Below are 116,074 nucleotides of genomic sequence, written 5' to 3'. Positions count from 1 at the left end.
CCGCCGGGCTGGACGGGGCCCGGGCCCCGAACGTCTGGGTCCTGCGGGCCGCTCGCGCCAGGGTCTGCGTGGCTCCGGAGAGGCAGCGATGGGGAGTGGGGAGGCGTTGGCTTAACCCAACTCTTTTTCCCTGTCCATTTCTCCCACTTCCTCCCCGGTCGTGGGAGAGGTCCGGCGGGGGACGGGGGAGGGGGAGGAGGGGACGAGCGGTGAGAACAGCCTGACCCGGCCCGGCCGGCTGCCCGCTGCACACAGTAGGCGCCTGGGGAGGGCTGGCGGGTGCGGTCCGCCGCGTGGGGGGCTCGGGGCCGCAGTTTTCCCTTCCTCCTTCCCTTGCACGGAGAGGGCCGGCACCTGCTTGATAGCTGCCTTTTCCAGAGGGCTTCTCGAGTGGCTGGCTCTGTCCGGGGTCCTGTTTACCTCCATTCTAACATCTAATCGCATTATACTCATTTATTGCTATTATCATGACCACATTACCTTCCAGGTAGGAAACTTGCGCTGCCATGGGTAAGGCGAAGTCAGTCTGTCCTTCTCTGACTTCAAAGCTTCCCACCGCCCCTTGTACTTTATTACTTCTACGCACAACATATTAAAGGCGCCTTTCAACACCCAAACGGGTTGACTCGGCTTTTGTAATAATAATTTGGCTTTAAGGGGAAACCCGGGAGGCCCCCAGAGGGGAAGTGACAGCCCCAGGACTTGCAGCCTGAAACCAGCCCCTAGTAGGTGGGAAGGGACTGAGGGAAGGGCCACGTGGGTCCCGGCTGAGGGTGGAACCCAGGGACTTTGCTCTAACGACCCTGCCTGGGACATAAGCCCTTCTTCCTTCCTTAAACCACCCTGCCATCAGCCTTGGGATTAGAAGGGCCAAGCAGAAAGACAATTTGCAGGTCTCAGGGTTGGGTCTGGTCTCCCGCAAATAACTAGCTCGGTCCTTATTCCCCGGTGGTCTCAACGTTGGCCCCTCACCCCAAGCTCCACCCACTCGGCCAGTACAGGGGTAACTCCGTTTTCCCTCCTGTACCACCTAACCTCGAATATCCGGCACCCTTTCTCTACCGTTGATAACCTGATTCGGAATGGGAAGGGAATGCATATAGAAGGTTGGCGTTGGATCTTATTCTCAACACGCCCTGAAAAGAGGCAGGAGTTATATAATTCCATCTTCCATATGAGCAAACTGAGGCCGGGGGGGAACCCCAGTCTAAAGCTAATAGCGTTATAAAAGACTGTTACTGTGTGACTTTGTGCAGGTCTCCTTCTGACTGTTACTGTGTGACCCTGCCCAGACTACTTAACCTCTCTGATCCTCAGAGTCCTTTCCAGAGGATAATGATAGAGACTTCCTAGGGTTCTAACAAGGGAGACACAGGATGGTACCTGTAACATTTTTTTTTTTAAGATTTTATTTGAGAGAAAGAGACAGAGACAGTGAGAGAGAGAGAGCACGAACAAGAAGGAGAGGGAGAAGCAGGCTCCCCACTGAGCAGAGAGCCAAATATGGGATTCAGTCCCAGGACCCGGAGATCATGACCCAAGCTGAAGGCAGAAACTCAACCGACCAAGTCCCCCAGGCACCCTACATGTGACATTCTTTTTTTTTTTTTTTAAAGATTTTATTTATTTGAGAGAGATTTATTGAGAGAGATCACAAGTAGGCAGAGAGGCAAGCAGAGAGAGAGGAGGAAGCAGGCTCCCTGCTGAGCAGAGAGCCCCGATGCGGGACTCGATCCCAAGACTCATGACCTGAGCCGAAGGCAGCGGCTTAACCCGCTGAGCCACCCAGGCGCCCTACATGTGACATTCTTAAAGAGCACAAGAGGGCAGGGCAGGAGAGAAGTGTTCCATACGAGAGAGATGTTACTCTATCGGTGTTACTACTACCGTTTGGGCCATACCCCAGCTCCCGTTCCTGGCAGGGCAGTGATGAAACCCACATTTCTGGGGCGCCTGGGTGGCTCAGTGGGTTAAGCTGCTGCCTTCGGCTCAGGTCATGGTCCCAGGGTCCTGGGATCGAGTCCGGCATCGGGCTCTCTGCTCAGCAGGGAGCCTGCTTCCTCCTCTCTCTCTCTGTCTGCCTCTCTGCCTACTTGTGATCTCTCTCTGTCAAATAAATAAATAAAATCTTTTAAAAAAAAACTTAAAAAAAAAAAAAGAAACCCACATTTCTAAGATGACGAGTTCACACACACACTCGATGCGTTTTTTACTTCATCGACAGACCCCCATAAGGTGCTCACCGAAAAGGTTCTCGGGGTGTGTCTAGACCAGCTCCATCTCAGCAATAAAACGACACAAAAATCAACAAATGCTTGGCACTTGCCTCAGAACAAATTTGTTCCGGGATAGGTAGGAACATCGGCTCTGGATTTCTGAATTCCACCTTTGAATGCAACAGGATGATGGTGCAGAGACCCAGAGAAGGCAAGTAATCTGACAAAGACACACAGCGAGTGGACGGACGGACTTGAATTCGAAGTATGTTGGCCAGGCTGCCAACCGATATATTTTGAGCAGCCAATCCTTGTCACCATAAGCAGGGGTTGCTTCTGGGATGGGAGATGATCCCCCCAGAAGGGGATGGGGACCGGGGATAGAGACCCTGTGTTTACTCTCTTTGATCTTTTGAATTTTGCAACATGATTTTTTTTTAAAGTCATCTCTATGCCCAACATGGGGCTTGAACTCAGAACGCTGAGATCGAAAGTCACACACTCTCCTGACTGAGTCGGCCAGGTGCCCCGACACACATATTGTATATAATGAAATTTAAAATAAAGTCACATTTCTTGACTTCTGCGCTTCAGAGAATGCCATCAAGAAAGTGAAAGAAAAACCCACAGAAGGGGAGAGCATATTTGCGAATCATAGCTATGGTCAGGGTCTGCTGCTCAGAATAGGTGAAGAAACCTTAAACCTACCCATAAAGACAAAATAACCAATTGTTTTAAATGAGAAAAAGATTTTAATAGACATCTCTCCAAAAAAGATCTACCAAAAAGAAAAAAAGATACACACAAAAAAGTTGCCCAACATCGCTAGTCATTAGGGAAATGCAAATCAAAACCACGATGAGACACCACCTCACCCCTGCTGGTGTGGGCTGAGTTAAAAAGGCAGACGACAGCAAGTGTTGGTGGGTATGGGGAGAGACAGGAGCTCTCCGGTCCCCGCAGGGGGAGTCCACGATGTTGCAGCTGCCGTGACCGGCAGGCACTTAATCCCAAAGTGAAACAGAAGTTAACTTCCCCAAGTTAAACCTCTAGCCTGGCAAGGCGTGTGCCCAAGACAAATAGCATCTGGTCCACAGCGAAACGTGCAGAGACAAACCCACAGCGGCATTATTCCTGAGAGCCACAAATGAAAACCAGTCCTAACGTCCATCCACTGATGGATAAATGCACACAGCGCGTCCGTCCACACTGGGGAGTATCAGCGGGGAGCAGGGCAAGGCCCCCACGCACCGCCTCTGGACGGACCCGAGCCCACGACGCGCAGGGAGGGAACCAGACACAGAAGGCCCCACGGGGTGTGAGTCCACGCGTGTGACACGCCCAGACCAGGCTCCTCCATGGATGGGAAGGGGCTCATGGGGCAGTGTGTGGGGGTGATTGCTAATGGGGACACGTTTCCTTTAGGGGTGATAAAAATGTTCCAAGATTAGATCGTGGTGATGGTTGTACAACTTTTGAGGACACTGAAAACCACTGAATCATAAACTTTAAAGACTGGATGTTTTGGTACTTGGATGACATAAATTTTTAAAAAGCAAAGCAACGGGCGCCTGGGTGGCTCAGTGGGTTGGGCCGCTGCCTTCGGCTCAGGTCATGATCTCAGGGTCCTGGGATCGAGTCCCGCATCGGGCTCTCTGCTCAGCAGGGAGCCTGCTTCCTCCTCTCTCTCTCTCTCTGCCTGCCTCTCTGCCTACCTGTGATCTCTGTCAAATAAATAAATAAATAATATTCAAAAAAAAAAAAAGCAAAGCAACACCCGTATTCACAGCAGCGTTTTCCCCAATAGCTGAAATGTAGACACAACCCAAATGCCCATCAACAAATGGACAAGGGGCACCTGGGTAGCTCAGTGGGTTAGGCGTCTGCCTCCGGCTCAGGTCACGATCTCAGGTTCCTGAGATCAAGCCCCTGGTCGGGCTCTCTGCTCAGCGAGGGTCTGCTTCCCCCTCTCCCTCTGCCTCTGTGCGCACTCTCTCTCCCTCTCAAATTAATAAATAAAAATCTTGGGGCACCTGGGTGGCTCAGTGGGTTAAGCCGCTGCCTTCGGCTCAGGTCATGATCTCAGGGTCCTGGGATCGAGTCCCGCATCGGGCTCTCTGCTCGGCAGGGAGCCTGCTTCCTCCTCTCTCTCTCTCTCTCTGCCTGCCTCTCTGCCTACTTGTGATCTCTGTCTGTCAAATAAATAAATAAAATCTTTTAATAAATAAATAAAAATCTTTTAAAAAAACACACAAATGGAGAAACACAATTAGGCCTCATTCATACACTGGAATATTACTCGGCCTGAAAAAGGAAGGGACCCTGAGCCCTGCCATGGTGTGGAGGGACCCCGAGGACACGGGGCTCAGCGAAAGCAGCCAGACCCAGAAAGACCCGTCCCGCGGGACCCCACTCCCAGGAGGGCCCCAGAGGAGTCCTGTCTGCACAGACAGGGAGGAGACGGTGGGAGCTGGGCCTGGGGCAGAGGGTGGGGAGTCCGTGCTTCGTGGGGACAGAGTCTCTGTGTGGGGGGATGGAAGGTTCTGGAGACAGAAGGTGGGCATGGTGGCGTGAGAACATGAATGTGCTTAATGCCATGGACTTATACAGGTAAAAAATGGTTGAAATAGTGAATTTTCTGCCATAGATAGTTTATCATAATAAAAAAGTAAAAAGAAAAAAGTGTCCCTGTAGGAGGCTGTGAGGGTGGCCGAGTTCGATCTGGTTCCAAAGTCTGGGAACTTGTGTGGTCCCTGCTGGATGGCACATTCCGTTAGTATCTACGTGGGGTTATTGAGGAATAAAATTTTTTCTTCCAAAAAATTAAAATTAAAGGGGCGTCTGGGTGGCTCGGTCGTTAGGCATCTGCCATCTGCTCAGGTCATGATTCCAGGGTCCTGGGATCGAGCCCCGCATCGGGCTCCCTGCTCAGCGGGAAGCCTGCTTCTCCCTCTCCCACTCCCCCTGCTTGTGTTCCCTCGCTTGCTGTCTCTCTCTGTCAAATAAATAAATAAAATATTTTTTTTTTAAAGATTTTATTTATTTATTTGACAGAGAGAAATCACAAGCAGGCAGAGAGGCAGGCAGAGAGAGAGAGAGAAGCAGGCTCCCTGCTGAGCAGAGAGCCCGATGCGGGGCTCGATCCCAGGACTCTGAGATCATGACCTGAGCCGAAGGCAGCGGCTTAACCCACTGAGCCACCCAGGTGCCCCAAATAAAATATTTTTAAAAAATTAACATTAAAAAACGAAAAGGTGCCCCAAAATGGTGTGAGGGGAAGGCGTTAGCACTATTTTAAGCAGATGATGGTCCACCTTCGTGTTCCCTTTGTCTGACCCCGGGGCAGAGCACGGAGCCGCCCGCTGGGGACCTAGCGTGAGCCTCCGGGGAGCACAGATGGAAACAGCGGTGGCAGAATGAAGAATGGGTCTACTTTGAAGGTCAAGTCGAGAAGATCGGAGGCTGCATTGGATGTCCGGGTGGGGCGGGGGGTGGGAGGCAAAGAACCCCAAGGGCTTCTGGGTTTCACGGGGCGTGCGGCAGGCCGGGGCACATGGGTTTGGGCACATACCAGCGAGCGCGAGGTATGAGCCGTGACTCCGTTTTCCCTCTTCACAATGGAGACGTGTCCATCGGGGGGTCCAGAGGCCGTGGATGAATCAGGAGTGTCGGGGAGAGAGGGTGGGCTTGGTGCTAGCGACGGGGGTGGGTGTGGGTCTTCCCCAGCTCGAAGGCTGAGTGGCACCCCCAAGGGGGCATGGACAGAGAGGGCGTCCCTAGGCACCCCGATGCCAGAGTCCAGCAAAGGGGGCAGAGAAGGAGGCCAGCGGGAGACTAGAAGCGGGTCCGATCCCAGCCAGCAGTTTCCAGGGAACAGGCCTGGCCGCTCACTGCCTAATCCCCGGGGCTCAGGGTACGGTTCTGCCGAGGGAGCCGTGCCGCTAAACCCTTGCTTGAAGAATGAGCAGTTGTCTTTAAACAGGCCGACGACAAAAACGGCAAGCATCAGGAACCCTCCCGCAATCGCCGAGGACAAGTCACAGCCAAGGGGACGTCTTCACTGGCTTCTTAGATCAAAGCGTAGAAGGAGACAGGCAGAGGGGACCCCGGACGCCAGCAAGGTCAGGAGCCGGATGGTGCCCAGGAGGGAGGAAGAGGGTGGGGAGGGCAGCAAACAGAACGGGGTACACGTGGCCTGTTCCTGGACCCGCCTCTGTGTGTGTGTGTGTGTGTGTGTGCATGCGCGCGTGAACATTTATTTTTATTCTTGATCTCAATTATATATAAATAATATATAGACGATTATTTTTTTAAAAGGCTCATGATCTCTTTCTTCCATTTTCAGAACCAGCAGCATGATGTTCTTCCAAGATCTCTCTGACCCTCCCCCCTCCTCTTGGAATGGACCCCATAAAATATATCAGCTGCTTTCTTAGGGCCGCCGTGATGGGCTCCCCGGACCCGGTAGCCCGGATCTCAGTTCTGGGGGCTGGAAGTCCCACGTCAAGGTGTTGGTGGGGCCACGCTCCCTCCTAAGCCTCCGCGTCCTGACCTCTCTCTCTCCTGGCTTCCAGGAACCACGTAGTCCTGGATGGCTTCCCTGCGCCCTCCCTCCGTGTGGGTCTGCCTCTCCGTGTCCAGCTGTCCCCTTCTTATAAAGCCAGCAGTCCTGTTGGGTTAGGGGCCCCACTTTCCTCCAGCATCACCTCGCGTTAACGAATCAGATCGTCTTCCATAACCGTCTCTCCAGAGAAGGTCACATTCTAGGGTCCCGGATGGAGGTTGGGACTTGAACGTGACGAGGTGGGTATGTATGCGTGCGCGTGTCCCCATGTGAACACATCTACCTATCCGGCCAGCTATCTGACTGTCACCTGTCAGTTTTACCAGTGACTTGAGCGAGGTGTTGAAGGCGAGCTTATTGGCCGTTTGGGAGTCACGTTTGGGGGAACAGAGCGATGTCTGAATTCGAGGCGGACCACACACAAAAAACCACCCGCGTGAACACCAAGTTTCCTGGAAGGGCCGTAAAGATTCCGCGCAGGCTCTCAAAAGCCAGCTTGCTGTGTGGGGATGGGGGTCCAGTCTGGGAGGAGGAGAACGTTCTGGAGCAGGGCCGAGCCCCAGCGTGACACTGTTGGAGGCCACTAATCTGCACACCCAGAAAGGGTTAAAATGTAATAGCTGTGCAATGTATCATTTACTGCGATCATTATTATTATTTTTTAAATATTTTATTTATTTATTTGACAGACAGAGATCACAAGTAGGCAGAGAGGCAGAGAGAGAGAGAGGGAAGCAGGCTCCCCACTGAGCAGAGAGCCCGATGTGGGGCTCGATCCCAGGACCCTGAGATCATGACCTGAGCCGAAGGCAGAGGCTTTAACCCACTGAGCCACCCAGGCGCCCCTACTGCAATTATTTTTTAAGATTTTATTTATTTATTGGACACACAGAGAGAAAGACCACAAGTAGGCAGAGAGGCGGGCACAGAGAGGGGGGGAAGCAGGCTCCGCGGCACAGGGCTCGATTCCAGGACCCTGAGACCATGACCTGGGCCCAAGGCAGAAGCTTAACCCACTGAGCCAGCCAGGCACCCCAAGGACACTATTTTTAAAATTCACTTTCTAGGGGTGTCTGGATGGGTCAGTGGGTTAAAGCCTCTGCCTTGGGCTCAGGTCATGATCTCAGGGTCCTGGGATCGAGTTCTGCATCGGGTTCTCTGTTCAGCGGGGGGCCTACTTCCCTCTCTCTCTCTGCCTGCCTCTCTGCCTACTTGTGATCTCTGTCTGTCAAATAAATGAATAAAATCTTTTAAAAAATGTATCTAAAGTAAATATTTTGGGTTGTGCTTTAAGACGTAGCTACAAGGGTGTTCAACTGAGCATTGTTTATAGAAGGAAAATACGGGGAGATGATGCAAATGTCCTGCAGCAGGAGTTTCAGGAAGTGAGACATGCAGGCTGATACTCAGGATGTTTGACCCACTGATAAAACTGGAGCCCTGGGCGGACAAGTACCCGAGGGAGGGATGTCAGACCAGCCCTTGGTCCCCTCTGAGCCTCCGCCTACTGTCTTGCACATTTCCTGGGGCTCTCTAGTCCCTGGCAGGCAGATGTGCGCAACCCCTGGAGAATTTCCCGGAAGCCTTGAGGGGAGCCCTTCCACCAGACTCATCAGGTCCAGTTCCAAAGTGCCAACAGGGCCGCAGAGGCCTAAGTCAGAGACCCCAGAGCAAAGTTCAATTCCTAAAATTATGTTGGTGTTTGCACACCCATGTTTGTAGTTGCCCAAAGGTGCGAGCACCCTGAAGGAATCTGTGCATGGATGGACACACGCGCTGCGGCCTGTCCCCACACAGGAACACGGTCCAGCCTCAGGAAGGGAGGGACCCTGACCTCTGCCACGACGTGGAGGGACCCCAAGGACCGCGGGCTCAGTGAGAGCAGCCGGACCCAGAAGGACACATCCCGGGACGCCTGGGTGGCTCAGTTGGTTAAGCGGCTGCCTTCGGCTCAGGTCATGATCCCAGCGTCCTGGGATCGATTCCCACATTGGGCTCCTTGCTCAGCGGGGAGTCTGCTTCTCCCTCTGCCTCTAGCCTGCCACTGTCTGCCTGTGCTTGCGCTCTGTATCTCTCTCTCTCTAACAAATAAATAAAACCTTAAAAAAAAAAAAAGAAGGGTACATCCCGCAGGACCCCACTCCCAGGAGGGCCCCAGAGGAGTCGCGTCCACACAGAGGAGACAGTGGGAGCCGGAGCTGGGGCAGGGGTGGGGAGTCCGTGCTTCGTGGGGACAGAGTTTCCGGGGGGGGGGGGGGATGGAAAGTTCTGGAGGTGGAGGGTGGGGGTGACTGCAGGACGGGTGAGTGTCCTTCACGTCGCGGAGCTGAGCACTTACCGACGGTTACGATGGTGACTTATGTGTATCTTACACAATAAAAATATCAAGAGTTCTAATCTTTTTTTTTAAAGACGAAAAAGAAGGAAAGCAAAGAATATCAGGGTCCAACTGCACAGAGGGCGGCCTTTTCGGTCTGACAAGTAAGGACATTAGGAAAAAAGAAGGGGCACCTTGCTGCCCACAAGTACAGAGACAAGCCCTCCCCCCCCCCCACGGCCCACCACCCTCAGACTCTGAGTCCCGCTGGGGCCGCAGCGCTGAATTTGTGGGCCGGGACGTTGCAGGCCACGGGTGCCCGTGGATCCCGGGATTGTGTGCGGGCACGAGGAAGGCGGGCTGCCGCCAGCAGCCCCCCACCCCACCCCCCCCCCCCCCCACCCCCGCCAAGGGTGAAGCCGCCTCCTGCCAGGGCTGCTCCCAGGTCCTCGGGCTTCACCGGCCCGCGCTCGGGGCCAGAGCTAACACTGAACCCACAGCCCAGGGTGGTCAAACCAGGTGTGCAGTCTGAAGGCGCTACCTGCTCGGCAGCCGCAGCTGTTGGAAGCGCCCAGAAGCCTCTCCCAGGACAGCACCCTGTAGCCTCCTAGCAGACCGGCAGCCCCTGGACCCACGGAGGCTGGGGGGAAGCCTGGCCTCCGTGTGCCTGGGAGGCCAGGGTGCCCCACACAGGCTGTTTAGACTTGGCCCACAAGGTGGAGGAGGGGGGCTTTCCAGGCACCACTGCGGTCCTGACTCTGCAGCTCAGTATTCCCATCTGTGCAATGGGCCTTGCCGCCCGCCACTCCCCGAGGATGCCTCCCACTGGCCCCTCTCTCTGCCTGCGCCCTGGACGCCCCCGCACTTCCAGGCTGGACGAGGACCCTGGGGCCTCTCAGAACCTGGACGGGAGCTGGTTGGGAGCACTATGTCTGCCCCTCTCTCCCCGGCCTGGCTTCACATTGTAAGAATTTGCTGAGGGCCGTGGGTCACATGAGGGAGGTTGATTCCCCCACCCCCGCCCGGGGCTCCCTCCCGAGGCAGAGGCTGCCATCTGGGGACATCAGTGGGGGTGACACTCAGGGTGTTCCTGGCATCGAGGAATTGGGGCAAGGATGCTGCCCCATATGCCCAGGACGACCCCCCCACCCCCGCCCAATGATCAGGCCCCAAATGGCCACACTGCCGATGGGGATAAAGTCTGGCCTGGGTCTAAGGTCAGTCCTGTGCTGCCGAGCGTGGTCCTAGCTTCTCCCTCTCTGCGCTCTGCAGGGAAGGAAGACTTGCCCCGTGGCCCAGGACAACCCAGGACTTGAGCCTCCCTCTGCCCCCCCCCCACCGCCCACTGCCCTGCTGCCCCCAGGCAGCCGTCTCCACTCAGGGCCTCAGAGATGGTCCCGGGGGATCCGCTTCCCCTGCGGGACCCCAAAAGGAGCGGGCGGGTCCTGGTCCGGTCCGCAGCCCTGCGGGAGGCCGCGACCAGAGGAGACCAGTCCGCAGGGCGGGGACGGGGGCGTCCGGAGAACGCGGCTGCATTTCTGCTCCCGGTTCTTTATTTAAAATCACCGCAGTTGGCGTAGCCACTCCTCCCTCCGTCCTGCGCCTGCCACGTGGGCCGGCAGCCGCCGCTGTCCCCGACCCTCCCTGGGCTGGGCCAGAGGCAGGCGCTTTGGTTTCACTTTCCTGCAGGAGAAGAGAGGCAGAGCGAGGGACGGAGAGCGCACCGGAGGCTCGGTGGGCCACGGGGTCCGCCGGCAGCCGCCGCCTCCGCCGCAGCCGGGTCCCAGGTCACGGCCTCCGGCAGCCCCCACGCCCCGCCCTCCTCCTGGCCTGGGGATTCTCCTCTCTCCTGGAGTCAAGGTCAAGGGGTCAAGGTCAAGTTTGTTACTTGGCTGTGGGCGGGGCCAGCCACCTCCTCCCTCTGAGCTCCTTTTGGCAAGCCCACCCCCCTGAGCCAGGCTGAGAGTCCCTCCGCCGGCTGACGTCAAGGACAGCCCCACTGCGTTCCCAGTGGGCGCGGGTGGGGCAAGGTGCAGGGCGAATGGGATGTCGGGTCAGCTGACCTTCCCCGGCAGGGGACCCTTTGGCCCAGAAACCACTAGGAAGGAGGTTCCGTGTGGTCTGAGTCAGGGTCTGGATGTGCGTGTGTCGGTGGGGGACAGGACGGTGTCCCCGAGACCACCTGCCGTGGCATCTGTCTGGCAGACCCAGGCTGGAAGCCCAGCGGCTCCGCCGGCTTTCTGGCACACCTGCCCGGCTCTGGGACCCGGTGTTTTCATCTGTGAAATGGGCGTGGCCTTGTTCCTTGCGCCAAGTGCTCCCCTAGCCCCAGGGCAGCAGTGGGTGGGGGGTGGTGCGCGTCCCTGCTGCCCTTGTGCGGACAGGGGATCCACAGCCTTCGGAGCCTGGCTGAGAGCCACACCAGGGCAGGACCCGGGGGCCTTTCCCCTCTTTCCGCAGCACAGGCTCATGGTCTGAAAAGGACTTGCCAGACAGGACTGGGGAGTCATGCGCGGCCTCTGTCAATATCGTGGCGCGGGCAACACAGGCAGCGTGTGTGCCAGGGGGACAGGTTGGCTCATTGTTTTTATTTTAATTTTTTCTTTTATTATTTATTTATTTTTTAAAAAAAGATTATTTATTTATTTATTTGACAGAGAGAGAGATCACAAGTAGACAGAGAGGCAGGCAGAGAGAGAGAGGGAAGCAGGCTCCCTGCTGAGCAGAGAGCCCGATGCAGGACTCGATCCCAGGACTCTGAGATCATGACCTGAGCCGAAGGCAGCGGCTTAACCCACTGAGCCACCCAGGCGCCCGGCTCGTTGTTTTTAAGAACAGCTTCATTGAGATATAACTCACTCACTCACCAACGTCACGTGTCTAGTTCACTAGTTGCTAGTACATTCACTCAGCTGTGCAACCACTACCACTACCAATTCTGGAACATTCCATTGCCCCAGCACGAGGCCCTGTCCCCACCACCAGTCCCACCCCAGCACCGACCCCCACGAGTCCCCTTCCTGTCCGTGGGGGAGCCTGGTCTGGGCGTGCCGCATGGACGCACACCCCGTGTGGCCGTCTGTGTCTGGGTCCCTCCCTCCCTGAGCGTTGTGGGCTCGGGGTCTGTCCCCGGGGCAGCGCGCGGCGGAGGGAGGGGGGACGACACACTGTGTGTCTGCTTCTCAGTCGGTGGGCGTCTGGCCTGTTTCTACTCTGGGCTCCCCTGAGTCGCGCTGCTGTGAACCAGGGCAGGCGTTAAGGTGCCCATGGCAGGTTCTGGCCAGCGAGTCCACCGGCAGTAAGTGATGCTCGGGGACCCTGTGTTTTGTGGGGTAACAAGCATCACCAAATGCAGGGAGAGGAGGAGAGCCCCTGGGGGGCTCTGGCACCCAGGCTCTCCAGGTTTCTGCTGGGCTCTGGAACCCCTTCCCCAGCCCTTCCCCAGCCCCCGGGGCTCCCCAAAACTCAGGGGCATCCCTCAGTGCTGGCTGACAGCACAGGGGCCGGGCATGCTGGGAACACAGGTCTGGAAAGTGGCCCCTTCCCTTTAAAGGGGAGGACCCTTGGGCTGCTGTGGGCAGGGAAGGGAGGGGAGAGGCAGGGCAGGGGAAGGAGGATGGGGGAGTCGGAGTCACACAGGGAGTCACTTCCTACTCTTCAGGGGTGAAGACAGGAGACAGCACACCTAGGGCTTCGTTCAGGCATCCCTCCTGACCCCCACCCCAGGACCCTGGGCCTGGGCTTTGCCAACGCGCCTCCTGGGTCCTGGGGCTGGGGCCCTGCCCCTCTGTGGACCGGCCAGAAATCCAGCCCAGATCTGCGTGTCACCCATGGGGAACGAGGTCCAGTGTCCCCGTCCAAACCCCTGCTTGCTTTGTAACTGGGACGACAGTCTTTGGGTCGTTGAGCTGTAAGGGTTCTTCATGCTCTCTGGATGCCAGACCGGTCTCCCCCTGTGGCTTGTCTCTTGATGGGGCCCTTTCACGCACCCAGGTTTTTTATTTTGATCAGTCCAAGCGCACCTGTGTTTTTGTCTCCTGTCCTGCTGCAGAGCCCACTGCCAAGTCCAAGAGCACGGAGATGGGAGGGTCATCTTCAGTGATGCTGAAGGTCCCTGGAAGGTCTGGTGGCCCTTGTGGGCGGGGGGAAGGAGCAGGCTGCCCTGAATTGGGGGGAGGTCTGTCCTGAGCCTGAAGTTTGAGGAGTTGGGGGTGGAGAGGGGAGATGAGAGAAGCTTCCAGAACAGGGAGCAGCAGGTGCACAGACAGGGAGGGAGCAAGAGTGAGAAATGTGCATTTCCCTTGTACCCCTCCCCTTTGTCCCCTCTCCTCCCCCCACCCCATGACCCGTGGGTAGGCCCTAGGTCTGCACCCTGGGTCCTGGGGCCAATGGGCACAGGGGTGATTTGACTGTGTTTAGAAACGCGGGTCCCTGTGAAAAAATCCAAACCTGTCCCTGGAAGGAGATGGCGGTCAGGGCAGGGGGATGGCCAGTGCCCCCCGTGTGAGCTTGTACATGAGTGGAAGGGGTGACTGCAGCCACACAGGACGGTTACAGGGGTGAGGGAAGCAGAGGTGGCCTCCCTGAGAAGGCAAATCCTGAGCAGATGCCCAACTATCAGTGAGCAGGAGCTCGGCAGGCGCAGAGGGAACAGAGTGTGCAAAGGCTCAGAGGCAAGCAGAATGGGACGTGTGCAGGGAGAGGACGCCAAGTCAGGTGGGCTTGGTCCTTTGGGGGAAGAGGGGGGCCCAGGACAGCTTCTCAGGGGCTAGCCTTTACCTCCACAAGAGGCAGGCCCCCCAGCTAGGGTCTCTGTGGCTCTAAGGGCTGGACCCCAGAACAGGCCGTGCGGGGGGTCACCATGGGATCTCTAGGCCAAGGCCTCGCCCTGCCCTTTAGGACCCAGCTCTGTGACGTTCTTTGCAATCTGAGGTCTGCTTCCCCGGGGCTCCCCCTTGAACCTGGACATGCGCTCCCGCATCACTGCTGTGGCCCCAAAAGAGGACAGCGACAGTCGGGGCTGGACCCCCGTGTGGGGTAATCTGCGCGTCCTGCTCCGTATGAACTCAGCTTCCTAAACCTGTTTGTCTGAGCTTACTGCCTGGCTCGCGGGCGGCAGCTGTCCCTGGCACAAACGACTAGTGTCTTAGCCAGACGCCCAACTGACCTGGCTCCCAGCGCGGCCACCACCCAGTCCTGCACCCAAGGCCAGTGGGGGGTTGCAGCATTAATAGGCTTCTGTTTCCCCTGCTGGCCAACGTCCTGTCCTGTTTCCCACTGTGTCACCCAAAAGGGTCGGTCAACACTGGGCACAGTGGGGGCAGGGGGTGACCCTCTTCTGAGCCCAGGTCCCTTCCCACGTCCAGGGGAGCGCTGACTGCTGAGGGACGCCCGGCAGATCTCCAGGGCCTGTGCAGGCTGCCCTGCTGGGGACGCCCTCTGCCCGGGACCCTCGGCGGCCCTCCGAGCCCGGGCCTATGCGAGTTCCGCTGCTGGGGTGCGCTCTGCCCGGCCCTCGGGACCCCCCTTCACGGTTCCTGTCGCTTTGCCTTTAGCCTCAAGGGCTCCGTGAGCGGTGTTCAGCCTCCGGCCAGGCTGCAGGCCCTGCCATAGGGCACCAGGGGACAGAAAAGACAGTGACAGAGTCAAGAGAAAGCATGGCTCCGGCGAGGGCAGGATGACCGGCGTCTGTCCTGGGGGAGGCGGGACCCTCTGGGGTCAGAGAACTGTGCTGCCCACATTCCGGGCTGTAGCCAGGGTGGAGGGAGAAGGGATTCGGGCTGCCCTAGAGGGTCTGCTCCTTCGGGGGGGAGGGGCAGGCGCCATCTCTGGGCTCCAGGGAGGAACCCCCTCCTGCTGGCGGGGGCGGGGAGGGAACGGGGCCACAGACCCAGGGGGACAGTGATGTGGGTGTCCCAGGGGAAGGGGCAGGGCTGTGGGCCCGAGTTCCTCCCTCACCTGAGGCCCCTGGTTCTCCAAGGGCTGCTCTTCGGCCTCCCTCTGTCCCCTGGGAAGCCCGAGCCGGAAACCCGAGACAGCCGGGCCTCGGTTCACGCTGCGGTGGGGCCCAGGCCTCTCCCTCCGGCCCTCCTTCCTCCTCCTCGGTTGCCATGGGGACGGCCGACCAGGTCGGTCCTCCTCCTCGCGCACCTGGCCGGGCAGCCCCGGGGCTCACACCTGGGCGGCTCGAGCCCCCAGAGGGGCGGGGCCTGGAGGGTCCCCGCGGCTTTCGTTTTGAGGGGGCCCCTCCCCACCCCACTCCTGCTTGGACCCTGCGTTCTGGGAAACCCTGTGGCAGTTTCCTCTGACCTCTGTTAACCCAGAGTCTGTGGCCCACAGAGAGAGGCCGACTTCCGCCTCTGACCTGAGGCTTCCTGCCCAGCACATACCTCTGCCCCGAGGGCTGGCTGAGCACCCTGCTCTGGACTCCCCACTTTCCAGAAGGTTCTGGGGCCCCTCTGCCCACATCCCTCCTGCCGCACGGGGCCCCCAGCTCCGGCCACGAGAAGTCCACTGGCTGGGGCACAGAGGCCTCTGCCTCTTGGGGCATTGAACTGGGGTGGGGTTTAGGGCTGGATTGTCCTCGGGCGCTGTGGGGGCGGGGCAGCACCCCTGGCCCCACTGCCTCAACGCCAGGAGCTCCCCAGTGTGACTACCACAGAGGTCCCCAGACAGGACCGTGTCCCCTGCGGGGCAAGTCAGCCCCAGGTGAGACCCTGGTTTGGGGGTTCAACCGACCCCCCAAGTCACTGCCTTCCACCGTCATCCGACTGCAGAGGTTCTGGGAGCCGCACACATTTAAAGGCGCACACTGGGGGCGCCTGGAGCACGCGGCTCTTGACCTCCCAAGCTCGAGCCCCACGCGGAGCTTAAACACACACCGAGTGGGGGAGAGGGGGTGACTCACAGACACCAGGGTCACCTGGGCTGTACCCAACCCCTGGGGATCTACTCTGATGTCTAGTGTGTACAGAGTCCCCCCACCCCACCGTGGCCACGGGGAATCCTTCTCTGCGGGGCCACCCAGGGTGCGGTGGGGGCTGAGCAGCGCCCCTGGTCCCCGTCCACCGCAGGCCAGGAGCCCCCAGCGTGACCACCCCAGATGTCCTGGACATGGCCCTGCGTCCCCAGGTAAGACCCAGCGGGCGGACAGCTCGAGCCGACACAGCGGAGCAGAGCTGGGCCTATGCCGTGCAGTTCTAGCCACGCGTGGCCCCTGGGCCCCGAGATGTGACCACGCCGGCCTGAGGGGTGCTGGGAGGGCAAAAAACATGCCAGATTCCAAAGGCTCCGTGGAAGAAGAAACACAAGAACCTAAAAGACCACACTGCTCATCTCTCGTGTCGGTTACAAAATAAAAGCGGTAATTTGCTGCTACTGGGGCGAATAAAACCTACCATCAGGTTACGTTCCCCGGCCTGTCCCCGGCCTAGACGCGGCTGCCGGGGCATCAGGCTGGGGCTGGCACGGCGTGCCACGACCTTGCCGGGTCTCAGGCCTGTGCCCTGCGGAAAGGGAGCGCGGGCCCGTGCAGTGCAGGTAGGCTTTCCTGGGAGGGCCAGGGGCCCCAGCGGGCCGTCCGGGTCCTCTCAGGACTCCGCGGCACAAACGGTGCCGAAGGGACAGAGCCCGCCCTCGGGGGACGCAGGGAGCAGGATGAGGAAGGCGGGCGCGGACGGACGAGAACAGTTCGCTGCACAAGACTGCGGAGCTCTGACACCTTTGCTGTTGGTTGTTTGGACAGAGGGCAGGCAGAGGGGGTGCCCCGGGTCACGGGTGTGTCTGCAGGGGCCCCCGAACGTGGAGGTGGGGGGCTCCCTTGGGGCTCCCGTACTTGATGGTGTCGAGATTCTTCTAGAAGAGCCAAGAAACCTCAACGTGGCTGCACAAAACGCTCCCTCTCTCCCAAGGGCCACCTTGTGTCCCGACCCCCAGGTCAGGAGACACCAAAGCCACCAGCTCCTACAGGACTTCCAAGGAGCCTTGCCCTCTCGCCGAGGAGCCCCCGCCATCAGGTCTGGCCGGCGGAGAGCCCGGAGTGTGCAGTGGGGAGGAGGCCCCGGAGGCGCTGGTCTAGGTCCCCGAGGCTCTCGTGAGCCCCTGGCTTCCCAGAAGCCTGGTCTGGGGCAGACATGGAAGAGAAGGACCCACTTCTCTGCAGTCCAGCCTGTGGCAGCGCAGAGCGGAAGCCTTGGGGCGGCACCCGACCTCCCTGGGGTCCTGAGCCTGGAGACATCCTGCTCCGGAATTGGCCTCCCCACGGATTCCCGATCCTCCCCGAGCCCTCAGGACGCAGCCACCGTGGTCTCTTACCCCTTGAAAATGGCAGCCGCTTGTTGGAGGCTCAGCGGCTGCGGCTAGGCGTGGGTGGGAGAGGCCCCAAGGTGTGGCCCATCCTGGTGGCCCGCGCTGGACCCCACCGCCCAGACGCTGACCCACCTTCCCGGCCCCACAGAGGGACAGCGGCGGACTTCCAGGACCTTCCTTATTCTCCTCTCAACCAGGAGAGACTTTGGGGACTAGCGTGGTGAAACCTGCGACGCTGGCACAGGAGCCGGCAACTTGTCTCTTCTTTGGGGTCCGCAGGAAACAAGGCAGGAGACTAGAAGGGCGGCCTCCAGAAACAGAGGGCTGGCCGCCGGCCATGTCCCGCAGAGCAGCTGGGCCCCGTGACCTGCCACGGCGTCCAGGGGGAGGCTCCCCCGTCTTCAGAGGGGGCCCTGCTTTCCAGCCGCAGTGGCCCAGCCCTGGGTCCTGGGCCATGTGTACAACGCGACGGACAGAGGAACTGGGACCACCACACCCTCACCGTTTCCCTGCCTGGCAACTGTGGCTGACCTGCTGGAGGGCCTGAGGGACGCGCCCTGGGCGAGCAGAGGGGACACAAAGAGCCACGGCCTGCAAGCGCGGGACGGCGCAGGCTCACCGGCGGGTCTGCGGGGCTTCCCGACCACGCCTGGAAGCCCGCTGCTTCCCTTCTGCCAAGTGTCAGCTCAGCACCTGCACTGAGGGCCGGGAGGGCGGCCCCTGCAGCACAGGAGGTGGTGAGCAGGTGCCTCCTAGGGGCACGTCACAGGCGGGTCAGTGGCGAGACAAGACGGAGCAGGGAGCGGAACCCATGGCCAGCAATGGGCGCTGGGACCCACCTCCAGGGGCGGGCGCCGGCGAGGGGAGCGACAGAGGAGTGCGGGGCTGTGGCAGCTCCTTCTCTGGTGAAAGACAGACACCGAGGTCTAGAGGGTCCCCCTTGACGCTGCATCCCTTGGAAACAGAGCGAAGCCAGTTCCCGGTGCCTCCCCTACCCCATGACGCTGCCCCCAGGTGGGCAGGGGGCTCACGGGGAGCTCTCCGGGCCTGGGGCTAAGCCAGAGGCTCATCCGCACCCCCGTCCCCCGTCCCCCCGCAACAAACGAACAAGGAGTACACTGGGCACGGTTTGCGTTTTCTTTCCCTGTTTTGTTTTAACCCTAAGAAGCAGGTCTGAGAAGACCCCGCGAGCAGCGTCACCCGTCACCCTTCCCGGGGACCGGAGGCCACACCGGCTGGGACAGGCGGGAGCAAGGCTCAGTGTCCCCACGGCGTGTGCGGGCGGCTCCACGGACGGCGGAGGCAGAGGCGGGCCGGGCCGGGGAGGGGAGGCGCTGGCCTGGCCCGGCCTGAGCGGGAGGGGCGGGGCGCGGGTGGGACGGCGGGCAGGTCACCCGCAGGACCCCGGCGGGCAGGTCACCCGCAGGACCCCGTCACACGGCCGTGCGCGTGGGTGTGCTGGGCTGCTTCAGCCGCAGCGTTTTACACAACCAGCCGGCAAAATCCACTTCTTCCACCTCGGAGCGCTTGATGAAGGCGTGGCTCTGGAGGGAGGAGAGGCGCGTCAGGAAGGCCACGGCCGGCCCACTGCAGCTCACGGGGTGGCAGGTGAGGTGGGCTCGTCAGCCCCGGTCACGGCCCAGCACGGCCCATGTGGGGCCAGTCACGCTCTGAGGGGGACGGCACTGCCCCCGGCCCCTCGACGCCCAGAGCACCCCCATCGTGAGGCCCGCAAGGTGCCCAGACACCACCCGCTGTCCCCCACGGTCGCCCCCGGGAGAGAACACCGGATCTGGAACGGGAGAAGCGTCTGCGAGGACAGTAAGTCCCCAACACGTTCTGTCTGTTCCGGCAGCCACGGGCCAGGAGAGCCTCCCAAGGCCCTGACATTGGGCTCCCGGGGCTGAACAGAACTCAGCCTTCTGTTTCGTTTCCAGAACTGTGAGAGCCACGTGGGGCCGGCGGCAGCTGCACAGGACGGGACACTGGCAGCTCCCTCCTGAAGGCTGGGGGGCGTGAGCAAGGCTGTCCCCAAGGGCGTGCAGGGCAGGGGTGGCCATGGGGGCTTGGGGGGCACGGGAGGGGTGCAGGCCTCCACGAGACGCCCACCTGGGTGGCAGGACTCCCACGGTCTGGGTCAGTAGGCCCCACGGGAAGTGGTTTAAGTTGGGGCAGAAAGACTGGGGTTCCCCATGGGGTCCTCAACACTGAGGAGCTCGTCTAGATCACTTATCTGTACACATATTGGTGGCGTCACACGTGCCTATAACACGTATAACTGGAACTCTCTGCTGGCACCGGGGCACACAGACCCTTCCCACATGGTGCCCTCGGTGGTGCCCATGACTAGGAAACACTGGCTGTCACCGAAACTAACAGAGAAGGCAAGACTGGATAAGGTGCCTGGGGACGCCTCACAGGAGGTGCCAAAGCAGAGACCCCAGGATGGGGACAAGCCAGCCGAGAGGGCCACAGGATGTGTCCCCCGGGGAATAGGACTGTCCTGTGCAAAGGCCCTGAGGTGGAGACTGTGAAGGAGGCAGGAAGGCCGAGACTCCCTTCCTGGAAAGGCTGCGTCCTGACACTGAGTAAAAGGCTCACGTTCTGCCGCGCCACAACGGGGGCCCAGCGCCCGGGACTCACAAGGTCTCGTGTCGTGGAGGTGGGTGAAGGGCAGGCTGCCGCAGGCGTGGCAGGGCCGTGGGGATAAGAGCAGGCAGTGGAGGGGACTGAATGCGCCAGTGGCCTCACTGCCCCGTGTCCCCTGCCCTGCTAGGGGAAGGGGAGTTTCAACGCCCACCCTGGTTCTCAAGGACATCAGATGACAACCCTGGGACTGACAGGGAGGCTGGCAACCCTGGGTCTCCCCAGCCTATGGGGCCCACCAGCCCCAGGAACACCCCTGACCACGCCTCCAGGAGCCAAGAGCGCCATAGCCGCTCTAGACCCGCCCACTAGTGGAGCCAGGAGACCACAGACAGGGGCTCTCTGGGGGGACACGCCGTGCAGGACGGCAGAGCCGCTTGAGGGCTGCCTGGGGTCTCTCCTCTCCCCGGGGGGAGCCCGTGCCCCTGGGGCCACTTACCGTGAGCATCTTCAGATCTGCTCGCTCCGCTGGGTTCTTTATTAGGCTGGAGAGAAAGAGAGAGAACGGGGGAGACGACGCAGGGCAGTTAGCCAGCGGCCATGGGACCCCACATTCTGAACCAGGACAGGTCAGCCCCATCCCTGCGCCTGGCCCAGCTGATGCCGATCACGACAAGGAGCAGGGGTGAAGGCAGGACCCCAGGGGAGGAAAGGGCAAGGGTCTGACACCAGGACGAGAAGGAAGGGGAAAGGCTGTGGGGACTCCTAGCCACTGCTCAGTCTGAGGCCAAGCAGCAACAGCAAATAAACCCCCCTGATCTGGGAATCTGAATGCCAAAATGGAACTTTTTCCTTCAAAAAAGCAGAACTGCTCCTAAAGACAGTTGCTCAAACCAGCCCGAAGTCAAACGGTGGCTGTTCACCAAAAAAAAAACGCAAGGTGTAGAAAAACATTTACACACACCGCTGGTTGGTGTGACAGTGTGCTCGCCGGTGGTCGTGCAAAGGGCCAGTGGTCCCTTCACCACTGGGAGTGGGTTTGCTACCATGTGGGATGCAGTCCCCAGGCAGCAATGAGGCCGGCAGACTCCACCCGCCCTGACCTGGAGGACTGCCCTCAAGGTGAGGGGGTGGCCCCAGGCCCCCTTCCTACGCCAGAGCCTGCTCGCCCCAGGCCCATGCTGACGCACTGCGAACAGCTGGCCACTTGCCAGAACCCGACTTGGAAGGCTTGTTTGGAAGCTAGTGGGTTACAGGGCTCGAGGAATTAGGAAACCGGGAGGCCTGCTGGCGGAAAGCAGGCGGGAATGGCGTCATTTCCAAAGAGCCTGAAATCCTGGTTTGTTCTGGGCTTTGGAGACAGGATGGGGACAGCAGATGGACACCACGACGCAGCAGTCTTGGAAAGGGAACCTATCTGGGTTCTCAGGTGAGCTGCAGGTGCCCCCGGATGCCACCGCCCACGGGCAGTCCTGCCGTTGATCCAGGAAGGGGGACCTGGCCCAGGACCAGGAAGGAAGTGTAGACCTGGCCGGGGCCGGGGTGTGGGAGCTGTCCCGGGAGGCAGGCGGGGCCTCTGGTGGCATCGCATCCTGCCCTGGCCCGCCCCAAGACCGTGCTGGGGGTGGTGGCACCTTACCATTTATTTACAAACTCCTGGAAATCCTGGGTGAAGACGCCACTGGGGAGCTTGGGAGGCGGCTGTAGGAGAGAGCAGAGAGGTGGCGGTTGGATGCTTGAAGAAGGTTCCAGAATCTTGGGGAGAAGGTGCTTCCGGGCCTGAATCCATGAGGACAGTCCAGCACTTTTGGGGGGCCCTCAAGAGGCACCTCTCCTGGCCTTAGTCCCTTCCCCTTGCCAGAGGCGGAGGCCCCCCCAACTGACCCCTGCCTTTTGGCAGCTTCCCCACAGGACCTGTGGCCCGTCCTGCCAATTTGGTCTCAGGCTCATCTGGGGTTCTCTTTGGAAAGTTCTGGTTTTGGGATCACAGCTGGTTCTAGGGAGTAGAACAGGGCCCACCCATCTCCAGCCGGGGGTCTGCACCATTGAGGGAAGGGGTGGGGTGTGAGGCAACCGGTTCCAGAGGCCCAAGGAGCCTGGCCCCATGCGTAGGTGCTGGGGTGGGCACAGGCAGGTGCAGGGTCAGGCCCCCGTCAGGGAAGGCAGCGGGCAGACTGCCCGGTGAGACCCAAGGGGCCCCCCTCCAGGCAGGGGTGGGAGGTGGCGGCGGGCTCCTGGGAGGACGGGCTTGCTGGGCCTAGGTGTGGCTGCAGGTGCCAGGCGAGCTGTGTCACCAGAGCCGGCCTGTCCTGTTCTGTCACCACCAGCCTGCTCCAGGCCACTCACCCCGCCACCCTACGCTAAGCCAGTGCCACACGCCATCCCCTTTCTCTGCCCTGACTCCAAAGGACCCCCCGGAAGCATACTTCGGCCCAAAGGAGGCCTAGGAGAGGCAACACGGCCAGGCGGGGAGGGCGGGCTTTGGGGACAGGTCCCACTGTGTCCCTTTCCAGCCGCAGCCAGAGGAGGCTGCTCCCATCCTGCGACATCTACGACAGAAACACCCCACTACCTGCTTACACAGTGGTGAGGAAGATCTGGGGTGTCGGGCCCGCCACGCCTCCTGCCCCGAGCTTTCCCTGGGGACGGGGGTCATTTGTGACTGTGCGTGCAAGGACTCCGAGATGTGTGGAAGCTCCCGGGGGTGGGGGGCAGCTTGGGCCGGGGGGCTGGGGTGTCCCGCAGTTGGACTATGGGGCTGTCTCTACTCCCCCCATCCCCACACGTGCGCGCACACATGCACACACACGGGCACGTGAGCGCCTCCTGGGAAGTGGGACTCGTGCGGCACAGCAGGAAGGCCGCGCTCCTACCCCGATGACTGGCCATCGGGAGGTCCTGCCCGTCCCGACTCCTCCCCAACCCCATCCAGTTTCCGTGTGGCACCCCTTCCTCTGGGTAGCGACTTCCTAGTCCAAAGGCTTCACCTGCCCACGTGAAGCCAAGCCAGAGGGGCCTCAGGTACGCACCTCGTTCACAATATAGTCCAGCAGCTCGAAGATGGCCATGGCCGGCCGGCTGTCTGTCCCGTGACCTGCGTGGGCCGAGACAAAACGGGTGAGGCAGGCGTCGGCCGAGTATCCTGCCCCTGACACTGGCCCAGAGCAGGGGAGGCGCCCCGGTGGGCTCCCTGCTGCTAGGCTCGCTTTCTGGGGAAAGCAGCTTCTCTCTGAGCCTCCCGTGAGTTAACGAAACAAAACAAAGCAAAATGCCAAAACGAACAGGAGCGTTTTTTGCGAAGTCACACATCTGGCACAGTGCTGCTTCCAGGCTGTGCCAAAGTCACAACCCCTGCCGCGCGGCGCCCAGGCAGGCTGTGCGGGCAGTGCTGACCAGCAGCAAGGCTGGCGGCGTGACCATGCGCGGAGCCGCGGGTGAGGGCAGCATCAGGCCCCAAGTGCTGCCCAGACCAGACGACCAGCTGGGGGTAGCTGACCCCTGACTTCCACCCAGCTGGCCAGGGCCAGGTTTGGCAGCTGGACTTTCGCCTTCTGTCCCCTGTCCTGAAACGGGCATGAGGGCCGGGGCTGGGGGAGGTGCTGGCAGGCCAAGGTGGCCTGGCACGGCCCGCCACTCCTCCCTGCTGGGACAGGGCCACAGCTGAACACCCGCGATGCCATCTGGGAGTCGGTGCGGGGAGCGACAGAGCAAGGGCCCGGGGACACAGATGGGAGCGGGGTAGGGAGGTTTCTACCCTTGGAGAAAATCAAGACACCCCAGCGGTGAGGGTCTGTCCCTAGAAAAGGAGAAGCTGGGCACAAAAATACTGTGAAAGTTGCTGTTGGGTGGCCTGTGTCCGTGAGCCGCAAAAACAATGCGGTCCACTACACTGGGACACACGGCTGTGAGCAGGAGCAAAGCTTTGACCCATGCCGTCCCGGGGACAGACCCTGAGCCCACGATGCGCAGGGAGGGAACCAGACACAGGAGGCCCCACAGGATGCGAGCTCACGCGTGTGACACGCCCAGACCAGGCCCCTCCACAGACAGGAAGGGGGCTCGTGGGGGCCGGGGGAGGAGATGCGAGTGGGTAAGGGGCTTCTTTCGGGGGTGATGGAACGTTCTGAAACTAGACGCTGTTATGCTGGCACAAGCTTGTGACGATACAGAATTCCACGAACCGTACACCTTCCACAAGTGAGGCCTGGGGAGCGTGAGGCCTAAGGGCTCCATGAAGCCGGCAGCAAACACGCCCAGAAGCACTCGACTGCACACTCCCTTGGCCTCACTCAACTCCCTTCCTGTCACTTGACTTCAAAAATGGAAATCAGAGTCCTAAGTGCTGCTTCCTAATTACGCTGCAGCCACCGTAACCCTTACTCTCCCCACCTCCAGAATGCGCCCGGGGGAGCCCCCCACCTCCCAGGGGATTGCTGCCGGCCCGCAGAGTCCCCCAAAGCCCCCTGGCCTCTTGTCCCCTCCCACGCTGTGTGTCAGGACTGAATCGGACAAGCCGCCCAAGGGAATTCTGAGCCATCGCTTTCAGGCTCTGCAAGGCCCGGCCCCAGCACAGCAGAACGTTCTCCACCGAGTCCAGGCGGCAGGCACGTAGGTGGCTCGCGGGGCAATCCTCGTGTGATGAAATGCTGGGAAACCCACCAACCAGCAGCCTGGCTGAGGAGGTCGTTTCCAGAACAACTGCCCCCCCCAACCCTCCCAGGCTGGCCACAACCTGCGCAGCTGCCTTAGACGGCAATGGCCTGGGGAACCGTCCCCAGAAGCCTCGGGACCACCCGGGACTGCTGAGCATAGTTAAGGTGACCCGGGGGACAGCTGGTGCTGAGAGGGCCCGAGCAGAGGCAGCTGCCGCCCCCGCGCAAGGCACTCCCCACGTGCGGCTCGCGGCCTGTCCCAGCCCGAAGTTCCAGAGTCAGGCCGTACCGCTGATGGGGCGTCCGGGGGGTCTCGGCCGCGGCGAGATGCTGTGAGGCTCTCCTTCTACCCCGTCCACCACGGGCCGGCCAAATATGGCCTCCAGCTCCTTGGCGTCTGGCGGGGGGATGGGGTACCTTCCGATGGACAGCTCCACCAGGGACAGCCCCATGCTCCAGATGTCCGACTGCACGGAGTAGTGCGTGCCCTGCAGCCGCTCCGGCTGTCGGCGAGAGAGCAGAGAGACGCCCCGAGGGGCGCTGGGACCTGGGAGCGCGCGTGGCGCTCCTCCTGCAGCCCCATCCGGGCCTGGGCCGCCCTCCAGAGACCCAGCAGCGGAGAGAGAGCGACTCCCGCTCCTCCCTGCCCCTGCCGCGGGACCATGACGCTCCCGGCGGCCGGGGCTGACAACGGTGCTCAACGGCGCGACCTCCGGCCCTTTTGGGAAACGGGGGCTGCCCCAGGAAAGGCAGAGGGGTGCCTCCTCCTCCACGACAGTCCCAAGACTAGCTTCTCCGAGTCTGCTCCTGAGGTCACCCAGATGCTTCCTAAGCTATCTGGGGGGGTAGACTCTCGGCCCAGAAGCTGCCCGACTGCTCTCCTGCACGGGGCTCTTCCTGTCAGCGGGAGGCACAGGGCGGCTCTTCCAGAGAGAACCCGGCATGGGCAGAGAGCCGCAGTGAAAATCGGACGGAGAAGAGAAACCAGCGGAAACGGAAGTGTACTGCGGAGAACCGCAGGCTTTGGAAAAGCTTCTGGAAAACAGAACCGCTGACAGGCCAGGGAGGATCCACCCTCCTCACGGCCCGACGGACTTACAGACATGTAGGACCGAGTTCCCACGAAGGAGTTGGCCATGGAGTCGATGAGCTGTCCGCTCACCCCAAAATCGCACAGCTTGATCTCCCCTCGGGAGTTGACGAGGATGTTGGAAGGTTTCACATCTAAGGGCAGGGCCGGGGCAGGTGAGCGGGGAGCCTGGCCTGCCCGCCGGCCCTGCCCAGCCCCCAGGCACCCCTGCCTGGCTCACCTCGGTGCATGATCTGGTGCTTTTCCCGGAGATACGCCAAACCCCGGAGAACCTGTGGGGGAGCCCCAGGCTGGGGTCAGCATCGTGGGCAGACCTAAGGGGCCCCTAGTCTGTAGACCTAAGGGCCCACGAGCTCAGGGAGGAGCCCGCGTTGAGGAGCGGGGGCAAGTGAGAAGAGCAGCACCGACGGTCATTCTGTCCCAGGTCAGCGGGCACACGCCCGGCTCACCCCCCCACCGCACGCACGGCCCACTGGTTGGGCAGGCGCTCAGCAGGGACTGGCCAGGCCCAAGGCCCAGCAGGGGGGCTGCCCTGCCCTGACGGGGATCATCTGGGGAGCGCTTCCGAGCTGAGTCTGCATGGAGGCCCTGCAGGCAGACGGCCATTTCACCAAGGGACAGTGGCACTGTGGGGTCCTATGCAGCTGGGGCCCTTGCCACTCGGGCCCTGGGCACCCCTGACACCTGAATGGGGAAGGGAAGCATCACTCCCGTTTTACAGGCCACAAGATGCCACTGGCCAGGCCCGCAGATGGGAGAGATGGGTGTGGGCTGTAGTCCCGGGCTTCCGGTGGCTGTTCTGACTCTGGCCACGTGAAGGGGGTGGGGAGAGTAAACCCGGGCAGAGCACTGGGCCAGGAGCATGCGCACAGCCCCCAGCGCTTGCCTGGTCAGAGGGGCCGGAGCCACTTACCGCAATGCTGACCTTCCCCAGGATCTCCTCAGGAATTCTCTTGGCTTCTTTCAACACCTGGTCCAGGGAACCACCGTCCTAGGGACAGCACAGAAAAAAAAAAGCCAGCCGTGCTGAGTGGGTGGCCGGGCAGGGCCTGCAGGGCAGAGGATGGTCCCGAGAGGGACACCAGAGCAGCAGGTAGGAAGGCGAAGCATTTCCCCCGTTCCCGGCAAGCTGAAGCCTGGCTTCCTCCACAGGAAACAGAGGCCAGACCACTGCCAAGTGCCACCCGCTGGCCCAGAGTGGGGCCTCCTTCAGGCCCTTGCAGCTCTGGGGCTCCAGAACGGCCCATCCAGTAAGGAAGGACAAGGGTGGCGGTACGCTCCCTCGGCGGCCTGGCCTTCCGGGAGCCCAGGCCTCTGACTCAGCTGGCCTTCCCAGGTTGCCACGGCAGCGGCGGGTGAGGCAGAAAGCCGGGCTGGCAATCGGAGCAACCACGAAGGCGCCAGAGCTCCACCGCCCGCTTCTGGGGCCTGGGTTCCAGTCCTGCCAGCCCGAGGCAGCCCCACCGCACTGGGGTCAGAGAGCTGGGAAACGAGGCCAGGAGGCACCAGGGGAGGCAACGGTGGATGGAGTCGCTCCCCTGCCTCTGGCCAATAGGTCCGGTGCTGTGCTCCCAGCACAGGTCCTGCTCAGCTCCCCACCCCAGGCCTGGCCTTAAATCCACAGGCTGCCTGACAGCAAACCTGGAGACCAAGCCCAGGCCAGGGTCCCGCTGGGCCCCCGGTACGCCAGGTGGACACGGCGGGGAGGGCCGGGGACCTGCCGTCTCCAGCACTTCTACTCCAGCCTTGCTCAGTTAGAAAGGCCAGGGGTGGGAGCTCTAGAACACCCAGCACGCTGGGAAGCTTCCACAACCAGCAAGTGACTCTGGCCTAGCTCCTGCTGGAGGGGGCGGGGTGTGCACAGGGAAAGGCCTGGCCCGGGAGAAACCCGCGGGCCCAGCCTTCCTGGGTCCGCTGCAGGACCAGCGGGAAGGCCTTCTAGGGTCAGCTCTCCCCTCCACCTCCCGACAGTGAAAGCTTACTGAAAGATGCTTTCTAAACCAGGACCCTGCTCTGCAAGACAGCTCCTTTCGCTCTGGACTTTTTCACGGAGCCGCGGCAGGTTTATAGATGAGGACGTCCGGGGAGGGCACCCCAGAGAGGCTACGGTAGGCCAGACCCCGCGCGGGGACCTCGTCAGCGGCCCTGACAGTTCGGGGAACGGACGATTCCGTCCCCTCTCTGGCTGCCGCCGCCTCACCCCATCCCCGTGTCCACCACAGACGCCTGCAGACGCGGCCCAGCGTCGGCTGGGGCAGGATCGCTTCCGGAGGAGACCCCGGTCCACGCTGAGAAGACTGTAAGTTGCTCAAGTCACGCTGACAGGAAGTGGCGCAGGAGACAGCACAACTGGGTCCCTCTGACCCCAAATGTCACACCCTGTGCGCTTTCGTTCTGCGTGTGTTCTGTGTTCCGGAAACGGTGCCTCACTAATACCGTCTTAGAAAAAAGCTCAGCGTAGGGACGGCCGGGTAGCTCCGCTGGCGCAGCGGCTCCCGGGTTCGGCCCCGGTCATGATCTCGGGTCGAGAGGTCAAGCCCCGCGTCGGGCTCTGTGCTCAGTGTGGAGCCTGCTGGAAACGCTGCCCCTTCCCCTGCTCACGCTCTCTCCCTCCCTCTCTCTCTCTCAAAGTAAAAGCAATTATAGGTAAGCGACACTCTCCTCTCCCTAAGTTTCCACTCGCCTCCCCTGAAATGTGGCTTCCAGATCCTTCTGTGTATTTGCATATGCTCCCACATGCGCTGGAAAACACAGAGTTTAAGAACTAGACGTAAGTGAGCTCCCATTATGTGTATTTTCTCCCTCGGCACGTAAGCACCGTCTCCCCTCCCTGCGGCCAAGTGGCCCGGTACCGTTCCTTACCTCTCCCCACCTCTCCCCGACCAGCGGATGTGTGATTTTCACTATTACAGAACAAGAGAGCACGTGCTTCAGACGTGACTAGATGCCCAAAAATACCAACAGGTGCCTCTGAACAGGCAGTAAGCTGCCCCCCAGATACCCACGGTCTGCAGGGTCCGTGCCCTGAGTTGTCAGTGACAGCCCCAGAAGCCAGCAGGTGCGGCCTGGAGAGTTCCCCCTCCTGTGCTGAGACTGGGCTGCTCACCCCCCCTCGGGGTCTCTGCTCGCAAGCCGGGGCTGGAATCGACTTGTCGGGAACAGGAGCCGATTCACACCCAAACCTGCACAGAGACCGAGTCTCACCCTCTGCTCCCCGCTCCAGACTCCGTGGGAAGACTGGACCCCCCACCCCCACCCCGGCCCCCGGGACAGGCACTGCCACCCCTCGGGTGCAGTGGGGGGAACCTGGTCCCAAGTCACGCCCTGGGAGGTGGGCGGTGGAGTACAAGCTGACCGCGAGCTGTCCAGCCATGTGGCACATGAGCGAGTGTGGCAGGAATGTCCCGCACACTCGGAGAGGCCCTGGGCACACGGGGCGGTTCTGTGCATGGGCCACGTGACGCGGAAACACCACGAAGGCCGGTGAGACAGCTTCCCCCTTCAGGTACGATACGACCCGGTATTTTATGACTCGTCTGTTCTTACCCCTTCCTTGCCCGCAGCGCCCCCTCCCAAAGGCTCCGGCTAACCTGCTGACAGGTCATCGGGGCTCGGCGCCGGTGCACACCTCACCCGACGGCAATGCCGGAGGGAGCCGCTGCCCTCCTCCTACGCCCGGCAGAAAAGCTCACCAAGAAAACCCAACCAGGAATATGCAGTGGGTGGGCACGACATACCCTGGGACCGCCAGCACCTCCCCCACCCCGCGTCCCAGCAGCTCCTCCTCGTGCTGCTGGGGGCAGAGCCTCACGTGGGAAACCTCTGCTTAGGTTCACCGACAACAGAAGCAGAAGGCAAGCTAGGCTGAACCGCTCCCCTTCCTCTATGAGGGCAAGAGGCACCTCTGAATTCCCACTGCGTTCAGGGAAAACAGGGAGAGAAGGCAAAGGGCGCCCCTTGGATCACAAAGGGACGCCCCGTCCTTTCTCGAGCTAGGTGCCTGTCTGCAGCGACCGCCAGGCGGGTGGCGGGTTTGACCTCCCACTCCCTCTGCCTTGGGGCGCTGCTGGACCAGGAGCCTGGGGCCAGGTAGGCGCAGAGCGGGAGGGTGGGAAGCACCTTCTCCAGGTCAGGGTCACACCACGCGGCTGCTCACTACGCTCTCCTCCGGCTGCTTGCTCAAACTCACTTCCTGCCTCCGTTACAAAACCATCAGGGAAGAGGGCGCTGTGCCTTCAAGGCGTAACCGAAGCCCCCGCGCCCGAGGTCACCGCATCCTGGTTTTGCAAGGGCCCCAAAGGGCCCGAGCCCGGACGGCCCGGCAGCACGCAGCCCCGTACCTGACGAATCAGGCTCTGCCCGGGGTCGGCAGCACTTCCTCCCAGGGCCCTCAGCTCTGACCACTTCTGCTTTCGTTATCCCCGATCCCACCCATTTCTGAGGTTCAAGACCGGCGTTTCTTAACAAGGGGGCTCATCAGAACCAACAGGGTGGTTTGAAAAAAGATCGGTTCCCGGGTTCCACCCCGGAGCTCCTGATTCCACAGACCCGAGCTGGGTGGCAAAGCCGGGTCTCACCCTGAGCAGAGCGCGCAGCTCACTGCCCTCTGCTCCAGGGCCCCTGGGCCCAGCAACTCTGCCTCCGGGACCTCATCCCACCTCTGGCCCAAGGACATTCCTTGCACTGCTGCTCCCGACAGGTGGGAACAACCTGTGTCCGCCACCCCGACGGCGTTCGATGAACTACCTGACAGGCTCTCGCCGTGGCCGGGACACGGACCGTGGGGAAAGCGACGCCGGCTGCCTGCGAGCCAGTGGGGAACGGCTTCCACTAGGTGTGCGGGCAGAGGCCAGGCTGCAAGCGGGGCGTCTTGTGCATGCAGAACCGGGGACCTAGGACACGGCCGCGAGGCACGGAACGTCCCCAGGGGACGCGCCGGCAGCGGGCGCGCTCACCATGTGCTCCATGCAGATGCTGATCTCGCCGTCGCTGTAGAAGGCCCCATAGAAGCCCACGATGTACGGGGAGTTACACTCGTGTAGCACCTGCAGCTCGCGGATGATCTGGTTCCGGATGGCCGGCTTGATCTCCAGGTGGATCAGCTGCGGGGGGAGTGAAGGGGGCTCACGACCAGGCTTCGAGGGGGCCCAGGAGGAGGCGGCTTTGGCCCCCGACCCTCAATGTGCTCACGGCAGCTTTCGACACTGTGCAATCCGCGCCAAGGCACTTACCTAGAGAACAAAAAAACACACGTCCACATACACACTCATTCGGCTGTGTTCGCACAGCAGGACTCACAGCTGCCAGAGTGCGGCAGCCACCCTACTGCTCCCCGCCAGGTGAGGAGACACACGTGACCCACACCACGCACGGGCACGCCGTTCCGCCAGGACAGGAGCGAGGCGCCCTCCGTGCTGCCCCAGGGACGGGCCCCAAGCCCACGACACTCAGGCAGGGAACCACCTGGAGGAGGCTCCTGGCTGCTCTTCCACCCGAGTTCAAGTCAGCGGAACGGGGGCTCCCCCGCGGCATCCCGACGTTCACACGGGAAGAAACCCGAGGACCGTCTGGAGAGATGCAGGCACGGCTGACAAAGCCGACCGCGACGCCCAACAGGAAAGCGTCGAAGCCGGGGCTCCACGTCCCGGCCGCTTGGAATCCCAGCTGCTCCGACCATTGCAATAGGACAACAGAACGTTATTTCCACCTGCCTGTCAGGGGCGTCTGAGCCTATCGCCAAAGGTCCCACATTTCATCGGAGCCCTGTGATAGGGAGAGGGAGCGACAAACACTTGCTCGGAGGGGACATGCGCCTGGAAGGACAAGTGGGAGTTGGCCGGACGGATGTGGTGGCCAGTGCGAGGGGTAAAATGCTGACTGAGGCCACCAAGGCAGGAAGGGGTGTGCGCCAAGCTCAGGGAGGCACACAGAATGTGTGGGGAGCAACACCTGCTCCCCAATGACTCCGGCCACCTTGAGAACATCAGAAGGTCTTTGTGGCACTTCTCGCCACTCCCTGGCAAAGCTTCATACCTCCACCTGGGGAGGCAAGCTCTGGCCATGGGTTCCAGGCCCTGTGCTCCCCCCTAGGGCTACCCCCAGTAGGACTTGGGGACGCTCTCTCCTCTGGGGGGACCGCACCTGTGACGTGATGCCAACAGGCACACACGAGATGCTGGTCTGAAAAGTTGCTGTCTACGCGGAAGGCAGGACGTCTGCTCTCAAAATCCCAGAAAGATTTGTTGAGGCCGAAGGATGAGCCCCACAGGGTGACAGAGGCCAACATCAGCCACAGAAATAAACCGGGCCTCGTGTTTAGTTGTAAACCCTCCACCTGCCGCGGCGTTACGAGAGTGCAAAGAAACAGAAATGACTCTTTTCACGTATTTTAACTCAACGCAGCAGATCAAAAAATGACTGTTTCAGGGGCGCCTGGGTGGCTCAGTGGGTTAAAGCCTCTGCCTTCAGTTCAGGTCATGATCCCGGGGTCCTGGGATCGAGCCCCACATTGGGCTCTCAGCTCAGTGAGGAGCCTGCTTCCTCCTCTCTCTGCCTGCTTGTGATCTCTGTCAAATAAAAAAAAAAAAAAAAAAAAAAGACTGTTTCAACATGCAATCCATGTAAAAAACATTCATGCAGTGGTCCCATACTGAGCCTCTGACACCTGGCGCCGGGGTTCTCTGTACGACAGCACAGCCTGGCCGCGTCTCTGGGGCTCCGTGCACACGGCTGACCAGGCCGGCCGCCACGGACACTGCAGCTCCCGGCCAAGAACTTCAGAGGAGCCACGGATGAGTGACTGAGCTGGGGAGCAAGAACTCCAGGCTTTGCACCAGAGGAAGGGGCAGACAAAGGCGGGCGGCACTGGACGGAAACCCAGAGGTCACAGGGGCCTGGAGTTGGGGCCCGGCGTGCGAAGGACGGCCACCGGAAGTCAAGATGCTTCTGGGAAAGGTGCAGGGAGGACGCAGGGGCTCGTGGGCCACTTCCACCCGGGCCTGCAGGGTGGGCCTTCCAGGTCCCCAAGGAGCCACACTGAGAGCGTATGACAAAGAGCGGGCACGGGAAGGGGCACACTTCTGAGCACACATTTCCACAGCTCCCCGGGGAAGGGAGAACTGCCCCCACTGCAGGTTCTAGAGGCTCGATCCTGTTTCCAGGGGCACGCGGCTGCCGAGCCGTCAAGCGTGCGTCAGGGCTCCCGGATCACCAAACCCATGCTCTCTCCACGCCACCAGCTGGGGTCATGCACACTCCGGGAGCTGGTGACACAGAGACGGCGCTAGCCATTCAAACCCAACCCCAAGCCCGCCCAGGAGTTTCGGCGACTTCTACTGTGGAATGGGGGTGCACACAGGAAAGAGAAGGGCATTCTGGAGGCAAGACGCTGACACTTCCCCAGGTCAGGCCCAACGGGAAAGGGCAGACCCGAGAGGGCTCACGCCCAACTCAGACGCCGACCCACCTCGGCCCGTTTCCTTGTGTGTAAAATGGAGCTTTTGCGCCCCTGAGACCAGGACAGGACACTGGCTCTGCCGCGCAGCAGCCACTCGAAGATGGCAGCCAGGACCACGACGTGGCCTCGCAGGGGCTGCAGACCCCCATCAGAGGCAAGCAAGCGCTCGGGGCCCACACAAACGCGACGCCCGAACAGGCTCCTCTGCCCGAGTTCTGGGGAGCCCAGGAGAGCACGTGCCCAACACACACCCTAATTCACCCTACGGCTCCTGGGGCCGGAGCAACGCAGAGGTCTCGCCCCCCGGGCTCGCAGAAGCATGCAGGAGTCAGAACGCAACGCGTGAGTCAAGAACACACTTTCTATCACGTGTGATTGTAAACCTCAAGACCAGTTCACTCGGGGCTTACAGAACGGCTCTCTCTGCTCTCTCCCGGCAGGTCATACTGGTTAGGAACATCCTCTGCCGATCCAAGGGGCCACAGGGATGCTGGCAACAAAGGGTCCTGCCTGGGGAGAAGCCCCACCCAGGCTGTTTATCTGGTGACCTTATGTCCTCACAAAACCCGGGATCCATACGCGGCACCTGTTGGTGCCCCCGGAGACCACTCAGCTGGCCTGGGGGCTCTCCGAGGTCCCCAATGCTGACCTGGGCCAGCACGCTGTTCGCAGGGTCCCCCCTCCCCACAAGCCGTGGAATCTCACATCTGCCTTTCTATCCCTGCTCATGGGGTGACAGCAGACCCGAGATTTCTGGGGTCTCCAGTTTGGCAAAGGCTGCCTGTGTGGAGGGGGCAGAGCCAGGTCGCAGAGGGCGGGGGTGCTCCAGGGGCAGGAGAAACAGGCCAGGGGCCAGCCAGCCAGCCCAGCGCTCCGGAGAAAGGCAGGACAGCAGGCACCACGCAGGCACGGGGTGCCTGGGTTTCTGAGCACACCAAGTAGGACCTATGGGGGAGGGGATTCCAGAAGAGGTGATTTTCCCTGCCTGAGAGAACATGCCTGTAGGAGCAGACTAATTTGTCACATAAAGTCCCCTGCTTATGTGAGCCACTATCCCCAAAGGGTCACATCCTCCTATTCTCCACCCATCCAGCTCTCAGGGAGGACTCTAGACCGCTCAGCTGGGAGCCCGGGTAAGGACGCCAGTCTAGAACAGTCCGGACGTTTCTGAGCACGGGAGTTTAAGTTCTGGAAAGCAGAAGTCAGGGACGGAAGGGAAGAGATGCTCAAGGCAGAGGGGCACTGCCGTGTGCCAGAGGCCGGCTCTCCCTGAGGACGGGGGAGGGCTGAGTGCCAAGCCCAGGGGCCCATCAGAAAGCAGAGGCCTGGGGCGCCTGGGTGGCTCAATGGGTTAAAGCCTCGGCCTTCGGCTCAGGTCATGATCTCAGGGTCCTGGGATTGAGCCCCGCATCGGACTCTCTGCTCAGCGGGGAGCCTGCTTCCCTCTCTCTCCCTGCCTCTCTGCCTTACTTGTGACCTCTGTCTGTCAAATAAATAAATAGAAATCTTAAAAAAAAAAAAAAAAAAGGAAAAGAAAAGAGAAAAAGCAGAGGCCCGCACCTTTCAAACCTACCCCTTATTTTGGGGGGGGTGGGCGGGGGCTGCCCCACCACACACCGCCGCAGGGCACAGGGATGGAGGGCCTGCCCTCACCGACCGCCCCTCACCTTTCTCGCCATGATGAGTCCGGATGGTCTGTGCTGGACCTTGGTGACCACCCCGCCGTTCCCAGCTCCCAGCTCCGAGATCCGTTCAAAGTCATCGTCCTTGAGCTCCCCGACCTTGGCCTTCTGGGTGAGGAAGGCTTCCAGTCGCTTCTTCTGCTGCTCATCCAGTTCTAGCTCTGCCAGCTTCTTCTGGAGGTCCACCAAGTTTGCTCTGCAAAGACCCAAAGGGCAAGGGCCAGTGAAGACGTGCAGGCTGCAGAAAGAGGGCTGCGCCCGGCCGGGCTCAGGGTGAGGCCGCCGAGGGCCAGGCCCCAGGTGCGCGGCCGCAAGGACATGGGGATGGACCAGACACCAGCCCCTCCTTCAGGACTGGCTCTGGCCCACTGGTGCTAGTCTCAGACCCAGGAGCTCCCGTTCCCGACACGACGACTCCAGACCGCGTGGGAAGGAGACGCGGGAACAGGGAGGGGATGGGCGGGGGGCGAGCCTCGGGTCAGGCAAGGGAAGGCTCAGGCAGACACAGAGGAGGAAACTCATTCTGAGCGGGGTCAGGGCCAAGAACAAGAACGTCGGGGCAGAAGACAGAAGTTGCAAGATGCCTGCCTTTCAAGTACACGAATGAGGGGAAACGCAGAGGGGCAGAGAGCAAACAGCGCAGACATTTCCAGGGCGCGGCCGCCCAGCCAGCAGGTTCTTAGGACGTTACTCTAAACACGAAGCATTTATGTGCACAAACGTTCCTGCAGCCGGTCCTTAAAAAACAACCAGGGGCGCCTGGTGATGCAGTCAGTTAAGTGTCTGGTTCTTGATTTTGGCTCAGGTCATGATCTCAGGTCGTGGGATCAAGCCCCACATCGGGCTCCATGCTCAGTGTGGCGTCTGCTTGGGGTTCTCTCCCTCCCCTGCGCTCTCTCAAATAAATAAATAAATCTTTAAAAAAGAAAAAAAAAAGGGAAGAAAAAAACCCAACACCCCACCATATACACCCCTTTCTTAGGTGATCTGAGGAATTTCCCAAGGAATTTTGACCAAAAGCTATTCTCACGAATGCCTTGACTTTGACCCAAATCCTGGAGTCAACAGCAGCTCCCTGTAACAGGTGGGCAGACATCAGCTCAATGCACCAAAGGGCTAACCCAGTGCTGTCCCAAAGAAATAGAATAAAGGTCATGTGGGCAATTTTTTTTTTTTTAACATGTGTACAATTAAAATTTTTCTGGCTACCTTAAAAAATATCTATCAGGTGAAATTAGTTTTACCATATTCAATTTAACCCATCAAAAATACAAAATTTCACTGGGCGCCTGGGTGGCTCAGTGGGTTAGGCCTCTGCCTTCGGCTCAGGTCATGGTCTCAGGTTCTGGGATCGAGCCCTGCATGGGCTCTCTGCTTGGCAGGGAGCCTACTTCTTCCCTCTCTCTCTGCCTGCCTCTCTGCCTACTTGTGATCTCTGTCTACCAAATAAATAAAATCTTAAAAAAAAAAAAATTTCAACATGAAATCAGTATAAACAAATTAATGAAAACTTATTTTCCTTTTTCTTTATATAAAGCCTCTGGAAATCTAGAAGGCATATTATACATCCAGCTCCCCTGAATTTGGACCTGGCACATGTCAAATCCCGGCGGTGGCCAGGGGCTGACTGGACCAGAGATGGTGGGCAGCTCAGAGAGTCTCTAAAGGTCCCTGGGTGATGATGACCGGCCACCGATTTCTGAGGGTTTTTAAGAGGCTGACCCCCAACTTGGGGGAGACCTGGCGGGGGGATTCAAGCAGGGAATGAAGGGGAGGACTGGGGCTCTCTCAGGAAACTTCCAAACCTCAGATTTGACCGTAACTAGGCTAGAATTTGGAGGCTGAGCAAAGGGGCACAGGCTGGGAACGAGATGAGGGAAGTCATCGGAGCTGCTACAGCAAGAAGCTGCTAGAAGGCAGGGGACTAGGTGCTACTTCCTGAACACACACCAGGGCTTACGAACACCACCTTGTTTCACTCTCAAGGTTTTCCTGGGAGGTGGGTATCTTGTAGTCCCAGCCCACGTAGGAGGGAACAGGCTCAGAGAGGTTCAGTAACCTGCATGTGGGTCGCAATGCAGGGAACTGGTAATGCCTGGAACCAAACCCGCGTCCATCCTCACTGCCAAGCCGTGCTATCACCGCACGGTGCTGAGCCGGGGGTGAGGGCCTACTAGGCGCTCCCTGAAAGCCTGGGTAACAGAGACCTGGATGAGGAAGGGACAGAGGAGGGAAGGCAAAGGAATGAATGCACACAACAAGCTTTTTTCCTAAAGGGCTGAAGAGGTGGCTTTTGAGGCCAGACTCTGCAAAGTTGTCTTTGCCCGGCCCTGTGATCTGAACATGCGTCCTGGTCGTCAGCGGATCCATCCACTTTACATGGACTAGCAACCCAGCTGTGGCTACAAAGAAACCCTGGAATCCCAGCGGCTGGCTTCCTCTGCAGGGGGCAGTTCTGGAAGGGGTGGAAATCAGAAGCGAGTAAAAGAAAGAGGAGAGAATGGAGAAGGCGCTCTCGGGGGAGCAGAGTAAGCAGCGGGCTTTTGAAAATAAGGACCCGGTCCCCATGCCGAGCTGCCTGCTCAGAGACAGAGAAAGAGGTCAAGCCGCACACACAGGCCTCAGACCCTCTTGCCCGGGGCACAGGGGCCGGGTCCCCTGAGTGGGGCCACACACGCTGCTCCTGGTTCTCAGGGGGTCACGCCACACCCACAGCAAACAGACCCCAGCCAGGGGCCTCTGCCACCGTCCTGCTCCTCTTTACTGTGGGGGACAGGAGTGGGGGGATCCCAGGGACGTCTATGGCCAAGGGATCACCCCCGCTTGACCTCGCAAGTGTGTGCCCCTCCCACAGTAGGATTCCCCATCTCAAGACCCCACTGTCCCAGATGCTCCTTTCTGTCCCTTCCCCCAAAGCCCTCCTCTCTGCTGCCGTGCCTGCGGCTCCATCCTTGTCCTCCTCCCTGCCAGGATCCTGCAGTTGACCTCACTGCTCAGGGGCCCCGCCTGCTCCTGTGCCCTTAGAGACCGTCAACTAGTCTTCTCCCCTAGGGGGTCCTGGCTCATCCTAGCCCTCTATGGCCCTTCTCCAGGGACCCTTCCCCCCACTCTTTGGTGTGCATGCCCCCCCAATTTCACTACTGGGGCCCCATACCCCATCTTCTTCCTCAGGGACCTCCCCCTGGCTTCATTCTCCACTCAGACTCCTCCCCACCGTCCTCCGGGCAGGAGCCCTCCCTCAACTCCATTTCCCTCCTCCAGACCTCCCACCCCGTCCTCTTCTCCCAGAGACCCTCTCCCCAGAACACACGACAGGGACCCCCTCTCCTGACTCAATCCTCGGGGTCCCGCACCCCGTCCTCTCCACTCAGGGACCCCCCGCCCCAGCCTTACTAACCAGGACCCCCCCACCCCTCAACCTCACTGCCGAGAGCGCGGCACCCCATCCTCTTCGCCGAGGGCCCCGCTGCCCCGACCTCACTACTCAGGGCCCGCACCCCACCCTCTCCACTCAGGGAACGCCCGGCCCACCTTTTCCTCTCAGGTCCCCCCACCTACCCACCTCACTGCTCAGGGACCCCCGCCCCTTCCTCACCCCGGCCAAGCCCGGCCTACTCACTCGGAGGCGCCCTCGCTGGTGGGGGACGGGCCCTCGGCGATGGCGGGGTTGATAGTGAGCGCCGGCAGCACCGGCTTCCTCCGGGCCAGCATCGGGGCTCCGCGGGCCGGCGGCGGCGGCACCTCTAACCGGGGCCCATAGGGGGCGGGCCGGGAGCGGGCGGCGCCAACGCGAGCCCGGGGCTGCGGCCGCGGCCTAGGCGGGCGCCGGGGCGGCGAGTGAGGGCGTCGCTGCGGACCCGGACCGAGGGGCGCCGACAGACACCGGGGCTGAGGCCAAGAAGCCGCCGCCGCCGCCGCAGAGGAGGCCCTTCCGAAGCTGACGCTGCAGCCAGAGCCCGGGAAGCCGAGGGCAGGGAGGGGGAGCGGCGAAATTGCGCGCCGGCCTCTCGCGAGAGCCAGAGCCGGGAGCCGCGAGGCCCCGCCCCTGACCGCGGCGCGTGCGCACCAGCCGGAGGCCGCCTTCCTGTGGTGGGGCGGGGGAAAGGGGCGGAGACCTACCGAGACGCCTCCAGGAGCGTGCACCCTTGCTCGCTTCCTTCAGCTGGTTTGCGCATGCGCCTGAAGCTCTGGGCGGAGGCGCAAAGGAGGCGGAGCCGGCGGGAGGAGCCTTGGGAGCTGATGAGGGTGGGCAGGTTCGCGGGTTCGAGGCCAGACCCCGTGAGCCCCGTGGGTGCCGGCTGGGGCTGCATGAGCCACTAAAATCCCCCAAATCTGTGGGAGACCACTCAGAGTCCATTGCAGTCTTTTTGTCGTTTATGGACACAGTCCCCGGAACGAAAGCTCATTTCCAAACTTTGTTTTTAAGTCGTCTGAAATATATATGGCATAAAATTTACCACTTAATGTTCTGAGTGCACAGCTCGGTGGCATGAAGCTCACTCGTCCTGCGACCACCCCACCGTCCGTCTCCGGAACCTCCGGAATCTCCCCAAACGGAGGCTCTGTCCCCGCCAAGCACGGACTCCCCAGCCCCGGCCCCAGCCCCGGCTACCACCAGGCTCCTCTCTGCCTGGGTCGACGGGACTCCTCGGGGGACCTCAGATAATTGGAGTCATATTGTTTAAAGATTTTATTTATTTATTTGACAGACAGATCACAAGTAGGTAGAGAGGCAGGCAGAGAGAGGGGGAAGCTGCTGAGCAGAGAGCCCGATGCGGGGCTCGATCCCAGGACCCTGAGATCATGACCTGAGCGGAAGGCAGAGGCTTAACCCACTGAGCCACCCAGGTGCCCTTCAGTCATTCTTTTGAAAGTTGGGTTGCCTAACTCTTTACGTAACAGATACTGTGCTGGGCACCAGAAATACAATGCTTAAAAAGTAGATGCATGATAAATATATGCATAATTGCAAAATGTAACAGTGATCCAAAGTGCCATGTAACTATGGTTCTCCCCGATTAAACTGGTATGCATGCCTACTTCTCCATCTCTAGAAGATGAGCCTTTTTGGTTTTTCCTCCCACTGCTCCCACCCACTCCCGGAAAGTTAGGGAGAAGGCTTATCTGCCTTCAAGTAATGCCACGACCTTCCCCAGCTCTGGGTGTTTTTCTACCTTCCCTCTGTTCCGTAAAGTGATCTCTCCATCACTATTTTATTTTAGGCTCCACATACATAGAGTCTTTTTATGGAGCTGTAACATCCATATAATAAACCCACAGGGGGCGCCTGGGTGACTCAGTGGGTTAAAGCCTCTGCCTTTGGCTCAGGTCATGATCTCAGGGTCGTAGGATTGAACCCCGCATCAGGCCCTCTGCTCAGCGGGGAGCCTGCTTCCCCCTCTCTCTCTGTCTGCCTCTCTGCCTACTTGTGATTTCTATCTGTCAAATAAATAAATAAAATATTTAAAGGAATCATTAATAAACCCACAGTTCATGGCTATTCCATTCCTTGAGCTTTGACAATTGTATATGCCCATGTAAGCACACCCATGTACCAAACAAGATGCAGAGTCCGTCCATCACCCCAGAAAGTGTCCTCCGTACCCTTTTCAGTAAATTACCCTCACTCCTGTCAGCGGTGGTGTGCTAGTAAATGTTTAACAATGTTTTTTCTTCTTAAGATTTTATTTATTCATTTGACACAGACAGAGATCACAAGTAGGTAGAGAGGCAGGCAGGAGTGGGGGGGGGAGCACTGAGCAGAGAACCTGATGTGGGGCTCGATCCCAGGACCCCCGGGATCATGACCTGAACTGAAGGCAGAGGCTTCAACCCACTGAGCCACCCAGGCGCCCCTAATAATGGGTTTGGAAATGAGAGATGGATTGTCAGAGAGATGAAAAAGAGAGAGACAGGGAGGGAGGGGGAGAGAGAGAGAGAGACAGGCTGATTTGGAAAGAATGGTAGCAACTCGCGCCAGGGGACAGGACAGGCCGCTGCACACCACTACCCTATAGACAGCCTAGAGTCTGATTTCTATCCCCATAGATTAGTTCTCTGTGTTCTAGAACTTTATGGAAATGCACAGTATGTACTCTTTGGCATCTGACTTCTTTGGCCCTGCACGATGCTTTGCCATTCATCCACCTGGTTGCATCTAACCATGGTGGGCTCTGTTTCCTCGCTCCGGGGTATATGTCCTCTGGGGATGGCCCTTTCCTCTTCACGAAGAGGATGAAGCGATCACATCTTTTCTAATGTTCAGAATTTTTGGTTTCCACTCGTTCAGACTTGAGGGCTAGGCCACCAAGCCCCCTTTTCCATAAACATAAATTCTGGATTCTGCCAGTGGCCTCTAGCCCCCTTCTTCTGGAATTTCTGATATACCCTGCCTGTTTCTGGCTTTTAGCTCTTGTCTTCCAACCCGCCATAGTGCTCTTGCATTATGTCCTTCCCACTAGTGATGACCGTTCTGAGGGCAAAGAGGTTCTTGGGTCCGTGTCTTTCTCCCCCAGCCCTGCTCCTTGGAGATAACTAAAGCTTCCTACATATATGCTGTTTGAAGGAATGTAATGGCTGTCGCTGACCGGAGAGGGACAAGGTTCCTGCTAGTCACGTGGTTCTCAGCACTTGATAGAGAACAATTTATTGTTGAGATAACAGTGTGGATTCGTGCCCTCTACCCTCTTCCCTATCTCTGCTAGCAAGCACATTCTGCTCAGAAGCCTCTCCCTGCTACCAATCTCTGCAGTTATCATTGATTCTAATCACAGCTGTCTTCGAACTTCTGTTCCCTGGTTCCAGAAACTTGGGTGTCTCCTGAATCTGCCCCCAGCCCAGGAAATAAATTTCTAAAAGCTTTGTTGATAGATTCAATCCAACGTGACATTTATCTCGTATTTATGCACAATCCCATATTAATAATGCATGTGTACACTCTTCTATCTCGAAATGCACCCTGAACGCTATCTTTCTCATCTGTACAACGGATTAACAAAAATAATGTGGACAGGACCCATTTGGAAAGCAGTTTAGTACCATCTAGAACACATACAACCCAGCAATTCTACTCTTCCACATCTAACCTAGGAAACTCCTGGCTTGTATAACCAGGAGCCAGAACCACAAACGCTCTCAATGGCAGGAATTTGGAAACTACACAAGAAAAAAATCAATGGAAAAAATATGATCTAGAATAGTCCCACAAAGAGATACTAAGCATCAGAAAACTCACAAATTAAGCAACATTAAAAAATGCCTTGGCAGGGACGCCTGGGTGGCGCAGTTGGTTGAACGACTGCCTCCGGCTCAGGGCGTGATCCTGGAGTCCCAGGATCGAGTCCCACATCAGGCTCCCAGCTCCATGGGGAGTCTGCTTCGCTCTCTGACCTTCTCCTCGCTCATTCTCTCTCTCACTGTCTCTCTCTCTCAAATAAATAAAATAAAATCTTTAAAAAAAAATGCCTTGGCAATATGGGGTGCCCACTGGCTCACTCAGTAGAACAGGCAACTCTCGATCTCAAGGTCATGAGTTTGAGTCTCGCATTGAGCATAGAAGCTTACTTAAAAAATACAAGCCTTAAAAATATAGAATTACAGAATATGTCTTTATGATCAAAACCCCAGTAAGGTACTGCTACTAGTGCATACCATTAGAATGGCTAAAGTAAAAAAATTGACAATACCAAGTGCTGTCAAGGATACAGAGCAACTTGGACTGACACTTTGCTGGTGGGAATGCGAAAATGGTACAGCTTCTCTGGAAAAATGGCTTAGTGGTTTCTTAGAAAGGTAAATAAACATTTCCTCTACAACCTAGCAATCCCATTCCTGGGTTGTTTACCCAAGAGAAATGAACTCTCAGGCACACCCCAGATCTGAACATGATTCTTCAAAAAAGCGTGATGCGTAACAGACCAAAAACTGGAAACAACCCAAGTGTTCTTCAATGGATGAATTGATAAACAAATCCTGAATTGAATGAGTAAAAAAAAAAATGGATTAATTGCACATGGGAATACTACTCAGTAATGGAAAGGAATGAACTGAGTACATACATGAATTTAAGGCAGTTCAAGGGCAGTATGCTGACAAGAGGAAGGTAATCACAAAAAGTTACATGATGCAGGATTCCATGTATGTGAGGTCCCTACAGAAGTCACAGACAGGAAGTAGATGGTGGGAGCTGGGTAGGGAGGGGGATAGAGAGCAGTTGTTTAGTGGATACTGGGTTTCCTGTTGGGGTGATGACAGTGTTTTGGAACCAGAGAGAGCTGACAGTCACAGAACATTGTGACTGTTTTAAATGCAACTGAATTGTTCCCTTTGAAAGAGTTAATCTTTTTTTTTTTTTTAAGATTTTATTTATTCAGGGTGCCTGGGTGGCTCAGTGGGTTAAGCCGCTGCCTTCGGCTCAGGTCATGATCTCAGGGTCCTGGGATCGAGTCCCACATCGGGCTGTCTGCTCAGCAGGGAGCCTGCTTCCTCCTCTCTCTCTCTGCCTGCCTCTCTGCCTACTTGTGATCTATCTCTGTCAAATAAATAAATAAAATCTTTAAAAAAAAGATTTTATTTATTCATTTGACAGAGAGAAAACAGTGAGAGAGAGAACACAAGCAGGGGGAGGGGAAGAGGGAGAAGCACGCTTCCTGCCGAGCAGGGAGCCCAACTCGGGGCTCCACGCAGGGCTCGATCCTAGGACCCCGGGACCATGACCTGAGCTGAAGGCAGACGCTTAACGACTGAGGCACCCAGGCACCACTTACTGTGTACTTTTTCAACTTGACTTCATTGATATCATATTGGCAGCCCGAAAGGGGCCATGGTGGGAGTATTTACATCATGGGAATTGGTAAATGTCACAAATGAGGGCTGAATGCATGATGTTATTGGTTCTCCAGATCGAGGGTCAGAAACCTTTTATAAAGGTTTTTAGAAAAGCCTTTATAAAGGATCAGGTAGTACATGTTCTGTTTTGTGGACCCTTCCAGTCTCTGTTGCATCTGCCCAACCCTGTCGCAGTGAAAAGCAGCCATAAACCACATTACCCAATGGGCGTGGCCATGTACCAATAAAACTTTATTTACATAAACAGGTGGAGGGCCACAAGCATGTCAGCCCCTGGTTTAGGCTTTAAAGAGTGATGTAGAGAGACACCCAGGTGGTTCAGCTTGTTAAGCATCTGCCTTCAGGTCAGGTCATGATCCCAGGATCCCAGGATCAAGTCCCACATCAGGCTTCTTGCTCAGTGGGGATCCTGCTTCTCCCTCTGCTCTCTCTCTCTCTCTAGTAAAGTAGTAAATAAAATCTTTAAAAAATAATAAAAAGAAAATAAAGAGAAATAAAAAGTGATGGAGAGGGGCACCTGGTTGGCCAGTTGGTTGAACATGAGTCTTGGTTTCAGTTCGGGTCATGATCTCAGGGTGGCGGGATCAAATCCTGCTTCGGCTCCGTGCTCAGTGTGGAGTCTGCTTGAGATTATTGCCCCCTCCCTCTCCCCTCCCTGCACCCCCTCCCTGCTCTACACCACCCCACTCATGCTCTCTCTCTTTCAAAAATAAGTAAGTAAAATCTTTTATAAAAAGTTTGGTGCACCTGGGTGGCTCAGTTGGTTAAGTGTCTGCCTTTGGCTCAGGTCATGATCCCAGGGTCCTGGGATGGAGCCCCCCCATCAGGCTCCCTGCTCACTAAAGAAGCCTGCTTCTCCCTCTGCCTGCTGCTCCCCGTTTGTGTCCTGTCTCTCTCTCTGAAATAAATAAAATCTTTAAAATAATAATAAAAGTAATAATGATAATAAAAGTGTGATGGAGAAAAATTAATAATGCAAATTACACTTTAAAATGAATCTTGTCCAGGAATGCCTGGCCAGCTCAGTGGGAAGAGCCTACAGCTCTTGATCTCAGGGTTGTAAGTTCGAGCCGCAACTTGGATGTAGAGATTACATAAAAATAAAATCTTAGAGGCGCCTGGGGGGCTCAGTGGGTTAAAGCCTCTGCCTTCGGCTCAGGTCATGGTCTCAGGATCCTGGGATCGAGCCCCACGTCAGTCTCTCTGCTCAGCGGGGAGCCTGCTTCCCCCCACCGCCACTTGCGATCTCTGTATGTCAAATCAATAAATAAAAACTTCAAAAAATTAAATAAAATCTTAAAAATAATGCCTGTCTCTAATTGTTAGGTTATGAACAGCGCAAAAAATGTGAGGCAACGTTTTTTTCCCAGTATTCCAAAACTATTATCGACTCATCAAAGAAGACATTCAGGTTATCAACAAACAAGTGAAAATCCCAACATATCCTCACTTTCACATTACTTTTTTTCTTAAGATTTATTTATTTGACAGAGAGAGAAGGAATACAAGCATGGAGAGTGGGAGAGGGAGAGGGAGAAGCAGGCTCCCCACAGAGCAGGGAGCCCGATGCGGGGCTCGATCCCAGGACTCTGGGATCATGACCCGAGCCAAAGGCAGACGCCTAACGACTGAGCCACCCAGGCACCCCTCACGTTACTTATTAACATAAATGAAAATATTGTGGACGTTCATGTCAGAACTACACTTGTTCCATTGGCAAGAACCAGCAAAATCATATTGTGAGAGTCAGGTGACTCTTACAGTAGACTTTATAGTAAAGCGTTGCCTATTTTATTATTTGTAAATGGTGTGCTACACATCCTATAGGTCAGTGACACTTACGACACATACATGCTCTAGACAGGCAGTATGTATGCTGCATTCAACGCATAGTGATAGTGTGGTCCCCTCTCTGGAGAAGGGTCAATGCTAAACATTGACCAGGACACCATCACCTTCCTACACTTGAGAGTGTAGTTTCCCTTCAATACCATGTTCATTCATTCAACCATCAATAATTTTGTGTCTGTTTCCTGCCAGGCAGAGAGACGCATCCCTGGGGATATGGATATCCAGCAATTATTTCATTCAATGAGAGTATCTTGTGACCCTTCCCCTCATTGCCATCAGTCCAAGGGCCCAGCTAGTCAGAGGGAAGGAGGGAAGGGAACAGAACGTACCAGCTCGGGAACAGAATGTGCAGAAGCCCAGAGTCCCCCTTGTTTTGGGGGTGGGGTGCCATTCTTAGAGCATTTTTCTTTTTGTTTTGTTTCCTCGTCTGCTTTTTTTTTTTTTAATTACTTTTTCGTCGCTCTATGGTTGGCTGTAATATGTTCGTTTCAGGTGAGCAGCACAGTGATTCGACATATGCGTGACCAGTGCTCAGCGAACAAGCATCACCTCACATAATTACAAACTTTTTCTTTTCTTTTTTTTTAAAAGGTTTTACATTTATTTATTTGACAGAGAGAGACACAGTGAGGGAGGGAACACAAGCAGGGGGAGCAGGAGAGAGAGAAGCAGGCTTCTCGCCGAGCAGGGAGCCCGACGTGGGGCCCGATCCCAGGACCCTGAGATCATGATCGGAGCTGAAGGCAGACGCTTCACCACCTGAGCCACCCAGGGGCCCACAATTCAATTTTTTTTTTATCATATTCCCTGTCTTGGGCAGTCATCACCACAAACTTATTCTGGAACATTTCCATCATTCCAAAAAGAGACTCTGTCCCCATCAGGGGTCAGTCCCCATTCCTCATGCCCCCAGCCCCTGGCAACCAGGAAGCTGCTTTCTGTCTGTGTGGACCAGGAAGATAATCGCCCCCCTTGCCTCTCGCTACCAACTTCTGACTGTGTTAACAAAACACCTCCTCAGGGAGCAAGTCAAAACGGGGTTTTGATATGATGTTGTAATCACTGTGATCAAAGTCCTAAACTCAAGGTTTCTAAAAAGACCAATGACTTTTTTTTTTTTTTACAGGGGCAATTAAAAAATCTCCAGGGCTTGGCAAGACCAGATGGGTGTGTACAGATTTCTCTGTCAAGGTCGGTATCCTACATGACCTTCTCTTTATGAAGGTACTTACTCGTGGGTCGGATTTCTGTGTTTCCTGTAAAAAAATTTTTTTTGAGGTATTGTTTGGATAATTTGGCAAATGAAGAATCCCTCAGAAATGTGGAGTCTTGAAAAACTCACTTCAACCCGCGGGGCCTCAGTTTCCCCTTGGGGAGCCTGATATTCTCCTTTGACAAGAAAGCAGGGCTCTCCAAAGGCTTTCTGTAACAAACAGGATAGTAAATATTTTCTGCATTGAGGGCCAGACGGTTCCTGCCACAACTACTTCCCTCTGACTCGTAGCTGGAAAGCAGCTTCAGCTGATACACAGACAAATGGGCCATGTGCCAATAAACTGTATTTATGGACACTGAAATTTGAATTTCGTATCATTTTCAGTGTTGGAAAATAGTCTTATATTTTTTTCAGCCATTGGGGTGCCTGGGTGGCTCAGTGGGTTAAGCCGCTGCCTTCGGCTCAGGTCATGATCTCAGGGTCTTGGGATCGAGTCCCGCATCGGGCTCTCTGCTCGGCAGGGAGCCTGCTTCCTCCTCTCTCTCTCTGCCTGCCTCTCTGCCTACTTGTAATCTTTCTCTGTCAAATAAATAAATAAAATCTTTAAATAAAAAAGTTTTTTTCAGCCATTAAAAAAAAAAGTAAAAATCACTCTTAACTTGTAAGCTTTGCAAAAACAGGTGACAAGCTGGGTTTGGTCCCTGGGAGGAGTAGAAGGCAGGACTAGGACAAGGCTGCAGTTTAAAACAGGATGGCAGGGAAGGTCTCATTGAAAGGGTGACATCTGGTCAAAGGCATAGACGGTGGGAGTGTATCCCGTGGATACCTGGAGGAAGGATTCTGAGGCAGAGGACATAGCCTATGCAAAGGCCCTGGGGCAGGACTGGGACTGGTGGGTTGAAAGAGCGGGGAGGAGACCTGCACGGCTGGGCAGAGTGAGAGAGGGGGACAATGGCATAGCACACAAATGCAAGGCATGCAGGTCAAAAGCACAAATTAAGAGTTCGTAGGTTTATATTGGAGGGGCCTTTGGAAAGTAATAATTGTTCAAATTTGTTGGCATCCTTGACATTAGCTGAGTGTGATTGAATTCAAGTGCGTCAAGCATGGCGGGATAGTGGGAGCATGATCCCAGGTGGGGGGCCTAGAGACCTTGCCAGGGACAAGGGGCAGAATCAGGGGGAGAAAGCCGCAGGAGGATAATCCCCCCACTTCCCGGGGGTGGGGATGCCCTGGGGAAAGGAGGCTGGGAAGCAGTTGCCAACGGCGTCCACTAGAGGGCGCCAGGGACTGGGAAGCCGATCTCAGGGTCCCCCAGTCTTAGGCCTGGCCTGGGTGGAAAGGGAGGGAGGGTCCCCCACCTTTGTTGGGCGCCTGGAAGAGGATGAATCTGGACGGCCTCTTCTGTGCTTCCAGAGTTGGGGTTTGGAGGAGAGGGCTAGACAACTTAGGGCAGGAGTCCGAAAACTTTTTGCTAAAGGGCCACATAGCCAGGAGTTAGAACAGAGTGTGTCTCGGCCGAACTGCTCACCCCTACCCCTCCAGCTCCCTGACCGCCCCACACCACACCTCCCATGAAACGTAGTTTCTGCAAGCTGAAATGTGGAGTTCATGCAACTTTCCTGGGACACGAAATAATTTTTTCCCTCTTTCTTGAACCACTTAAAAATGCACCAACTGCGCACGCCTGGCCGGCTCGGTGGGTAGAGCACACAACTCTGATCTCGGCGTCGTGAGTTCGAGCCCCACGTGGGGCATAGAGATTACCTTAAATAAATAAATAGTGCAAAATATAAAAGTCCAAAAACTGTTCTGAGTTCTCCGGTTGGACAGAGGCGGCCTGGGCGGCGGGGCAGGGGGCGGGGTGGGTATGCGGTGTGTCGGTGGGGTAACTACGGTAAGAAATATTTGTTTGACACTAAGTTCCAGGCAGTAAGTGCTTCAAGGCAGGTGTCATGTGAACAGCCCTAAATCTACATCTTCAAAAGCTTCAGGAATAATTATAAAAAGCAACTCGTAATGGGAATGTCCAGCAAAGAAATCCCAAGTGAGGCTCACGTGGGTGATCGTGTCAGCAACACAAGTAAAGTAAATGTTGAGGCACAAAAAAAGGGGAAAGAGTAATGCGTGGATACTTTTTTGCTCCATTCCTTTCTTTTTTTGTTTTTTAAGATTTTACATATTTATTTGAGAGAGAGAGAGAGAGAGGGCGGGGGAAGCAGGCTCCCCGCTGAGCCGGGAGCCTGATGCCGGGCTCGATCCCAGGACCCTGTGACCATGACCCAAGCTGAATGCAGATGCCCAACCAAGGGAGCCACCCAGGCGCCCCCCATTAACGATTGTCTTTTAAAGAAATGTTATCCTTCCGTCCTGTTCTGTCCTAGTGATGAGTAATAGCAGGACTGTTTGATAACCGGAAACAATCGGATGAAAAGATCAATTTGATGGACGAAGATACTTTAATGTAAAGATATGGCTCGGGCGCCTGGGTGGCTCAGTGGGTTAAGCCGCTGCCTTCGGCTCAGGTCATGATCTCAGGGTCCTGGGATCGAGTCCCGCATCGGGCTCTCTGCTCCGCAGGGAGCCTGCTTCCTCCTCTCTCTCTCTTTGCCTGCTTGTGATCTCTCTCTGTCAAATAAATAAAATAAAATCTTTAAAAAAAAAAAAAGATATGGCTCAAGTTTCAGTAAAAATACTGTGTTTGAGTGAAAATCTGAGCTGACCCTACAAAACTGGTATAAATTGCAGGTCAGCCCACTGTCAAAAATTTTAGACACAATGAGAACCTACAGGTGTCCAGATACAATAAACGAAGTTACGTGGTCCAAACCCTAGTTCTTTGTATTTAAAACAACTGGGTTAGCATTGTTTCTTTTGAATCTACTGCTTAAAACTTTTATTTCTTTCTTTCTAGGGGGAGAGACAAGCAGACACCCCTCTGAGTGCAGAGCTGGAGGACCCAAGCTCGACCCCACAACCCTGAGATCATGATCTGAGCCAAAACCGAGAGTTGGGGGCTTAACCCCCTGAGCCACCAGGTGCCCCAAATGTACTGTTTAAACAGGAGAATGTGTTAACACCACAAAGGTGCCCAATGAGGGCTCAAAAGACAAGATGAACACATGTAGCTGGGTGTGTGTTGAGGCCAAATGCCCAGCACTGGGTTCTCCAACGTCCTTTCCAAATAGGATGATATAACGTTTACCAAAGGATAAACAATAAAAACGTGCTAATTCACAGCTTCTATTAAATATCACGAGTACCGGCACGAATTAGACCAAGAGGAGACAAACCATGGCTTTGCCGGCCAAATCTGGCCCCGTGTCTATTTTTGTAGGAACTAAGGATAGTATTTCAACTAGTTAGGGCAAAAAAAAGTCAAAAGGAAAATAATATTTCATGGCATGAGCAAAGTATATAGGATTCAAATTTCAGCATCAGGAATAAAAGTTTGTTGGCACGTAGCTACGCCCGTTTGTTCACAAACTGTCCGTGGCTGATTCCCACCGGGGCCTCAAGTTAGTAGAAACCACACGGCGCACGGGGCAGAAAATATTTACTCTCTGGCCCTTGATAGGAAAAGTTTGCTGACTGCCTGTTTAGACCAATGCAAGATTTCTTCAGGCGACGATTTTTAGGTCATTGACATTGTTCAGAATCACCTATGCACAGATATAATAAAAACACAGATCCCACAATGGGGTTTATTATCATTTTTTTGAATTTTCCTTAGACAATGGGCCTCTGCGGCGAGCACCTGCTGGGGTCTGCTTCCCCCATCCTTGGTATGGCATTGCTGCGGATAAGAGCTCACGGGGTCTCTACTGTTATCCCCATTGCAAAGAGGAGAATGCTGAGGCACAGGGAGGCCAAGCAACTTGCCCCAGATCACACAGCCTGCAAGAGGAGGGGCTGGGATTGAATCCAGAAGGCCGTGACCGTGACGTCCCATGACCCTCCTGCCCGGCATCGCCAGGAGCACTGCCACTCAGGAGTATCACCGCCTGGAATCTTGGGATGGCCACATACAAACTCCCTGTAAGCGTTTGGACAAAAGACATCCCCTCCCCACTGCTCCTAACACCTCAGTTTTCTCATCTGTAAAATGGGTGTCACCAGAGTCCCCACTCACTGAGATTTCTGGAGGATGGAGTTTACGTGTGTACTCAGCACAGTGAGGGATCGATGACTATTAGCTGGAGGGGGCACCCAGGTACCTCAGCGAAGCATTCGACTCTGGGTCTCTGCTCAGGTCTGGATCTCAGCGTCAAGAGTTCAAGCCCCGCACTGACCTCCATACTGGGCGTGGAGCCTACTTTAAAATAAATAGGTAGATACACAGGTAGATAGATACATAGATAGACAGACAGACAGATATTGGCTGTAGTTTTTATTAGATTGCGTGCTTAGATCCAGAAGCTAAGCCTAGAGGGATGGCGTGGTTTTCCTTGGACAAAGAAAGTCCAAGAGAATGGGGTATTGCGGGGTTTCAGTGCACAAAATGAGTTTCTGCATGTTTGCAGGCATGTAGCACACACAAAATAAACCGAATGATAGGTAAGAGGCTGCTTCCTTTTCAATACAACCTTTTTCTAAAAAAGATTTTATTTATTAATTTGACACAGAGAGAGAGGTCACAAGCAGGCAGAGAGGCAGGAGGAGAGAGAAGGGAAAGCAGGCTCCCCGCTGAGCAGAGAGCCTGATGTGGGGCTCGATCCCAGGATCCTGAGATCATGACCTGAGCCGAAGGCAGAGGCTCAACCCTCTGAGCCACCCAGGCACCCCCAATCCAAACTTAAAAAAAATTTTTTTGTTAAATCTTTAAGTCATCTCTACGCCCAGTGCGGGGCTGGAACTCACAGCCATGAAGTCCAGAGTCGCACGCTCCACCAGCTGCGTCAGCCAGGCGCCCCTCAATCCCCTTTTAAATCTTCTGATTCAGTCGAGAAGTACACAGATAGGGGGCTTCCGTGTCTCTAATATCTATTTGTTAACCTCTTTTTAAGAATCCCCTAATCCAGAACCTTCCACAGCTAACAGTAGCTGCCTAAAGGTTAGTAACACTGTTTCCTTTCCTTCTACTTTGGGCATCAGATACTGTGCTGTTGTTGTTTTTAAATCTACTCCAGTGTTACAATGTTTCCTTCTAAGATAAACGCATTAGAGGAAAAAAAGTTCAGTACAGCCTTCCACGTTATCGTGAACTCTGGGGTTTTTTTCTTCATTAAATTTATTTTAGAAAGACAATTAACAACCTGATGGCAAATTGAGACTGATATCAGATGCCCCAAAAAGAAGGTAGCCGTGAAAAATAAATGTTATTAAATCCCACCAAAGGTGGGGTAATCTTTCCAGCATCCTCCTCTAGAATCCTGGAGATTCTAGGTTGGAGATCCAAGGGACCCGAGGTTCTGCCTGCTGTGGGCAGGGAGTTCTGTGAGGAAGTTCATAGCAGGTCCCAGGGAGAAGAGCCAAGGGGCAGTGTTTTCTGAAACCCCCTCTCAGCATGGCCAACCTCGCTCCTGCGTGGGTGGGGATGGGCCTCTGACTGGTCGGCTTCTCCGCGCACCCAAACTGGGCCCCCGTCGCTCCAAGCAAATGCCACTTCCGATCTGATTTTCCCTGGGGTTAAACATCCACCCCCGTGTTTGGCCTTGCAGGGATTTTATATAACCTTTAAGTCAATCCTCACATTTTACAGATGGGGAGACCGAGTCTCAGAGGGGAGAAGTGATGTGGAGACAAAGCCAAGTTTATTGCTGAGCTGGGGGGAGGACTGAGGTCCCTGGGCACCCGGTCCAGAAAGCCACCGTGCACAAAATGGGAGAGTCTGTTGTGAACTGATGATAGACGATGAGGCGGATGCCCCAAGCTGGCTAAGAACAGGCTCAGGGATCCACGGTGCACGCCAAATTGTGGGGTTCATTCCACAAATGTGTTTGCAGTCACTTTGATGCTCACAGGCCATCAGTGGCCAAAACAGAGCAGAGCCTGTTCCCTGGGTGAACAGGTAGCATAGATAAACAGAGCCCCTCCCCACCCCAGGTGCTCTGCTGGGGTGACCGAGGTGGGGGCTGCGTCTGGCTGGGGTGCTCAGGATGGCTTCTTAGGAAGGTGACCATTGGGCTGAGAGCACCGGCTTTGAGAAGGTGATGTGGGTTGAATTATGTGCCCCCCCATTCCTAAGTCGGAACCAAGCCCCCAGGACCTCAGAACCAGAATGTAACTGTGTTTGGAGAGAGGATCTTTACAGAGGTGATCGGGTTAAAATGAGGTCATTGGAGTGAACAGGTGTCTTTACGAAAAGGGGAAATATGGACCGAGACACGGGAAGAAGATGGGGTCTACACGGCAAGGAGGGGCCTCAGAAGGAAGCAGCCCCGTTGACACCCGGATCTTGGACTTCCAGCCTCCAGTACTGGGAGGCAATAAATTCTGTTGTTTAAGTCTCCTGGCCTATGGGATTCCTTTTGACAGCCTGGAAAACCAACTCAGAAGGTGAAAGACGAAGGGTCAGGACTCATTCAGGATCTGGAGACATGGAAATGCCTCTGCACCCCTATACCGTGGGCTCCTTTCCAGAATCCTCTGGGGGTGGAGCCGAAGGAGACGGCTCCTCAGCTGCCGCCCCGACTCCGACCCCGTGGCCACAAGAAGGAAGCTGGGATGACCACATTCTCAGCCAACGGAGGCCTCCCTTCCCTGTGAGAGCGTCCCTGTGACCCTTGGACCAGCCAGCCATAAAGCAATCACCAAGAGTTGATGTGGAGGGAGGGGTGGGCCGGGAGAGGAGTGGGGGGCCAGCTCTGCTCGCCGCCCCACGCTCCAGGCCCTCGTGGGGCGTGGTCCCAGGGGTCGCCCATCCTCCCAAAGCTGGGGGACCACATTCCGGTGGCAGGCTAGGAGCGAGCCCCAGACTCCAGGCTTGGGGAACAGCGTCCCTAACACACCAGGCCTCCCAGTTCCATCCATACGCCTGTCCCACCCAGATCCCCCGCAGAAACTTCTAGAGCCATTAACAACTGGAGTCACAGGCCTGACCATCAGCCTTCTCGGAACAGGCCTCAGCATCCCTACCCTCGCCTGCCTTGCTCGCTGCAGTTCAGCCGCCGCCATCCCTGCCCGTCCCTCTTTGTTTCTACGCACGGCCTCTTCCTCCTACCCATTTGCGTGCTTTTGTGCGAATGGCCCGTCTTCCCCGACTGGAGCATAAACCCCACCAGGGAACCGAGTGGGGGATGATTCGGTTCTGGTACGTTCCCTCCCGCGTCTGCGACACCCGGGACATAGCAGGTGCTCAGTAAACAGCGGCCACGGGGATAAATGAATACACGAATGATGAATCCTCAGCCCTAATGTCCTTCATCTTTTAGGGAAAGTGGAGGGAGTCACTCCCTGCCAAGCGCTCCTCCCTTGGGTGCTCGAAGGGCCTGGTGCAAATCACTGGTCTCCACCGCCCACCCCTCCCAGAGCCGGGAACTTCCAGGACACGCCGAAGCACGTGGTGTCGGAGCAGGGACGACCGGCAGCCCCGAGGACGAGGACGGGGTGCTAATCACTGGGCATTGACCAAGAGGTAGATCAGAGTCCCCCTGTCCCCCCCTCGCCGCCGCCCCACGACTGCCCCTGCCACACCCATATCACGAGGGCTTTACTCACTGCCCAGCCTGGCGGTAGGAGGAGGAAGAGGAGGAGGTGGGGAGAGGAGGCAGGCAGGGAGTTGGCCAAGGAGCCGCAGCTCCCAGACCCCCTGCTTCTTTTTCCCAAAACTGACCTTAAAGGGAAGCGGAGGGAGAACCCTCCAGTAAGAAGTCAAAGTAATGGGAGGTGACATGGTGTCCAGGGGTAAGCCCCCGCCCAGGGGGACAGGGACAGGGAAACTTGGGCGTTGCCTCAACCGAGGCTGACTCACGGAGGGGCACGGTGAGTCATAACCCCTTATTAGCCTCTCCGGCCTCATGGGCAGAGTGGGGGCTGTTGTCATGACCAGACCAAAGGGCTAAGGAGGAAAGCCAGAGGCCAGAAAGCGCCAGGCAGGCGTCTGTGAGTGTCTCAGACTGGGAGAACCCGGCATTGCTTATGGGTGGACGTACTGGTCATAATGGAAACCAGCGCAAAGACAGCGGATCTGGGGACCCGGGTCCGCCAAGGTTCCTTCCCAGCATCTTGCGTGCTTTCATTTATCGACTCCGGCCAACAATCCGGCGAGGCAGGGCCTTGAACCCCTCTTGCAGATGAGGAAACTGAGGCAGGGAGCGGTAGAGTCATGGGCTCGTGGACACGCAGCTACACAGAGCAGAACGGGTGCTCCCCCGGGCTCTGCTCTAACCCCCGCCATCGGACAGAAGTGGCACATGTCCTCTGAAAATTTCTAGCAGTTGGGTTGACCCAGCACACTGTGAAATTAAGTTTCGACTTCGTAACATAGTTGGTTGATCTAAACAATTGAATCGATACATCCAAATGATGATCATTTCAACATCTAATCAATACTGAAATGATTTTTTAAAAGATTTTATTTATTTATTTGGCAAAGAGAGAGAGCACAAGCAGGGGGAGTGACAGGCAGAGGGAGAAGCGGGCTCCCCGCTGAGCAGGGAGCCCGATGCAGGGCTCGATCCCAGGACCCCGGGATCATGACCTGAGCCGAAGGCAGAGGCTTTAACCCACTGAGCCACCCAGGCGCCCTAATATTTCACTTTTTGAGATACTAACTCTTGTATTTCCCTAGCGTACTTCACCCTTAAAACACATATCAACATGGACCCTAAATTTCCATCACAAAATCCTTGATCTGTCTTTATAGAGTTCGTAAGATTGACAGTCACAAATGTAGACTCATGTACCCAAGCTCTTCCATAGGTACCCAAAGCTGTCTGTTAACTGAGTTATCAGTCTTTAAATGCAAATTAACAAAAATAAATGAACACTTCCAACCCAGTTGGCCAGTCACCCTGTGTACATCAAAGGCTTCGATAACTGGGTGACATGGCCCCCGCCCTGGGAAGATCAGGTCTAATTCAGCAAACCTGTGAATTACAGAGCGCTTTTTCTGTAAAAGGCCGGATAGTAAATATTTTCAGCTTTGCAGGGCACAGGTCTCTGCCGCAACTACTCACCTCTGCCAATGTTGCAGGGAAGCGGCCATAAACAAGAAGTAAACCAAAGGGCATGGCTAGGTGCCAATAAAGCTTTATTTACAAAGCAAGCAGAGGGCCAGAATTGTCCCGCAGGCTATAGTCTGTCAACCACGCACTCAATTCTGTGGTTATATTTAAACATCTTCTGTTGTTCCTTCCACGAGCATTGATTGGGTAGTTCTTGTGGGCCAGGCATGGGGGATACTACCTAGGTCTTGTCAAATTTTTGCAGATAATCCTAGCTGGAGATTTTCTAGCTCTCCACCCCACAGCCTTTCTTCTCTCTGACAAGTTAAGCACCTGGATCAATGTTGTTGCAGGGAAGAATCAAAAGGCATTTTTTGGTTAATGAAACAATGAATGAATATTCGTATCCCCTAGGGTGCATCCCTCTGCCTGGAGAAGGCACCCAATAAATGCTGAATAAGCGCATGCCCCAATAAATAAATAAAATACATGGTGTGTCAGGTGATGGTTAAATTTCTTTGAGTAAATGTAAAGCAGGATGGGGGATGGGGACCGAGGGGGTAATTGCAATTTTGGAGGAGGTGGTCAGGGAGGAGTTGGATCTGATCAGAAATCTGAAGGTGAAAAGAACCAGCCACAGGGAGATCTAGGAAAAGGAATTCCAGGAAGCGAGGAGAGCATGTGCAAAGGCCCTGGGGACAGCAAGTGCAAAGACCCTCCACCAGTGTGGAGTGAGGGAGAGGGAGAGCAGGGAAAGGCAATGCTAAGGTGGTGAGGGAGACAGACACCGCCCCTGTAAGGACTTCTGTGTCATAATAAGAAAAGCAGACTGTGGGGGGGGGGTGAGGGCCAAGCCAGGAGGAGGGCAAGATGGAGGACAGTGCCGATGGGGCTGGAGGCTGGACCAGGATTCAGGAACCAAGCAGGCAGGGAATGAACGTGTTTTGAAGGCTGAGCCGCCACGACTCATGGATGGATTATAATAAACGCAAGCAAATCCCATTGAAAGATAAAAATAAGTAGGAGAGAGTGGGATGTAATGAAAGGAGGTAAGCGGCAGATATTCAGGAAATGGAGCAAAAGGGCATGGAAATCAGAACAGTGGTAATGACTAGGAAGGAGCTTCTGGAGTGCGGGGGACGTTCTGTGTCTTATTCTGGAAGGTGCTTACGCAGATCGGTATAGATAAGAAACAATTCACCAAGTTGTACACTTACTATTTGAGAGGGCTTGTATTATACACAGCCTTATATATAATATATAGAACATATTATATATATTATATACATGTACACATATAATCTATAACATCTATCATATAATATCATATTTATATCACATGTATATTATACTTTAAACAGTTAGGCTCTGGCTGAAGTTAATGCTAGTACCATGACATGAGAATAAACAACTTAAATAATTTCAGTGATTCAGGAATGGGACCTTGACAGTCAAAAAATAGGGAGAAAGAAACCAAAGATGTGTGGGTAGGAAAGAATCTTTTTGGCGGATTCAGAACTGGCCATTCCTAAGTACTCACCATGGCCTGAGTAGTATCGAGGAGAATGAAAAGACCTACTTTCAAGGAGCTCCTTCCAGTTGTGAAAAGACAAGGCGGACAGATGATCAGCAGACACCCAAGGAGACTATGTGAATGCTAATCGTCATGATCTATATTCCAGTGTGCATTTTGCGTGGGAGAGAAATCTGTGGGCAGAATTAATTAGGGGAAGTGAATAGTTAGCTTCCTGCCCCCTCCCCTGGTCATGGAAAGATCAGAAAATCAACTGAAAATTTTAAGCTGAAAAGGGAATCCACTGATTCACGTTGCTGCCGTGCATCGGAAGCCAAGGATTGGATTTCAGGTATGGCTGGATCCAGGACATCAGACCATGGTGTCAGGGATCGATTGCTCTTTGTTTGCTCTGCTGTGTTCTGGAAGGGCTTCATTCTTTCACTGTGGGGTAGGGATGACAAGCAACCCCAAACCTACATTCCTTGAAATCTGACATCCCCAGCGTGCCCAGCATATCCTTTCTACAGATGTGACAAGAGGAGGTGCAGAATGAAGTTACTTCCCCTGGGTCCCAAACCACACTTGTGAGCAGTAGAGTTCACACACTGGTTCATCTGGTCCAAACATTGGGTTCTTCACCACTGGATCATACTGCCTCCTATGGTCCTATCCTCAGGCTGGAGAGAAAGTGGGTAGCATTTTCTCAATTTCAAGAATTCTCACATCTGAGTTTTTCCCAGTCTTTTCTAACTTCTAACTGCTACATGTCTGAGCGAGAATCTGGCACAGTATGTAATCTCCAGCCAGTAAAGATTCAGGAAGCAGTTTCTTCATGCCCTAAATTAGATGCTGGGGTTTTGTAGACACAAAATTTGTATGTGAGATTGAATACCATAATTTCATGGTGTTTCACAAAGATCCCAGGGGCTTTTGGACATCTTACCACTTGAGTACATCTGAAACACACAGGGAGAAGGATTTGACCTAAGCAAAAAGTTAAGAGCTGATACAGACCTAAGGAAGGTCTGTATTACATTCCTTCAGAATGTAAATGGTCCCGAGAAAAATAATATATTTACTTCACATCTGTCATCACATTTTCAATTAGCAATAATCGCGCCTTGGATAAACCTCATTGGCTATGATACTGCCACTGTGCAAAGCTTTGTCATCACATTTTAACTAGACCCAGTTATATCAAAGTAACATCTCAGAGAGGGTGATTTTTGTCCTGGGAGAAAAGCTAAGAACTAATCTTTGAGTTACAATGCCTTCCAGTTCCACAAGAAAATGTGAATGCTCCCATGAAAAAGTATATATGAGCTTGATATAATTTATTCACCTTAAACTAGAGCTAGTTTTACCCAATATCTTCAGATCTTCAGGGGGGTGAGTTTTACCCTTAGGGCAAAAACCTAAGAGTTAATCTGGACTTAGGCAAAAGCCTAAGAGTTAATCTGGACTTGAGCTAAAGGGGCTCCTCCAAACCCCTTTAGAAAGTGTAGCTGTTTCCAAGAAAAGGAATAAATGAACCTGATATCAGTCATTCACACTTTAGTTAGAATTAGCTCAAAGAGCTTTGAGTGCATTTTCACTCTGTACTGTTGGAAACCACCTGAGGTAATTTTAGGGTTGGAAAGAAAGAGGGATCAGTGAGAAAGACATGGGTCTAAGGGATCTGCTTCCTGACAGGGCTCGGCTGACAATCATTGATACTTAAGTGTTCACACCAGAATAAAGCAATAATGGTGAAAGAGAGGCATTTCTTTATTTGAGGAATGTTACAAGGGTGGCACCTAGTCCTGGTGGGAATGCTGAGCTTTGGGGACACAGCTGAAGTGACTTACTGTTGTAGGAAAGGCAGCTCTTAAATGCTAACTCGGACCCGAGGTGAGCTTATATTAAGAAACTTGAAGAACTGTGAAGAATGCATGATCCTTGCTTCATTTGTAATGTTTCCTTTCTTTCCTTTTTTTAAGATTTTATTTATGTATTTGACAGAGAGAGAGAGAGCCCAAGGAGGGGAGCAGCAGGCAGAGGGAGACAGAGAAGCAGACTCCTCACTCAGCAGGGAGCCCGACGTGGGGCTCGATCCCAAGACCTGGGGACCCCAGGACCATGACCTGAGCCGAAGGCAGACGCCCAACAGACTAAGCTGCCCAGGTGCCCCTCTTTTTTGTTTAAATAAAATTGCATTTATGTGGAAGATGTAACAGGTACATGGCGTCAAATTCCAGGAGAGTAAATGATGATGCAGAAGAAAGCATCTTCTTTGGGGCACCTGGGGGGCTCAGTCAGCTAAGCATCTGCCTTCAGCTCACATCATGATCCCAGGGTCCTGAGATCGAGCCCCACATTGGGCTCCCTGCTCAGTGGGGAGCCTTCTTCTCCCTCTCCCGTCCCCCCTGCTTCTGTTCCCTCTCTCTCTGTCAAATAAATAAAAAAGATCTTAAAAAAAAAAAAAAGCCTCCTCCTCAAGGAGCTCCCAGCCGTGCAAGCTACCCCCATCCCCATCGTGTCTCACTCCAGCGTTAGTCCATAAACGTTCATTCATTTCCCCTGCCCTCACGCACACGTGGTGTCCTGTGCTCTGCGCTGCCCTGTTTCATTCACTGGGTGCACTTTCAATGGGGAAGATATTATCTTCGAGGGGATGAAAACTAGTGCTCACAGGGTGAAACAGATCTTCCTCTTTTTATGCAGAAAGCACAGATCACATAGAGAGAATGAGCAGGTACGTAACCTATGCGTGGTGTTACGATTTCAGTGGGACGAAGAACACAAAAACCAAAATGGTGAGAAAACACTGATGGAACCGTATACGCTCAATATTGCCCCCTTTCAGGTTAGCCCCTGGGTGGGCTCAGCAGGTTCAGTGTCTGACTCTTAGCTTCAGCTCAGGTCTCGATCTCTAGGTGGTGAGTTCGGGTCCCCCGTGGGGCTCCAGGATGGGTGTGGAGCCTACATTTAAAAAAATAATCATTGCCCCATATCGGCACATACAAATAATTGTCTTTCATTTTCGAAGTCATGCAACATTTCATCATGGGAATACACCAGGCTCTACTAACCAATCCCCTGCTGATGGCTGTTTTGTTGTTTCGAATGTTCTACTAAGTGTTTTCTGTATGTAATTGTTCACTTTATATTCTGTACATTTTTTATTGAGGTAGGATTAGTTTACAGAAGTAATGCACAGGTCTTGGGGGTGTGTTCAATTTGACGAGTTTTGACAATTCTATACACTCATGTAACCACCACTGGAAATTGGATCTAGGGGCCCCTGGGTGGCTCAGTGGGTTAAGCATCTGCTTTCGGCTCAGATTGTGACCCCAGGGTCCTGGGATCCAGTCCCGCCTCGGGCTCCCTGCTCAGCGGGGGAGTCTGCTTCTCCCTCTCCCCCTGTTCGTGCTCTCTCTCTTGCTCAATCTCTCTCAAATAAATCAATAAAACGCCTTTAAAGAAATAAAAAATAAAAAGAAATAAAAATAAGATCGAGAATATTTTCCCCACCCTAAAAATTCCCTTCCTGCCCCTGTCCACGCAGCTCCCCACTCTACCCTAGGCAACCACTCTCTTTCCCCCAAGATTCCGTTGTCTAGCCTCCAGATTTCCTATAAATGGAATCACACAACATGGTGCCATCCTACGGTAAAGGCACGTTCAACTTTATAAGAGATTACCCAATTTCCCAAACGGAGGTAGAACGTCTTGACTCCCACCAACAGCGGGAGCGTTCCGGTGGCTCCTTTATCTTCCAGAAGTGTTCGATGTCCACCTGTTTTATTTCAGTCGTTCTGGTGGGTATCGTTAACATTTTCACGTGTTGGCAACGGTTCAGAACCAACCAAGTGAAAATTAAAAGAAAAACCCACGCCGAGACGGTTATGTTTGGGAAATGCTACCGACCGAGTCTGTCCACTCCAAGAACACAGCAGAGCCTTGCAAAGACGGGCCGGCACTCAGAGCCGTTTCTCGATGGGGTGTTGCTTCATCTTCTTTAGCTGACGCGTCTCTCCTGCTGTGTTTCACACTCACACGTGCTGGTGGAAGCTACTGGGCAAACGTGACTTTGCTTTCCAGCTTAGCGTTGCCGGGAAGTACGCGCTCCTGTTCCATAAACGAGGTAATACGATGTCAGCATCGAACAGTCCTCTTGTCCTGCACTGCTTATCCTTGTTGGACTCACGCAGATATCTCTTTGTTGGGTTCTATAAATGCTTTCTGAAGTCCATAATTATATATACAAATTTAAATGCAATATCCTGGGGAGTGGGACTAGGGGGTCAAATCTACAGAAAGGGGTGAGTGAGTGAGTCCAGACCCTTTCCTCTGGCAGGTTTAGGTACGAGGAGGAGGGAGAGCTCTAGCTGAAGGGCCCTGGGGCTCCTGGGGGTCAGCAAAGAGGGGGGGAGGCCCGGGCAGGGGGAAGTCAGAAGTCAGACGTCACCTACTCCCCACACCTGCCGTCCCTGCCCTGGAAGAGAGTCTCCACAGCAAAGTCTAAATAAATATTATGGCTGGGATCACAAACACGGAGCCAAGCCAAACAAAGCCCTGACAAGTCCAACACAGGGTGGTTACAGAGGAAGCAAGATGGGGAGGCTGAGGCTGAGGGGGGACAGTGACGTCCCCTCTCCACGGGGCTGGGGAGCCCCAGGGGGCGCTGGGGATGTCCGACCCCCTCCATACTGGGAGCTCCCCCAGTCTGATAGCCACAGACGTCTCCCAGACGTGGTCCGCGGTGCCCTGGGGCGCCGCTGCTGTCATGTGAGTCCCCATCAGATACGAGGATGGCACCCGACGGGGCACCTCCTGGGCACTCATTAAGTCTGTTTGTGAATGGATGGCGATGGGTCCATTGAGAAAAACACACGGGATGGGAATTTCTTGAGCGCAAGGGGGTGTTTTCCTGACAGCTGCGGGCCTGGTGCCCGGCCTCGTGCCTGACACACAGAAGGCTCCGTTCAGTTCTCCTCTGCCCACTCAGCTCCCAACAGCTTCCTGTGGTATTTAATATAAAACAACAACTTCTCCTGGCCTGCCCTGCCCCCGCCCCCAGACCCTGAAGGAACTGCCCCACCCCCTGCCTGCCCTTCCTTCCTCCTCTCGCCACCTTCTGCTCACTGCCCCAGCCACAGGGCCTCCTCCCTGTTCCTTCAACGCGCCAGACAGGGTCCCGTTCCCAGGACCTTTGCATGTGCTGTTTCTTCAGCTGGAAACACATTTCCCCCAGATCTTCCCAAGGGCTCCTTCTCCTCCTTGGGGACTGCCGTGAAGTGTCATCTTCAGGAGTGCCTGGCGGGCTCAGTGGGTAAAGCATATAGTTCTTGATCTTGGGGTTGTGAGTTCGAGTCCCACCTTGGGTAGAGAGCTTACTTAAAAAAAAAAAAAAGGTCACTTTCTTCAAGGACCAGCCTTTGGTTGCCTTTCACCATGGTTACACACAGTTTCTTGGTAGAACTTACTCATTTGTCAGTTTCCTGATTTATTTATGTATTTATGACATAATTTGTTCAGGGCTCTATCCCTAGGGCCTGAAACGGGGGTGGTCACAGAGGACGTGTGTCTGACTAAGGGTTGACTGAGCACCTTGGCTGTGTGCAGAGACTTTCTAGATAATGACGACCCAGCAGAGAAGAAAGGAAACTCCATTCTAGCCCATAAGGCCCTGGGAGTGGGGAGGAGGGAAATGAGGGAAGACAAAAAAACAGGTTGAGGAACAAGACACTGTCAGACAGTGAGGGGTTCTTGAAAGCAGCCATGTCACAGAGGGCTATGGGGCCGGCCTCCTCTGGCGGGGGGGAGGGGGGACGGTCACACATAGCTTCTCAGCCAGCTGGGCTGCATGTATGAAGACAGTGACAGAGTCAGAGGTGGGAGGGAGGGCAGCTTCCTGCAGGCAGAACAGCGAGTGCAAAGGCCCTGAGGTGGGACCGAGTCTGGCTCAATCAATATCCGGTGAACAAATGAACCATAGAAGATTCTAGAAGGAACTGATTGCTGCTTAGGTTTGGCTGGGGAGGACTTGGAGCATGGCTGGGAGGTTGCTAGCTCCTGAGGGAAGGGAGCTTCTGGCAGAGGGGACGGCTCCAGCAAAGGCCTAGGATGTCCTTTTCTTGGTTTTGTTCCCTTCTGCGGTTGGACAGGACGCTGCCAGGGGCCCTGGGCTCTCCTGGAGACCTACATCCTGGGACTCAGAGGAGAAACAGTCCCTGAAAGTAGGGGAGAGGTCATGGCAGAGCTGAGGCACCCCAGACTTTGGCCTTTGCCTCTTGCCGGCTAGAAAAGCACAAAACATCAAGATAACGGTCTTCCCTCCCTTTCCCCCAGCTTGGCCTGGTGTCACTGGCCCTTAGCCCTGTCCATCTCACCGATTCCCCAATCAGCACCCAGGGATGGGCTAGGAGCTCCCGATACAATTCCAGCATCTTTGGGGGGTGGTTACAGAGCTGCAGAGAGGAGCGGAGCAGAGTCTGCCCTCCTGGTGGTGGGGTGAGGCCCCAGCTCAGAGCACACTCAGAAGGCAGTGGGAGGCCCGGCCGGCCGGCCTCATGAATGGGGATTTAGCAGCTGGAAAGGTGAGCCCTGCCAGGGGCTCTGGGAGAGGAAGGGTCAGGGGGGCTCTGGGGGAGGGAGGGGTCGAGGCCAGGAAACCCTCCCAAGATCCCAGAGTCGGAAGGAGCCTCACCCCCCACCCCCCATTAGACAGATGGGAAAACTGAGGCCCAGAGAGAGCACGGAATGGCCCAACTCATGCCTCCATCCCGGAGCTCTTCTTGTCTTTCTTCCAGGAAGGGGGCACTTGGGCAGGACGGGAGGGAAGAGGGCGCTGGTTTCATCAGCTTCATAGGAGCTGACCCGGCGGTTCCCCCGCACGCATGCACCTGTCTAGAGCTTGGAAAGAAATCCGCTCGCCGGCCCTGGGAGGGCCTGTGGGAGCAGCACAGCTCTCCTGGAGATGGGAGCGCCAGGGGCAGGGTGGGCCGGCCTGGGGGCCGAGTGGGGGGTTCGGTTTGAGCCGCCCGGACCTCGCGGCAGCGTGCCGATGGGGGGTGGGAGGAGAGGGAGCCGTGGGTTCCTCACGCCTGTCCCCTCCTTGCCCCAGATGGCTTCCTCCAGCTGCCCCTTGGACCCTATCGGCAGCCTGGAGCTCCTGGATCTCCTGTTTGATCAGAAGGATGGCATCCTGAGACACGTGGAGCTGGGTGAGGACTGGGACCACGTCGAGGACCAGGTGAGGACACACCGGGCCTCAGAGCCAGAGCGCCACTTCCTGGGGGAAGCATTTAGGGCTCGGAGCTCAGTTTTTTGTTTGTTTGTTTTGTTTTGTTTTAAAGATTTTACTTATTTATCAGAGAGAGAGAGAGAGAGGGAGAGAGAGCGAGCACAGGCAGACAGAATGGCAGGCAGAGGCAGAGGGAGAAGCAGGCTCCCTGCCGAGCAAGGAGCCCAATGTGGGACTCGATCCCAGGATGCTGGGATCATGACCCGAGCCGAAGGCAGCTGCTTAACCAACGGAGACCCCCAGGCGTCCCTCAGAGCTCAGTTTTAACAAAGCTCATCGTTGTGTTGAACCTCTCAGCTACTCTAAGGAGTAGGTGACATTAGCTTCTTCCTAGAGGTGAGGAAACTGAGGCCCAGAGAGGGATAGTTCCTTGTCCAGGGTCGCACAGCAGTTTGGGGTTGGGTTCCAGCTCAAACTCGGGGCTTGTGTCTTGGGGGGCACCCAGGCTGCATGATCGTGTTCAGGCTCACCAACCCTGGGAGGAAGGAGCATTAGCCCCTTCTGTCTTGCAGAAAGGACAAGGTAGGCCCAGAGAGGATCTGTGGCTTGCTCGGAGTCACAGAGCGATCCAGAACAAAGCGCAGGGCTTTTAACTCTCACCCTCCGTCTCTGTCCCAGCAGGTCCTGCCAGGCCCAGACTCTGACGATTTCCTAAACTCCATCCTGGGTTCCGGAGACTCGGCACCCAGCTCCCCGATCTGGTCCCCTGCAGCCAGTGACAGTGGCATCTCTGAAGACTTGCCTTCCGACCCCCCGGACACCCCTCCACGCAGCGGGGCAGTCGCCTCCCCCACCAGCTGCCATGCGGCCGAGTCAGCCAAGGGGCTCTGCCCCTCCTACCATCCCGGACCCCCCTGCCTTGCCAGTCCCCCTGGGCCAGTGGCCCCCGTGCTGGAGGCCTCTGTGGCCATAGACCTGGGTAGGTTCCGCGTCTTCATTCACCACCCTTGCCCGGTTCTGGGCGCTGGGCTGGCACATACCCACCGTTTGAAGGAGATGCTGTCCTGGGCCCATTCCCCAGATGGTGACATGGCGTTCCCGGTGAGGTTTAGGAATGAGTCAGAGCCACCGAGCTGGGCTGTAACCCTGGCAGACTGGCTCCCGCCCCAGACGCCACCTTGTCAGCCTCATCTTTGAACCTCCCATGCCTGGATCTTGGAAATGCTCGATGAAAGCGTGTGAGGTCACAGGACCCTAGGCCTCCGGATGCTCCTCCTGGATCTGGGGAAAACTAGCCTTATGCAGAAGACACCCCCCCACCCCCCAGCAGGGTGTCCTTTGTCCCTTGAGCCTTGCGAGGAGGCAGGAGTACTTAATAGATTCACTGGAGACTTTACAAAACTGAGACTCAGAGAGGTTGAGTCATTCAGTCAAGGTCACACAGATCTGCCCAGCCAGGATACGAACCAAGAGCTGTGTAACCCAGAAGTCTGCGTTCTGGGGAGCAGCCTGCCTATAGGTGCCAGGTGGAAGGGCACCTGAGGTGAATTAGACCTGGTCCCTGCCCCCAGGGGGAGATAAGGCGCTCTGGCTGGAGACCTAGTCTATAGTCCTGGGCAATAACGGCCGCTCCCTCCCGGGCCGGCAGTGGGTCCCTCAGCAGTGCCCCGGGGAATCAGGCTCCCAATTTCCCTCAGTGAGAAGATGGAGGCACCAGCTGGGGTTCTCTCCTTCAGCCCAGGCCTTGGGTTTGTGCCCCCAGTTCCTAGCACATGTGGTCAATCCTGGAAGCCTTTCTGGAGGCAGCAGGTGGAAGCTGGGCACTCAGAGGCCCCCACCTGACTTTTCCCTGGGTTTGTCCCCATCTGCCCTGGTCAGAAATGTGGAGCCCGGACCTCTGCTCCGAGGAGCAGGTTGAGCCGGCCGACCAGCCTCCGTGCTGCAACCTCACAGTGAAAGATCTCCTGCTCTCCGGCAGCGGGGCCGCCGACCTGGTGAGCAGTCCCCACCCCCACCCCCCGCCAGAGCATCGGGGCTCAGAGGGCTTCATGGGGTCCCAGGACCTCCATTTCAGAGATTGGGAAACTGAGTCACACGCAGGGTAGGGCACTTTCCCGTAGTGATAATAATATTTTTTTAAAAAAGGCTAAAACCAAGTATCTGCTATAGGCCAGACATTCTTCTAAATGCTTTCAATGTATCATCTTTTAATTCACAGAAATGCTAAAGATTGGGGCTCTTGTTACATTAATTTACTCTTGAGGAAATGGCACAGAGAGGGTTAGCAATTTGCCTTAAGTCACACAGAAGCCGCTGGCTCGATCCCTGGCTGACCTACTGAATTCCTGCTCACAGACCCAGGACCATCTGTCTTTCCGAGGGCTTTGAGTACCCAGAAACCAGATCTGATGACCCAATTAGTGCCCCCATTTCACAGATGAGGAACCAGTGATCAATGGCCTGGAATTCTGGGTAGTGGGGACTGACCCTCAGGATGGACAGACTGCCCCAATCTGTACCTTTATTCTGGAGTCTGCCATTCCACTGGGTGACATTTCTAAGACTTTGCCACTCAGATGACAACGTTCTTTCCTTTCTGATGTTTATCTTTCATAATTTAAATTTAGTTAAACACTTTTTAAAAATAGGCAAATGCAATCATTCAGCCCCAGTTCCAAAGGCACAAAAAGGCGCAGGGGGTGGAGTGGGGGCGGGGGTTCACCTCACCTCCCTTTCAAAGGATTCCAAGGATTCCTTTCAAAGGGATTCCTCCTTCTCCTCCTCACCCCCCTCCTCCTTCTAAGCTTGACATAAGTACCATCCCACACTTACACTGGTTTTGCCCCTTTATTTTTTTTTTAAAGATTTTATTTATTTATTTGACAGAGAGAAATCACAAGTAGAGAGGCAGGCAGAGAGAGAGAGAGGGAAGCAGGCTCCCTGCTGAGCAGAGAGCCCCATGCGGGACTCGATCCCAGGACCCTGAGATCATGACCTGAGCCGAAGGCAGTGGCTTAACCCACTGAGCCACCCAGGCACCCCTGCCCCTTTACTTTTTTAACTTGAGAGTTTACCCTGGTGATTGCTTTAGGTCTTGATATGGGGAAGCCCCTGTCCTTTTTCACACCTCCCCTCCATGATCACCTGGCTCATACCTTATTTAATCTGTCCCCTCTTTGTCAGCTATCCCCATTGTGTCCAGCCCTTTGCTGTTACGGACAGCGCTGCTGTGAATTTTCAGAACCCAGAACAGTGCCCGGCGCCCAGTAGGTGCTTAATACATGGTTGTCAAATGGCTGTTAAGCAGATGAAAAGTCTGTGCGTCCGCGGTTTGTCCGCGGTGAGAGTATCTGTAGGATCAATTCCCGGCTCAGGGGGCTGGTGCCGGCTCTCGAGCCCCAGTGCCCACGCAGACCGACGGCAGACCGATGGACAGTTTCTCAAATCTGGTCCCTCCTCGGTCTCCTGGAGGCTGTCGGTTTCCCGCCCCCAGCGCCTTGTCCGCGTTTCCCCCACAGCAGCAGCATCACGTGGCAGGCCCCCACCTGCTGCGCCCCGGGGCTGAGCACTGCCAGGAGCTGGTGCTGACAGAGGACGAGAAGAAGCTTCTGGCCAAAGAAGGCCTCACCCTGCCCACCCAGCTGCCCCTCACCAAGGTGAGCCCGGGCTCCAGGCCCCGCCCCCTTTCGTGCCACTGCCTGCAGCTGGGTCTCACCTGTGCGCCTCCTGCGCGAGAACGTCAGGACGTGGCTGTGGCTGGAGCTGGGAAATGCATCCTAAAGGCCTGCTGGGTGGGCGGGTCGGACGGGCTTCCAGGCAGCATCGGATTTGGGCGCTGGGAACCTTCCTGGGCCTTTCAGGCTGTATCATACAGCCCCTTGCAAGCCGGAGCTCACAAAGGGGGTGACCCGCAGGCCAGCCGTTCCTGCAGACAGGCTCCCACTGGGCTGTGCTGCATTGTAGGAATGTTTGAATGTCTCTGGCCGGGAGTTTTCACGCAAGAATTCCGTGACTGTGGCCTCCGTACCCCCACACCGCCACAGGCAATAGCTCGCCGCAGCCACCCCCCCCAACCCCCCAAGCTGATTTCACTCACGACCTGGGTTTGCCATGCCCACTGCGACCCACTCGGGACCCACCTGCACGCCCCAGGAAAGCGCTGTTCCCCGGCGCGGCCGGAAGGTGGCGCCATCGCCCCGGTGCGCAAAGTCTGGGCGCAGGTTCCTAATTAGGACTGGGATCCCAGAAAACCATCAGGACCCAGGAGCCCCCCTGCAGACTCTGCATGAATTTAGAGGGGTCTCCTGGACTCTCCCCCCAGATCCCTGGGTCTGGGGGTGGGGGGCTCCTATGGAAAGAGAGCAGGGGTCCAGACAACAGAGCGGACCCTCCTTCCCTTGTCACTGCGCAGTACGAGGAACGAGTGCTGAAAAAAATCCGGCGGAAAATCCGGAACAAACAGTCAGCCCAGGAGAGCCGGAAAAAGAAAAAGGAATATATAGACGGCCTGGAAACTCGGTAAGGCTGGGGGGGACTGGGATGCCACACGTGGGGGAGGGGAACAGAGGCCAGGAAGAGGGATGCAACAGTGACTAAGGTCACAGTTTTGGGGGGGCTGACAAAATGAGAGGCTTTTTCCGCTCTCGGGGAGAAATTATTTTTCACGTGAATTGCAAGGATAGAAAGATGCCCGGAGATGGCAGGGGCTTAGCCTCGGGGTCCCTTTATCCCCCAGAATATGTAACACAAAGAAAGGAGAATGTATGACCCATCTTGTTCTGACTCTCTGCCTGAAGATGGTGATTTGCTTCCTCCCCTGGTCTGAACATCCCTGGTGTTCAGGGGTGTGTGATGGGAAGGATAGAGGGGACACCATTCTTGGCAGAACTTCCTCAACGGAAAAACTGTCCCCCAGTGTCATCCAGTCACCTCTCTCTTAACTCACGTAAGGGGACAGCCTCCTCTTCTCTAACAGAAGCGTAACGAGCTCGCTCGCTCACTTCCTGACCCGGGCCTGACTCGACGGGGTGTTACAGGTCCATTTGGGTGTTCTGTGTCTTCCCAAGTCAGCTTTGGGCTGTCCTCCACTTCCGGGAAGTGGTCCATGACAATGGACCACCATGAACTGGTTCACAGTGGTCTCTTCTTAGTTTGCTGAACTCTGTGCTGTAGGCGGTCGTACCCATTTTATTTTATTTTATTTTATTTTTATTGATTTATTTGACAGAGATCACAAGTAGGCAGAGAGGCAGACAGAGAGAGAGAGGAGGAAGCAGGCTCCCTGCTGAGCAGAGAGCCCGATGCGGGGCTCGATCCCAGGACCCTGGGATCATGACCTGAGCCCAAGGCAGAGGTTTTAACCCACTGAGCCACCCAGGCGCCCCCCTACCTTTTTTTTTTTTTTGTCATACCCATTTTAATAATATGCTGTTCATTTGGGCTTTCTCTTTTCCTTCATCTTCTTGACTCATCTTGCCAGAAACTTGTTTATTCACTTATTCTAGCCGGAGAATGGATTTCTGGCCTTCCTCCCGTCTACCTGTACTTCTGTGTTCTAGCTCTCCCATTTCTGCTCTTAGCTTTATTGTTATTTTTAATGTACCAACATTCATTTCTATAACGGACAGTGTATGATTTGTTTCAGCGGTAGCGTTCAGTGATTCGACACTCTTATTGCCCTTGGTTTGAGTATGTTCTTCCTTGGTGCTTTATTTTGAAGAGAGTTTGTTCTGTTGGCCTTTTGCTAATTTTCAACACGTGTGCCTCCAGCTTGTTGAGCTGGAGGAAGGCTGGGAAGGGTCTGTCCCTCGCCGCCCTGCGTCGGCTGCCCCTTGCTCATTGTGATTTGCTCCATTGACATTACCATTGGGTCCTTGGGTCTTCCTTAATCGACATCATGGATTCTTTTCTACCCTGTGAGTTATTTAGAAGGAGGGCTTTTCGGCGGGGTTGTGGGGGGGCTTATTCCTTTCCCTGGATCCAATGCCAAGACCAGACTATCCCATGAGTGGTCTGGGCCAATACCACACTCGCAGATGGATGCAGGTGGGAAAGGTGGGGCGCCAGCCTGGATCTGGGGTCCCTAGACGGACAGATCACCATCGTGATGCTCCTCAGATGCCATCCGTGAAACCCCTCATCAACTTTGTTTCATGTTGTTCTCCCAGACACTCTGTGCAATAGGTAACTGTTGCCCCATTCTACAGGTGAGGGGACTGAGGTCAGAGAGTAGAGTGACTTGAGCTCACGGGGAGGGTGAGGATCGTAACTTGGTCCTCCGTGGACTCCCAGTCATCCTATTCCTTGCTCTTCGGGAAGCATCGCTGCCCAAGTTTGGCATTCTGTTCCCAGTCCTGGGGGTACGGGCTGGAGGGAAACCCCCACACCAATGCAGATGTGGGATGTAGGAGTGAGGCGGACCTGGGTTCAAATCCTGACCCATCCACAGATTTGCCAGGTGACTTTGGATGAGTGATGTCCCATCTCCGGTCTCGGATCTCCTGCCTGTAAAGTGGGGCCTCTCAGGGAGAGGTCAGCTGGACCAGCTGGTGACAGGCATATTCTGAATGTCACTGTGACATTGTCCCTGCAGGATGTCAGCCTGCACAGCCCAGAACCAGGAGCTGCAGAGGAAGGTCTTGCATCTCGAGAAGCAGAACCTGTGAGTCTTGGTCCTGCTGTGGCAGAGGACGGGGAGAGCTGGCCCCCAGAGTCCCTCGCAGGAGAAATGAACCGTGTGGGGGAAAAACTTGTGATGGCAAAGCAGAGCAGGGGTTATGGGCTCCACCTAGAAGGGGGCAGGCTGCATAGAGTTGGGCACTTGGACTTGGGGACGGGTGTTTCTGGAGGAGGAAATGGCCCACGGATGGCCAGAGGCTAGAAACACAGTGTCCTGGAGGACTGCACGTGTTGTAAGAGGGACAGTCATCTACTTAACATTTATTTAGTATCTTGTCTGTGCCAGGCATTCTTCTGGGCAGTGGAACCACGAGGTTAAACAGACAGACCATCTCCCGACTTACAGAACTCATGGTCTAGTGGGAGACATACTAAGACAAGTGAAAATATGTGAAGGATTATTTTAAATAGTGATTGTCACTGAGGGGGAGAGCGAAGCAGGGCCAAGGCACTGGACAGCGAGTGGGGGCTGTTGTAGGCAGGGAGGTCAGATAAGGTGACTTTTGAGAGGAGACCTGATGGATGAGAGAGAACCAGCTCTGAGAAGACATGGGGGAATTGTGCCCTTGGCACAGAGGGAACCAGCATGTGCAAAGGTCCTGGGGCAGGACCAGGTCTGGGGTGTTGGAGAAACAATATGTGGGCCCATGTGGTTGGAGCAGAGTGGGCAAGGGAGAGAGAAGGAGGAGGGGGGGAGGGGACAGGGATGGTCTTCCTAAGCGGCCTATGCCTTAGGGGCCATGGGGATGACTTGGGCTTTTACCCAGGGAGGGGGGAGCCCTGGGAGGGTGGAGAGAAGCCCACTTATATTTGAAAAGTTCCATCCGGCTACTGCTGGGAGCATGAATCCTAGGAGGGCAGGAGGGGCCGTAGGGGGGCCAGAATAGAGGCTGGAGCTGGAGTTTTGGTGAGAGATGATGGCGGCCTGGATCAGGGAGCCGAGAAGTGAGTGGATGCAGGGCGGGGATGTTCAGGGAGATTTACTGAAGCGAAGATGGAGAGTCCGGGACTCTAAGACCAATGGGGCCATGAGAGATGAATGGGGTTCAGACATCAGCCAGGCTGGGAGACCCCAGAAACAGATGGGAGTCAGATCACAACCGCCTGGGGCTGAGCCAAGGCCTGCACATTCCCAATAAGGTCCCTCTTGGAGCAGCTGAAGAAACTCCAGGCCATTGTCGTCCAGTCCACCAGCAAATCGGCCCAGACCGGCACCTGCCTAGCGGTAAGTCCTGGTCCCGAGGATAAAGGGGGTCCTTGGCCTTGGCCAAGGGGACTGTGCAGGGAGCTGATCATAGCCTGAGCCCCAGTTCAAGCACGATCCCATCATCTGGGCCTTGGTTTCTTTGCTCACGGGGTGGGGGGAGGGATGGGGTGACCTCCCCCGTCTCCGCCAGGTCCTGCTGTTCTCCTTTGCCCTCATCGTCCTGCCCTCCATTAGCCCTTTCGTCGCCAACAAAGCCGAGAACACCGGAGACTACGCACCTGTTCGAGGTAGGTGGGTTTGAGATGCTCAGCCTTCAAAACCCTTCTGGGGTGCACCATGGGTACAGTCCCCTTGTTTCCGCAAGCCCCTATACTGGGCTTCTGGGGGGTGGGGGAGCAGACCCCCTTATTTCCACTCTCTGAGGCTGGGGTTAGGGATGAGAGGGATGCCAGTCTCCCATCCTGTCCCTCATGATCCTCCCAACCTTCGCTCAGTTTTCTCCAGAACTTTGCACAACGACGCTGCCTCCCGCGTGGCCCCCGACGTCACACCAGGCTCCGAGGCCCCAGGACCGCGGTCCAAGGATGGCACATCCCAGGAAGGGTCTCCAGGCAGCCCCACGGTGGACTGGAAATCTCGGGGCATGTCGGCTCTGGGCAACTTGACGAAGGGTCTGGACAACTCGACTCTGATCCCGGACAACTCGACCCTCCCCCAGGACAACTTGACACTCGCCAAGGACAACTTGACACTAGCCCCGGACAACTCGATGGAGAAGCTGAAAGGGGCCACCCTGCTGGGCTGGACTGCGCCTGAGCCAGCGCTCAGCTCTGGGCGAGTGGGATTGGAGGCAGCAGGGGAGGAGCTGTGAGCGCCATCTCTATGTGCCCTCAGGCCCCTGGGCTTAGGGGACCTTCTGTGGACAGTCACGACGGGCATGGGGGTGAGAGGGGAGACCTGGCAGAAGAGCCAGGATGGAAATGCACAATCTCCGGGACCCCGAAACACACAGAACACGCCCAGACACAGGACGCCCGCAGGGTCACAAAGCCTGAGAAAGCCACAGACCCAGGCAAAGGAACCAGCAGACACATGCAGAGTGACCCACAGACCCAGACAGACAGACAGATACACAGACATCATGGCCCAACACCTCCCCTGCTCCCGGCCTCCTCCCTGTCCCCTGCACACAGGGAAGAGAAACCGGCTGAGTCCGTGGGGACCCTGGCCCCAAGCCACCTCACTTTTCTAAGCTTGCAGAGATCCTTAATAAAGTATTTTGACAGAACATAGCTGGCACAAAGAGGCGTTGGGTGGGAGCCGAAGCAGAGTCTCGGGCTCCCTACCTCCTGGAAGGAGAGGCTGGGCCAGCCCATGAAGCGGAGGGAGGTGCAGCCCCACCCCCAGGCTGGAAAGGCCACATGCCAGGCCCTGGAAGTGCCTTCAGCACCTTGGAGAGCGGTCGCGAGGCCCGTGCTTGTCACGCCTGGACCAAGCTGTCTGGGGGCCCTTCAGGGTGTCGAGGGAAGGTCTGGGGACCTGCCCTCTTGGGGGCCTCCACAGCCCACCCTGCTCATTTTCCAGATGGGGAGACTGAGGCATAGGAAGTGAAGGATGCTGGCTAGAAGCCGGCTGTGTCTGACGCTCATGCGTGGTGACTCCCCACCTGCTCTGAGCAGGTGCCAGGGGCTGCGAACCAGACTTGCAAAGCCAGGGCCTCTAGCCTCCAGGGGCTCACAGCCTGGCAGCGGAGGGCAAACATTTAGAAACCATGCACGCGGGCCCATCATCACACACTGAGGGCTCTAGGAATGCCAGCCATGGTACTGTCATCCTCCTTCGTCCCCAGGCCGGGGTTGGCCCAGGCCGGCTCCACAGGGGCAAGGGGACCATGCGGTCCTGCCCCGCCCCCCCGCCCCCCCGCTCTCCAGGACTAGGACCTGGTACAAGGTCAAACACGGACTCAGATGCAAGAATTGCTGTTTATTGCATTGAAGACTTCTTTGGAAGTCCGGAGGCAGCTGGGTACACACACCTTTCTCCCTCTAGCCCCAAAGGCAAGGCAAACCCCTACTGTCCACGCCACCATGAAATCTGGCTCCTGAACGGTGGCTCTGCCCACCCTTACCTCCTGGAGGGATGGTGAAGGTCATTTGGGGGAGGCAGGGGATGGGGAGTGAGGGCCCAGGGCCAGAGAGAGTTAACTCTTGTTGCCAGAACTAGGGAGGGCCTGGCCACACCTCCCCAGAACATCCTGAGTCAGGGGCTGGGCCTGACCCTAGACTAGCAAGTGCCTCAGGTGTCAGATCCAAGGTCATGTCCAGGGCGAAAATGCTCCTCCTCAGGCCCACCCCAGAGGCCCCCAGAGCTAGAGAGAGAGGCAGTGGAGGGTGAGCCTGGCCTGGGGTCTGGATCCCAGCAATCAGCACCCTGAGGTCGCCCTCCCACCCCCATGGGCAGGTATGAGTGACAAAGTGAGACCAGTAAGAAAAGATGAATCCACGGTTTCTACAAAAAGCCCCACCCTCCCCAGGCCCCCTAGTCAGCTGGGGGCCACCTCAGCCTTCACCCTTTTGGGAGGCCTGTGCGGCACAGGACTGTCCAACCGTTCCCTCTTGGGGCTGGCCGGCCCAGAGCCATTGTGCTGGGTGCAGGACTCCGTGGAGGGCTCCGGCTTGGGGCTGGCAGGTGCTGGGCCATTGAGCTGGGTGGGGGCCTCCTCCTTGGGCTCCAGCTTGGGAGCGGGAGGGCGGGGCAGGGGGGGCAGCGCCCTCTCCAGTACGTGGGGGCCGTCCCAGGCAGGGATCTCCAGGCCCAGGTGCTTCATAAGCCTGGTCATGACCTCGTCCACGTAGCCATGGATACGCAGGTCAGCGTGGCGGTCCTGCGGGGGACAAAGGTCAGGCTGAGGCCAAGGTTGGGAGGGGAGGGAGGCTGGGGCAGGGAGCATGTCAGGGTGGGCTCAGAACGCACGTGCTTCGTGGGCTGAAGGTTGACAATGACCAGTCGGCCTCCTCGGCGCTTGGTGGCAAGGGGCAGGTTTCCGCTGGGCCGGATTTGCAGCGAGGTGCCCAGCGTGATGGACAGGTCTGCGTTCCTGGGGCGGGCAGGCAGAGTCGGACGGAGCCCCTCCTAGCCAGGCACGGTGGTCTCTACAGCTCTCCTGCCCCTCCTGGCTCGAGCCCCATTATCCCCCCACAGGCGTGTGCCCCTGCTACACGCCCAGCCCCGGGGCAAGGGGGCAGCTCCCTTCCCAGCTGCCTCTGCTGTCAAGGGCCACCCGCAGCCTGGGCCGACTTCCCAGCTGCCCTGAGTCCCACCACCGCAGCTCCGCTTCTGCCTGGGCCCCCTCTCCCCCGACCCCCATTGGCAGAAGCAGGGCTGTTGACGTGCGCAGGACTGTCGAGCCTTGGGACTCGGGTTCTACCCCGGCTCAGCCACTTCCCAGCCGGGCAGCTTTGGGCAGGACCCCACCTCCAGACGCCTCGGTTTCCCTGCCCGCAACACGAGCTCGGTGCGGTGCGTGCCAGTAGCTGCTGTACTCAGGACAGTGAGGCCCAGAGCACTAGCAACCGCCTCTTTCAGGAAGCCTCCCCTGACTGCCCCCGGGGCCAGAGCTGGCTGAGCTTCTCCCCGAGTCCCCATCCGCCCAATCCGGGCTCTCCTGAGGGTCAGACCTGCTGGCCTCGTCAGCGAGAGTGAGGTCCCGGTCAGGCAGGGCGTCCTCCCAGTCCAGGATGGTATCTCGCAGCTCCCCCCTGCGGAGGAGGTGGGGGCATCAGCGCGGAGACGCGCACCCTCCCCTGGAGTCCGGGCGGGGCGGGGGGTCACTCACCTGCAGGCCCGCAGCCCCCTCGCCTTGGCCACAGTGCAGAGCCGGCCTGTAGCCTTGAGGCCCATGCTGCCCACGACAGTGTCCCGGACGTACTGCCTGTGTTGGGGGAGGAAGGGGGGGCCTGTGGGGCCGGGTCAGCCCACTCCCTGCTCCCCTGCGGCCTGAGCTGCTCTCCCAGGGAAGTGTGGGGCTTCCACAACACAGCCGGCCTGGCCGCACCCCAATGCCAATGGCGTGGAAATAGACTGGGAAGGGTTCCAGACAGACTAGAGAGATGCGACAGTGACATGCAAGGTGGGACCCCAGGTTGGATCTTGGACCGGGACAAAAACAGAAGGCTCAGGAGCACTGGGCAGCTGGGCGGGGGGGGCGAGGCTGGGTGACCTACATGGCTTTCTATGTGGCCTTTACAACGAACGTGCTGCAGCCGAGGAAGAGAAGAGCTCCTGGGAGACACGTGTCCCTCGGGCCTGGGCGGTGGACAATTAGCCTCAACAGCCCGGCAAGGACTAACAAAACAGGAACGACCGCCAAATCCACGTGGGGATCAGCAGACTACGGACGTGAGGACCAGATCTGGCCCTCAGCCCCCTGTCCTTGTGAATAAAGCTTTATTGGCGCACGGCCACGCACATTCCTTCCCATGGTGTCTAACACAGCGCTCACACCTCGAAGGCAGAGCCGGTCATCCTGACAGACACACTCTGGGCCGTAAAGCTGAAAACGTTCTACCATCTGGCCCTTTCCAGAAAAGGTTTGCTGAGCCCTGATCTAGGCAGAGTTCGGTTCATCATACGATTCTTATGAGTTTTCTGTAGATTTGAAATTTTTCAAAATAGATTTGGGGACTTTTTTGTGTGTGGCCATGGGCACCTCCCGCCCTTGCTGGGCGGCTGCTGAGTCAGCGCCCCGGCTCCGGGAAGGGCTCTGGCTCAGTCTGCCCAGAGCGGGCGGACATACCTTTGTCACACTCTGTCTTGGGCTTAACTGTGTCCCCCCAAAAGATATGCTGGAATCCCAACTCCTGATACCTCAGAGAGTGCCCACATTTGGAAACAGGATCATCGCAGACGTAATGAGCTCACACTGGAGGAGGCTGGGCCCTCGTCTAACAGGACTAGTGTCCTTACAAGCCAGCCAGACGGCGGACTGAGGGGTCGACAGGCCGAGGAGCACCACGGACGGTGAGAAACCTCCAGCAGACACAAGCAGGCAGGAAGGAGCACCCCCCGCAGGGCTCAGCAGGAGCCGGGCCCGGCCACAGCCGACTTCGAACCTCTAGCTCCAGGTTGAGATGACCCGTTTCTGTTTTGAGCCGCCCGGTTTGTGGCCATCGTTCTGGCCATCGGCCCTGTGGCGCAGGAGAGGAGCGCACCTCCCCAGGGGGAACACGTGTCCCAGGCCCTACCCAAGCCCGGGTCTCTGGCCAGGCCAGAGGAGGCTCACGAGGCCCCGACCTGGGAGGTGACAGAACACGAACACAGGGCTGGCCCGGGGCTGCCCATGCCCTGCACCCCGCCCCACCCTCCGTGGCACTCACGTCTTGCACTTGACACACTCCTCTACAAACATGTTTCCGTGGAGCTCTGCCAGCTTGTCCCTGTGGGAGGAGAAGGGAGACACTTCGCCGTGGCACGGGGTACTGGTTCCTAAGGCTTAAGGCCGAGCACCGAGCCCTCTTCCTCCAGGAAGCCTTCCCTAGGCCCTCGACCATAGGATCAATGGACTCCTTCCTTCCAGGGCCTCTGGCTGTGGACTCCGCCAAGCATAGTTGTACAACCTCACCCAGATGGCCCAACCTCTCCGAGCCTGGGAATCATTAACCTCTGCGGCTGATCCCACCCCGTACATGGACAGCCCATCCCGCTCACAAAATCCTTCGACACTCGTGCTGGAACCTCCAAATGTCACCAGGTCTGAAGGACAGGAATTCTGATCCCCAGTTTGCAAAGAACCTAAGGCGATGGGTGGTCCCGGGGGCATAGGGTTTAGAGGCAGAGGGACGTGGGATCAACTCCTGGCTCTGTTACTTCCCTGCTGTGTGACCTTGGACAGGTCACTTAACCTCTCTCTGCCTCAGGCCCAATCTGTGAAATGGGACAGCAGTGCCTAACTTTTGGGATATTTGGGGGAGCAATGATCAGGCGTGGAAGGCTCTTCCCCTCACTCTGTCGGCCACCTCTCTCACTCCCTCACGTCCCGAGGCCAGTGTCACAGCCCCCCCGGCCTGTCACAGGCTGCATCTCCTGTCCCACTTTCCCCTTTCGTTCCCTGACAGTGATCGCCGCCTGACCTAGCTTGCAGTTTGCTAACTGATCTCGTCTTCTGTTTCTGCGCCCCGAGAGCGTAAGTCCCGGGAGGGGCTTCTGTCCTGTGCCCGCAGCGACCCGCGTCTAGAACAGCGTGTGGTGCGCAGTGGCTGCCGGGTAAAGAGTCGGGTGCGATCCATTTCGCTCCTGTCTGCGTGCAGTGGGTGCTGGCAGATTAGTGCTTCCTCCTCCAAAAGGGACTCAGGCCCACTTCAAAAGGGGAGGGGACAGTGGCCTCATTCCCCTTTAGAGGCCGAGAAAAATCCTCTTCCTTCAACCCTCGCCTACAAAGGGTGGGCGACTCGTGTCCACATCTGCCCCTGCTCTCATCTGTGGACCCAAGGGTAAGACCTGGTCAGTCTTTCGGCCCTAGTACAGTGTTCCCACTCACTATAAAAGTAAAAAAGACGGGTATGAAGACCCAACTACCAGCTCCCAACCGTGAGCACTTCTTCCGGCGCCCAGCTTCCTCTCGGCCTCCCCCGAGGGAGATTTGGGAGCGGGCCGGGTGCTGGTGGCTGAGGGCCCCACTCCAGGCCGACAGAGGTCCAGAGCACAGTGGTCAGGGCTGGAAGCACCCCTGAGGACCCTGGGACCAGGAAAGGGGACCCCAATTCTCAAGATGAGCCCGGGAGGCAGTGACGGCGGATGACAGCTCTGGTTCACAGAGCTCCACGGGGCGATCGCCGCGCGGCCTCACATGGGAGGGGCCGGCATCACCGTTCACTTGACAGATGAGGAGACTGAGGCCCCGAGGGAGCAGGGCCAGGAGCCGGGGGTTACCTGGGGAAGCCGGAGCGCACGTGCAGCCCGTCCACGTTCTGGCTGACCAGGAAGCGGAGGAGGCCCACGCGCTCCAGCTGCACCAGCGCCATGTGGGTCTGCGTGGGCCGCGCACTCTCGAAGGTGGTATCGAATTTGGGGGCCAGGCCCCGTTCCTCCATTGTCCAGACACCATGGGGGCCCCTGAAGGTGGCAGGTGGGCGGAGACACGGAGAGTTTAGGGTTCAAGGAAACGGGGTAAGGAATAAGAGACAGAACATTAGAGACAGAGACAGAGAGAGATAGAGAATCAGGGAGACAAAGATGGGGAGACAAAAGAGAGTGTGTGAGACAAAGAGAAGGGAGGGGCGCCTGGGTGGCTCAGTGGGTTAAAATTCTGCCTTTGGCTGGGGCCCTGGTCCCAGGGTCCTGGGATCAAGCCCTGCATCAGGCTCTCTGTTCAGCGGGGAGCCTGCTTCCCCCTCTCTCTCTGCCTGCCTCTCTGCCTACCTGTGATCTCTGTCAAATGAATAAATAAAATCTTTAAACAAACAAACAAACAAACAAAAAAACCAAGGAGAAGGGAGAGATAAAGGGGACGGGGAGAGGAAGGGGAGAGCCTGTGGCGCTCGAAGGCAAAAAATTATTCATTCCAATCAACATTTCCTGCTGCTACACTGAGCCTGGCCCTGTGCTGGGTGATGCGGAGGTCCTAGTGGACCGAGGCCCTGCCCTCAAGGAGGCCTCCATCTCACGGAGGGTGGACCTAAGTGGTCACCGACCCTGCTGGGGGAGCCCAGTGGAGGTGCTGGGGCCTGGGCATGGGGAGTGTGGAAAGGCTTCCTGGAGGAGGCTGAGCTGTCTCTTCAGCTGTGCGAGGAGAGGGAAGAGAGTTCGGGCGGGAGGGGTAAGCAAAGGCCTAGAGGACCGACAACAGCCTGTGAGTTGGGGGAAATGAAGTGGTCTGGAGGCTCCAGTGAGAGCAGCAGGGCCCGCGAGGGAGAGGTGTCCTGAGGCGGGGTCAGGAAGGGCTTTGATTTCCAGCCCGAAGTATGGGGAACTCCCCTGTGTGGCAGTGGGGAGCCATGGCAGGTTATGGAGGAGGGGTGGGAGGGAAGCACGCCTTAGAAGTGTGACTTTCCTCCCGGAACCAGGAATCTGCTCTCCCGCTGCAAGTCTGGGCTAAGGGCCCATGAGGCCTAGGGAGGGAGTATAAACACAACAGGCCTGCCCTATAGAAAACGGTGCCGAACTCGGTGCCTTCAGGGGCCGCTAGGGGGTGCCAGTTTGAGACCCTGGCGCTTCAGCAAGAAGACTTGCCCAACACAGGCTGCCCCAAGCAGGGAGGGGCTTAGACACTGGTGCACACCGTTGTCAACAGGTAAGAGCCTGAGATCGGGATGGTTAAAGCCACTTGCCTGACACCAGGTCCGACCGAAAAATATTTGCAAGTGAGCATGGAGCCAACTGCCCCTGATAGCAATCTTCCCATAGTCTCAGGTAACAGAATCCCAGTACTTGGGCACGCATGGTGGGCCCAGGCAAAAGACTACATTCCCCAGGATCCCTTGCAGCTAGGGATAGTCAGGTGACCACACTCTGGCCAGTGAGGTGTGAGTGACCAATGGAATGTTGAGCATGACTTAAAGGGACCTGTCTGGAAGGGCGGGGTCTTTCCAGTCCCCAACATCCCAGGGGAAGGCGGTAGGACGGGTTCTGATGGCCAGGCCTCTGTGAGTTGACAGGGAAAATGCTGGCGGTAGCGGACCCTGCCTCAACCTTCCCTCCATGCCCACAGACCTGAAGTCAGGGATGCCCGAGGCGGTGCTGATGCCGGCACCTGTGTGGAACACCACGTTGGAGGACTGCCACACCAGCTGCGCCAGCTCCCACACCTTCCGCTCCAGCTCCTCAGGAGGGTCGAAGATCTGTCAGGGGACACAGCAGAAGGCAGAGGTCAAAACGTGTCCCAAGTGGCAAAGCCACTAGCCACAGATTGGGATTCCCCCGCCTTGCCCGGGGGTGGGGGGTAGTAGGGGGAAGAGAACCCACTGGAAAAGGGAGCTTATCCTCATGTCCCTCCTCTGTCCACAGCCCCCTGGGGCTCCCGCATCCTTAGGGAGCCTAAAAACCTAAGCTCTCCTTAAAAGCCTAAGCCCTCCCCGGAGGCCCTGCACTATCTACCCTCCCCTCCTGCCCCCTCTACCCTTCACCCATTCTCCTCCAGTCACACATGCCTCCTCACTATTCCTCCAACACACCAGGCCTGATCCTGCCTCAGGACCTTTGCACAGGCTCTAGGCAGAGGGTACAGCACTACCCACATAGCTCCTCTCTCACCTCCTTTAGCTCTTGGCTCAAAAATCATCTCATTTGCACACCTGTGTTCACAGCAGCATCATTTACAATCACTAAAATGTGCGGGACGCCTGGGTGACTCAGTTGTTGCCTTCAGCTCAGGTCATGATCCCAGCGTCCTGGGATCGAGTCCCACATCGGCCTCCTTGCTCTGCAGGGAGCCTGCTTCTCCCTCTGACTCTGCCTGCCTCTCTGCCTGCCTGTGCTCACTCTCGCTTGCTCGCTCTCTGACAAATAAATAAGTAAAATTTAAAAAAAAAAAAAAAAAAGAAAGGAAGAAAGGAAGGGACCCTGACACCTGCCATGACATGGAGGGACCCCTGAGGACACTGGGCTCAGTGAGAGGAGCCAGACCGGAGAGACCCCTCCTGCAGGACCCCACTCCTAGGAGGGCCCCAGAGAAGTCCTGTTCACAGAGACAGAGAGGAGAGAGTGGGAGCCAGGGCTGAGGTAGGGGGTGGGGAGTCCGTGCTTCACAGGGACAGTCTCCGTGTGGGGAGATGGAAGGTTTTAGAGATGGAGGGTAGCGGCGTGCTTGCATGACGGTGTGGGCGTTTTTTTTAAAAGATATTTACTTATCTGACAGAGAGAGATCACAAGTAGGCAGAGAGGCAGGCAGAGACAGAGGAAGAAGCAGGCTCCCCGCTGAGCGGAGAGCCCGATGCGGGGATCGATCCCAGGACCCTGCGATCATGACCTGAGCTGAAGGCAGAAGCTTAACCCGCTGAGCCACCCAGGCGCTGAGCCACCCAGGCATCCATGGTGTGGATGTTTTCTAAGCCTCTGAACTGTGTACTTGAAATGGTTAAGGTGGGACATTTTATGTTGTGGATTTTGCCACAATTAAAAAAAAAATTGAGGGGGTGCCTGGGTGGCTCAGTGGATTAAAGCCTCTGCCTTCAGCCCAGGCCCTAATCCCAGGGTCCTGGGATCGAGCCCCGCGTCGGGCTCTCTGCTCAGCGGGGAGCCTGCTTCCCCCCCTTTCTCTCTCTGCCGGCCTCTCTGCCTACTTGTGATCTCTGTCTGTCAAATAAATAAAATAAAATCTTAAAAAAAAAAAAATTGAGGGGGTGCCTGGGTGGCTCAGTGGGTTAAGCTTCTGCCTTCGGCTCAGGTCATGATCTCAGGGTCCTGGGATCCAGCCCCATGAGGGGCTCTCTGCTCAGCGGGGAGCCCACTTCCTCCTCTCTCTCCTCCTGCCTCTCTGCCTACTTGTGATCTCTCTCTGTCAAATAAATTTTTAAAAAATCTTTAAAAAAAAATTGAAAAAAGAAAAGTGATCTCAGTGATGCCTCCTGGGCCCTGGTTTCAATGCAGCCCCAGCTCTCCTCACCACCGCCCTCTTTGCTTTTCTCCCTGAAGCTTACCGTCATCGGACTTATATTTACTTTCTCCTTGTCTGTCTCCCTGCTAGAATGAGGGATGAGAATGTGTCTGGTGCATAGGTGGTGCTCAATAAATGCTTGTGGAATCAAGCGACTAATCAAGGGCCAGGCAGGAGGAGAAGAAGAGGGGCTTCGGGAGGGATTCTGAGGCTCTTATTAAACGCCTCAGAACGCGCGGACCAGGCTTTAGGGGATGGGGCGATCTTCCCCCCAGTTTACAGAGGGGCTAGGGGACCCAGAAGGGAAGTGACTCACCCCAAGTCCTAGAGCAGCAGAAGGGGTTTTGCTGAAACTATCTACGTCCATCCAACCTGAAGCCCCTCTCCATCACCCTCAGGATAAAGTGTCAGCTCCCCTGCCTGGCACGTGCGGCCCCTGCGGTCCCGGCTCTGGAAACCTCGCGCCTAATTTGTGCCCCAAGCGTGTTTCTTCCCACCTCCCCGCCTTCGCCCCTGCCGAGCCTTCCGCCTGCAACGGCGTTCGCGCGCTTCCCTCATCAGAACTTCGGGACTTCCCGCGACGCGGGTGCCTCCCTCGGTCCGGCCAGGCCGACGGGGGGCTGGGGGCGTCCGGGTCCCCGGGAGCGCAGGGGGCGTCACTTCCCGCCCCCTCCTCTCCGGGAAGTCCCTCCCATTGTCTAGCCTCAGTGCCTCCCGATATTCCCACAATGCCCCGCTGCTGCCCGACCCCGCCCAGCCCGCGGCGCTGCGGGCGGCCTTCGGGAGGCCGGGCCGAGCTCACCTCGGGGAGGCCACACTTGCCCTTGTCTGCGTACGGCGACAGTCCCGCCGCGTAATTCACCGACATCCTCGCCGTCCCGACGGGAACAATAAAGTTTATCTTGTTGAGGCCGCTTCCGCCGGAAACAGGGCGGGACGTGCTGGGGGGAGGAGTCGCGTCCGCCCTCCGCGCCCGGCCTCTGCCTCCCAGGCGCGTGCGCCTCGCCTGACGCCTCGGGCGCCATCGTTAGTGCTGGCGAAGGGAAGGCAACTTTCTTCGGAGCGTCGCCCGGTGACGGGAAACGGGCTGCCGGCCGCGGGACAGTGCGCCAGTCAGCTCTAAAGTGAGGGGCACAAGCAACCGGCGCCCCTTTTGAATTCCCCACGTCCCTCACGGGGACAGAGGACTCGTGCTCCAGTCGGGGCTCTTTCCGCTGCACATTTCAGAAGGGAATCAAGTCACCAAAGCAGGGCAATCGTGCACGGGGGCGGTGGGGGTGGGCAATGTGGGGCCTCACCACGTAGGGGCTTGAACGCCGCTCCGAATTACCGGGGCGTCATCCAGCCGGGTGGTAGTCTGCACACGGCAGGACAGGTGACCAGCTAAGAGCCTGCTCAAAGGCACTGGGGCCGGTGGCCTTGAGGATGCATTTAAGAAACGTGTTGAGCACCAACCGTGCGGGGGAGACACTGGAGAACAAGGGCGGCACCTTGTGGCGAGAGGTGGACACAGACCCGTGAGCGGCAGATGGTGACTTAGTGTGATTAAGGTGCCTTAGGGGCACCGAGCCATAGGGAGCTGAGAGGAGGCACCTGACCCAGCCTGGGTACATCCCGGAAGGCTTCCTGGAGGAGGGGGTGCTGCAGCAAAGATCCAAAGAGTGAGTAGGAATGAGATGGGGAGAGTGAGCCTTTCCGGAGCGACATGGGGTACGGAAGGGGCGTTCCTGGTGGAGAAACAGCAAGGGCAAAGCCGGGGAAGAGAGGTGGGGGTGTCGGAAGAGCAGGGTGTCTTCCCACCAGAGCTCGTTGGCCAGCAGGCAGCCTCACGGCCCGCCTGTCTCCTCCCTCTGCTCATCCCCGGCCCCCTGGGGCGGCTGCCCTCTCAGAGCTGATCGGGTGTCTGAGCTGAGCGCTTGGAGCTGCGGCTGTGAGCTGGTGGCCCGGCTGGGAGCAGGTAACCGGAGCCGGCAGAGGGCCAGGAGGCCCGGTGCTAGCGTGACTGGAGTTGCAGGAGGTAGGAGAGGAGGAAGCGAGGGAAGTCTGGGATGGAGACGCCCGGTAGGGCCTCAGGGCCCTGGTGTGTGGGAGCAAGGCGAGGCCACGTTCGTCCCAGCTATGCTGAGGAGCTACCCAGGTGCCCATGCACACACACACAGGCACACACACACATAGACACACACACGCACGCACTTCCCACTTGCCAGCCTTTGCACCGCGTAGGGCCCGTACCCTGTTTATCTGCTGCCGCCCCTCTCAGCTTCCTGCCTGGCCATCAGGCCCTCCATTAGATACCATCACCTCTTCCAGGAAGCCAGTCCTGTCCCCCAAGCCCATGGATCCCCTCCTGCCCCGCCAACCTGTGGACTCCTCTTGGGTGTCTTACTACACCCAGCTCTGGGTGAGATTGAGACAGAGAGGAAGGAAGAGGGTAGGGTGAATGCTGAGTGATGGGCAGGGATCTCGGGAGGGGCGGCTGGTCCGGAGGTAGGTCGGTGGGTAGGCGGGAGGGGTGAATGGGTGAATGCAGGGGTGGGGGTTGCATGGGTGAGCGTTGGGTGTAGAGGCGGATGGACGGTGGGTGGACGGATGGTGGACGAACTGTGGCTAAAAGGCCAAGAGGAACCGCGAGAAGGTGACTTGGTGGCGGGTAGCCCGCGGACGGCTGTGTACACGCTCTGATGGGCGCATGGTGGGCGGACAGGTGGAAGGATAGTTTCGAGAATTCACAGGCGGGTTGGGCACCTCTGCTCACCTGGGGGGACTTGCCTCCATGACTCGGCTGCAGATAATCCCTGATTATCCAAGAAACGTGCCTTGGTGCTAAGGTGGCCTCAGCTCTGGGCCCAGTCGCCAGGAGCCCCTCACTGTTCAGGACGACGGTTCCTGCCCAGACACTTGCAGCCTTCAAAGCCAGGGCTGCGGCCAAGGAAGGGACCCAAGTAGGGTTAGGGAAACCCAGGCTGAGGAGTTAAGAGTTCAGCCCGCGGACGACAGATGAAGCTCATCAGAACACGGGATTTTGGGGAGCGGGGGTGGGGGGGGAGCTCAGTGGGTTAAAGCCTCTGCCTCCGGCTCAGGTCATGATCCCAGGGTCCTGGGATCGAGCCCCGCATTGGGCTCTCTGCTCAGTGGGAAGCCTGCTTCCTCCTCTCCCTCTCTCTGTCTACCTCTGTCTACTTGTGATCTGTCTGTCAAATAAATAAATAAAATTAAAAAAAAAAAAAAAGAACACGGGATTTTGGAACCCGCCTGTGAAGGGTACATAGGAATTCGCCAGGAAAGAAGGAGAAGAAAGAGCGTTGTGTGTAGAAGTACCTGCACAGATGGTAGCTTGGAGACCAGGAAAGGCTGGATCTGCTCAGACAGCAGGGAATACTGGTGAGGTGTATGTATTGAGCACCTACTGTTTACCAGGCTCTATGCTAGGGATGTCACTGAAAACCCACCACAAGTGGGTCAAAAGGGGATTATCTCCCTCATTTTAAGTTGGGGAAGGTAGGTGCCTCGTTAGCGCAGTAGGTAGCGCGTCAGTCTCATAAGTTGGGGAAGGTGAGACTCAGAGAGGGTAAGTGACCTGCCAAAGGACACACAGCAATTAGGAGATGGGGCATCCTGCGTCTGGGTCCTGCTTGAGGGTCTGAAATGGCCCAGGGATGAGGAAGAGGTCCTCTTGAGGAAGGGGAGGTGGGTGACCCTCCAGCTTACCAGGTACCCATCCCACCCCAATCTTGTGTTTCCCCAGGTGGCCTGGGTTGAGGAGAACCATCAGACGCCAGCCATGAAGACCCTCCGGGCGCGATTTAAGAAGACAGAGGTGAGTCTGAGGCCACTGAGATGCCCAGTGTCCCCCGATTTTCAGGCTCCGGTGCCCCAGGGTCTGGCAGAGGAGCCACTGGGCCTTTGGAACACTGTCCTCGGCCCCTCCTCTGATCCTTCTGGCAGTTTCCATTCGACCAGGCCCCTCCCGGTTCTCCCGAGGCTCCTCAGCACCCCCACCCCACCCCGTAGCTTCTGCTCCCTCTACTCCCTCTCCTGTCTACAGCACCCTGCTGCCTTCATGTCCCTACTGCTTCCTGCTCAGTTTCTAGCCACAGGACCTTTGCCCCTGCTGTCCCTCTGCTGGGAAAGCCCTCTCTTGCACACGTTGCAGCCTGTCAAACCCTCTGTCAAACCGGACTCTTCTTCCAGAAGGGTCTCCATTCTCCCAAGCTCCAGTGGCCACTTGCTTTTCTGAAGACTCAATTTCTCAAGGACCCTTATCGCTGGCTTTTGAGTATTCATTCAGCAAATGTTTGTATCAGGCACTGTTGTAGGAGGAAATGCCTGCTCTCTTGGAGCTGACAGTAGGGCAGGGTGGTGGATAGTAAACAAGGTATGTACGTGCAAAGGCAAGCAAGGAAAGAGAGCGCCCAAGGCAGGGGAGATTTTTGCAATTTAAAGCAAGTTGTTGAGGAAGGCCTCACCAAGGAGCTGATGTCAGAGCAGAGATCAGAAGGGAAAGAGGGAGGGAATTGTGTGTATATTTCAATGAAGTGCATTCCAGGCAGAGGGGACAGCCAGTGCAAAGGCCCTGGGGTAGGCTGGAGCTGGCTTCCCATGCAGCCATGCCTTGGACTGTGAGCTCCCAGAGGGAAATGTTCCTTCTTCCGTCGTACACACCCCCTTGTGCCTACCCCTCCAAGTGCCTGCTAGTGTGGGGTCCAGTCCAGGGCATGGATTGAGAGAATCTAGGGTTAGAGGATGGAGACCAGTGCAGGCAAAGTTCAGAGGGTGGGCCAGGCCCGGTGGATTCAGGGCATCTTAGGATGATGAGCAGGTGCCTTGGGCTGGAGTAGAGCGTGTGAGTGGGGTGATCCTGAAGCAGGCCCAGCCCAAGGAGTCGTGGAAAGCCAAAAAGGAAGGGGCATAGGAACGTGCCTGCTTATAAAGTCAGATGGCTCTGGGTTTGGGTGTGGCCTCGTCCTGTCTAGTTGGGTGAGTGTGGGTCTGTCCCCAGCCCCCGGTGGCTCCCTCGGGCTTTCCCAACCCCTCTTATTTAATTTATTTCTGTGATTTAAACCTTAATATTCCTTTTTCTTTGATTTATTTTCATCTGCAAAATTTAAATGTAGTATCATTGAATTCATTTTTACTTACTTCACCTATTTTTGGTTTTATTTGTATGTTTTTGAACACCATAAGGAGCTTACTGTGGGCTTTGCAGATGTTAGCTCATTTATTCCTCCTAACAATCGTATTGGGTGGGAGCTTTTATTATCCGACTTAATAGATGCGGAGAGAAGGCCGGAGAGGTTAAGAAACTTGCCCAAGGTCACACAGCTAGGACGTCCCTGAGGTTAGGGTGGGGAAGGGAGTCTACTGATAAAAAAAGAAATAGGTAGGGAGCAACGGAGGCAGAAATAAAGGCTCACGAACCACTTACAAAATGTTTCACAGAGTCAGACTCATTCATTGCGGAATGACCTAAAATTCTGTACCATCTGAAATCCGTTCTTAAGGTGGACTGTTCCCATTTACCGCCGCCCCCCCCCCAGAATTCCTGAGATGTGGTAGCCAGGTAACCCAAGCCATATCATTGTTTCATTTCGAAAAGCAGAATTATATTGAAATCAAATCCTTCAAAAGGTTTTGTGCAGCTAAAAAAAAAACCAACAACAACCCCAAAGACACCTAATTTGGGACATGGGGGTATTGGGCGCATAGCACAGGTGTGGGGGTGAGTGGGGGGTGCGGACAGGGGTTAAAGCCTCAGGCTGGGTGTGAGGGTTTCTGGGAGGCAGGGAGGAGCCTGGGCAGCAGCCCCAAGAGATCTGGGGGCGGGCGGGGAGAAGCTTGCCCTCCGTGTCCCCCATCAGGCAGCTGGGCAGCTCACTGTCCCTCCCTCCACGGGCTGTCTCCAGTTTCTGGGCAGACAGCAGGAGTCAAGTTCGGCTTTTGTTCGGCTCCCCAGAGGGACGAAAGCAAACACCGTGACTGCGTGACTGCAGACACACAGACACACCTGCCTCCCACCCCACCCCCGGCTGTCTCTGGGGCCAGTTCCCTCCGTCTTCACAGGCCAGCCCCCGCACCTTGGCCGTCTTCCTGCTGCCTGGCATACCCTCCCTGCCCCTTCCTGCTTCTTTCCCACCAGCCTTTCCTTCGAGCCCCCAACACATGGCCATCCTTGCTCTGAGCCTTCTCAGAGCCTTTCGGGGCCTCAGTTTCCCCATTCGTAAGATGGGATTTAACTGGAGCTGTGAGCCTCGTCCTGGAGTTCCCGCGGGCCTCCTGCCCTTATGTCAGGTTTTAGAAAAGTCCCACAAGCAAGAAAATGGGAGCCTCTGGAGGTCCGTGGATTCCCACTGCTTCCTGGAAAGTCTGTCTGCCTCTCATTTGTATTCTCCAGAGTTATTAATTCTTTAATTCATTCGACAGACATAAATACTGGGTCCCTACCACAGGCCAGACCCTGGGGTAGGTGCTGGAGCTCAGGGCTGGTTTCATTGACCCATGATGGGAGTAAAATCCAGACTGCTGCCCGTGGATGGGCTCGGCTCCATTCCAATAAAACTTTACGTATAGACCCTGAGATGTGAATTTCGTGTCATTTTCATGGATCACAAAATATTATTCTCTTTTTGATTCCCACCCCGCCAACCACCTGTAAGTGTAAAAACCATTCTTGGGACTTGAGCTGCACAAAACCAGGCCGGGGTGGGACTTGGCGCACCAGGGGACCAGTTTCCGTAGACCCTTGCCCCCCCACCCCACCAAGAGAGCAGTCTGGATTTTACCCCAAGTGAGGTTGTTGGAGGGTTTTGAGCAGGAGAGAGAAAAGAGCTGATGCAGGCTTCGGGAAGCTGGGGGACAAGTCCAGGGACTAGGAGACCAGGGCGGAGGTGTCCCCGCAGGGAGCCTGCAGGGACGGGGCTGCACCATGTGTAGGAATGGGTACGTGCATGGAGTTAACAGCCGGTGAGGTTAGCTGGTAGATGAGTGGGGGGTGGGGGGAGAGATGGTGGTGCCCACGTGCCTGGGGGGGTTGGTTTGAGGGGCATTTGTCTAAGCTTGTACAGAATCCAGGAGGACAGGCCAAGGCACCTGGAAATTTTTTTTTTTTTTAAAGATTTTATTTATTTATTTGACAGAGAGAGATTACAAGTAGGCAGAGAGGCAGGCAGAGAGAGAGAGGAGGAAGCAGGCTCCCTGCTGAGCAGAGAGCCGGATGTGGGACTCGATCCCAGGACCCTGAGATCATGACCTGAGCTGAAGGCAGCGGCTTAACCCACTGAGCCACCCAGGCGCCCCGGCACCTGGAAATTTGAGGCGAGAGCTGGGAGATCCACTTCACTTCCCCCCTGGCAAGCCTGAGAGGGGCAGTCCACCACCAGGTGTGAGTCACAGGAGCCCTCAATACCCACCCCTCCCTGATTGATTACTTAGTACCAGACTCTCCTTTTCTCTGCCCCACCTCCCCCTCCTCCTGCCCAAAGATGTTCTAAGAATCGCAGATCTTGCCCCCTGGGGACGCTGAGCCAAGTCTAGGGATGTCTGTGGTGGTCACACTGGGGGTGCCCTGGCCATCCAGTGGGTGGGGGCCAGGGATGCTGCTCAGCCCCCCGCTGCCCAGGACAGCCCCCCCAACAGAGAACGTTCTGGTCCTGAATGTCCGCGGTGCCTGGGTGGAGGCGCCCAGCCCTAGGGTGCCTACTGCTTCATCTGTCCCATGAAGCAGTCGGGGAATTGAAAGCCAGAAAAGAAGGAGGACTGGCCCAAGGTCACACAGTAAGTTAACATGACGAAGGCAGATTCAGGCTCCCCCTTCCGGTCTACAGTCACGGCTACTGACCCCAGCTTCCAGAAGGCTGTCTGTGTACTCATCCTTTCTCTCCCCTCTCATTTCTGTGTCTCCCCAACTCACCCCATTGGCCCCTTTGTGAACTCAGAGCCACATCAACACAGTGGGCCGTCCCACCTTTGGAAGTTCTCGTGGCTCGTGGCTTCCCTTTCCTGTTTTCCCCCTCCTTCCGCGGACAGGCCTCCTCCTCCGTCCTACCCTTAACTGTGAGCCCCAAACAGCTGGTCCTGGACCAGGAGGACACAGGCAACTGGGCTGGTGGAGGCGAGTGATAATTTCATCATTTCTCCTGAACATGATCTTGTCCCTGCCCATCCTCCCCTGAGCTCTTCCCGGAATTCCTCCCAGACTCCCCAGTGTCAGGAGTCCTCTCTGAGCTCCGGCTGGCCTGGGCTTCCCTCACTACAGCCCCAGTCACCCTGGTTCATGAATCCCTGGGTGTATCCCTGGGTGTATATGACCCCCAAGGGACCCTCGGGGACAGGTCTTGTCACCACGGGGAGCCATGCCCTTTGCAGTGCCAGACACCCTGTAGGACAAATGGACTCAGTGACTGAAATTCACATGGCTCAGAAGGCCTGGCCTTGTGAGTCATTCATTCACAATGCAAACATTTACCAGCGGCCCCACTCCACCCTGGGGTGCCTGGCCCTGCGGTCAAGGGGCCCCCAGTCTGCGAGAACACCCAGGAGACCCAGACCCTGGGAGCAGATGGGTCCTCTCCCGGCTCGGACCACCTATGACGGCCTGTGTCCTCGGGATTCAGCATTAGATACGCGCGGACGCAAGCACATCCGTGTTTGACGAATGAATCCATGTTGAGTGCCCTTACTGTGTGCCTGGCACTGGGGAGCGTTTTGCGTGGCCGATCTCCTTAGTCCTCCGATAACCCACCGCGGACAGTAGCTACGGTTTATTTTGAAACCCATTTTCCAGGTGAGGACAGTGAAGTCTGAAGCAGGTGAGCAAGTACCTGGGGCGGGGGAGGGGGTCGCATAAATGTAAGTGCGGAGCGCCTGGGGGCAGGGCCCTGGACTCAGGTTCAAGTTTGGGTCCCCCGGTGCGCGCGTGCGTAGCCGCGCAGAGTGGGAAGCTCTGTGTGCCGAGGGATCGGGCCCGGAGTCCCCTGCGACCCGCGGCCAGCTCGGACGAGGCGGAGACGCTGCAGGCGGGTCCCGGGAGATCGAGCGGGCGGCCCGTGGGGGCGAGGGAGCCGGCCTCGCGGGCCGCATCCTCCTCCAAGCAGGAAGGTCAGAGAGTGCCCGGGCGGCTACCGGCCTCGGAGACTAGCCCCTCCCCCACACGCCCCCTACCGTGGAGGCGGGACCTCCGGGAGGGGGCGGGGCGCGCGGGCCGGGCAACAGAGCTCCGCGGGACCCCCACCCCTCCCTCGAGTACCCCCAAGTTCCTCCCTCTGGCCCCCACAAGTCCCAGCCGCCCCTCCCTCCGGCCCCTGCCTCCAGCGCACTCCAGCCCCTCCTCCCGGCCCCCACCAGCCCTTCCCTCTAGGCCCCTGCGCCTCCCTCCGACTCCCTCCAACCCCCGCCAGGCCTCCCTCTTGGTCCCCCAGCCCTTCCCTACGGACCCCGTCCAGCCCCTCCCTTAGGGTCCCAGGCCTCCCTCAGGGTCCCCAGCATCCCCGCGCTGCCCCTCCCTCCCGGCCCTCCGTCAGCCCACAGTCCCTCCCTCCGAACACCCCCGCCCCACAGGCTCCCGCCCCCGGCTCTCCCAGCCCCTCCCTCAGGACCCCCTCCAGGCCCTCCCTCCAGCCCCTCTCTCCTGGTCCCCAGCCCCTCCCTCCCGGCCCGGACTACCCACCCCCTCCCCCCGCCTCTCCCTTCGGGCCTCCCCGACCTATGCCCCCTGCCCCTCCCTCCGGGTCCTCCCTGCCCCACCAGGCACTCCGTCAGCCCCCGGAGCCCCTCCCTCCGGACCCCTCCAGCCCCTCCCTCTGGACCCCCTCCGCCCTGCAGCCCCCAGCTCCTCCCTCCGGGGGCCCCTCCGGCCCCCTTTCCAGGCTCCCCCAGCCCCTCCCTCCAACCCCCGGTCCCTCCCCAGGGCACCCCCCGCCCCACCCCACCCCCCTGCGGCCCGGTCGCCTCCCGGAGCACGGAGCCCGGCACCCTGTGCCCTGGCCGCCATGAAGCAGCTGTGCGTGTGCGCCGCCACCTCCTCCGCGGTAGGGCCAGGGGAGGGGGCGCGGGAGCGGGCGGGGCTCGGGCCCTTACTCTCCCCTCCCCACTCCGCCCCTCCCCGCCCCCGCCCCCGCCCGACTTGGACCCCTGCCCCGAGACCCTGGAAGACCGGGAGTGAGGGGGTTGGGGGGTGCGGCGCAGAGGTTGGGGGGTGGGTGGGACATTTGGGGAGACATGGGTACGTTCTGGGAAGCAGTTTTGAGAACAGATGGGGACACTGGAAAATATGGAGGGACAGTTTGGAGGAACAGTTTTTGGGTGGGTTCGTTTGAGGGGACAATTTGGACTATATTCTCAGGGATCATTTTCGGGACAATATATTGACATTTGGAGAACAAATTCAGGAGGCATTCAAGGGATTGTTTTGGAAGGACATTTTTAGGACAGATGTTGTGGTCATTTGGGGGGATGATTTTGGAGAAACTTAAGGAATTTGGGGAAGACATTTTGGAATGCATTTCATGCTAAGTAACGTTTTTGGGGGAACAGAACCCGTAACATTGGGGGGACAATTGTGGCATTTTGGGGTCAGTTTAAGAAGGATGAATGGCGGAGAACAGTTCTGAGGACATTTTTTTTTTTTTTTTTTTTAGTTCTGAGGACATTTAAAGGGATACTTTTAGGGGGTCCTGTGGGAGGATTTTGGAGGTGGGGGTGATGTTGGAAGGGGGTTTTAACTAAAGGATCCGGGCGCTGATCTGGGGGAAATGGACTAGGACGATGCTGGTGGTGGGTGTAGGCTGGCCCTGGGGGCAGATGCTGGGGGATGCAGGCTGGGGGGGATGCTGTCTCAGACCCCCACCCAGGACTACCTCCCCCTGCAGCTGCGGCTCAGCCCCACTGACCTTGGCTCCTGCCCGCCCTGCGGCCCCTGCCCCATCCCGAAGCCGGCAGCCAGAGGCAGGCGCCAGGCAAGTGCCCAGGGGCAGGTGGTGAAGCCTGGAGCCCCAGCCAGGGGGAGCGGGGTGGGGGCAGGGATCGCCTGGCCCCACGACCCTCTGGGTGTCCCCCGCAGAGCCAGGAGTGGGGCAAAAGTGACGAGCGGCTGCTGCAGGCCGTGGAGAGCAACGACGCGGCGCGGGTGGCCGCCCTCATCACCCGCAAGGGGCTGGTGCCCACGAAGCTGGACCCCGAGGGCAAGTCCGCGTGAGTGCCCATGCCCTGGGGGGGTGTGAGGGACGAGGGGTTGGTCATCCTGCAGCTGATCCCCTATCTCTGACCTCCAGATTCCACCTGGCTGCCATGAGGGGTGCAGCCAGCTGCCTAGAGGTGATGCTGGCTCACGGCGCCAACGTCATGAGCACGGATGGGGCAGGTACTGCCTGCCGGGCCTCGGGGAGGGATGAGGAGCTAAGACCAGGGGCCCAGCCTGAGGGTCCGGTTCGTCCTGCTCTGTGGCTTCCCTGAAAAGGAGGAGGATTCCTTTGGGTGCTCCCAGGGAGGCACAGGGACATGTCAGGCTGCGATGCCGAAGGAAAGAGACTCTAGCTGGCACCAGTCAGGGTCAGGCAACAGCTTGTGGTCCTGGAGTGGTCAGGACTCAGGTAGTGGTCAGAGGAAGTCACGGGACTAGAGGAGTACCCGAGCTTGAGAAGTATCTGGGGGGACAGGAGACTCACAAGCAGAGGCTAGGGAGTAGTATCTTAGGTATGTGGAGTAGCTAGGACAAAAGGAGAATCTGGGCCTCTGACAACTGGGGCCCTGAGATTGAATGCATGGCCAAAGGGGATAGCTGGAGCTCAGGAGGTAAGTAGGGGTGGGGCATAGCCATGTCTGAAGGTTTGGGGCAGCCTAGGAGGCATGGCAGTCCGGACTTGGGGAGCAGCAGGAGATTTGTAGAGTATCAAAGACGGGGAGATTGCACACGGAGTGGCAAGGGTTTAGAGACTAGCTGGAACATGGACAGCTGGATTCCCAGGGGCGGTGTCATTGAGCATACAGAGGAGCTGGGGTCGTGGGGTGTCGCCAAGATGGGGGGCCTGAGGAGGGCGTGGGAGTGGAGTGTCGTCTGGGGTGTGGACTAGCTGGAGCTTGGAGAGTCTCTGGCCACCGGGAGTCTCATGATGTGGAGAAGTACCTAGGGTCTGGAGACGGACTGGACACGGGGAGGCTCATCACAGATGGTTGACGCAGGTTTGGGGAGCAGCTGGAAGCTCCTTGCATAGGTGGAGCCCAGGCAGATGCTCCCTGCTTTTCAGGTTACAACGCCCTCCACCTGGCCGCCAAGTACGGGCACCCACAGTGTTTGAAGCAGCTGCTGCAGGTCATCTACTTTCTGGTGTCAGATACTCCCTCAACCTGAGATGCTTCCTTCCCCGGGCCTCCTCCCCTCCTCCCCGAGTTCTAGAAATCCCCCAAGCTCCCAGATACTCCCTGAATCCTAGCTATGTCTTAGACTCTTTTACTCAGCTACTCCCCGGACAACCAGATACTCCCCGAGTGTCAAGTTACTCCCCACACCCAAGATACACTCCCAGTACCAGAATCTCCTGAGCCCCAGCTTGCCCCTAACTCTACGTCGTTCTTAGCCACAGTCACTCTCAGAGCTCCTATCCGGCCCCCCAAACCCTCAGCTTCTCCTGAGCTCCTGGCGATTTCCACTTTTTCACTAATTTTCCGAAAAGCGAGTCACCTGAGGGTCTGGGTGGAGATGGGGGAGGAAGAAGGGCTAAGGGGAGGGGCCAGAAGTACATCCCGGCCCAAGAAGGGGCAGTTCCTAGGGAACCTCCAGTGACCCACACCCCTCCCGTCCCAGGCCTCCTGCATGGTGGATATTGTGGACAGCAGCGGGTGGACAGCCCTGCATCACGCAGGTGGGTATGGCCCAGCATCGCCCTGCTCACCATGACCCAGAGGGGATAGGGCTAGGGATTCTTCTACCCGGGGTCCGGGGGACCTACCATGAACGTCCTGCCTCCTTCCTCTTTCCTTCCGAGTACCTGCTGTGTGCCAGGCGAGGGGCCCAGCATTAAAATTCAGCAACCCTTTGGGCCACAGAGAGGCACCCCATTGGACAGGCAAGGTGATTGAGGCCGGCCCGCAAGAAAGTAGAGAGGACCCAGGTTGTCTGACCCCAGAGCACAGCCTGATGTCTGGCAGGCCTGGTGACAACTGTGGTGGCCGTGTTGGGGTGGGGGGGGGTGTCCAGAGTGCAATTTCCTTTGACCAAATCCTAGAGGATCTCAGGCAGGCCAAAGGTCCAAGCACCCTTCCAAACCATCCGATCCAAACTCCTGCGTGAGGGAGGGGAAGGCACCCACCTGCCCGAACCCGATCCCTGCCCAACGTCTGTCCATCATGCCCAGTTAGGGAATGACTTTCACCAATGGCTCAAGAAACGTCTGACCTTTTGGGAACACGTATTTGGGTTTGCTTAAGGGTTTTAAGGCACGGGTTAAAACTTCCCTGTCGTTGGCGTATGCTGCCACCTAGTGGTGGAAAATGCCTTTTGTCACAGTGGAAGATCACTAGGTTTTTTCATGCAATAAATATTTATTAAGTTCCTGCTCTGTGTGTCAGGCTCCGTTCTAAGCATGGGGAGCAGAAAACCAAATTGCATACCCGCTCAGACACAGAGAAGGCCATCAGATAGAGCTCGTCGACTTTTCCAGTGACCCCTAGCGTGAAACCCTTCTTTCTTCACGGCTCTGGACATACACAGTCTCCCACTTCCTTGACCTCACGAAGCTCTCTCCCACTTCATGGCTCTTGCCTGCTCAGAAACATCTACCGTCCCCCTTTCACCTTTAAAACTCAGAATTCAGATCCAGCCCCAAGAAGCCTGCCCAGTCTCAACCGACGTCAGATCCCTCCAGCAAACATACACTCTCTATATGAGATTTGGAGTGTGGTAGTTAATAGTTAAATAGTTAAACAATACTAGTTAAATGAAAGAGAAGAAATACATAAAAATTAGTCAAAAGTTGCACCTGAAGAGGGAGCTGTGATGGAATATGGAGAGAGCTTGGGACAGCGGTTAGCGGACCTGATCATAGCTCTGCCTCTGACCCTACTGGATGACCAGGGACCTGGCTGGACCTCAGTTTCCTGAGGTCATACCTTTGCCTTTGACCTCCCAGGGAAGGTGGGAACTTCTCATGAAATGAGGGATAAGAATCACCCCAGGCAGAAGGCCCGCAGAAAATGTCTAAACCTTGCGCTATCTACCCTCCCTCTTTTTCCAGCGGCCGGCGGCTGCATCTCCTGCTCAGAAATGCTTTGCTCCTTCAAGGCACATCTGAATCCCCGAGATCGGGTGAGCCTCTAGGATCTTTTTGGGAAAGATGCTGTATTTGAGGTACACCGTCACCAAGTGGCAGCACCCCGGGCTCCCTTTAAAGAGTATGAAAAGGTCTGGAGTGAGGTTCAGGGGCACTCATACAGGCTTCCCTACCTACAAGGTCAGCCTCTCACCTTTTGTCTCGTCCTTCCCCTAATTTCCCACCAGTCAGGTACAACGCCCCTTATCATAGCAGCTCAGATGGGTCACACAGATTTGTGCCGCCTCCTCCTGCAGCAGGGGGCAGCAGCAAATGACCAGGACCTGCAGGGGAGGTGAGTATCTGCCCTTCCAGTGAGTCCATTGTATGCCATATGACCTTGAGCAAGTCGTTAATTTCTGTGGGTGGGGGAACTAGTTGACCTCTTCTCCCACCCCCCAACCCCAGCCTGGGTTGTTGAGGAGGGCTTGGGGATTTGAGAACGTCCTTGCTTCCTCAGTAGCCCCCTCTCCTGGTAGGACAGCGCTGATGTTTGCCTGTGAGGGGGCCAACCCCGAAACAGTGGAGGTTCTGCTGCAAGGCGGGGCCCAGCCGGGCATCACGGACGCACTGGGCCAGGACGCTGCTCACTACGGTGCCCTCGCGGGGGACAAACTCATCCTGCATCTCTTGCAGGAGGCGGCACAGCGCCCCTCACCACCCAGTGGTATGCAAGTCCCCCCATACAAATTTAAGCACCCCATCTCCTCCCGAGCAGTCTCTTGTCACCCCTTTCCCTACTCTAGGTAGTTTCAAGGTATCTCTATTTGCTGCATCAGGAGAGGTTTCATGTTTCCCCTGATATTACTCAGAACAGTTTCAAGGAGCCCCAGAGCTTTTGGATTAATCTAGGGGTCCACTCTGCTTTCCTGGGCCATCCTTATCCTTGGATCTTTGCCCTTCCTAAGACTTGGCACCCCTACTTGAGCCATCCTGGAGGTGCCACTGTGCTCCCTTTATTAGATGGCCCTCCTATTACCGTCTGCAAAAGTAGTTGAGTCCTACTTTCAAAGTCCCGATTCTGGGGAAATTGGTAGCCCACTCCATCCATGAGTCCCCTCCCTAGTGCCCTTCCTAGGGCTGGGAATGGAGTCCCTAACACAGAGTGCCTGACCCTGCTTCCCTCTCTTCCCTGCCCTCCTAGAGGATGACTCAGGCGAGGCATCATCTCAGGTACGGATCTCTAAGCAGTGAATGAGTCCACTCCCCCTGCACACACTGCCTCCTCCCTCCCTGCTCCAAGCTTTATGGAATGAGAAGGAGGAGACGGACTTTTGTCCCGGGGTTATGACCTAGGAAGACCTGTTTGGGGTGAATGCCGCTTTCTGGGTACGCTGCCACCAAGTGACAGCAGCGTAACTCTCAGAACCGGGTGAGAACACTGCGGGGATGGGGCCAAATCATGGGGCTGGGGTCGAGTGGCAGAGGGAACTGAGTTTGGTGAGGGCTGGTGTAGGTCACGGAAAAAGGCAGGTGTGGCCTCTTCCTCCCTCCTAGCTCTACAGCATCTCCGTTCCACACGGAAAGGGAACTTGTAGGCGATCTGGTCTAGTAGCACGTAGCAAGGCACAAAGGGGGAGAGAGCAAAGCATTAGATCTGGAACTCTCAGGAACCACGGCCACTTTTGTGCCGGGATAAGCGAGGATCAGGGAGAGGAAGGGGCTTGCTCAGGGTCATGCAGGAAGTGAGGCCTGAGTTGGGGCTGATGACATTGGGTGGGCTGGGCTGGTGTATTTGGGTGGGAGACTGGCCCGTTCCCCATGTGCCCCCTCCCCGCCTTCTCCCAGAACTCCGTGTCCAGCCATGAAAAGCGAGGGGCTCCCAAGAAGCGGAAGGCACCTCAGCCCCCTGCCAGCATCCCCCTGCCGGTGAGCAACGTCCCTACTATCGACTATCGACTATCTACTATCAGGGGAGGAACAGGGGCCAGGCAGGAGGGGGGGAAGCTCTGGCTCAGGTGTAGGAGGGGGCAGCCCCTGGGCCTCACGTGAAGGTGGTGGGTCCCTGGGGCGGGGGGCACAGGATGACCGAGATGCCTATGAGGAGATCGTGCGGCTGCGACAGGAGAGGGGCCGCCTGCTGCAGAAGATCCGGGGCCTGGAGCAGCACCAGGAACGGAGGAAGCAGGAGGTGAGGGGCCAGGCTAAGCCTGGCGTGGGGTGCAGTTTTGCAGGGAAGACTCCCCTCACCTCTCCTAGCTCCCACCTCCCTCTCTCCATCTGCGCTCACTCTCCTCCAGCCACGCGGGCCTCCTTGCTGTTTCCGCCAGTGTTCCAGGCCTGCTCCTGCCCCAGGGCCTTTGCGTGTGTGGTGCCCTCTGCTTGGAACACTCTTCCCCAGATGCTCCTGTGGCTCTCTCCTTCTCTTCCTTTAGGTCTTTGCTCAGAAACTGCTTGCCAAAGACACCGCCCCTGCTTAGCTTATTTAAAATTGTGGTAGCTCCCACTCTCTTCCCCGTTCTCTTTATTTTTATTCGAAGTACTTCGTGCTGTTGGGATACCATGTATCTTGTTCATGTTCACCCGTTTGACTGTAAGCCCACCATGACTGGCTCACAGTACACGCTGGGTGTTTATTGGAAGAATGGGTATTTCAGTGGGCGAGTGAATGAATTATGGCCCCAAACAGGGTCAGACACTCAAAAAGTCCTTAGTAATGAGTCAGGGGCCGAGCAAGGTGCTGGGTGCACAGTGGGTGCACAGCCGATGTCTGTGGTGGGGATCGGGGGCTACTACGGAGGTGGGGCGGGGACGACCCTCAACCCAGATTCGAGCCTGGTCCCCCCCTTCTTCCCGTCAGCTGCCAGAGGCAGAGGCCAGCTCCCTCCACAGCCTGGAGAGACAGGTAGGTGGCAGGTGCAGAGAGCCAGCCCCTCGGGCACCCCGTGTTTCCTCCCAGAGGCTGGCCAAGCCCCCCTGCTGCCGTCCCCCTTCCAGGTACAAGAGCTGCAGCAGCTGCTGGCTGAGAAGCAAGAGGAGAAGGAGAGCCTGGGGCGGGAGGTGGAGAGTCTGCAGAGCCGGCTGTCCCTGCTGGAGGTGTGGGGGGTGGGGCCGGGCAGGGGGCGGGGCCGGGCGGGGGCGGGGCCTCTCCCCCCTAGGTGACGGGACAACCCCCCCAGTACTCGCGCAGGCTCTCCTACGAGGACACACAACAGTCAGACCTGCAGGCACCACACCCGCACACATAACGTGCCCAAAGTGGACACTTCTCCAGATGCGGGGCCGGGACCCACGGAGGTGAGCGGCCGCCCTCACACACACATGGTCTTGCACCTTAAACCGGCGACCACCGCAAGCATCCCTGAGGAAAGCGAGATCCCACGCGCACGCCAGAAATACCGGCGCCTACACAACAGACGCTCCTCCATCCCACGCAGACGGCACCCCCACAAACCCATGCACACGCACAAATATTTCCCCCGACACGTGATTACACACACATGCGCGAGCACCTGTGCTCTCGCACACAGACCCACCCAAATCTGCAAACACCGCTGAAGCAATCACACCCACACAACAGACTCAGACACAAGCACTAGGTCACACGCAGTCACAGGAAGGCACACGGGGAGGGGGGTGCGGGGCCACGCTACATCCCCAGGTTCCCCGCAGACCCACAAACCCTGAGCTGTTCCTAACAGGCAGAAACCCTCAGCCCCACCTGACCCCCAGTGCAGGATCCCGGACACACGGTCATGGGGGTGCAGCCCTGCATCCCTCTCTCCGTGTGCCCCCCCCACAAGATGTGCATTCACCCCCCAGGCATCGGGTTATGGTCACACATTGGCACAGTGGCTGGGCTGTTCCCTGTCCTTCCCGGGGAGCCCAGCGTAGCCCCGTGGCACACAGTTGGCACTCAGCAAACACTGTGGGCCAGACACGGCTAGTCATGTGCTTGGGGAGCGACAGAAATGCATGAACTCCCCTGTCCACTCTAGATTCCTGGGGGCAGGTCTTGGGGCTGGGAAGGGGGTAGGGACCTGAGTGGGCCCCGTCCCCTCCCCAGAATGAGCGGGAGAACACCAGCTACGATGTGGCCACTCTGCAGGATGAGGAGGGTGAACTGTCTGACTTTCCAGGTGAGCCCCCAACCCCATTCTCCTTCCGCGCACCCCTGTCCCTCTTGTCCCTGAGGCCCCTGGAAATGGAGACTTGACCCACAGGCATGGAGAGAGTTTGAAGCTGGGAGGGAGGTCGGCCCCCACCTGTTATGCATTCCATCTGCCTGCCTTGGGGGCTCCGACCCCCTGCTCCAGACCCCTAGCTCCCATCCCCGGTGGCCCAGGCCCCCTGGGGCTGACTCTGTGCGCCCCCCAGGGGCCGAGGCTCTGCTCTCCAAACAGCTAAGCCCCTCAGCCCAGGAGCTCTTGGCCTCACTGCAGGAGCAGGTGGCTGCACTCACCAGACAAAACCAGGAGCTGATGGAGAAGGTCCAGGTGGGGAAACTGAGGCTCAGGACGGTCGGGGGCGGGCGGGACAGATCTGAGGACCTGAGGGGTCGTTCCCTGGGGGGTCAGGGTGGGCACACGGCTTAAGTCTGTGGGCAGGGAAGGTGGCAGGGCTACTCTGAGCCCCCATAGCCACAAGCTCCCACCAGCTCCCCACTACCTCCCAGATCCTGGAGAGCTTCGAGAAGGACGAGATGGAGGTGAACGGGTCGGCTGAGGTCGTCCCTCTGGCCCTCTATGACTCTCTTCGGGCTGAGTTCGACCAGCTCCGCAGGCAGCATACCGAGGCTCTGCGGGCACTGGAGCGACAGGGAACACGGGGGGCCCCCGGGGAAGAGGAGGCAGCCGTGGGGGAGGGCACGGGCACGGAAATCAAGACCACCGGGAACGGGCCAATGGAAATGGAGCTCACCACGGCTCAGGGAGCCAAAGTGAATGGAGCTGAGACCACAGACGAGGAGGCTACAGGAGTGGAAACTGTGAAGGCAACATCTGTGGGGGCTGAGGCCACAGAGACAAAATCCACGGGGGCTGAGGCCACAGAGACAAAACCCATGGGCACTGAGGCCACAGAGACAAAACTCGTGGACACCGAAGCTACAGAAACAGAATCCACAGGGACCAAGGTCACAGAACCTGAGGCTCTGGGAAAGGGAGGAAATCCAGAAACAAAGGCCACGGGAGCAGAGGCCACAAAGCTGGAAGCAGAGGAAGCAGCAATGACGGCCAGGGAAGCAGGTGCTGTGGGGGCCGAGCCTGCGGGCATGGAGACCACGCGCGTGGAGGCCACGGCGGGGGCGGCCACAGCCCCGAGGGGCCCCCCGGGCCCCGTCCTCCACCCTGGGGCTGCGGAGGCCTGGGAACAGCTGCAGGCAGAGCTGGAGACCAGGATCCGTGGCTTGGAGGAGGCGCTCCGGCAGCGGGAGCGGGAGGCGGCCGCCGAGCTGGAGGCGGCCCACGGCAAGTGCCAGGCAGCGGAGGCGGAGGCCGGCCGGCTCCGGGAGCGGGTGCGGGAGGCCGAGGGCGGCGGAGCCGCTGGGGGTGGCGGCGGGGACGTGGTCCAGCTGCGGGCCGCCCTGGAGCAGGCCCGGGAGGACCTCCGAGGCCGGGACGCCCGCCTCCGGGAGCTGGAGGCGGCCTCAGCCTGGCTGGACGAGGCCCGGGCGGGCCGGCTGCTGGCCGAGGAGGAGGCCCGGGGCCTGCGGGCAGAGCTGGCCCGGCGGGAGGAGGTGCGGCTGGAGCAGAGCCGGGAGCTGGAGGTGCTGCGGGAGCAGCTGGCCGCGGCCACGGCCGCCGGGGAGCAGCAGCGGGCCGTGGCCGCCGAGCTGGGCCAAGCACGGGATGCGGCCGAGGCCCGGGCGGCCGAGTTGGCCGCAGCCTGCGAGGAAGCCCGGCGGGGCCTGGCGGAGCTGCGCGAGGCGTCCGAGGCCCTGCGGCAGTCGGCGGTGCCGGCCTCCGAGCACCACCGGCTGCAGGAGGAGGCCCTCGAGCTGCGGGGCCGGGCCGCTAGCTTGGAGCAGGAGGTGGTGGCCACGGGCAAGGAGGCCGCCCGGCTGCGGGCCGAGCTGGAGCGGGAGCGTGTGGGGAGCGTGGCCCGCCTGGAGCACGAGCGCATCGTGGGGGCCTTGCAAGCTGACGTGGCCCGGCTGGAGGGGCAGCTGGAGGAGCTGGGCCGGCGGCACGAGAAGACCAGCGCCGAGGTCTTCCAGGTGAGCCGGGCCGGGCCCCCGCCGAGCACAGCCAAGTCCCAGCCCAGCCGGTGGCCCATTGGCGGTCTGACCCACAGCCCTGGTTCCGGTCCGGTACGCACCTGACCCTGCTAGCATTTCTAGGTGCACGGCTAACCCTGCGGCAGTTCTGATCTCTGGGACGTTTCAACTTGTGTTATCTTTTTCAAAACCTTCGGCTGCTTTTAACCTTATCATCCGTCTATCTACCGATCTTTCTTTCTTTCTTTCAAGACTTTGTTTATGTGAGAGAAAGAGGGAGAGGGAAAGAGAGAGAGGGCACAAGCAGGAGAGGGACAGAGGGAGAAGCAGGCTCCCTGCTTAGGAGCCTGGGACATGGGACTCGATCTCAGGACCCCAGGATCGTGATCTGAGCTGAAGGCAGGCACTGAACCGAATGAGCCACCCAGGCGTCCCGACCCCATCATTTTTTCTAATGGTTTGTCTGGGAGTCCTCCGTGCACCCCAGGGTCACACAAGCTCTCAGACTGATTGCTTTGGTTCCACAGTCGGGCTCATGCTTTGGTGCTAATGGTGTGTATGGTGTGAGGTAGGAATCCATGTCCACTTGTGGTTTTGTAGGCAGTGAATTGGGCTTTTCGCCCTGATGTTTTTTACTGTGACGTCCATCTTCTCTGCTAGCCTGAAAGCTCCCTGAGGTTCTTCTGGCTGTTTAGAGTTTGTCATTTTGCCTCTGGATCATTTTTGATGCTTTAGCCCAAGAGTAGGAGGCTTTTAATCTAATGTTTTGAACATTATTTTTAATCTAACTTTTATTATTTTATTATTATCATAATTATTGTTTATTATATTTTACTTATATATTTTTATTTTATATTATATTTTAACATATTATTTATTATATTTATTATTATCATAATTTTTAATCTAACATTTTGAACCTAGTAGATTTTGATGCTGAGCTGTTCATTTATTTGAGACTAAGGAATGTGATTATATATATGTGTATGTGTGTGTGTATATATATATATACACACACACACATATTTAAGATTTAAGATTTTATTTATTTATTTGACAGACTGTGGCTCTATTATTGAGCATCTGCCTTCGGCTTAGGTCATGATCCCGGGGTACTCGGATCAAGCCCCGCATCGGGCTCCCTGCTCATGGGAAGCCTGCTTCTCCTGCCCCTGCTCCCCCTGCTTGTGTTCCCTCTCTCGCTGAGTCTCGCTCTGTCAAATAAATAAATAAAATCTTAAATAAAATAAGAGAGATGTAGCCAGTCTTACTGAGTGGAGCATCTACTTACCTACACTCCCCTGCAGCTATTATTTCTACAAAGGCCAATGTCCGACACCCCCCCTCCCCGGGAGGGCCAGTGTTTGCAAAGCTGACATTGCTCTGGTCTTGATATTTTTGTGAAAATGCAGTCATCAACTTGTGGACATTGGTTGGCTTCTCATCCATGTTCTTCTGGCTTTGTTTTCTTTTGTAAGAAGCCGATAAACCTTTACAGCACAGACCGAGAAAGGAAGGCTAGTGATGACGACAGTATAGCACCTTGAACCTCACATTCCCTGTGCACTGGGCACTCTTGGAAGCACATGTCCGGGATCCGTCCATTTCCTTCTCAGAATTACCCTGCGATGTGGGGGCTGTTGTTACCCTGATTTTACGTATGAGGAAACGGACCCAGACAGGTTAAGTCAGCTGTCCGAGGCCACACAGCTAGCACGTCAGAAGTGTCAGCATGGGTCAGAGTCGTCACGGTGTCTGGGAAGAACCCGGGACCCCCCTGAGTTGAACTCCTCAATATCCAATTGGGCTGGAATGTCCTCGGGCCAGGGTGGAAGGGTCAGGAGACTCTGGGGTTGCCGTGTCCTCAGGGTCCCGCGTGGGCTTGGGCCGCAGGTCCAGAGGGAGGCGTTGTTCATGAAGAGTGAGCGACATGCCGCGGAGGCCCAGCTGGCCACAGCAGAGCGGCAGCTGCGGGGGCTGCGCACGGAGGCCGAGCGGGCACGCCAGGCCCAGAGTCGCGCCCAGGAGGCCCTGGACATGGCCAAGGAGAAGGACAAGAAGGTGCGTCCCCTTTCCCTACGCTCCCTTGGAGGGGAGGTTCCCACCCAACAGAGGTTGGGGGAAATCCAAGAATGCCCAGATGAACAAGTCTAAGACAATCAGCCCATTTTCTAGATGGGAGACTGAGGTGCAGAGAAGGAAGGAGGCGGTTAGACACGTGGGGACTGTTCTAACTACGAATTAGAACCGCAGTAACATTTATGGGGTGCTGACTGCATGCTAGGCCCCGAGCTATGTATTTGACACAGACCAACACATTTAATCGTTGCGTCAAGTTCCTGTAAGATTGGTGCTTTTATTGTCCCCAGTTGAAGAAACAAGGCACAGAGAGGGGATGCCACCTCCCCGAGGTTGCACAGCACGCAGAGGTTCAGCCAGTGTTTGGACCCAGGTTCCCAAGTTCTGGTCTTCCGTAATGATGATGGGTGACAGCGGCCCGTGGCTATTGACTTAGGTGGTTTTCACATACTATCGGTTTTAATTTCCCTCTGACCCTGGAAGCCAGAAGGCATTCTTATTCCTGCTTTCTAAATGAGCAAAGCTGAGGCTCTGAGAGGCCAAGTGTGACACATCAGAGTGACGTGTCGGGTCGCGCAGTCACTGGGCAGCACACGTGACTCCCAGAGCCAAGGGCACATTAGTGGAGAGCCCCCCAGCCCTAGCTCACTGTGTGACCTTGGGTAAGTCAGTTGACCTCTCTGAGCCCCCCAGCCCTAGCTCACTGTGTGACTTTGGGCAAGTCAGTCGACCTCTCTGAGCCCATGATCGCCTCTTGCAAAACAAAAAGTTGTGGTTGTGATTCTGGTTTATTGGTTGCAGGGACTCTCCCCCTCGCCACAAGTGACGCTCGGGTCAGGTCATTCTCTATTGGGGGGCCGTTGGGGGGGCCAAGCAGCATCCCTGACCCCACCCTCTCTATGCCAGAAGCACCCCCAGTTGGGACAGCCACAGACGTTCCCACACATGGCCTGGGGTTCCCCGAGGGCAGGATGGCCCCTGGTTAAGAACCTCTGATCTGGAGTATAATAACAAAGCCCAGCATTTATTGAGTGCCTGCTGTTTGCCAGGTACAGTTTCAATTTAACTTCGGTTCAGAATTACAGTAACCCGCCAAGGTGAGAACTGTGATTCCCCTTCCTTTTCAGATAAGGAAACTGAGGCTCAGAGGGGTTAAATCGTCTCCCCAAGATCCCCTGCAGGAGAGGGGCAGGGAAGGACCCAAACCCAGGGCAACCCGACCCAACCCCACCAGGCCAGGCTGCTGTGGGCCTCTGTTCCATTAGCCTCCCCTTCCCAGAGCCTGCAAGAGGGGCTGTGACAGGATCGGCCGGCTTCTGGAAAAAGCCAGAATCCGTGTTCTCCGCTCTGACGTGTCCGTGAATGGGCGCAGCAGCGCACCCGTGAAATTTCCTGTGCGCGCTCGGAAACGTGGATGCGATTCGATTGTCCTGCGTCACGAAACATCACTTTTCTAGTGACATTTTCCCCCCAATCACTTACAAACCTGAAAGCCATTCTTAGCTCACCGACCAGACTCCCAAGGGCCAAGAGTTTGCGGGCCTCTAGGCTATGACCTTCCCTTGCCTGCCTCCTCCCGAGGGAGGTGCTGGACAGGTCCAATGCCCCCGCCCCCGGCTCAGGGTGACTGGAGGTCCCCCCTCCGCATCTCCCTCCACCAGATCACAGAGCTCTCCAAGGAAGTCTTCAGTCTTAAGGAGGCCCTGAAGGACCAGCCGGGGGCCCAGGGCACGGCTGAGGTGGAGGCCCTCCGAGGCCAGGTCAAGGCCTTGCAGGAGCAGCTGAAGGTGAGGTCACAGGCCGGGGGAGGAAAGCGGTTCTGTATTTTAACAGCTGTTGCACTGGCGCATGGGCTCTGGGTGCAAAGGGGGGGGCTTTGGGATGTTTTGGGGGGGGCCTGCTTTTCCAAGTACCTCTCCCCCGTGCCCACAGGAGGCTGCCAGGGACCACAGCGCGGTGGTGGCCTTGTACAGGAGCCACCTCCTGTACGCCATTCAGGTGAGTCATGCCAGGCCACCGGCACTCGGGCCTGTCCTTCCGTCTGTATGGTGGGGGGCTGGTGGCGTCAGGGGTGGGGGGGTTCATGGCCTTGCAGGGGTGGGGAGGGAGGGAAGAGGGAAGCCAGAACAGGAGTGCCCAGACATTCCCTCTCTCTCTCTCTCTCTTTCTCTGCTTCCCCCACCCCAGGGTCAGATGGATGAAGATGTGCAGAGGATCCTGAACCAGATCCTACAGATGCAAAGGCTCCAAGCTCAGGGCCGCTGAGCACCGCAGTGCGGCCCCCCCGGTTCCTGCGCGGGGCATCCGGGCCCCCGCGCTCACGTTCCAAGCCCAGACACCTGCTGGGCCTGCTCAACTGTACTTGGCTGCGTCCACCGCCCCATCGGTGCACTGGCCGGGGTCGACCCCAGCCCTGACTATGCCCCCCCCGGCCCTGGCCGGAGAACCCGCGAGCCCCCGCGTCCACGTCCCATCCTGTTCATCCTATAGCCAGGCAGCACCCCGGACCCCGGGAATAAAAGTTCTCAGAGTGTAGGACGAACGTGTATGGTCTGATCGCTGGGTGCCCCCCACCCCCAGGGCAGGGAGGAGGACGGGGATGGCGTAGAGCAGGACTCGCAGGTGAGGCCCTCATCTCGCCCATCCACAGCTCAGGCCCCGGAATGAGGGCTATGTTCGTGTCATAGAAAGTCAGAACGGGCGACCAGAAGTCCGTGATGAGCAAACTGTCCCATCGTTAAGGGAAGACGGCATCCATGCCCTGAGTCACTTTCCTCACCCTAAATCCAGCCCTGCCTGGAGTCTCCCACTCCAAGCCTCCCTGCCCTTGGGCAAGTCCCCTGAAATCCCCTGGGGCTGCTTGGCTCTTTCCAGCTGGGGTGGGGGAGGTAGGAATGTGGCCCTTCCCCGGGGTTTCCTTGAGTGTCCAGGGAAGGCACGGCATCTGGAGGGGCTCAGCCTGTCCCTTGGCGTCCCTGTGGCTCAGAGAAGGTCCCACAGGTGGGGCTGCTTCCCCAGGGCCCTGTATGTCTCTGTCTCTGTGGTCTGGAGTGTGGCGTGCTGGCCAGGGTGCGTCCCCCACCCCTGCGGCCACCGGGCGGTGAGTAAAGGGGTGATTTTTGTGTCCTGCCTGCGCCTCTCTTCAAACTGTGTCTCCCTGTCTCTGTCTCTCTTCTGTTTCTGCTGCTGGCTCCCAGGCTCCCGTCTCTGTCTCTGTCCCCCTTTCTCTGTGTCTCTGTGTCTCTACCCGCACTGGCCTTTCTCATCCTTCACCCTGTCCTCTTCCCCCTCCCGGGGTTTCCCCGTCCTTGTCCTCGCTGCAGCCGGAAGGAAGGACTTACAGTCAGACTGTTGTGGGAAAGGCCACGGGGACGCCACTTCTCTCTTTCGAGGTCTTCTCTCCCAGCCCTGTCCCCAGGGTCTCCAGAACCCCGCGCCCAGCCACGACAGGTGAAGGGACCAGGGCTCCTTGGCCGGCCCCGCTCAGCTCTCCGCCGGCTCCACAAACCGGCCAGGGAGTCAGCCCGCGCAAGGGGAAGTGGAGGCTTTGACCGGGCGGGGGCTGTGCTTCCCCCTCGGCTGGGACCTGTGTCCCCTGGCTCCCCGAGGAGCTCCCTGCCCCAGCTCCTGACAGCACAGCCCGTGGACTCATGGTCTCAGGACTTGTGGCGTTCGCCCTCTGGTTGGGCGGCTTACCCTGCAGTGGGAGAGAAGGTACGTGGGGCGCTCCGGGGCCGGGGGTCTGGCGCCGACGGACGCTACCTGGGGACTGGAGTCGCACTGCCTACCATGGAATGTTCTGGGCTGGGGTGGGAGCTCACACACCTGTTGAATAACCCACGGGTGGGAGAGGGTTACCGTCCCATTGCACAGATGGGGAAACCGAGACACAGAGGACCAGTCCTGCTGCAAAGTGACATTAGGAAGTGGCAGCCAAAGCGTGGAGGGAGGGAGAGACTGAGACATTTTAATCCCACGCATTCATTCCATGCGCTTCTGAACAAAGCTGCTAGGAAGAGAGGCTGCATGGAGATGGCTCCCTCCCACCGGGGCTCCCCAACACCCACGTCACCCCCCACCCCCATGTGGCTCCTTAAACCTCAGCTTCCCCATCTGGAAAATAGGCTAATACCCCCTGCCTTCGCAGGTTGTAGTGGAGGCCAGAGATGAGGCAGCTGCCTTCCATTTACATATTCACTGGTTACACAAACTTTTATTAGGCGCCTACTGTGTGCCCAGTGCCTCCGGCTGTCAGGGAGGCTGGGGCCGGTCTGCCTAGGGCTGGGACAATCCTGGGGCTGGTTGGAAGCTCACGAGGCTCCCTCCCTCTTCTCGGCCCCAGCAGCGCCCCCCCAGCCCAGGGTGAGGTGCTGGGCCTCTAGGTACCCAGTCGCCGTGGATTGCTCCTGGACCCTGCCGCCCGCTCTGCACTCTGCCACGCCCGCGTCCTTCATTGCCACGTACAGGTCAGAGCGCCCGGGAGGTCTGACGCTGGGGCCAGGACAGCGGAAGGCCTAGTGAGCACCCTTCAGGATGCGGGAGCAGCACGGGCCCACAGAGATACACTTCCTAAAATACAGCCTGCGGGTCACATGCAGAGTTCAAACCCTTCCAGAAGCCGCGTTTGAAAAGGAAAGAGAAGTGACGTTACTTTTAACGTTTTGCTTCTCAGCATTCCAAATATTTGTTTAATAAGATCGAATGTAGCTTAACACGCTTACGGGCAGTTTACATGTTTCAATTCATAATAAAAAGTAATATTATGCAGTGGGATTAAAGCAGGATCATGTCAACACGTAATCAACATGTTAAATGAGTATTTTACATTCTCTCCAAACTAAGTCTGAAACTCCACGTGCCTTTCACACACAAAGCACTTTTCAACTCACGCGCTAAGTATTCACTGGGAATTCTTGGTCTCTGATTAGATTTTGTGAAATCTGTGGGTGGGAAATAAGAGTCGCCCACCTGGGTGGTCCAGTCCAACTCTGCCACGTTTTCTGACCGCCTGGAACTTGATCTTGAGTGTTGATAAAATAAATCGAAAGCCGCACTTGGTTGCACCAGCCACACTTTGAACGGCAGACAGCCACTTGTGGCCAGGGACTACTGCCTCCCACCCAGCAGTCAGAGCACGTGGAATGTTCCGGAAGGCTGTATGTGCAGCATGGAGCTTGTCTCTAGAGTCTGAGATCTTGGGGTCTCCGAACTCACGACAGTCAGTATCTTATTATTTCAGAATCTGTGAGTCTGTGGACCTCGGAATGTTGGAATTCTAAGGCTGGAAGGTTGACATTCCAGAAACCTGTAGTATCTGGACCCTAGCATCTCCGTGTGGGACATTCCCCTGACCCTGGGTCTGCACAGGGCCCCTGATGTTGGGGTGAAGGCTCCCTTGGGGTCATACAGCCAACAGCAGGATCCCAGCCTGTGGTCCTCGAGTGCCGTGCACATGGGTCCAAGACACAGGGCAGCCCACGGGAAACGCTGAGGCCCTCATGCTGCCTCTGTGTGTCCAGGCTTGGCGTGGCTGCCCACGGGGAGAGCAGGCCCTGCCTCCAGCTGACCCCTGAGGCCACCAGCTGCATCATCCCGGACGTCCAGATGTTCTCCATGGTGCCTTATATACTCAACGTCACGACGGTTCAGCCCTGGCCCAGCAGCAGCTTTGTGCCCTTCGTTCCAGAGCGTATCAGTGAGTGCAGCAGCAGCCAGGGCGGGGGCGGGGGGGGCCCTCTTGCTCCTGCCCCTCCCAGCTCTCACCACTCACCCCTGTGCATCCATCCTGGGTCGTTTGGCTCCACCTTTGCGTTTCTCCAAGAAGGTGCCCACTTCTCCCCACTGAGCCTCCCACCATGCCCAGCCTCCGTCTTCACTCAGAGCGGCTCAACCCTCTCCAGTCCTGTCCTTGCCCCGAATATCCGCCCTCCCAACAGTGACCACCAGAGGGCACCCACGAGCACCCGAATCGTGTCCCACTCTCCTCCCTCCTCAGCCCTTCATAGCTCCCACCTACTTGGGGCAAAAGCCCAAGTCCTCCCCAAGGCCCCCAAAACTTTGCACGATTTGCCTTGTCCCCTCCGTACCCTCCCCTTCTCGCTCTGTCTTCCTCCCTCACCTGCTCCAGCCACATATGCTTCCTTTGTTCCTCCAACACATCAGGCAGGTCCTGCCCCAGGACCTTTGCACAGGCTGTGCCCTCCGCCTGGAACACTCTTCCAGACCTCCACACAGTTCACTCCCTCACGTCCTTCACGTCTACTCAGAGGTCATCTCAGTGAGCCCTCCCCCGAGCACCTTATTACAGACTGCGGACCCTCATATGTTGCTGATATATGCATCATACTAAGAAAGTCTAGTAGTCCCTCAGAGACTTAAACGTACGTAATCATATAAGCCAGCAATTCCAATTCTAGCTGTATACCCCAGAGAAGTGAAATTATGTGTACTCAGAAACTTGTTTGCTAATGTTCATGGCAATATAATCCATAACAGACCAAAAGCAGAAACAAAACAAGGGTCCATCAGCAGGTGAATGGGTACCCGAAACAGGCTCTGTCCATATTATGGAACATTTGGTCATGAACAGGAGCGAGGCGCCCCCACGTGCTGCCCCCGGGGGCGGACCCCGAGCCCACGATGCTCAGGGAGGGAACCAGACACGGAAGGACACACTGGGTGGGAGTCCACGGGTGTGATACATCCAGAACAGGCTCCTCCGTGGATGGGAAGGGGGCTCATGGGGGCTGGGGACAGGGATGGGGGTGATGGCTGATGGGGTGGGGCTTCTTTCTGGGGTGATGGAATGTTCTAGAGTTAAATAGAGGCGATGTTACACAACTCTGAATGTCCCACAACCGCTGCACTGTACGTTTTGACAAGGTGAGTTTTGCAGTATGCGAATTACATCTCAAAACCCTGAAGCCACTCTGCTTGCTCTGTTGATCTTTCTTCCCGGTGCTTGATGACCTATGGATTTGCTGCTTGATTCTTGTCTTTTGCACTGAGCGCCAAGAGGACGGGGTGGGGTTTGTGTGGGTCACTGCCGTGTCCCCAGCGTCCAGGACGCTGCTGGACACTCAGTGGACAATAAATACACGTTAGTTGATTGGATGAAGGAGCGAGCCTACCAGCCCTGACCTTACATCCTCCTTGTCCATCAGTTAAACCGGACCCTCCAGAAGGCGTCCGCCTGAGCCCCCTCCCTGGGCAGCGGCTGTGGGTGCAGTGGGAACCCCCCCGGTCCTGGCCCTTCCCGGAGATCTTCGCACTCAAGTACAGAATCCGATATAAGCATCACAGATCGCCCCGCTTCCGCCAGGTGAGGAGGGCGAGGGGAGGCGGGGGGAGGGCGTCCTGGGCAGTGAGGACAGTGCGTGCAGAGGTGCACTGGGGCCTCAAATGCAGCCGTGGCCAACTCACAGGCAGCCCAGAGCTGGGACTCCCGGCTGTCCACCCAAAAGGACAGCAGATGGGAGCTTGAACAAATGCTTGTACACCCGTGTTCACAGCGGCTCCATTCACAGCAGCCGAAAGGCAGAAACTCCCCAAATGTCTGTCAACAGAAGAGTAGAAAAACACATGTATCCACCCACGTGCGGGCTCGTCACTCGGCGGGACCAGGGGCGAGGCGGCGACAGGCGATGCCCAGGGACGGACCTGAGCCCGCGGTGCTCAGGGAGGGAACCAGACACAGAATGCCACACAGCATGTGTTCATTGATTCCATTTATGGGAAACATCCAGAACAGGCACATCCCGGGACTGGAAGGGGGTTCTGGCTGCCAGGGGTTGGGGAGGAGGTGGAGAGAGACAGCAGATGGTTGCGTGACTTCCTTTTGGGGTGATGGAATGTTCTGGAACTAGAAGGAGGTGATGATTGCACAACATGACGAATATACTCAATGCCCCAGATTCTCCTTTTTCATTGGTCAGTTTTATGTCATGTCAATTTCACCTTGACTGAAAACAAATACATTGTTTACATTTTTATTTTTATTTTTTTAAAAGATTTTATTTATTTATTTGACAGAGAGAAATCACAAGTAGATGGAGAGGCAGGAAGAGAGAGAGAGAGGGAAGCAGGCTCCCTGCTGAGCAGAGAGCCCCATGCGGGACTCGATCCCAGGACCCTGAGATCATGACCCGAGCCAAAGGCAGCGGCTAAACCCACTGAGCCACCCAGGCGCCCCATTGTTTACATTTTTACAAGGGAAAAGATACATACGGCAAGGGTAGTGCTGAGCACCTCCGGTGAGCTGTGCAGATGCAGACCCCAGAGCTGCGGGCTTGGAGGGCGTAGGCTTCTGCAGTCTGTCCCACGGGACTTTCTGGGCCGATAGAAATGTCCTGCGGACTAAAATTGGTCCTTGCTGAGCAAGGACAATGTGGCAGGCAGCCAAGGAGCTGGCTTTTACGTTTGATCAAGTGTGCCTTCGTTTGCTTTTAAATATCTTTGCAATTTATTTTTATTTTTATACATATAAAGTTTTGTTTATTTGATGGTATCTTTTAAAGATTTTATTTTTAAGTAATCCCGACATGCAACATGGGCCTCACACTCACAACCCCAAGATCAAGAGTCATGTGCTCCCGGCATCTGGCGGTCACTGTCGGGGAAGCATCTGACTCTTGGTTTTGGCTCAGGTTGTGATCTCAGGGTGGTGAGATCGAGCCCCGCATCAGGCTCCGTGCTCAGCAGAGTCAGCTCAAGATTTTCTCTCCCTCTCCCTCTGCCCCTCCCCGCCTTCCTCTTCTGCACATGCCCGCTCTCTCTCAAATAAACAACAACAAAAAGTCGCACATTCTACCAGCTGAGCCAGCCGGGATCCCCTATTTTTTTTTTTTTTGCAATTTTTTAAATGGTGAGAATGGGGGTGATTTTTTAAAAAAATTTTATTTATTTATTTACTTACTTACTTTTAAAGATGCCATCTATTTATTTGACAGAGAGAGATCACAAGTAGGCAGGGTAGGGGGTCTGCTGGATTGTGTGGGGGCTAGAGGAAGGGGGCTTGAGTCTGATGGGCCGGCGGGTACAGGAGAGCCATGCTCCTGGCCGGCAGGCGGTCTATAAGAATCAGCGGGCCCTGGAAGGGGCAGTGTCTCCCTGGTCACCAAGATGCGGCAGAAGCAGAACGGAGTATGCCAAAGACTTAAAAACAAGTTTACTGCAGCGGGGCGGGGGAGAGGGAGGCCGATCACAGAGGATGTGGCCGGGGCCTGGAGGAGCAGGAGGTGGGTGTTGGGGATGGGGGTCTCTGTGGTCCACAGAGGTGTCCTGAAATGGGTGGCTCGGGGCGGGGGGGCGAGGACCAGGAAGGACCGACGATGTGGAGGGGGCCGTGCGGGCAGCTTGTTAGGATGGAGCAGGGGTACAGAGCTCCAGTCTCCTCGTTCCCACTGACCTGGCCCCTCTTTTCTGCTCTCAGGTAGGGCCTATTGAAGCCACATCCTTCACCCTTAGGGTTGTGAGACCCCAAGCCAGGTACTGCATCCAGGTGGCTGCTCAGGACCTTACCGACTACGGGGAAATGAGTGACTGGAGTCTCCCTGCTGCTGCCTCCAAGCCCATGGGCAAATAGTGGGGCTTCCCAGCCCCCACCCCACCCAGAAGAGGGGCCTTGACGTCCGCCCCCCACTGCAACCCACTCAAGGACGGAAGGGACCCAACCGGCCTGGGTTCGCTGCTGCCGGGTTGCTGGGAAACTTTCAACAAATGACTTTGCCTTTCTGAGCCTCAGTTTGTCAATCTGTGCAATGGGGATGTACTTCTTCCTTAGACCGCAGTGCAGGGCCCTGGGAACTGTGAACCTGAGATGTTTTTTATTGTTTAACTAAAAAAAGATTGTTTCTGGAGTCAGGACTCCTCCTTTCATTTTTAAAAAAAGATTTTATTATTGGGGCACCTGGATGGCTCAGTCGTTAAGCGTCTGCCTTTGGCTCAGGTCATGATCTCGTGGTCCTGGCATCGAGCCCCTGCATCAGGCTCCCTGTTCAGCCGGAAGCCTTCTTCTCCCTCTCCCACTCCCCCTGCTTTGTGCTCCCTCTCTCGCTGTCCCTTTCTCTGTCAAATAAATAAAATCTTTTTTAAAAATTAAAATTATTTATTTATTTATTTGAGAGAGTGAGCTCCAGTGGGGGGCGGGGTGCAGAGGGAGAAGCAGGCTCCTTACTGAGCAAGGAGCACGATGGATCCCAGGACCCTGGGATCATGTCCTGAGCCAAAGGCAGATGCCTAACCTGCTGACCCTCCTCCTTTCAGTAGACCCAGATGAGACCAGGATGAAGTAAGACACACACAGCGAATCCCCACTCCCACGGATGGGGTCAGGGCTGGACCAGAGGCAGAGCCTGGGGCTGGAGGAATCCTGGGGCTGGGGGCAGGGCTCTGCCTGAGAAGGGGTGAGTTTAGGAGTTGAGTTCACCTACCTT

The 116,074-nt window shown here is 56.9% G+C and overlaps 5 protein-coding genes and 1 pseudogene across 17 annotated transcripts; 3 read left to right on the top strand and 3 right to left on the bottom strand.

Annotated features, from left to right (window-relative positions):
* Positions 1–18,527: 18,527 nt before the first annotated feature.
* MAP2K2 (mitogen-activated protein kinase kinase 2) lies at positions 18,528–38,859 on the bottom strand. Its single transcript, XM_044254550.1, has 11 exons — positions 38,490–38,859; positions 34,856–35,066; positions 30,688–30,834; positions 26,646–26,723; positions 25,953–26,004; positions 25,742–25,866; positions 24,932–25,145; positions 23,020–23,084; positions 21,630–21,691; positions 20,490–20,535; positions 18,528–18,948 (listed from the first exon to the last, which is right to left on the bottom strand). Exons 1-11 carry the CDS (start codon positions 38,579–38,581, stop codon positions 18,838–18,840), a joined length of 1,203 nt encoding a protein of 400 aa, XP_044110485.1. The 5' UTR covers positions 38,582–38,859; the 3' UTR covers positions 18,528–18,837.
* A 19,522-nt stretch (positions 38,860–58,381) lies between these two features.
* Positions 58,382–58,572, bottom strand: LOC122910932 (annotated as a pseudogene).
* Positions 58,573–63,961: 5,389 nt separating this feature from the next.
* CREB3L3 (cAMP responsive element binding protein 3 like 3) lies at positions 63,962–73,793 on the top strand. 4 transcript variants are annotated; one of them, XM_044255453.1, is made up of 10 exons: positions 63,962–63,988; positions 64,516–64,644; positions 65,317–65,614; positions 66,514–66,629; positions 68,154–68,291; positions 69,047–69,153; positions 71,228–71,296; positions 72,454–72,538; positions 72,711–72,807; positions 73,015–73,793. In XM_044255453.1, exons 1-10 carry the CDS (start codon positions 63,962–63,964, stop codon positions 73,389–73,391), a joined length of 1,443 nt encoding a protein of 480 aa, XP_044111388.1. In that variant the 3' UTR covers positions 73,392–73,793. The 4 variants fall into 4 exon arrangements, 3 of the variants coding, with proteins under 3 accessions (XP_044111388.1, XP_044111389.1, XP_044111387.1); XM_044255454.1 differs by having other exon boundaries at positions 65,314–65,614; positions 68,160–68,291; XM_044255452.1 differs by having other exon boundaries at positions 65,314–65,614.
* Positions 73,794–74,483: 690 nt separating this feature from the next.
* SIRT6 (sirtuin 6) lies at positions 74,484–84,006 on the bottom strand. Of its 8 annotated transcripts, none has more exons than XM_044254542.1 (8): positions 83,911–84,006; positions 81,227–81,354; positions 79,448–79,630; positions 77,896–77,955; positions 76,356–76,451; positions 76,198–76,278; positions 75,494–75,617; positions 74,484–75,404 (listed from the first exon to the last, which is right to left on the bottom strand). In XM_044254542.1, the coding sequence occupies exons 1-8, from the start codon at positions 83,974–83,976 to the stop codon at positions 75,063–75,065; spliced, it is 1,080 nt and encodes a 359-aa protein (XP_044110477.1). In that variant the 5' UTR covers positions 83,977–84,006; the 3' UTR covers positions 74,484–75,062. The 8 variants fall into 8 exon arrangements, with proteins under 8 accessions (XP_044110477.1, XP_044110478.1, XP_044110479.1 ...); XM_044254543.1 differs by lacking the exon at positions 83,911–84,006 and adding an exon at positions 83,425–83,802; XM_044254545.1 differs by having other exon boundaries at positions 75,272–75,404; positions 76,356–76,621.
* Positions 84,007–86,754: 2,748 nt separating this feature from the next.
* Positions 86,755–108,793, top strand: ANKRD24 (ankyrin repeat domain 24). Of its 2 annotated transcripts, none has more exons than XM_044254539.1 (20): positions 86,755–86,925; positions 94,162–94,292; positions 94,373–94,461; positions 95,345–95,409; positions 95,902–95,959; positions 97,331–97,401; positions 97,594–97,700; positions 97,885–98,072; positions 98,550–98,578; positions 99,194–99,274; positions 99,429–99,536; positions 100,206–100,250; positions 100,343–100,441; positions 101,412–101,484; positions 101,723–101,841; positions 102,021–103,562; positions 105,456–105,623; positions 107,303–107,428; positions 107,574–107,639; positions 107,829–108,790. In XM_044254539.1, the coding sequence occupies exons 1-20, from the start codon at positions 86,890–86,892 to the stop codon at positions 107,904–107,906; spliced, it is 3,279 nt and encodes a 1,092-aa protein (XP_044110474.1). In that variant the 5' UTR covers positions 86,755–86,889; the 3' UTR covers positions 107,907–108,790. The 2 variants fall into 2 exon arrangements, with proteins under 2 accessions (XP_044110474.1, XP_044110473.1); XM_044254538.1 differs by lacking the exon at positions 86,755–86,925 and adding an exon at positions 93,851–94,057 and having other exon boundaries at positions 107,829–108,793.
* Positions 108,794–108,902: 109 nt separating this feature from the next.
* EBI3 (Epstein-Barr virus induced 3) lies at positions 108,903–115,554 on the top strand. Of its 2 annotated transcripts, none has more exons than XM_044254541.1 (5): positions 108,903–109,355; positions 109,987–110,107; positions 111,161–111,336; positions 112,805–112,962; positions 115,072–115,554. In XM_044254541.1, the coding sequence occupies exons 1-5, from the start codon at positions 109,292–109,294 to the stop codon at positions 115,222–115,224; spliced, it is 672 nt and encodes a 223-aa protein (XP_044110476.1). In that variant the 5' UTR covers positions 108,903–109,291; the 3' UTR covers positions 115,225–115,554. The 2 variants fall into 2 exon arrangements, with proteins under 2 accessions (XP_044110476.1, XP_044110475.1); XM_044254540.1 differs by having other exon boundaries at positions 109,984–110,107.
* The last annotated feature ends 520 nt before the right edge of the window (positions 115,555–116,074 follow it).

The sequence above is a fragment of the Neovison vison genome, chromosome 6, assembly GCF_020171115.1.
Source record: "Neovison vison isolate M4711 chromosome 6, ASM_NN_V1, whole genome shotgun sequence".
NCBI classification, from domain to species: Eukaryota; Metazoa; Chordata; class Mammalia; order Carnivora; family Mustelidae; genus Neogale; species Neogale vison.
This window is presented reverse-complemented; position numbering and strand designations above follow the sequence as displayed.

Excerpts from the sequence above, each read along its gene's own strand:
- MAP2K2 (XM_044254550.1), bottom strand. The coding sequence starts at position 38,581 with ATGCTGGCCCGGAGGAAGCCGGTGCTGCCGGCGCTCACTATCAACCCC. Across the intron at positions 25,146-25,741 it reads GAACTCGGTCCTACATGTCT|CCGGAGCGGCTGCAGGGCAC; the intron begins GTAAGTCCGTCG and ends TCTCGCCGACAG. Across the intron at positions 18,949-20,489 it reads CAGATCTGAAGATGCTCACG|AGCCACGCCTTCATCAAGCG; the intron begins GTAAGTGGCCCC and ends TCCTCCCTCCAG.
- CREB3L3 (XM_044255452.1), top strand. The coding sequence starts at position 63,962 with ATGAATGGGGATTTAGCAGCTGGAAAG. Across the intron at positions 66,630-68,153 it reads GCAGCGGGGCCGCCGACCTG|CAGCAGCATCACGTGGCAGG; the intron begins GTGAGCAGTCCC and ends TTTCCCCCACAG. Across the intron at positions 68,292-69,046 it reads CCCAGCTGCCCCTCACCAAG|TACGAGGAACGAGTGCTGAA; the intron begins GTGAGCCCGGGC and ends GTCACTGCGCAG.
- SIRT6 (XM_044254542.1), bottom strand. The coding sequence starts at position 83,976 with ATGTCGGTGAATTACGCGGCGGGACTGTCGCCGTACGCAGACAAGGGC. Across the intron at positions 76,452-77,895 it reads GAGTGTGTCAAGTGCAAGAC|GCAGTACGTCCGGGACACTG; the intron begins GTGAGTGCCACG and ends CCCCCAACACAG. Across the intron at positions 75,618-76,197 it reads CTCGCTGACGAGGCCAGCAG|GAACGCAGACCTGTCCATCA; the intron begins GTCTGACCCTCA and ends TGCCCGCCCCAG.
- ANKRD24 (XM_044254538.1), top strand. The coding sequence starts at position 93,929 with ATGCTGTCTCAGACCCCCACCCAGGACTACCTCCCCCTGCAGCTGCGG. Across the intron at positions 97,402-97,593 it reads ATCTGAATCCCCGAGATCGG|TCAGGTACAACGCCCCTTAT; the intron begins GTGAGCCTCTAG and ends ATTTCCCACCAG. Across the intron at positions 107,640-107,828 it reads ACCTCCTGTACGCCATTCAG|GGTCAGATGGATGAAGATGT; the intron begins GTGAGTCATGCC and ends CCCCCACCCCAG.
- EBI3 (XM_044254540.1), top strand. The coding sequence starts at position 109,292 with ATGGTCTCAGGACTTGTGGCGTTCGCCCTCTGGTTGGGCGGCTTACCC. Across the intron at positions 111,337-112,804 it reads CTTCGTTCCAGAGCGTATCA|TTAAACCGGACCCTCCAGAA; the intron begins GTGAGTGCAGCA and ends CTTGTCCATCAG. Across the intron at positions 112,963-115,071 it reads GATCGCCCCGCTTCCGCCAG|GTAGGGCCTATTGAAGCCAC; the intron begins GTGAGGAGGGCG and ends TTCTGCTCTCAG.